Consider the following 140,566-nt stretch of genomic DNA (forward strand, 5'->3'; position numbering starts at 1 on the left):
AACGTTCAATTAACACCCGTGATATATCATTACCCTGTCCCCGTGTACACACAGACCCACGTTTTCCTTTTACGGTGGCTCGATTCCGACGGATCCTAACCCTCCGCTGTTTGTTTCTACTCTATTAATTTGTCCTTGTTATATTCCATTTTCTTCTTTTCCCCCTTCTACCGTGATCGTTAACCGTATATCTGTTTTTGAAACAATATCCCCGTTATCCCTGGCTGTTTCATCGAGATAGAAAGACTGATTTTATTCGTAAACGATAGAACGGATGAATACGAATTTTGGAGGTCTCACGTTTCCGGATACTCGAAGGGTGCACACGCAACTCGTTGCCATCTGCGTTTCCTTGTCCAGAGAGGACGGCTACCGCATCGCGTTGTTCGCGTCACGTAATAATAATGATCATAGTTTTGTTGAGCAAACGACAGCCGTGCTAGGACAAAGGACTGGCATGACGTTCTTGCGGTTTTGCGGACGGCTAGCGACCGCTACTTTGTAACCTGCCGAATTTTCGAACCAAGCTGTCCGACCCTTGCTTCCTTCGAGAACCTATTGACACTGTTCTCGACTGGCGGACTTTCCGGTGGAACAACTGGATGCGGCAACGACGAAAGAACCGTTTCCGTTCCCTCTCGTTAGTTATCGGCAACGAATCCTCGCGTCGCGATCAGGTACCGATCGATAGAAGCCTAACGCGGGCTATAATATGCTGTTCCGTCACGAACAAACCATAAAACAGAGACGTTGGAAGCGAAGAAATTTCGCGAGTCGTATGGACAACGCGCGAAAGAAATAGTCTATACGAGCGCCACGAGTAGAACCTGGCCACGGCTTGTTTAATTCGATATTCAAGGGGGTGGAGCCGCGAAAAAAGCGAACGTCGAGAAGAGGAGCTTTTTTTCCCGTGGTCCGCTAATGAATCGACAATTTACGAGAGTTTCACGGGTCGCTGGAGCTCGTGCGTTTTGGCATGCTCCGAGCTGTTCCTCATTCATCCTCCTTTCTTTCGTACCTTGGACCGGCCAGCGATTTTTTCTCTCCCCCAAAGAAGAAAACAGCCAAAGGAGATCCGACCCGAGGCTTGTCAGTGATAGATGGCTCCTCGGCCGGAAGGGGTGGCTCCTCCTATGGAAAATTGCCGAAGAAAAACTGGATCCTATTCGAAGTTTTTCGTGTTTCTGACGGTTTTCTGCTGTTTCTTCTTTGGAGAAGTTCGCTTGTGTGGCCAACCGAAACTTCGATGTTTAACGCGACGCGTTTCTCGCTTTATTTTCGCGCGAATTCGGAAAGAGAAATGGCTGGCTGTCCACGTCAGGGTTAATGGTCGATCGCGGCGGAAACGCGAGGAACGAGAAGTCGTGGAACGAAATAGAAGACAGGAAAGAAGGACGAAGGGCGTTCATTAGGAATCGTATAGTCAGAATTTTATGGTGGCTAGTCGGCAACGAGCCTCCTCTTCGAATCGGCCACGCATACTTATTTTCACGACATCCGCGTGGCAAAAGAAGCGACTATTCGACACGGTCCGGTGCACGGCCGATGATAGTGGTTCCAGTGAAATTGGTCAGTGTGCTGGCCAGCGACGAAGGCCGTTGAATCGAGCACAGTTACGGTCAAGCAGAGCCGCGTCATTTCCATGGTGCACCGCGTTCCTTCTTCCATCCCAATTTTTCAAATGTCTGTTTTCCTCCTTCAGAAAAATCTCTATGCTATCGATCTTGGTTTGGTCGCAATTATTTTAATACATGAATAGTAAATACAATGTTACTTAATAGGGTCGAATAGAATGTATTTCCCTCCGCATTAATCGATAAAGATACATGCCAAGGGAAGAAAGAAACGTGTTACGGCATCGAAAAAATAAAATAACAGGATGAATAGAATGAAAGGAGAGCTGACCAGGCCAACAAACCGACTCATCTGAAAAACTCTGAACAGACAACAGGACAATATGGCGCAGCCATTCTGATTCAAATTTTTCGACCGCCGTCGTTTCACCCCTATGACAATCGCGTGTACAACGTTTTCCAACTGTGTTTACAAAACACCGTTTGCCCGGAACACCCGTTAATCGTCCCGGAAACGCGCGTTCCCTCTCGAAATTGTTTGCTGTCCGTTTTTCGACCCGAAACACGAAAATACCCGCGCGATTGCAATCGCGTATAACGCATACACGGAGCGCTGACGAACACAGACACGACTGATAAAATTACTGAAAGAAACGGACTTTTGAAACAGAGGAGAGCAAGTGCACATAAAAGGATGAATTCGCTGCCACTGTTTTTTAATGTTTCGTAGTAAAATTGTTCGTACTGAACTAACAAAGATGAATAATTTAACAATTTTCAAATTGACGAACAGAAGTCCATATGTCTGACCGATGGATATTTATAAATAATTAGTTGGCAATCTTCGGTAAACTTTCTTACGAGTTCATACCGATGAACGTGTTACATCGGTGATCTTTCGGGAACAAACGGCATGGCTGTAGGTCATGAAAACGCGTCCAAAGCGAAATAATACGTTAACGCCGTAAGGGAGCTTATTGTCGATTCCCACGACAAGGCAACGATAATGGGCTATTTTGACAGCGAGACGGTCGGGATCGTCAAAACAGTAGTACGCCTTCATTGTTGCCGGCGCAGAAAGGCCGAGTGTGCGCGGGTGGCGAGGAAAAATAAATCATGCCCGACCGAGCGACGGCCGGGGGTACGCAATCATCCCCCTACAGGCGTGTTGGCCAACAATGACCATTGTCCAGCCGATACACGGCCACTCGAAATGATCTCCGGTCACAAGTCATTACCTTTTCAATTTAAAACCGCCCCTTCAGCTACCAGCAGGCACTGTTCACCCGCTGGGGACAAGTATTTGGGGGATGCTGTGACTGGACATCATTGAGGCGCTCTAACCTTGTCGATTCATTGTACGAAGATGATGCGCGTTCGGAGCTTCGGAACATCTGCATCGATCTACTTTATAAGATATTCGAGAAATATTTCATCGAATCGGATATCTGGTGGCAAACGAAACCTTTGTCCGAGCTTTCGCTGTCTCGAAATTGCTCGCGATTTTCTCGCGATCGAATCAACCAGACCCCCCGTCGTCGACTTTGAAAGGATAGGAACCTCACGCGAAACCGCTTAATTTCCATTCTGCAGGAACACCCAAGAATCCAGCCAACGAATCCCGCCAAGATCATTAAAATCTGGAGAACCATTCTTCAGGGAGCAACAAGACGATCGAGAAGAGTATAGAGGACATCAAAACTGGCTTCGAAAACCGAGAAAAGAGTAGCATCGAGGCCCAAGATCTTCGGTCGGATGATTTATGAACGGCAGGGGGTCGGAGCAAGGGGCGAGGATGAGAATCCCTGACGTAGCAGAGACAAAAGGACCCCCCGATACCAAGTACGGACGGACTGTCTGTCGTCGGGCTGTCAGTGAGCGTCTGCACCGTGCTTTCGTATAATCCACGAGCGAGGAACGGCTGGGTTATAGAACCCAGAGACCCAGGGAGACGGAGGCGCCATCTTAGTCTGCATTCCATTGTTTTAGATGATTCATACGCGGCTCCGGCCCCGGAGGGCCTCCTAATTTATTAGTTTGAATATCGAGCAGAGGAACCACGGGGCCCGCGACGAGGAGAAGGAGGACGGACCAGACCTTTGGGCCAAAGAATGGCGAAGGGCGAGAGGAACCGACTAGCTGGGTGGCCGGGGACCGTCTCTTGTTTATACTCGCGTCCCCCGCCCTCTCTGCCTCTTCCTTCTCTTTCTTCTTTCTTCCTTTATACATCGTTCCACTTCTTCCTTTCCATCTTCCTTCGAAACTACTGCTTTTGCCCAAACTACCCACCCTACGCCCCGTTCGTTCGCTGTTGCTGCTTCGACGAAGGTGCTGTGCATGATTTTCAAAGCGCTCGATCGTTCGATCGGATCGATCCGCGTTTAGATCAGAGGAGCGAGTTACTAATTATCCGATTCGTCGACTTCGAATTTCCAGAAGAAGAGTCATCGTTATGCTAATACCTTTCTATTAATACACCGCGTTTTCCCTTCGATCGGCTCCGTTCTTGGTAGTCGGCTACTTTTTCCCGAGGATTTGAATGTTGGACAGGCGAATCACGTACGGCAGGTGTGCAACGGATCCATGGAATAGCATTTGGTTCCATGAAGTTCGCGGGGGAATCGCGTGGACAGCCGAATCGAAGAGAACACCGGAGAAGAACATTTACATATCTCGTCGGAACGCATTCCGAAAATGCTTTCGCGAGTATCGAACGATTTCGCTAACCGAGCGTTTCGAATAGCGCGCGATACCCGATAATTACGAAACGATAATTAGAATCGACGCTCGTACGAAGATCAAAGTCTTTTGGTCGATAACTCGAGAAAGAAATCAGCTTCTTGTCTCCCGTTGTAAATCTCGAACACGGTTTTATTTCCGGCAGTTTTGGGACGAGATCCAACAACGTGGTTCTCCGGTAGCCCGGCTACCCTTGACTCGCTACCATTGACCAACTGCCTTCATTGTCGCTGAATTAGCCGCATCGTTCTCTCTCCTCCTTTACCCTGAAGCTTACGCAGCCGTTTACGAGCCACGGTCCCCATTACCCTTCGCCATCAGGCCCCATTCAGCTTCGCTTCTGCCACTATTCCCTGCTCGTAGCGGCGGTGTATCGTGGGCCTAGTTTTCATTCATCTCCAGTCCGCTGATGGCCCCGTTGACCTCGACCAGGACCCGGGATGAATATTACGTCGGTCGTGCCGCTCGTAATACGCCCTCTCTGTTGCCTCCCTTTTTCTCCTTCCTCCTCTCCTTCTTATTTTTCTTATTCTTTTTAATTCTTCTCCTTCTATCGTTCGCGTTATACCACGATTGTCGTCCTTCTTTCACCGCTGGCTGGTTCACGACCAGCCAGCCACCTTGCTCTGGCCTTTTCTTTTTTTTTTCTTCTTTTACTAGGCGCGATCCGACCGAAACGTTCCCATAAGATGAGTATCTGGATACGTGCCGCGGGGCCAAATCGTTTGACGAAAACCGCGGCCTTCGGCCTTTACGCTATCCTAGCGAGTACTCGTCTATTTCCAATGTGACACGCGCTTGGAAAAAATTCTGATCCACTGGGAAACGACAATGAAGCAAATTCAAAATTTCTTCCGCGAGAATCCAATTCGTAGGAAATTCTCCGCGTCACTCGCGAGCAGAAATGAAATTGTGGAGACGTAAAATGATACGGCGTGGCGCGGCGGTGACTCAGGACACGCGAAACCGCTGAATGGAGCACGTCGGCCTCCAAAGTGTGGGAATCCTTCTTTTTCCTAGCGTATTTCAACGCGGTGTGCTCTGAATTCAAATAGACGGGAGGATACGTCTCGGCTTCCTCCGACTGCAAAAACTTCTCGTATCGCGAAACACGTACGAACGTCGTCCTTTCTCGTCTGTAAAGAAGGTGCGCGAAACGCAAGAATCTTATAATTCTTGCGTAGACTTTGTTCTCGTCGTGTTACTTTACACAAATTCGAATTCGACGGCATTCTATTTTACAAAAAACTAACGATTTCATAAAGAAAATGTCTCCAAATGAACGAGATTAAAATATTTTTCTAAACTCGGATACCTTTCAGCAGGTTTTCTTATTCGCGTTTGAAGTTCGTTTTCCGTGTACACTAAATGGAAAAGGAGGAAGAAGAAACTAACTCTACTTGCCGTCTGAAACATCCCCTGGATGAAAGGGTGCCGATCGCGTGTTAATTAAAGGAGAATAAAAAAGAACTATCAGCGGTAAGAGTTTCGCTTGGTCATGTCAAAATCACAAAGAAAAAAAGGGGTTGCGAGAGGAGGATTACACTCCGGACAGGGAGGGTTCCGTGAGAAAAGGGGCGGCCGGGGGTCAGGAGGAAGCCAGCAAAGGGGCAAGGAAAGAGGGAGAACAACCCCCTTCGTTAGGAGACGAGGCGAGTCCTGAGAGGTTCGCCAAAGAGTGATGCACTCGACGAGGCTTGCATCCCCTAAGTCACGATGAAAAAAACATGGCCGACAACTCGAAAGGTCTGCCATCGAATTCATTATCGACTCTCCGCCCCCCGGAGGCGATCAACTTCTTTCCGCGAGCAGACATCCGTCACTGAAATTTCTTTGCCTCTTCTCTTTTTCCTTTTTCGTCATTTTCCTCGCAAATTTTTCATTTTACATCTAATACTGTTATTCTTCCCGTTACTAAATAAGGACTAAAACGTATTAGCGTTACAGACTTAGCGTAGCGAAAAGATAAAATGAATTATAGCATTATTAACTGGTTGACCGTCACGATGATCAATCGTGACCCTTACCGTGACTTGGATATCGGTGGATACCGGTGATCGGACATCATTAGGCCATTATCCCTCTCGTGTTGATTGAACGGTCGGTGTTTCTTGGTCACATTTTCCAAATAAGTAACGACTATAAATCCATCGAATTACTTTTGCCCGTTTCCAATGATTCATAATACTTCTTTCGAGACCTCCTGCGAATCAGACCGTGGAAACATGCAATGAATCTTCGCCTTCGAAGTGGTCTCCTCCGGCGAGGGGCTGGTCATGTCTTTTACGCTTAATCCCAGCTACCTTTCTGGCAAATGCGATCGTTTATGGTCACTCGGGGGAAAGCATTACCAATTATCGTGCTTCGAGTACATTCAATATCCATAAACATTGTAAATCGACTAAAAAACTCTCCTTTCTATCCTGATTCGTTCCTTCGTTGCAGAGATAATCCGAGAAATTTGCTTTTTTCCTATTCTTTACTCGCGAAATTCGCGCAAAGCCATTCTGCTCAAATACGTGTGCACGACTGTACAGTATTCGAGTATTCGAATATTCAATGAACATCGATCATAAATTCATCAGGTAATTTCGCTATCAAAATCGATCTTGAAAACGTTGAAGGACTCTCTTAAGGGGTTGCGTCTTTGCGTTCTCGTAATTCCCTGTGGCCGATCGAGCCGTACCCGTTTACGAGCCATGTTCTGTGGTCAAGTATTGCCAATTAGTCAAGTCGATCCATCGAAGACGCTTCTGACCATGGTCTTTGCGAGCTGGCTGGCATGAATAGCTCGGTACCATTCATGGAATGCCATAGCAAATGCATCGAGATAAATGTATGCTGCTGGAAAGAACCAATGGTACGGTTGGATCGAATGGAAATTTGTTCAATCTTCGAATAAATAAGGAATTACCTGAATTTAATGACAGAACTTATTTTAATAATTTAAGAATTCTATTTTTGTTCCGTTCCTTTTCCGACCTGAACAGATTAAGTATAGCTTCAAGTTAAATTTAATATCGATCTTAGTTAACGTTAGATCCAAAAACAATATAAAATAGCAGTAGATAAAGAAGATCCGAATTAGATCTAGAGTTTAATCGTAGGTACATAAATATACACGTATACTTGCATACATATATGCATAGAATACTGGCGGAGGGTAGAGTTAAATCCGCAGAAGCTTCAGCGGAAGCGATAAAAGGACCAAACAAGCGAGCAAACATCGGGAACATGGTCTTGTCCGGCCAGTCACGAACCCGTCTCACCGCGTACATACACCGTACGAAACCCCTTCATCGACGATCCTTCGCCCGTTTCTGTCCCAGGTTTCGCAATCAAGCAGCGTAGGCCGGTCAGTTTGTTCTAATCAGTGCTGACCGCGAGCTGGCTAACTCAATCAGCTAACGAAGCTAATTTTACACCGTAGAACCGGCCAATCCTGGCTCGACCGCGTGCTCTGTTCACCTACCAACAACGATCCTGGCCACGGCAAACACCTAATCCCGTCGTTCCCATGGGAAAACCGGTATCGGTAGCACGATCACGTGGACCGAAGACGAAAGAATATGCCACTATCCTGGTAAACTACCCGCGATTCCACTGATTCGAACAAATATGTACAACCGGGGAAACGTGAACGAATGTGACTATGACTCGTGATTAGATTAGATTTTGCGGGCTTTCCGTTACCGAGTTATTCGTTGGACGAGACGACCGCTAAGAGGATTTCTAGATCAGAATCCACGATCCTAGGATTTCGTTGGACGGTACCGGTCATCTTGGATCAATGACCGAGGTATTTCCATAAAAGTACCTTCGACGTTTCGGAAGAATCATCATCGAGCATTCAGGTAACGGGATTATTATCGAATGCAGCGCTTCGCTAGTCGAATATGCGTTTCTCGAAATTTTAACGCTCACGAGATAGACGTATAATTGTCGTACTCGGTGCAAAATCGAAGATCGATTTAATGAAAAAAGAAGAAGAAATAAGTAAAAAACGACGACATCGCCGGCAATGACACGCTTGGGCCGATTTGCATGCGTGGCAAACGAGCGCGGGCCTGGTCCTGCATAAATCCAAATTTGAGTACACGGAGAGGGGGACAAGTCCTGCCGGTTGGCGGCATCCTTTCATGTTGGATCATACTTCTGTTTGTCCCTCGAGGCTCCTGTTGTTCGCGTCCTTTCGGACTTCGCGAGAGACCAGCAACGACCCGGACGCGAAAAAGACGCGAGGACAGAGGAGAAGAGGGAAACGAGCGACGGGAACTCGGAGTAAAGCAAAAACGAAAAAGAAAATGAGTAAAAGGAGCCGCATTGTCCTGACGGGATCCGCAAGAATCGCCGACCGACCGCCGGATGTGCGGTCCCGGTACAAACGCGAAATCGTCTCTATGGGACCATTCGACCGGCCCTTTTCTTCGCAACCCCCTTCGATCGAGCCACCACCCCGTCGATCATCCTTCATGAATAGTTATGATATCGTTCTCGGTGAAACGACGCGATCCTATCGACCAGGAGACCACACACGATGCCCGTGCGTTGATTACTGTGTACGGTTGTTGTAATTAGTTCGACGAGATCGACTCCTCGCTTTTCCCATCATCCCGTAATCGAGTTTGCATCGGACGTCTTTTTGCGACTTGGACTATGTCCTAGCCTTCGCTTCTTCGTCTACGCGACGAAGACGTTGGAAAAATCTGGTTCTCGTACGATATTACTCTGCCATGAATATATTTAAGCACAGACGGGTCGTGTCGATTTCTGTAGAAAAATTCGAAGGTACAGTTTGTCTCGCTCGCTTCCTGCTCTCGGTAACCTTTCTTACGTTCCGACGCTAATTCCACGTTAAATATGCATAAAATGATCGCTTAATTTGGCCAAAGACTTTCACCGTCCTGGTGAATTTCTCACGCAGCGTGTACCTGGGACCCGGGATCGACTTTTTCGATCGGCTTTCCAATTTCGTGCAAAATTCCAGCGTTTCGCAGGTGCACGCCGCGTCGATGTAAGAAACCCGCAATTCCCGATGCTGTCCGTCGGTTTTTCTTCGCTCGTTCGTTCCTGATCCGTCGTGCCATAAATCAGCCTCGTTTTCGTGATACGTACGTGCGCGCCCCGTGAGAAACTAGAGCAGAACAGACCCGACCCGTTCCACCTTGTGCTTATCGGTATACTCTGTCCTTTCGTCGCTCGATTACTATACTGTACCGTACTATTCGTGCGTTTAATTAAAATTTCCGAATTCAACTAGGAGAAGTTTCTTCAATTATCGAGGTGTTTGGAGCCTATCTAGAAGCTGTAACGATCAGAAAATGTAAAGTCGGAAGAGAAATGGCAACTCTGACACGACATACTATGGATTAACTCCAATTTATAAGATCGGCGACTGTATCGCCGCGAGCTATGTCGAAGGAGCGCAAAATTCTTCGAACTGAAAATACACAAATGGTATTTTTTTTAATGGGACGGTGCAATCGACGGCGATATATCGCGAGAAGGCGCGAAAATCCAGCGCGTGGCGATAGAACCGTTCGAAGAAAATCCTGGACGTAAAGTATTCAAGCGGCGTGCCGGGATCGTCGACGATCGGTATCGACGCGAAAGATCGCATTAGAGTGGAAGGTAGAAGAAGGAACGTAGCACAATCGTGTCAGTTTCGTCATCGTGTTCGTCCGTGTTGAAATGACAGTCACGATCGCGCGACATCCAGCATCGAGCTGGTTCTCGTCACCTGGTCCTGCTTCGACGATCGAGACTTACTCTTGGGTCCCTCTGTCCCGTGTCTGGTATTCCCCTAACGATGCTCCGCGGCGACCTTTCACCGAATTTCGCCGTGTAAACCCGAAAACGAGCGCGTTTAATAGTGGTCCGTGAACGCACGTAGCCGCCGGCGCAGGATCAAAAGGATCACGTCGCTCCTACGCACGTCGCATCGTCCGACTGCGGCAAGCTGATTCGTGATGGGCATGGGACCGATTGCATTATGCCCGTCGGTTGGCTTCCCTTGGACAAACACGATGACCGACGTATTTCGAGGCTCATCGACTCTCGAGGAAAGCTGATCCTGCCACGAACGCTTTCGGAGATTTAACGTACGTTGCGCGTTCGATCTCGAGCTAACAATCAAAGTCACGAGTCACGATTAAAGCGTGAAAAAGTAGATTACCGTAATCTGTTGGTGTTCTCTTAAAAAGCGAGAACACGCGCGGTATCGAATCGAAGAAAGTTCTAAAGCATATCCCCGCAAGCTCTCGCATCCAATAATGTTCAGGGCCATTGTCAACTGTCGACGTTGTACCCCAGAACACGAACTCCCTTGACGCGACGCGGAAATCGAACTGTCCAAGTAACTTTCCGATTCGCGCACAAAAGCTGCCGGCGACCGAGAAAACCGATCCGTGCAACGAGCTACGGCTGCGATTAGCGTTAATATCGAAAATGGGCCGTTGAACGAAGCCTCGAAGGACGAGGGAGGATCCGAAGGGACAGAAACCAATCAAGGATATACGGCCGTGATGCAGGCAAGGGTCCTGCTGCCGTGACCGCTAAGAGATTACTTACTTGACCTAATACCTCTCTCGACCGGTTACATCGCGAGACCTCGACCGGTTACACAACCACCACTAATCTATTCTGCCATCGATCCCCAGGCGAATGGCTCGTATCCCTGACGACACCTTCTCTGCGTCGTCGAAACGAACCGAACGAAAAACGTTCTTTCAACGCCTTTTTCACGTTGTATTTCAGTCAAGTAATGTCTGTCGAATTAGGAATAATCAGCGACGAAGGCTACGCGCAATGAGATATCATGTAAGTGTCCAGAATTATCCTAGATCTAACCACAGGATCAATGATTAATTCCAACGAATTAACAAGGTGAGATTCTATAATTATTTTCGTCGAAGCATCGAAGAAATTCTTGCCGCAAATGATAAGAGGCCTCTGCGACGCTGTTGCATCGTTGGCAAAAGCATCGGACAAGCCGCGCGACATAGATCATCGTATCTTTCGAAGCGATCGCGACGACGGCGTCGACAACGACGCAAAGAAGCAGCGTCGTGACGCGCTCGTACCTCGATGGACTCGATGCACCAGGATGAAACGTTTCCCAGGGAGAGACAGAGGAGAACTGGTGACGGTTAATCTTATCAGATCGAGGGCGGCTACCGAGGAGAGCTTCAAAGTGCTAGGCCAAGCCGAACCGACACGACTGCACAGTTAGCGATGGCTACTGTTTTCATCGCGTCCTGTTCAACTACGATTCGTACAATTAAATGTATTTTTTCATTCTCGTCGTCTCTGTTTGCACCGATACCGGTGCCGATACAGACATTCCTCCGATCTTCGAGAAACCTATCTACAGCGTTCACTGTATTTCCCGTTACACGCGTAATTCGAATACCTCGGACAACGTTGAGCGTAACTAGCGCCTAAATATAACGGTGCAAAGTGTAAAAGTGGTGAAATTTAAGTTTGGAAATAAAAAGTATTGTTTCGTTTTTAATACTGGTTCGTAAAAGTTTCGTGACCGAACGAAATCTTGAACATATGATTGCACTGTGACTTTAAACCTCTCGCTACCGAGAGAACTCGGGTGATTCTAGGCTACCTCATTACCGTAATTAGAGCCCTAGCGATGATCTCGACGCAACATCTCGTCGGGTAAACCGGTAGCCGAAGAGGATTCGAGAAGAACGAGTCGCGTGTCCAGATCGAGGATCAGTGGCAAACTTTAACTGTCCTATTACTTTCCGCTTCGTTTTTAACCCAACAATTATTTTTTAATAGGAACATGAGAATGACGGGATTCGCGAACGACGTTGGTGGTTCGTTATAGAGATTCATGATCTACCCTAATAATCATTAGGATTCGATTAACGATCTTAGATAACAGCGCGATGTATCGAGATTGCCGATAGTAATTAATAAATGACGCGTCAATTCTGACAGTGTAATTGCCTCGCGATCGATTGGAATTGGAATCGAACGATTGGATGCATTTACGCGGATATCTTGATCGTATATTCGCTATTCTATAAACTTAATAGATCGCACGAACTAAAAATTTCTCATAAAATTCTCGACTCGAAAACAACGTCAACTTACGTGTAGAGAAACGTATTCGTTATTTCGGTGTAGCGGGAATACCGTGTATCGCATTGGCTACAATTTTCACCCCAAAGAACGGTTTCTATTCGACGTCCGCCGTTAGAACGCGGCCACAAACGCGAGCCAAAACACGTATCCGGGCCGATTATCCGGTTTATCCAATTTACGGCGATCGAGCCGTGCTTCTACATGCAAATCGGCCCCAGGCCACCGTGCCAACTCGCGTTCTCCCCCACCGTTCCGCTTATTCGAAAGCGGCCGTAAGAATGGCCGCGACAAATCGACGATAGCTGGCAGGCTACCGCTTCTCCAACTTACGGGACGAGATACATGCGCCCGTTCGGGTATTATTGCGACAAGAACTTCATTCATAGTTTAAACAGCACACTACGAGACATTTTAATCTAATGACATTATATTGGGCTCCGAATTGTTCCAAGAAAACCGAGTAGCACCGTTGCTACTATCGTCTTCTAAAAATAATGTTGTAAAAACGGTATGAGGCATCTCGTAAAAGATCGACTTGGTTGGTGTTTGTTGTCGGATAGTCAGTTAGGGTGTAAGAAGGAACGAACGTAATATCTTTCGGTATTCCAATATCAAACGGTCCGAACAAACTCATTGCACAAGTCGATAGAAGAGGATCTTCGGACGAAGAGAGAGAATTCCTATCCACGGAGAGGAAGCTAGAAGCGGCGTAGGAGTCTTGCACCAGCATTGGTAATGGCTAATGGCTGGTAATTGGACAAAGCAGCCGCAAATTGGACCACCGGCCATGGGGTCGACGGGTCGCCGGACGCTAATCGTCGTCCTCGTTATTTGCATCTGCCGATACGCGGTCATGTATGTACGCGCGTCCTGTGCGTGATGCAACGGGCCGAACAGCGCCGACAGAAATAGAGATGACCGAGGAGCGTCTATTCGAGGAGCGACGTCGAGCGTCGCGTTGCATCGGCCCTTCGCGCGTACATCATCGTCCCGGATCCTTTGAGATCGCGTCGCTGCCAGACACGATCAGCGAGCAGATCGGTTATCAGATCTTCCCTCTCGCCAGACAACTCACTCGAAAAGATTGATATTTCGTGATGGTTCCGTTTGCTTGTTCTCGACGTTTCCTGCTAGCTACTCTGCCAAACGGTTCTCTTCGCGAAAGATGGCAAAGTAACGGAAGGAATTTGCTCGTGCAAATGACGCGTAACACCTGCCGATTCTCGAAAATATCGTTACGAGCGATTTCCATTGACGAGAGCAAAAGGACATTCGACTTAAAAAGGAGGTCGCGATATAGCAGAGGATGTATTGCGTAAATTTCTTCGAAGTTAAAAGCCGGAAGAAAGAACAATAAACGTCGTGAATTTACCGGAGGAAGAAGCAGTCGGGTCTCGTTCGATGGTTATTCCTCGAACAAAGATCGACGAAGATTTTACGAGGATCGGTGAGCGTGTTCGGTTCGTGGCAACAGTACGATTATCTCGTTTTCATGGAATGACCGAAGAAATGCTACCTTAGGAAACGAGGAGGTGGGCCTGGTTGCTCGAAGGGAGCCGCATAAAAATCGCGTCGAATTGCCGGTTACAGGTCTCGGCCGTGGGCCACAAAATTCGTTCGTCGCTCGTGGTGGCTTGATTGCCGATCATTTTCTGTCGCCTTATCAGCCGCCCATCGTGGCTGTCGTCTCGAACACTAGGATTATCGTCATCCGATTCCGTCCTGTTCGCACCTTCCTGTGCCTCGTTGCTACTTCTCACCCACCCGGAAGATCGTCTTTGTCGCCGTTCTTTCGTCATTAAGACGTTCGAAAACCTATGAAATTCAAAATGAGAATAAAATTAGAGAAAGAGTAGAGAAAATAGTTGTAGCTAGAACGCGTTTATACATATATAAAAAATATATGTATACATAAATTTCATTTATTCGAATTAATATTACCTACACCCACTGCAGAGAAGTCGATGGAATGGCTAAAAATTTCTTAATGGTCCCGATCCAATGTTTACGAGCGGATTTGCGAATCCGCGTTTGGGCAATTAATTCCCGTGGATGACGAATTTTGCGGAGAATTTTGTGGGTCGGTGGGCCAAAGAGTCCGGCAGACATCGAAGAAGAAAGACCGAAGCTAAAGGTAGGAGTAACGGAAGGCGCCGCGTTAATTTCACTTCGAAAAATCGTAAAATGCAAATGAACGATCGCCAGGACCCGGTTCGATTGGCAAATTGCGAGAGAAGGCAGCTCTGTTCCGCGCGCGCGACGGCGCCCAAGGTGGTCGAGTAATTTTCATGGTCTTCTCCTCGTCCCCGGTGCTCCTCCTTCGAGCGAGAACAAAACGAAGAAAAAACAAGGAGGAAGAGGAGAAAGAGAAACGAGAGAAGCTTGGATCCAGCAACCAAGGAGGATGAGGAGCGTGCGCTTCGCCATTCAGTAGAGGAGTTTGGCTGCGGGACATAAAAATGTGTTGATTATATGTTGCCGCGATTCCTCGAGCCCATGGTGTCGTTAAGAAAACACACGACCTGCTGATCCAGCGAGTCGTTAAACGGTGAGATGTTCGAGGCTCTGCCATTAGCAGGATGACGCCGGTCACCAGGCACCCATGACGATTACGAGGATGATAACGACGACGATGATGACGCTGCTTGTGACCAACGATCGCTTGCCACGAGATCCCTGGCTTTTTAGGTGGTCGCCGTAGGTGGTGAAGACATAGGTACAACTTTCTGGGGATTATCGACAAGATGATAATAACGGTACGAGGAGTGCGTCTCCTTCGGAACCCTAATTTTGCCCGAACTTTATCGAAATTTTAGAAGGACTTGTTACAGATATCGTCTTCGATATCTAGTCTCGTGCTGTAAACATTACGAACGAAACGCGATCGGTATTCGTTATCGGCCGATACACGAATCAACTGACCAAGATCGCGAATCGGTCAGCCAGGCAAATGAAGGTAACGAATCGCGAGAGAAGGTGCACCCAACGCGCTCGCGGTGGCCTCTGAGGGCCGGATACAGACCCCCACGGTACGATGCTCCGTTGTCTGTCTGTCCGTCTGTTTGTGTGGCGGAAGATTCCAAATAAATAAAAGGCAATAAGTGCAGAGGCCCGCGCGAAACCCGTCATTACGTGAGGCGGGCCCACCTTGTTAGCCCGCTGGGCCGCACTGACCATATTCAGCCGCTCATTCAGCACCCCTTCTCGTAGGAGTGCTGGCGCCTGCGCCGTTAAAATTGCTGGAAATTCCAGGAATTCCTACCTCCGACGTATCCGCGAACGTACCATGCACCTCCGTTCATCTTCTACAGGAAATTTTCAACTGTAGTCTGCATTTTTCGAGATCCTCTTCCTCCCAACCGATATTCATTGATCATTTGCACTTCTAACGCGACCTTCTTCTTTCTACTTTACCTGGTCTATTTTCTCGCGTCTGAAATATTACCTACTTCACCGATATTCCTATTTTTTATTTGTGTTCGCTGTATCGTAAGTACCTCGTTTCGTGCGAATCAACCAGTAATCGTTTCGGTCGTCGAATCGCGAGAAATCTTCTGAAAAGAATTCGATAAAGAGGTAAGATTTTTCCAAAAACTTGTTCGGAACGATCTAAAACATGAACGAAAGCCAAGGAACCGCGTTCCTCGAGGGTTTCCTAGTGTAGCCCACGCAGAAATCGAGACCCACGCCAGTGACGGACCACCAGGAAGCCGCCACGCCCCCGACAGGCCACCTAACCCACACGATTCCGCTCGCGTGTACGCTTCTGCTGCTGGCGGTACACCTTGAGGTCGTGCGCGCGAATGACTTCAACGCGGAGAGAGGAAAAGGTGGTGGCCCTGGCGGGTTCACTAACGCGCGGAATCGCACAAACCAGTGCCTGAGGGTTAGGTGGGAGAAGGAGAACAAAAAAAGGGGGATCAAAAGGATAGGGGCAGAGAGAAACGAAAGGGGTGCACGTCGAGAGAGAGAGAGGAGAGCCGCAATGGCGGATCGTACGGTGACTCGTCGGGGCTTCCTGTGCCTCGTTCAGGACGAAGAGGCGTGTCAAGGGATGAAGAAGCGGTGTCGACGGAATAATCGTCGGGTCAGCGACGGATTTGTCCCGTACAAACAGACACGAACAAGGGAGAGTTCGAGCGAACCGAGGAGAGCTCCGACAACCCCTCGGGGCTACTGCATTTCTCGATTAGGAGGATTCGTTTCGAGGTGTCAAACGTAGTTCATCTTTCATGATTTTACTCGAATTCATTTAACTGTTATGCGACCGTCTTGTCAATCTTATGATATAATACCATTCTGCGCTCATACGAAACCGAATCGACTCCAAACTTGATATTTGTTCTGAATATTCGCAACTCATACTTGGCCTTTAAACGACAGCCAAACTTCGTGTTCTTAACGTAGGATCCGTTTCTAAATGGTAACGAAGTTTCTCTCCATTTCAGATTCATGTTACAGAGTTTGGGCAACTGGAAAAGAACCACAACCACCCAATGGTATTCGCTAATTATGGCCAGTAATGAAGCGACAGCGTTAAAGAGAGCGCTCTTTTGTCGTGACGTTCAATGCACAGCTATCAAAAAGTCACATCTACTCAGTCGCAGCGAATTTTTTACTCGTTAACAACATGATGTTTTAATATCTTGTTATGCACGTTATCTTGCGGAAGCATCGCGTAGGCCGATTGCAGGTGGGAAGATCAGGGGGTGTGTACCAGGAAACGGTCTGCAATTAGAACAGACGTACCGTGGGTGAGTAAAGCTAGACGGTAAATCAATCTGTACCAACGCCGAGACAGCCTCGGGAAAGAGGCAAGCATCTGCGAGCGGGTTGCACCGACTAGAAGACGAGACTGTTGCATCAGGTTACACCCTGCCTATGGACGTATACGCGGAATTGTTATGCGCGTTGTTGTTATTGTACTAAAAACGAAAGAATCACGAACTTACGATTTATAACCCTTGCGCAACGATCAAAAATCCACTTTCAACGAACGCCCGTTCGAACGGGCAATTTCTCCCTTACGGATGTGAAAATTAATTGGCTGCTCCAGATACAAGCAATATAAGCTAACGCGTGACGAAAAGAAGCCGCACGAAGCGAAATTCGATAAAATCCGAGCAAAGATTCGTCATGGTGCCGATAAGCGGCGCAAGATCGAAGAATCACCCCTGACGGACGTTTCTCTGACAAATAGACGGGAGCACGGTAAACCAGCATAGAAGGGGAGGAAGAGGGGTGAGCAAAGCTCCTAGGCGAATTCATAGACGGCCAGGAATGCGCAATATTGTCGGCAGTCTGTCACACATTCGATCCGGTTCCAAGACGAGATACCGTGGACGATCGTGGTGGTTTTATTACGCGGATCCCGCGGTGGCCCGCAGATGTATCAGACAATAAACTACGGCCTGTTTGGGATTTGTGGGCCGCGTATTAATCTTCCCATATTTATGTCGGCCCCACGAGAAAAAGCGACGGGATCAGGGGGTGGACGCGAGCGACCCTGTGAAAGAAGCACGAACGCGCTCGCGCGACGAAAGCATCGATTTCAGATAAAATCGGCTTACCCTTGAAAAAAGGGATTCGATGGTTAAACGGTCTGGATGTGGACATCGTTAAACAAGGTTGTCGGTTGCGGTTATAATGTTCTGAACGTGCTCTGTTTTCACGGTGACCTTCTTGGGGGGTGAAGTGGGCTCATAATGTCCGTCAAGTTGCTGCTACTATTTTTATCTCGTCGAATCGCGATAAAGATTCTGCGTTTGAAAATTCACTATTCGATATGCAACAGCCTAATAGAAAGAAATTGTTAGATCAAGAACGTGCTCTATCGTTCTTTTCGTATTTTTCCTGAAGCAGGTGCAGATCGAGATTATGTTAATGGGCTTTCAAGAGATTTCAGCTAACCATATGCTATCCAATACGAACGAAGATGGCGAGGAGAGGGTAAAAATACTAATAGAAGCCCTTCGCAGAAGCAAGCTCGAATAAACGATGCCTCGTCCAGCGAGGTCCAATCATTTCTGACCGTCTAAGAAACATCCTGACTGCTTGGAACGGAAGCCAATTTGTAAATTGCCTCGATAAACCACCAAACCGATGCTGAATTTGTGGCCAAGCATTTTTTGCCTCTGCTACGATGCTTATATTTATTTCCATTACATCGCGAGTTTGTAATTACGGTGACTTCTGAATTTTATTCTACGGTAAGAGGTCTTATTAGGATCGTTCGTTCCTTTTCTCGCGAGAAAACTCGATAAATTTATCGAGCTCGTCTCGAATCCATGTACGATTCACCTGCTTTTTCCGCTCTTTCACCAAACTGATGTCTATTCTCAAAATATCCATTCAATGGCTGTCACGTTCCAATTATCCCATCGTGGTATCAACCTCCCGGATTTCCTCGGGAACGTATAACGATCATTTTCTTTTTGCACGTGAACATCCAGCAACAGACGGTAAAAAGGGATTGGGTGGCAACACGATTGGCTGATAAATATCGAGTTATCTCACCATTTCGAGACGAGCAACCGCGTAACGCAACCGCTGACGCCATTAGAATATCGTAGCCGCATACCGAGGCTCCGAAAATGAATGCCTGGCGAAGGAAAAGGGGTAACAGGGACGGTCGAAATGGAAGGGGTTAGCAGGATCGCCGGCGCCTTTGACCAGGAACCCCGTGGCGCGTGACATGCCTCGTCTGACCGCCATTTAGCGTGAACCTGTCTCTGTAGCGAGCCACTCGGCTCGAGACTGGCCGTTTTGTTTTCGAAAACGAAATGCTCCTACGTCGATGAATAGTTTTGCACCAACGCTGAAAAATATGTCCGACATCAAAAATGATGGGGTTCCGATGAATCCGCGAAAGACGCTAGCGTTTATATCCATTGGGACTCGTATCTTCTTTAATACGGATATCTCGAATGTAACGAACAACCGTATCAAATCTTCCCGAGCGAAGTGTTCCCTGGATGCTGCTCCATTTCACCCACGCAAAGTTGTCCGATCTCGTAGTTCGTCCGGTCAAAATTTTTACAGTGGCGCTGGTGGTGGTATTGGTGGTGCTGGCCGGACAACGGTAGTGGGTCCCGGAGTTATGTTACGGCCAGCCATAAACGAAATGAGAAAACTGTCCGGTCGCCGTTGAAAAATCTCCGCGGAATACAAATGCTTGATTTTTTCGAGCGGCGCTCGCTTTTTGTCGACCGCGCCTACGAAGATCTCTCGTACTTCGTGGAAACGTTGCTTCGACAAATGATACGCCAGAACGACAATAATAATCGTTCAAGTGTCGTATAACCTTCGAATCTTTAGCCAGTGATTCGTGAAAGCTTTTGATAGTGTAGCACGCGTCGAGGAGCGTAAAATCGCGATCCAACGAGCGAATCGATTCTTCAAAATCTGAAACCGATTACATGTCGATGGCATTTTGGAACACCTGTGCGCTACGCGCGTTATCGAATCTTTTTAAATAAACCCTTTCCATTACTTTCGTTCGATTCGAATGCAAAAGAACAACAAGCTCTCAGATGTCCGCTCGTATCTCGGGGCCCGGTATATCGAGCATTTCCAAATTAACTAATAAATTAAAGGAAGCTCCTGGAGACAGTCGATCGGAATACAGACCAGTCGATCGAGCTTTTCTTTCGATTCATGGCTCGCAATTAATCTCGATCTCGTAGCCGTAGCATGCTGCCGGCACGGTCGTTAATTCGGCGCTGACGAAGAGGATGGGGATATACCGAGGGAGGGCCTGAAAGAGGGCCCCTCCGCCGCCCGTTCCGCTTGTAAGAAGCGAACACGATGACATTCGTACGGGCTCGAGAAAACGAGTCGGGCTACATGGAAGCCTACACGAGCGAACGGACGATTCGGAATCAGATGTTATCTTTGACAAGGGCTGCCGCTGGTGGGGAAGCTTGGGGCCCTTTCTCGGTGCCCCGCGCCAAGATACGGATCTCCTTGGCGCCACCGTCTCTCCCAGGCTCTTCCACTGGGCCACGCAAGTAGCGATGGTCACTCGATTCCTCTATTTTGCCTCCCTCGCGAGCTTTCGCCCGATTTAATTGCGCTTTCGATACTTTATATTCTAAAGTATTGCTACAATTGTCCATTCGATCAAATGGTTATTCAATGTTATACTCTAGACATTGTACAAATCCAAATCGTGTCTCTTCTCGAATGTTTCTACTCGTCGGTGGCCTGATTTGTCCGTCTATAATAACAAACCTAAATGAACAGTATACTAGCAATTCAACACCGCTCTTCTATTCCGTATGTCTTTATTTTCTAGTTCCTCTCGATCAAGCTTCCTCGCGTTCTCACAGCATGGAGAGCGATACGATTTCTCAGCGCCAAATTAATCGCGTTTCCTTCGCTCGAGCACGGTAACTCACGATCTGACCAGATTAATGTCACCAGAACACGATTGGAGCCGTGTCCCACGAGTGAATTCGAGCGGACATGCTGGCTTTGATCGAACCGTCGATATGGAGGATCATCCAGGTACACGAGACGACACGCGCGCTCGATAACGAACGCGCGGGCCCCAGGAAAAGGAATCGGGGCCCCGTGTTGGAATCGGGTTGCGGTCCTTCATCGCACGGTTCCGTTATCAATCGTTGAAATTTCGTTTCGACGGTGGAGACAAAGCGAACCGGTGCCGGTATCCCGCTGGGGTATCGGTTACGCTTAAACCGCGTTTAGGGCCCTCGAAAGCCGGCCCCCCAGACCCAACAGGAGCCCTGTCCCGCGAAGTGATGGACTTAAGAGGCCCGGAATTACTCGCTACGCTCGACCAGCACGATTCCTTTTGCCCGTTCACGTAACGAATCATCGCTCGTATCGCTCGACGATACATTTACCTTTCGAATTAAAATACGCTTTCTTATCGCACCTAAGTAATTCCTAATTTTAAACGTTCCTGATTAATAAATTTTCGATTACGATAAAAGATTTTAAATATTTTTTCAAGCAATAAAATAAGAGAACATTACAGATCGAATGGCATATTTGTAATTTAATGAGTCAGGTAAATCCGAAGGTTTGATAAATACGGCTAATGCCACGTACGTCTGAACAATGGAAAATTGCGTGCATACGTCGCCATGTTTGAACAGATAAAGCGCATAACTCACGACTAGTCGGGTACCATGCAAATATCGAGAACAATGAAACGACGAGGCTCGCATTAATTAAGTCGTAAGCGGAATAGAGAGACGTTCTTCGATTCGTTGATCGAGCGTCTCGCAAGAAGCCGAGCTAATTGGCTCTCTAACCAAATAATTGACAGTAAGTAGGAAATGAGAAGTTATTCCTCGTAGGAGTTGTTTGTCGTCTCCCACTTTTCTTTTGCCCCCGTTCACCGCTATCGCGAACCAACGGGCGAATTAACGAGCGAACACGGTAATTAACGATAACCAGGAAATCGAAGCCGCCATTGTGCCGGAAGCTCTTCTACGACCAACAGTATCGACACTAGTTTCACAACTGTTCGAACAACCTTGTACGTTTCTTGAACGTCTAAGAGAAGGAAAAAAGTTTGAAGATTTTTCAACATATCGGATTCCTCTTCCAAACGAAGCCATTTACTAATGGTTAACTACAAGTTACGCGCGAATTGTCGTGAAATGCATTGCATACGGACTTGACCGCGCGAGAAACAGGATTTACAGGGACCAAGTAATTGGTGGATAATCTTTCCTAGGTTAGTCTCGCTCGAGTACCATTATCTGTGACAAAGGATTTCCTGGCTTTCCGATGAATAGTATCTTCTTGTTCGCTGCATAGGATCATTTTTCGACGTAATCCTGATAAACTGCTCCCGCAGTGAACGATCCTAAGTCTCCCGGGATTTGGTTAATCGCGTACAGTTGTGACAACGCTTCTGTTCTATTTTGTTGTGTCTTCTATATTCCAATTGTTTCCTACGGAATGTACATAAAAATAGCATTATTATGCTGACATGAATTTCGCTCAGTTAATTAATTAATTATTAGTTATAGATTAATGGAAACAGAAAGAAATAACGTGAAGTATTATAATCGAGGTAAGGGAAGGGAAACGACCGTAATAGCTTCGGAGAAGATAGTCTGGCGCCGTCAGGAAAACGCCCAGTCTAGCTAGGATGACGTTGTAAATATTTTCTGTCATTGGCGGCTCTGTGTCAGAGGCCGTCTTGTCTTCGCTTTAATAAAGGTACTGGCAGCATAGGTACCTCTTTTGGAAAGCGTGTCACCTGAGCCTGGTATCGGACACTGATGGTGCGGATAGCGGCGCTTTGTGTCTTTCGTGTACCCCTCTCGCTCGAAAAGATCACCGGCTCTCAAAAGACCTGCCTTCGCCATTCATCACTTCCGCTCTCTTTTGGACCCCTCTTTTGGAGAGCAGCGAAAAAGTCAATTCGCAGATCCTGTGCGTGAATGTACTTCGATTAAGAAAGAACAAAAATATGGTTTTTAAATAAAAAACAGAAAGAATAAAGAGTGGAAATTGAATAGTAAAAATATTTCCAACGTAAGATAACGAGATGAATGTCCATTTTTCAATACCAGAATCAATCCTGTAATTCAGAAATCAAGGAGCTAAGGTCACTCTTCGTAGAATACGGGCGCTTCTAGCCGCAAATAGTACGGTTGTTCTTGTACGGTTTGCATTCAGAGCAAGATTCCATGATCGTTCAATGGTAAATTTGCTAATTTGCACTTGCAACACTTGTCGCAAGATGTTCGCGTAAAAGGCGCACTCGAATGTGTCCGGTGTCCTTTGCGTCGAGGCGGCAGAAAAGGTAATTTGCAGATTCCAACGAACAGGTTTTAACTGAACACAGTCGGGGTGCTAATTTGTCCCGGCGCGGAGATAAGGATCTGGCAAAAAGGGTTTGACACAAAACGAAGCAATTAAAATGATAATGCGACCCGGGAGGATCGTCTTTTATAGCGTCCTAGCGAAACTGTATGAAGACCCGACACAGATTTCACGGAGGAATCTAAATTGCAAACAGTTTCGTCAGGACTGACTCTTGTACCGTCTGAATTTATGTCCCTTCGCGATGTAGCTTCGGCAAACAGCTTAATAAATCATTTTCTCGTTTCTGCGAGTGCAGTTCTACTAGGGCCTTTTGTTCTACCAGCCCAGAAGACAATTAACATCTTATTGTCAAGCGTCTACTCATCGCCAATGCAATTAACGGCAAAAATTATGATAAAGGAAATACAATTTTCATCAAACACCCATAAATAATCCTAAACAACGTTAATTTCAGCTTCACAGCCCTGAGATGAGCTCAGTTTACAACTCTATTATGTATCACGATACTTAAATTAATCTAAAACTAGCTTGTTCATTCTATAACTTTCTCCATTCTGCTTCTCCTTTCGTTCGCCGTTGACGTCTTCTTGATTTTTCTTTCAGCACCTCCTCGTCACCGAAAGGTCTCCCACCTATCTATGTTCTCTATGTCCTGCTCTCGCAACGAGATCCTAGTTTTCCTACGTTTCTTTAAACCCTTCGGTCGAGCGAAAAAAAATAATACACACTGCAGCGTGTATCTCTGTATCACCGTGTTCCTCCGTCCCCCTACAACCTCTCGAACAATTCGAAAAGCTATTTACATATTTAATCGATTCATTCCCAAGATTCTTCGGTTCCAAGGACCGATACGTCACGTCCCAGTTCCAAGGGTTCCCGCAGCCTTCTGGATCCTCCGGTGTACCGCAGAGGCACGACAGTTACCTGGCTGACGACGCGACGGCCGCGGCGGATGCCTTTGTCTCAGGAGCTAAGGATAATTAAAAACCGAGTAAAACTGCGCCCAGAAGACGCAGCAGTCGGTAAATCCTGTTGGAAAGGGACACCGGAGATCGTATCTCGAATTTACACCCATCAGCCGCCACCTTGTTCCAGCCACCTTCATCCATCTACTTGCGTGTAACCAGTCGCAGGATCCTGGACCTCGATGATGGCCACGATAGGGCGCTGCTTGCCGCTGTAAAACCCGATGTTCGACAGCAGTTCGGCCATCAGGATACACAGGTAAATATCCGCTGAAACTTGGATATGCAACAACAATCTCCTCTCGACGTCAACGTACGTAAGTAGTCGAGTCTTTTCTTACCGTGGTTCGTATGGAATTCGACGGAGACTCCGCGTACGTCATTCAAGATCTTCCACGGTGATTCGCTTCTTCTCGAATCACTGAAGTTTTCGTACCTCGATGCTTTACGGTATCGCGTGGAAATTGAAATTCGTGCTGGAAAGGCGGTTCATCCGGGCGCAGCTGGCCGGCGTGACGAGTTTATTAATAATGGTAGCTCATTAAGACGAACAGGTGAGAACGGGTTCCGTTCTTTTGCTCGACGATTTTTTTCTTCGTTATCGTATCAGGTTTTTACCATCACATGTGACATCATAACACGATTATCTTTATCGTTTTCTCTTTTAACAAGTGAGGTATTGGCATAACTAAGACATTTGTCCAAGGGGATCGCTGTACGTTAGATCCAGAATACCACCCCAACCTCTACCCCAATTACACCCGTATAATATGACTGTTCTAATTTTTCAAAACATATTATACCGGAGTTTCTAAACATATAAAATAAGCTAGCTATAAAACACGGTTTCTTGTTTCTCGACTCGCTCTTTGGAATCTGAATAAGAACAAATTAGAATCGCAGCTGAAACAGACAGCGCGAAAATAAAGAACTGAGGCAGCGATATAAAGAGACACCGGAAATCGGTGTCATTCGTCCTCCGGAAGTTCCGACATGTTACCACGGTGGCTTATGGTCGAGAAGTCGGGTCGACGCTATTTGTCATTAGACAGTGGAGGGACGCGGCGAGTCTCATTATCCGAATAATTAAAGCTTACTATATGATGTAGCGCCGCTCGTTATCTAACCGGTTTCGTCGATGCGCGTTGCAGATAAACTTATCTGTCGTGTAGAAGCGCTTGTAACGAATCAATTATATTACTTATATAAGCGTTTCGCGCGTTCCGCCACTTGTCGTGGTAAAACTAGCGCTGAAACGTTTCATGTTGTCTCGATAAGAGGTTGCTCGCATTAAAATACAGGGGAAAACAGCGACGCGATGATCCCCGTGTATTTCTCGTTCTTACCGTTGCTGAATTCGATACGGAAAACGTTGTATAGCGGGATATACATAATGTTAAGATAATGTTAAGCGATCTGAAAAATAATAAAAAAACATATAATACATAGTATAGATATTCAACTTATCACACGCCGTTTTTCATAAGCGCGAAATTTGAGATAATTACTTTTCGCTAAATTATTGTATTGCGTTACATTGTTACCCCGCTATTAATAGAAGACTAGCTAGAAGACAATTTCCAAGTGGTAAGATCAAACTGAACAGCGAGTTACCGTATTGTTAAATCGTCTTGAACACCGAACGAAGCACGGAACATAAATTCTCCTTGCCATTCAAGACAACGTTCTCTTCGTCACAATATTTGTTCAAAATTGTAAACTGCTATCTAGCAAAACGACAAACCGGTTTTTTCCACTTGTTCCTTCGCGAAGATCCTTTTCATGAATTCAACCAATTCCCATATTTCGAGTCGCCATGCATTTATGCCTGAATACAAAGTGCGAGTGTTCCCTAAAAAAAAAGAAAAGAAGACAGGGAAAAAGAGTGGAAAAAGGAGAAAGAAAAGGGAAACGTACACTCTCCGTAAATCTTTCATGCGTGTAACTCTTCTGACGAGGAAGCCACGGCGCTCTCGTTGCGAGAGAACGGAGTTGTTTATGCTTTCCTGTGCAACGCTTTCTGAAATATGCAAATCGCGAATTCGCATAATGGCGTTATCGCGGTAGGATGCCACCGCCGTCGGCGACGACGTTCAGATAGCTGAATCCAACGGGTCGAGCTGTTTCTCGACATCAAACGGCCACCGCCGCTCGCTAACTCCATTGATTTGTCCCTGAAAAGATACATCCAGTCGCTTTTCGTAGCCGCGATAAATGTATGGCCTGTAAATTGATCGGGAAATCGTTATGACACGCTACTATTTGCAAAATAGTACATTCGCAAAGGTAACTCGACTTTGACAGTGCACCTATTATTAAACTCAAAGACACTTATGTATTTACATCCATCCCAAGCAGAATCCTAATTAAGTCAATGTCAATCTCTCAGGCATTTTGTTAACCTTTCAGTAAAATATCATGGAATTGTAAAGTAGTATCGATAAATATATTCAAAGCCTTGACAACGGCACTTGAAGATTAAACTTGAGTTAGATCACTGGTTAAGCTCTGATTAAGTTTGAGGCGGATCTCGGTGAGGTGGGCTTAATCTCAGTTTAATAGCAGTCGTTGCATTTTCATTATTCTTAATACACCAGTTGCTTCGCGTTGAACGTTCTCCCTCAAAATACCTATAATCATCTTTCGTTATAACGTTATAAGCCAGACAAGATTGCGTCGATCCTTGCGTGACACGCGAGACTCAAAATATCGCGTTCCGTTGCAGTCGGCAGGCCTTTGGTGGTCTAACTATAACTGCAAGCAAATATCATTTAACGCTAATAACATTCCATTCATTTTAACTCTTGTCTTAATAACCAAATACTCCTTTGCACATTGACGTTAAAAAAATTTTTATCATTCTTTATAATACTTTAAAATTGACATCCTAATTTTTTGGACATATTTATGTTCACACCATACTTACTCGCTTAAATTCACTTGCCTACTATAAGTATCCAATCGAGTACCTTTCGTATTCACCGACTTCACAGTTACGTCGCACCATCTATCGACAGAAATAAGAAACGCGCGAATAACGACAGGACAAATGCCTCAAGTTACGAATGAAAAAAAAAATACAAACCTATAGTCATCATATTTGTTTCATTCAAACGGTTAGACTCGACTCATTCATTTCGGAGAACGCAGAAACAGGAAAGGTTAAAGCGGAGAGAGAAAAAGAGGCGAAATATCAGGAAGGAAGAAAGAACGATGCGCGCTGAAACGTATCCGCGGTTTATTATTATTTTATTCGGATGTTCTTCGTCGTGTTATACCCCATAACCCACCCTCTTCCCTACACCTTTTCCTGTAGCACCGTCTACATAACCTCCCTGCGTCTCCTCCTCTCTATGTCGCTACCATACTTCTAGCTCTCCCCCACCGTGAGAGGAGAAACCACTCCTCGCCGTTCTACGCTCGCTCGTACCAGTCAAGTCATAATCCCCCTTTGCCAGGTCCTTAACAGGCAGGGTAGGGCCCAACCGAGTGCGCGACAGGGACGTTAAAATTTAAGGTTTCCGTCGACACGTTGCGACCCATAAATTTCCTTGCTGGAAACCACCGCTCTTTCCTTCGGTCACGCTTGACAAATTTCTGTTATCCCCGTGAAAAATCTCCTGAAAATTTGACGATACTCTTAATCTTGCAACATTATTAATTTCGTTAGGTTACGTATTCTGTATACATCGACTTAACTATGTATAGATGCAAACTAAAATGGTCACCCATAGAGCAAACATTGTTCTCAATGTTTCAAAGTTACAAATTCTCACATTTTTCAACAACACTTATTCATGCCCGCTGTGAACGGTTAACACTGTTCGTTCAAACAATCCCAGTTAGACCAATGCTTCTATTCTTTTGCTACAACTTTTACGAGCTGTCCTTAGTATACTGTTAGAACACTTAGCCCAAGTTTCACTCTAAAGAACTTCTGCATTCGATAAAAATTGGTAGAAGACTCGAATTGCTAAGTCTTATTTTAAATAAAATTAAAGGCAGCCGGTGCTGCCATCTTTGATTCTGTCGCGGTACCTTTCGTTGATCTTTTATTACCGACAGATGATAATTGTTTCAAAATCAAAGGAATTCAAATACCGTTTTTACTATGTACCATTTTTATTCGCGTAAAAAAAACAAGTAGCTTATTTTTTCAACCATTTATTTTTTCCATTTTCACTTTGTATTACTATAATGTTAAACAAAACCGCTTGTTTTTCGCATAAGAATACGAAAAGTGATTCTGAAATTTCACAATGAACTGATAGATACATATGTACCGCTGATTTATAAAAAATGATTTTTCATTTAAGATTTTGAGCAATATGTAATCGGAACGATTTTCAATCGTATAGGTAAAATGACAAACCCATTTTTGAAATGCGTTTTAAATCGTAAAAAATTATTGTTCGTTTCTCAACAAATATTTACCCAATATTTTTTTTTTTGGGTATTTATTGCTGCTTGTTAAGAATATATGTTCCATCTTTTCTCGTAATTTTGGAAAGAAATTCTGAAGAAAACCACTACTTTGTAAAGTTATAAAGACTTTTCGATATTCTATACAATTACATATAATTCACCAATTATTCGATTAATTAAGTTTTAGGCATTAAAGACGTAAATTTTCTTCTCCAGAATTTTCCCTTACAAAAATCTACTTATTTTTCGCACCGTGTCTCACAAATTAATCCAAGTGTTATACTAAATAATGTTTTGATCTTATCATACTCGCTACTGCATCGAAGAAAAATAATTTACAAAGGGGTCAAGAAACGCTCCCGCATTGTTCATCAAAAATGTCGAACATAGAGAGAGCGTGATAATTTATAGACTATAAAAATAATGTCTACCTACAATTTCAGAGGTTCTCTTCTTTCTGCCCGCTGCTTATCTATAAAGTTTTCTATTCTTGCACTACGGTATTTGTAAGCAACGATAACGAGGCTAATACTGTTCACTGAAAAATCCTTTTGTAACCACTATTTCTTGATGTTTTACATATGCAAACAATTATTCATACATCGGTTGACAGTTATTCGCTACGCAAATATTTTCTTAAATACGTGTACATACATTTGACTTGTTCAAAGTAGTGGCAGATCCAGAGAAGGATGATCAACTTCTCTCCTTACTTCTTTAAGAAGGAATGAAATGTTACCAGAATTATTTATGGTCTCGACTATTCAGTTTACTATCAAATCAAAATATTAAAGGAATTTCAAACAGTGCAGAAACATTGGAAATATAATATGCCATATTTCGTATATCCAAAGCCTTCTGGATCCACCCCTGACTTCGATAAAAATCTGACTGAAGTAGCCCCAAATTTGAGAAACTTACGTTCGAGTTTGTGAATAAACAATTTATAGTGCTTTTAATAATTAAAAACACTTCACGTTTTTATTAAAAAATTTCATCGAAAAATTGTAATCGAAAATACTAGGTGAAATTGTAACAATTGTTTCACAGGTTTACACGTATTACATTTGTTGCTTGAATAGCAGAATTGAAAGTTTTTATTTTGCTTGGATTATTTCAAATCGTTAGAAGTTATTCCGCGTATCTCTAATTTTAAGCCATGATTATTTGCATTTAGAATACAATAGTTACATGTAACATTATTTATTGTGCATTTTGTCCGTTGAAATTAATTGTTAAAAGAGACTGTTTATTTTTCTTAACACGTCGTAGAACGAGTAATTTGTTTCAACTTTACACAGAAAAATAACAATTGGGGTTTTCTTTCCTTAATAACACTTCTTTAACTTTAGTTCCATGTAATGTTTCAATTATAGACAGCTTCAAAATACTTTTTTTCTTATCACAGATAATAAACTTTTATTTGGTGCAATGAATTTAAATGTTTTTTTAAATAATAAATATCATTCGGATAATAGGAAGAAACAGATTTTAATAGGGTTGCAATCATACAAAATAAAAGTTGAAAAAAACACTGAATAATTTCTTTTGCTGAATACAAAACGCATGAGTAATGGAAATGCTAATAAACTATTTTTTTTATAAAACAAACTTCTAATATTATTTAATCAGAATCAAAATTCATTTATAATTGCAATACTGAATACTGTATTCTGTTTTGCATTTTATCTTAATAAAATTAGGGAACGTTTGGCTTACGATTAAAATGTAACAGAATAAAAATACAATTTTTAATAGTATCAAAAGAACTTTCATCTCTACATTATCAATATAAAGCTTTTTACTGTTAAATATATGTATATGTTCTATAAACAGTGTTTTGAACATGACGAATGTTGAAATATATATATACAAAACTATATGTACATTCTTTATATTATACACATCATACTATTTTATCATCATTTATATCTTTGATACAGTATATGCAAGCATCAATTTATCAAATTGATATAATAAATAAACACAAAGTCGTCCTTAGTTTGCAATGTACAATATCAGACAGAATTAGATATAAGATAAAACTTAATATCGAACAAGTAAAATTCTGTCTTCTAACAAATAACAAAGATATAATTGATGAGTTTAAATTTATACATGTCAATAACCTGTACATGCACACCACCATGTTATATGTGGATAATATTTTACAGTATGATGTACATATATATCTATTAAAGAATATCATCTTTTTTTACAATCTATTCTACAAACTGACTCTACATTATGTTTACAACTTTAAAATATAATCCTGTAGATCAAAGAAAATAAGTAAAACAAAACGGAGATTCACCGATGTAGTCTGATATTCAGTGTTACCAAGAATACATTACTCATTCGTGTATATGTATAATACTAATATTTTCGAACTTCCAAAGCACACATTTAGCTCTACCGATTTTGGATGGAATGCTTTTGTTAGTCTTTTAATTACTTAATTTCCTTCTTATGATAACCGCACTAGGCAAGATATTGCAGGAATGCAAATTTTTTTGTGAAAAAGTCATTTGAACATGTCATTGATTGTGCCGTTCAAATGCTTCGAAATAAAGCATGTATGGGTACCAAGCACTTCAGCCTTAAGTCAGGTAAAGTTGAACAGGTTCGAAGATACACGAACGCTTCGACTGGGTAATTCGATTGCTTTGCAATAGTTCCATTATTTCCGATACGGACGAATTCTCCCAATACCAAGATTCGATTCAACTCCAGAATCCCCCCGTTCGGCTTTTCCAACTCATCTCAACAACTCAAGTACCCAACGCACTCGTCTACCCGCACATTCCAATTTAAAACACATAGAAAGTAAAAGCAGTAAGATTCATTAATACTGGACATCAAATCGTTAATAATACTTGTACGCGCAGTTGTGCAACGTCATAACAGATTCCAGTAGAAACAGACTTTTGCATTAATGAGTTAAGTCGTTAAGTTATCGGATCTTCAGTTAAATGTATAGAGGACGAATTAGCAAAGGGAAATGCATTTCGTTGAAGAGAGGATATTTCGATGCCACAACTTTACAAAGCTGTGCTCTCTATCGGTGATGCTGCTCGATTAGGCGTGCAACACCGTTCGGGAGTATGGCACAAATCCGGTGTATGCCTGCCGTCTTTTAACTGAACAAAATCTAGGTCCGCGAAAAAATCGCTCTTCATGGTACCTACTGCGCTATCCGACCCAAAACTGTCTTGTCTACATAGGTCCAGATTCTTGTAACATCCGCTATACTCCGTTAAAGGATTAGGCAATCTATTGTCGTACATGGTCTTCATATCGATTACTGGTTCCTTAGAATCATTGGACTCTGTACAATCTTGGATGGAAGTGGTGCAGTCTTTTGTGTCATCTATTTTAGTTTCGTTCAGTATATTGCACTTGAGTAGATCATCGTTTTTAGAAAGACTCGAATTTGAACGAAGGCTATCCGTATAGTGGAGAACAGTATTTTTTCGAGAATTGTCCTCTTCGTGAAAATTGTTGTTTTGCGAGGTATTAAAAGCCGAATAATCTTTGTACGTTGCATCTTTATGTTTCGTTGTACAATCCAATATCGTGAGACTTCCTTCCCTGGACAAAATACTACCAATATCCGAGACGTTGCTTTCCTGCCTCGTTATCCTGTCGTTTGTGGCATTACTTTCAGTGATTTCTTCCGTCTTAGTAGCTCCTTTTGATTGCAACGAAGTACTAGCTTCGGACGATTGAATACTTTTTTGTGGCGAGAATGCATTCTTTGGCGATTCTTTTGTGGGAGAAATCTTTGTTCTTCTCAAGTAAGAACCTGATGATGGTTTCGAGTTTTCAGTGCTTGTCTTCCTCGAGTTACTATCGTTTTGACCGTCGATCTTGCTCTCTTTCTCTATCACGTTCATAGATTTCCCAATTTGTCTCAAGTAGGAGCTGACCGAGTTAGCGTCCAACATTTTAAACTTGTTTTCCAGCTTTGTCTTTGAATGGCCACTGCCAGTCGAATGATTATCATTAGATTTTTCCGACGATATAGAACTCGAACTATTATTCACTTTGTATGAACACTTGTTATCGATAATATATTCGGGTGCGTTCGATAAAGGACAACACGGACTGGCTTTACCCACATACCTTATTTTCTCGATAGTTGGTATTCGTTTCAAATTGCATTCCGTTTGATCGTTTCGTTTTACGTACGAGTCTTGTTTGTTTCTGGAAAAGTGCGGGGATGGTTCATTCGATTTGGTATTATGCCTCGTGAAGCAACCTGTGAACCCACTAGATTCCGGAGATATAACTATATCTGGCTTCTCAATCGGTGTTTCCTTAGACCTCGAGTTTTGTCTGGAATAACGACCCGTACTTCCAGACGATTCACTTGTCTTGCTGTTCTGTCTTGTATACCTTCCTCGAGTACTGATTACGTCAGGTACCTGAAGTTTAATGTTACTCTGCACAATATCTTCGCGTTCTAATGTACTATCGTCGCAACCACTACACCGTTTCTTTTCCTGATGCACCTGACCTTCCTTGATAGGTTTCAGTTGCGGTGCAAGTGTCTCTGGAGTCGTCGACTCGCTTGTACTTGTACTCGGTCCCGTGTAATTTTTAATATCAATCTCCAAGTCTGATGGCAATTCTATACCCATCGATAAATGCATTACCAGACCATCCAACCAAACTTGCATTACCTCAAAAGGTGGCCTCTTATCGGGATTCAAATCACAGCAAAGAAAAGCGATCCTATAGAACATTTCTGGACAATTGGCACAGAATTTCTCTTTGAACACGTTCTGATTGAGACCAAAATCCGAAGACCGTGGCAAATAATCGGGATCTGCCTGAACACGGCCAATAATTTCACAAACGACGATGCCAAAGCTAAATATATCAACTTTTTCATCATACTTGTTACCTTTCATCATCTCAGGAGCCATCCAATATGGATTCCCTACCACCGTGTACCTTTTTTTTCGTTCTTTCTTCGAAGTTTTCACCTCTCCGTCGGAATGTCTGCTGTATTTACGATTGTCCGGGGAATTGCCATTTTGTATTATTCGGGCCAAGCCAAAATCGGCCACGACCACAGTCTTATCCTCCCGAACGAGACAATTATGCGAATTTAAGTCTCGATGAATGATATTCATGGAATGTAAATAAGCCATACCGGCGGCAATATCTTTGGCGAACGACATTCGCTGTTCCCATGGCAAGGTTTCGCTGGTGTCGTGTAGCAGAGCCCTTAGAGTCCCCCCTGCTATGTATTCGGTAACCAAATGAAGCTTTTTGTCTTTGTAAAGGACACCGATAAATCGGAGAACATTGTTGTGATGTAATGAACGTAATACGGCAACCTGTTTTCAATTCAAGGAAAACAAAATCAAACAAAAAAAAATAATAATAATAAATTGATGCGTTAAAATACATTATCGCATGAAATATAAAACTCACCTCTTTTAAAAAATTTTTTTGGGCTTCTTCATCTACTCTGTATAATTCTTTTAGCACCATGATTTCGTTTGTATCCCTATGAGTGACTTTAAATACCTGCCCGAAAAATCCTGTACCTAATAGCTCACCCTTCACTAGATCACTGGCACGGAATATTCTTTGATTCTTTGGTTCTACACGAAATGATCTAGTTCTGCTTAAGTCGCATGTAGCATTTGTTGGTGAAGATCTTTAATAACGTTGAAAAAAAAAAATATTAAATTTAGTCATACATCGTGACTTTTATTTATCAATTAACATAAATAATTCTATTGAAATTACCCATCAAGTAATCTTGACATAGAACTACTACGTTCTTTGTGCATAGGATCTTTTGTTCTTCGCAATTGTCTGCTTCGCGTTCCACTGATGTAACCCTCATCGCGACGTTTAAATAAACGTTCTTTATTTTCGGGACTCGTTCGCGGATTTACAATTGACGTCAACATCGCCGCAGATGGCGAGGAAAATGTTGGTTGTCGTGATACCGCATCTGGATCGTGCTCGATGGTCAACTGGAAAATTCGTAACATTTGTTTCTATATTCATGTTTTTATGTTTATTACCGTGTGTCATCTATGAATTCATACTTGCACAGTATTTAAAACAAAATTTATTTATAAAATGTAGAATTACCTGTAAAACCGTATCCGAATATTGTATGAGATTTTCGATGTTTTCTATTGGTTGATCTTTAACCGGAGTACCATTCACTTCCAGTATTCGGTCACCAATGTGTAGAGATATGAGATCACTGGACATATTCAGTCTGTAACAGATTTCATGTGATATTTACAACGTTTATAAACATTATGTATGACAAACATGCAAAACTGCGTGCATTCGATACTATCATGACAAAATAAAAATTAGGAGCAAAACTAAAGATTAAAACTAATATTGCATGTTTATTTTTAATCTTGAATATTTGATAAATCATTAAATACATACCAAATATCAAATATAAAAGAATAAAAAAAGATAAAAGGTATAAAATGTTGATTTATGAGATAAATATGAATGTGTATAGAGTAGAAACATATAGTGACAAAAGTGCATATAAAAACATTAAATGGAATTAACATAATATATTATTATTCTTAAATACATAAACTGTCACTTCATTATGAACATTATATACCTACAAACACGTAACACATAATTAATAAACAGGTAACATTACATATGAAACAACTATTTTGCACAAGATATATATTTTGCGTGCAAGTAATAGCAAATACTAAAAGACACACATTTAAATTGTAAAAATACAATATCTAGTGCATATTATTTATTTATTATGCTGTACCTATGATTAGAGAAGTGGCAGCATAGCCTAAACAGAACCTCCATCACAGAGGCCAGCAGCTTACTGATCTTTCCACGAACATTTCTCATTAACCTGTATTTTAGTTCAAAGTTATTAGAGGCAGTGCATCTATATTGATTCTTAATTAACCATACTCATGCACAGTTAAATATCATAGAAAAGCTCCATTAAATATAATCTCGTAATTAATGACAGATCAAATTTCTTTAAATATCAATATTTTCTACTTTTACTTAATATTTTATGCTAAAATAAAATATCTCAATTAGTTAAAGCTATCATTACTTATTCGTTTTGCACGTTTTTATAAACTGTCATAAAAAATTATTGATTCCATTCACTTTCACCACTTTACTGTCCAACAAAATAAAAATACAAGTAGAAAGTATAACACACAAGAGACAAAATATATAATAAATAGTATTGCATACTTACTCGGATATACGAAGCAAAGCACCACAATTTCTAGGATTAGGTGTTGTGTCTACTGTCAGTTTGATTCCCCTCTGTTTTGCAGGGTCAGAACTGTTTGGAGGTATTTCTACCAATCTAATACTATGGGGCTTTCTGGTAAATGGATAATTAGCTATCCTATTAATTGGTTGCATTTGTCTTTTATAACAACTTCCACAATAAAGCTTGGATCTTTCAACAAGTGCATAACTTTCTCCATCTCCGATGAAAGCTCCACAAGAGTTGCAGGCAAAACATTCTGGGTGAAATTTGTGATCTCCTGCCAACATGACAGGACCCGTGATGATTTGACCACATCCTTGACAAGCTTCTCCATAAGCAGCCCAATAATCATCCTTGCAAAACAGTAACCCATCTTTCTCAAAATACCATGAAGACAAACCGATATCGCATGCTGAACACCTGAAATATGTAATGTCTAATTAGTTTTAATAAGTAAATATAGTGATTTAATTATGTATAGATTTTATTAATCAATAAATTTACAATAATATTTTAATGTTTTTACCGAAAACAATCAATGTGCCACTCTTGATTTAGTGCCTGTATAAATTCATCTTCATCAATTGCATTGAGACACCCAGCACAAGTTAGTGTCCCTCCACTGTCCCCACTTCTCAAGTCTAAAGAATATTTAAAAACAATGCACTTTAATTTGAAAATAAAATCACATTTTTTTTTTACAAATCTCTGCCTTCTTAACGTTACGTTTAATTTGTTCACTTTGATATTTTTTACATGTTGCGCTCGCTTGATGCCATGTATTTACATACATATGGGTACATGCTTTTTTTACGTGACTTTCGTAGAACGTTGGCTATAGTATGGTTATCTTTATGAAGTATTAAATTTCGAATATTTTAACTTGTCGAAGTTACAGAAACAAATACAGCGCAACTACGCGAAAAACAGAGTGCATCAGGGACGTATAGTACGAAGGAAACGTGATTCACGGTTGACATTAGGTAAGCGTTGGAAAAGTAGTTATCAACCAGCTGACAATAAACTGAATTGTTCCGAGGTGATCGAAGTTTGTCAATGAAAGTGATGTAACACCGAATTCATAAAATATTATCTGAAACAATGTACCAGTATGAGTACAGAGTCGGAAAAACACAATCCTAAAGAACCCGTAAATAAAATCCTGTGAAAAGCGTGGGCCAGAAAACTTGAAAGGCAAGACGCCCACGCGATTCACAGAGCGTCAAGCGCGCACAGGAAATCATCGATCAATTTATTTGTCGTATAGAACATTCGAAACGTTGTACACTTTACGCTATAAGTCTTGTTGATTTTATCAAAAATAAAACTGTACTTTGGCGAAAAAGACATACCGTTTGATGAAACTTCATCCATCACAGCATCTAGGACTGACACACTCCCACTCCGTGCTTTGACCACTGAATATATAGAAAACAGATTCAAAATCCATTCTCGACGCAATGGATTATTGGCGCTGGCAGAAAATTCGAATTTAGTTTACTTTTGCCAACTCAATCTTTTAATTTCGATACCTTAAAATCAACATAGGTGAAATTGAATTGAATTTACTAAACTTTATTTGGTCAATATTTTATATTTAATATACTTTATTATTTGAAAACTGAAGAAACACTAAGACTTATTTAATTTTCTTTTCTGGATACAAGAGGGCAGAACTCTTCGGTGATCGTAGCACCATCTATCGCGATTAATCGTTTTTTAGCGTCAAACAAAATTTTGAATTACAGATATGGAGTTTGCCCCCCAACCGTTATAAATACGGTCGTGTATAAATGAAACGTATGTTCGTAAATATATTTTTATAATGAGTAACAATACACGAAAGTTAATTAATTTACTACAAATAAAACTTTGATTATTGTGTTATTAATCTAAAACGACTTATAAAACACGGGAACCTTAAGAAGTTTTGAGACTTACAAAGTGCACACGCGAGAAGTTCAATGTATCCTCGATTAAATTATATCGAATTTATTTTGATTACCAGTTTTGATTTTCCCAGTTAATCTAGTCGATGAAATGACTATATTAAATATCATGAGATAAAAATATCTTTGATCAAATATTTCAATAGGCTAATGAGAATAGGCGATAAAAAAAACCATTGAAAAAGGTAACAAATGAGTAGTAAAGAGAATGGATTTTGAAGACAGAGGGAAAGAATTTCAGGAGCGTTATAAAAAGGTTTGTGGAAAAAGATTGTCTTCCGAATATGAGACTCAAACGAAGGAAAGCACAAGAAAGACGGAAACCTCCATGAAAGAAAAAGAAAAGATGGAAGAAGAATTAAATGCAGCAAAATGTGATTTAGCAAGTCTTCGAAAAAGTCTAAGTAAAGTTTGCAAAATGGAAATTGTAATGGCATCAATTCCTTTACTAATTGTGATATATTTGAATTTATAGGTGGTGATAGAAACATTCCTGCATCAGAATCTGATGATCTTTCCAAAGATGTCCCAAAAGAATGTTCGTCTTTCTTTGAGTTTAAATTTCACAAACATAATAATGCGCAGTATCAAAAATATTCCAAAGAAAAGAGCGAATTGGAAGCAGAGTTAGATCTTAAAAAGAAAGAATTACAGGAGAAGAAACAGGAAATATTTGAATTAAAGGTTCATATTATATGACATAACAGTTTCTTTATGCTATATGTACTGATATATGCATTATGTATTTTATCTTGACTATTCTGCTTTATATATATATATATATATATATATATATATATATATATATATACTTTCTAGTATATGTAATTATCACAGATTCATCAGAGTACACAGATGAATGACATGAAAAAAACTTTATTACTGTTCAGTTTTAAATTCATCCACTTTTTACTACAATCGTTTTAAAACGTTCCCGCCGATTTTGTTCGCGCAGATCTTCTATACTCTGTATCATACTATTAACAATTTGCCAAGTTGTTTACATAAATGTATATATATGTTTAAAAATTAGGTTTTTCCTACGAATCTACCATTTATTATGTACCAATGTAATTTAAAAATAATTGTCCTATTATTAATTCTTAATTCAAACAACTAATAATTTACAAAATGGAATTACAATTTCAGGAAAGAGTAAAAAGATTAGAAGCACTTAGTAAGGAAAGAGATATACTTGAAAAGGAATTAATTACCACGAAATCAGAATTAACTGGGATAAAAAGAACATTAGGTAATGTATATACTCAATGTTTAAACAAATAATTGCCAATAAAATTATCTTCAGTTCCTTGAATCTGAACATCTGTTAAATTTGAAAACTACTACATTAATCAATAAGATCATGGAGAATATTTTTAATTAGCCCATGACTACATTTATATTTAATATGTATTATTCTAATATGTGCTTTTTTTTTATTTAATTTTTAAAAATTATTTAATAAGTATATATACATTGAAAAACTACATGCGATAAACATTCTATATTGCTAGAACTAGAACGGCAAGAGAGAAGAGATTTGGAGACTAGAGCTCTCAGTTTGATTAAAGATGCTAAGCGTAAATGGGAAAATGCGGAAAAAGATAAAATTGCACAACTGAATAAACATATTGAAATGCAAACTGTAAGAATTACAGAGTTATGTACTAGTAATAATGAAATGAGTTCAAGATTACAAAGGACTGAATGTGAACTCGAAACTGCAAATGCAGAATTGCATAAACTTCGAGTGTTTCAGGTTAGTAGTATGTATACACATGGATATATCATTATTAAGGGAACAATAAAATTACACCAATGTTTTAATAGATGCAATATAAAGAGTCGCTAGTTAAAACTAGAGAATTAAACCGGCAAAGTGCACAAGGAGTTGAAACTAAATTGAAGGAAATAGCTGCAAGAGCACATAATCAGTTAGCTGAACTTAGATCGAAATTAGATTTAGAAACAGCAAAAAATACTGACTTGGAAACTAAACTACGAAATGAACAAGATTCTAATCATTGCCGTCAATCACGGTTAAATGTAGCTTTAGAGTTTGCACAAAATGAATTAAAGGACTGTCAGGAACAGTTACGTACAATACAAGCTACAATACCTGCCAGAGATGCTGAAATAGACGTTTTAAAAAAACAATTACAAGAAAGATCAAAACAATTAGATAGTGCTATAGCATCAGAACAGATAGTAGCTACAATGCAAGAGCAATTGGAGCGATCAAGACTTGAGAATGAACAATTGAAACAACAGTTAGAGGTATTCACCCTTTTAATACAATTCTAAATTAAAAATTACTTGTCCATTTTCATTAACTTCTATTTATCTTCCTAATGTAAATACTGTTTAAAGGTAATGAAGTCTGACTTAAGTGAAACAATGATGAATTTAGAACAAAATGAAAACCTTGCTTTAAATTTAGAACAAGCTACACAAGATAAAGTTGCGCTCCAAAAACGACTACAAGATTCTCTCGATAAAGAAGGTATTATTAATAAATAAAATTTGTTAGCACTATTAAATCTAACAAAAATTTAATTGAACTCTATCTATTTGTAGAAGAACATTTGCGAAAAGTCGGTAATTTAGAAGAATTATTAAGACGCTTAGAGCAAAGCGTTACTAAACTCGAAACAGAAAATGCTAATCTCAAAATGGAAAATATAGAACCTAGTATTGGCATGGTGCCAACAAGTGGTGCGATAAAACGTGATATTCTGTCAGAGGAACACATACAAAAATTAGAACAGGAACTTCGAACGACAAAAGAGGATTTAAATAAAGAACGTCAAGCCGTGAAACAAGCACAAATTAATTTATGGAAGAAAGAAAAAGAATTATCGGATGCAAATTTAGATAAGAGAATTGCAATAAGGTCAAATAAAAAGGCAGAGGAGAAAGTTAAAATATTGCAAGAAGAAAAACAAAAATTATCAATGAAATTAGATGACAAAATAAAAGAAGAAGAAGAGAAATCCAAAAAATTGCTTAAAGAATTAGACAGCGCAAAAGCATCATTAAACGATATAACAAAAGAATCTTCTAGAAACAGAATGCAAGCTGATTCTGCTCAACGAGTAAATATTTTTGTTATTTTTCTTTTAAATCAGCTTAACTAATAAATTACTTTAATTGCTTGATTTTTTGTAATTTTTTTGTTATTCTATTTTAATTTATTATAGGCGCTAACTCAAGCTAATCATCAGATAGAAGAACTTCAATCTTCAAGTGCTTTGCTGCGCAGAGAATTAGATGCTGCTCGAAAACAAGTAAGGGTAAGTCAAGATAGACTGGAAAGTTTAAATGCTGAGAATAAGCGTTTGTCACAATCAATTACAAAACATAACGAAGAAAAGAGTGCATTGGAATCTAGAATAGAAAAGTTAGAACAAGAAATCAAAGGTTACGAATTAAATACTGAACTTCTAAAAGAAACATGTACAGTTCTTGAAGAGCAACTTACTGATTACGAAAGATTAACTAGCGATCATGAAACGCGAGAAAATATATTGATTCAAGATAAAATGAAATTGCAAAAAGATTTAGAAGCAACTGAAGCTAAACTTCGCGAAGCACGTGCTGCGCAAAATGAAGAAAAATCTATGAGATTAGCTGCGGAACGTAACATCGAAAGACTTGAATCGGAGACGAGCGATATAGAAAGTGAAAAGAACGGTTTACTTGCTCAAAGAGATCAGTATAGAAAGCTTGTTCAAGAATTGAGTGCACAGGTTGATGAATTATCAAGTAAGTGCGGTGAATTGGAATGTGATCTTTCTGAAATGAGACGTAATTTAGAAGTGACCAAAGCTGAAACGAGAGTTGTCAAGGAAGAAAGTAGCCAACACTTAACAAGAGTGCACGAATTGAAAGAAGCAAACACCATGCTTATGAACGACTTGCAGAGTAGCGTAGATCAGGGACAGGAGCTTCGAATGAGAATTTCCGAATTGGAAAGCATCTTGGAAGAAATGCGGCAATTCTATCAAGAAAGAGAAGTAAAAGCTGAAAGTACAAGGCAACAGCAGACAAAACTGATCGATTATTTGCAGTTCAAATTAGAAGAATGTAGCAAAAAGAAGAAAACAGTATGCAATAAAATACTTGGTACTAAACAAAAAGAAAATGTTCCGCCCTGTGGTACTGGTATGCCAGTTGGGTATCGCGAATTAGAGAATCAGTTAACTAAAGAACGTGCTAAAGTTAAGACGTTAACTGATCAATTATTAGCGCTTAAAGCTATGCATGCTTCAACCTCTGCCCCTACGTCTCCTTCAGCACAGAGTATCAAGAATACAAATTATATTTCTGAACAATCGGTCGACTCGTTATCCAAACGATTATCGCCCCAAAGAATTGGACATAATATTCCACATCGTTTCGATGTCAGTTTACCCATGAGGGCTGGGAAATGCTCCGCGTGTTTAGATCCTATTCAGTTCGGTAAACGTGCGGCTATTTGCAGTGAATGCGCAGTAATGACGCACTTAAAATGTGCTGTTACTGTTCCCGCCACTTGCGGTTTGCCGGGCGGTTTCGCTAAACAATTCGGCAAAAGTTGGAGGAATAGCAATGACAGCTTGTCATCTTTATCTGGAAGTGTTCAAACGTTAAATATAGATCAACCGGATAAACCTGATACGGATATATGCAACGCACAAGATAAAGGTAATAATGTATCAATGGAAAGTTGGGTCAAAGTTCCAGAGCGGTCAAAAAGTTGTTGGGAAAGAAAGTACCTTAGATTAGAAGGATCATGTTTATGTACTTACGAGCACCAACCATCTTCTGGGATGGCACCCATAAATCGTTTAGATTTGGTCGAAAAAGATGGATTTAATGTACTAGAAAACGTACATCAACCCGATGTACAAGGAACAGCAAAGTCGGATATACCATTTATCTTTAGGATAGAATCTAATTCTTCCACGACCTGTTGGCCTACATCGCGTTTAGATGTAATGACTTTAAGTCAGACGGATAAGAAAAATTGGTTGAAAGCTTTGAAGTCTATTACTAGTCAAAATTATTCGAGTAACGCTTATAAAAGTAAAAAATATGAAATTGTATTAAGACTAGAAAAGAATCAGGTACAGAATATTTATTTATGCTAAAATAATTTTCTCTCTTGAATTGTTATTAATAATTATAACTCTTTCCAGTTGGATTTGAATTGTGCTGTACATCTACCCGAAGATAATGTGTTGTTATTAGGCGCCGAAGAAGGACTCTTTTCATATTGCGGTGCTAAATCACGAATGCTTACAGCGATTCGTGGAGTAAAGAGGGTTCACCAATTAACGTTGCATCCTCATTTGGGAATAGCTTTAATGATAGCCGGCGAAAATAGGCAATTGGTATCTTGTAATCTGAGACAATTGAAGAGTAACGCAGTAGCTGCTGAGTGTTCGAGGCCAGCAATTAATACAAACCCAGTTTTAACTGGCACTGATAGTTGTCATTTATATCAGTTACAAAGAGATATGCTTTGCGCCGCTACAGCAACTCACGTCATGTACGTTTTGTGTACTTGACTTATCTGGTCTCTTTAAAAATTATAGTTTATATAATTTTTCATTAATTATAGATTACTTAAATGGTACACCGAGGAAGAAGGAGGAGAATTTGTTGGTGTACGCGAACTTGAAACATCTGAGCCATGCAGCTGTGCCATATTTACTCAAAATGTTCTGGTAGTAGGATGCAACAAGTTCTTCCAAATCGATCTGAGAAGCTATTGTGTCGATGGTACGTAAGAAAATCAAGCACCTGCAGAGATTTATTTATTCATGAATTCTGTTCAATATTACAGAGTTTCCAGAAGCAGATGATAGTTCAGTTAAAGCTGCGCTATCAGGAGTAGCTAAATTAGGTATCTTTCCCGTGTGTGTTTTGAACGTTTCTCTTGTACCTGGAAAAATAGAGCTTTTACTTTGTTATAACGAGTTTGGAATGTTTGTGAATGAAACCGGTCAAAGAACTCGATGCATCGATCCAATGTGGAACCATTTACCTTTTGCTTTTGGTAAATAATACTGAAACGATTTTATTTTTCGATATAATAACAATTTCGTGTATTAATTATAAATGTTCTATGTTTTCCTGTAGCATTTCGTAAACCATACTTGTTTATTATTCACTTTTCATCCGTGGAAATTGTAAAACTCGATCAAGATGCATACACCTCACCGACAAAAAATCCAGAACGAGTTTTAATCGAATTATCTAGTCCTCGTTATTTAGGAATGTCTGAATCAAAAGGAATTTACATAGCAACCATTAATTCTTTCTTAGAATTGCTACAAATAGAAGGTCCTTCTAATATACCAGACAGCAATGGCAGTCTTACGAGTTTAGAAACCTTGTATGTCATTATGAACTTTTACAATTTAATGTTACAAATTGAAGAAATACGGAATAGACTTATGCGTATTTCATTCTGCAGGATACAAGATGACGAAAGCAGTTCAGAGTTCAGTTTTACATCAAGCTTAATGGAAGATTTAGACGGACAAGGGAAGAGAGTACATTTCGCTGGTGTTACTAAGTACTGATAAACGTTGATATTAAACATAAATATCCTGTTCGTCGTTCGTTCTACTGTAGAGGAATTACAAAAGAACTCGAGATCAAGACTGCAAACACGTAGTAACCATTAAGGAAAGTAAAGTCGTAAAAAGTAAGCCGTAACAAGCACGTTACAAATTACATGTTACTTAACCATTTCGTACTTTTAATTTAATTTGTACATTCTTGCCAATACGTAATGTCAACGTCAATGCATAATTGATGGAATGTACCGAATGTTTTTGATTGTACAAAATCTTTTTTTGCGCACCGATTAACATTTAATTTTATTTTGCATTTTCTTTTTGTAAAACGACCATACATACATGATGGGATCTCAAATGTTTGATATAACAAAAGATTTATATAGTACTATTTAGTATTAGTCAACCAAATTTGATATATTTATACATTTCGAAAAAATAATTGTTTTTATTTTTTGTAAGTTTTGAACTTTCTCAACGATAATAGTCTACATTTTTATAGAACATAAAGTTGATACTTGGTACTTGATAAATACATATAGATTTAAGTAATATGTTGATTAATATAATAATACTATTATTGAAAAGATACGATTAATATGACAATAATATATTCATACGTATATTTTTTTTTCTTTTTAATCTTTTAAGTTAAAGACATTTTTGTAATATCGTAATTTAATTGAAAACTCTATTCTTGGTAGGAATAAAGACTTATAGAAGATACATATATTTTATAATACTAAAAATATACCTTGTTATGTAAATTACTTGGGTAGGGTTACTACCATCCCTGCCATCCTTTATTGATTATGCGTGGTAATGAACAAATGAATGAAATTTTTTCCTTTCTATTTACGTAGATGAACAAAGAAAACTAATGCAAATAAAAAAAGATTTGTAATTGCATTTTTTCTGCATAAAAGTAACAGTACCTATGATTTAATAGCCTATCAATAACATTATAGAACAATAAATTTGTACGAGTGTCAAAACGCTAATGCAGTTCAGAGTACTAACGAGGCATATATTTATGTAGAGTAATGCGATATCCGGCGAACCCTTGACATTTGATTTCATCGAACTAACGAATATTCATTAGGGGCATTGAATACGATTCGATAAACACTCATTGACAGGCAGTGATTAGTATTCAAAATACCATTCTGATACTATTTTAAAAGTTTGGTGTCATTTAGCATATATCTATGAATCGGATTTTGTAATAATGGATGATTCCGCTACCGGACTTCCTGCTTCGATATGTTCAAACACGTTTTGAAAAATTTTTAATTATCCATTCATTTGAAGATGCGTTTCAAATGATTTTTATTGCGTTTGAATTACAAATAATTTTTGAATTATTAATGACCATTGGTGTAACAATGTGTTTGCGTAATGAATAAGAACAATAGTTGAACAGTTTCATTGAAACTATTCGAGTAATAATAACTGCAAAAATTAAAATCTTTAATACTAACGAGGTGAAAATTATTTGCAGAAAATTCTAATTAATAAATAGAAGTATTAAAATATGAACTTGTTCTCATTTCAACCCCTGCATTACTATTTTAAATTTCAATTTTCTTTCACTGTAAAACAAATCAATCTTTCATTTTCACCAAACAATACGTAGACATACTATTCATTTATAACATATGCTACAGCATACGTAATTTTCCTTCCTTCCAGTTGAAGTAACCATCTCTCGGTTACTTTACTCGTTGCCCGACGAATTTAATCGATACAGATTCGGAAAGGTCATTTCAACTAAAAATCATTATGTAGATGAAATTCAAAAATTATTCAGAGAAAAAACAGTAGCATTACAATAGCCCTAGGTGGAGGGGAAACACATTATTATAAAAGTCTTTTCCAATTTCTCCGGTCGTCATTAGCACAACTGGTCCGTCGTTTGAATTGTTGGTGATACCGATTAAGTACTTTCATTCTTTTTAATCGGTTCGTACTAAATTTTTTCGAGTTTCAATTGTGTCAAAGGTTCCTCGTTATGAACTTTTGTGATTCTGATTTCGTACACTAAGTTTCCCCGACATTTTTTCTAATTATTCTAATCTACAATCGCATGAATGAACGATATCACGGTGGAATCGTTGGTGATACCTTTAGGTACTTAAAAGTTTAAGTATCACGTATGTACGGTGTTTGTTTTACACCCGTCGGTATCATTCTATTATCATCGAGCAATACTTGAAGAACTAAAGAAGATAACCATCGAAAGACGGTGATATTTTTTTGAAAGTGACAATCAGAGAAGATGAGCTGGAACACGCAAGTGAACGCTATGGAGATAAATTACGCGGCGACAGAACCTGGTGAAGAGGTAGTAATTACAGGTATCGCTGGTCGATTTCCAGAAAGTGACAACGTGAAGGAGTTGGAAGAAAACTTGATGAGCAAGAAGGATCTGATCACATCGAATTATTCGCGATGGAGGCTAGGTAATTGACATAATAACTCTTAAAATGTCATTGAGACGAATAAATATTAGTATTATTAGGTAGCGATCAGAACAAGCTTACTCTCCTCTTCCTCATATATGAAAAATAAAGAGAGATGTTTTATACTTTCTAACAGTTCACGCAGAAATTCCACGGGATGGCGGCAAAGTAAATGGTTTGTCGAAGTTCGACGCGATCTTTTTTGGAGTCCATTATAAGCAAGCGCATACGCTAGACCCCATGTGTCGGATGCTGTTGGAACACAGCTACGAAGCACTCATCGATGCAGGAATAAATCCTAGACAACTCAGAGGAACCAATACCGGCGTTATTGTAGGTTCTTGCATCAGTGAGTCGGAGAAAACGTGGTTTTACGAGAAATTGCAAGTAAATATCGCTAATTTTCCCATGTCTTTCCTTTTCTTTATATCATAAAATTCATCAATGATCCTTACTGTAATTCCTTTTAGGCAAATGGCTTTGGTATTACTGGATGCAGCAGAGCCATGTACGCTAACAGAATCTCCTACTTTCTGGGTTTACATGGTCCATCTTATGCAATAGATACAGCCTGCAGTTCCAGTTTATACGCGTTAGATCACGGTTACAGAATGATACGGAATGGAATCTGCGACACGGTGATCGTCGGTGGCTCGAATCTTTGTCTTCATCCTTACGTATCGCTACAATTCTCACGTCTTGGTATGCACAACTTATCGAATATAAGTGTGAAAAATGAATATTATTGTAACAGTATCGAAATTTTAGGTGTACTCTCCAACGACTGTCGCTGTAAGACTTTCGATGCCAGTGCTAATGGTTACGTACGAAGCGAGGCTATCACCGTTGTCATACTGCAGAAAGCGAAACATGCCAAAAGAATTTATTGCCAGGTTGTTCACACCAAGACGAACTGCGATGGTTACAAAGAACAAGGTATCACCTTTCCTTCCAGCGAGGTGCAGAAGATGCTGCTCAGCGACTTCTATAGCGAATGCAAGATGTCCCCAACGATCCTTTCTTATCTGGAGGCTCATGGCACTGGCACCAGTGTCGGTGATCCCGAAGAATTGAACGCCATTAACACGATCTTCTGTGAAGGGAGAAAAACGCCCCTTAAAATAGGTTCTATTAAATCGAACATGGGACACACGGAGCCTGCCAGTGGTCTCTGTTCGGTCGCCAAGGTGTGAAACTGATAAGTAACATGTAGAAAACACATTTCGACTAATTCTCAAATATTTTCGAATGTTAATTAGGTAGGTAAGAAAAATAACGTATATGGGAACATTTTCAGATGGTGATCGCTATGGAGTCTGGTATAATTCCTCCAAACTTACACTATAAGAATCCCATAAAGGGTGTGAAATGTTTAGAGGAAGGAAAAGTTCAAGTAATCACAGAACCCACACCGTGGGAAGGTGGCTACGTGGGAATAAACTCATTTGGTTTTGGCGGTGCAAACGCTCATGTCTTACTGAAATCTTATACCAAAGAGAAGGTGAACAATGGGGCGCCTTTCGATGATTTGCCCAGGCTGGTAACTGCTTCTGGACGTAACGAAGAAGCACTGAAAATCCTTTTTGATTATGTAACTATAAAAACTTTCATTTCATTTGTAGTGTACATTAATCAAAATAATATTGTCGATAACTTGATTTACAGATAGAAAGTATACCTGTGGACGTAGAATACATTCGACTTTTGCACGAAGTTTATGCAAAAAATATATCCGGTCACCTGTCCAGGGGATACACCGTGGTGGGATCTAAAACATCCGACAAGCCAATAAGAGAAATGCAAGAGTATCAGGGCTCGAAGAGACCGATTTGGTTCGTATTCTCTGGAATGGGATCTCAATGGCCTGGCATGGGTACATCTTGTGATATATCTTTTCTATTAATTCTAACAAGACTTACAAAGTGTATATAATAGTTTCTATATTTTATTAACATGATAGGAGAAGCGTTGATGAGGTTCCCCATCTTTGCCCAAGCCATTCAAAAATGTGACGCAGCTTTAAAACCACATGGTGTCGATATTATCGATATCATCACAAATAAAGATAAAAAGATATTCGACAATATAGTGAACTGCTTCGTTGGAATCGCCGCAATTCAAGTAAAACAATTTCACCCTTTTTTTATTATAAATTATTGCTTTTTATACGTAATTATAACAAGTGATCGCTGTGCAGATTGGTCTCGTGGATTTGTTAACCGCCGTGGGCATCGAGCCAGACAACATAATCGGTCATTCTGTAGGAGAACTTGGTTGCGCTTACGCCGATGGATGCTTCACGGCTGAACAGATGGTACTTTCCGCATATTCCAGAGGTTTGGTAAGCAAAGAAACAAAAATGATTCGAGGATCCATGGCGGCTGTCGGTCTTGGATATGAAGACATAAAAGACATGTGTCCACCGGACATCGAAGTGGCATGTCACAATGGTCCTGACAGTTGCACCATAAGTGGTCCAGCAGAATCTATGAAGGAGTTTGTTGCCAAGTTACAGGTTCGATTTACATCACAACCTGAAGTCGTGTTTTCCAATAAATCCTGCGTTCTCTTACTAGTAAACATTTCAGGCGAACAACGTCTTCGCAAAAGAAGTGCAGTGCGGCAACATCGCCTATCATAGTCGTTATATCGCCGAAGCAGGGCCAAAATTGTTAGCATACTTGAAAAAGGTGATACCCGAATCTAAACTAAGGAGTTCCAAATGGTTGAGCACGTCTGTGCCGCGCAACCAATGGTCATCGCCAGCTGCCAAATACTCATCGGCTGAGTATCACACAAATAATTTGTTAAACTCCGTGCTGTTCGCTGAAACCGCAACCATGATACCAAATGATGCGATAGCCATCGAGATAGCACCTCATGGTCTCTTACAAGCGATTTTGAAGAGATCCTTAGATCCTAACGTGATCAACGTACCATTAACTCTGCGTGGTCACAAAGATAATGCCGAGTTCTTCTTGCGAGCTCTTGGAAAGCTTTACAATGCTGGATTACAGCCACAGCTTGCAAACATTTATCCACACGTCGAGTTTCCTGTTAGCCGTGGAACTCCTATGATTTCTCCTTACATAAAGTTAGTAACAAAGTAACACTTTTGATATCTCTAACTATCGAGTAACATTCTAAACAACACAAAATATTCAACGAGAGTCATCGTGTTACAGATGGGAACATTCTGACGACTGGTTCGTGCCAGTTTATACGCAGCGTCAAAAGATAACCACGACGGAACGAACAGTTGCAATCGCTCTTAAAGATGAAAACTATGAATATATGATGCATCATGTAATCGACGGAAGAAATTTGATTCCAGCTACAGGATATTTAATCTTAGTTTGGGAAACGATTAGTTTATTGGAGGGAAAATTGTACGACGAATTATCGGTCGTATTTGAAAATATTAAATTTGAACGTGCAACCACAATCCCACCGGAAGGTAGCGTTCAATTAACGATAATGGTACAGAGAGGTAAATTTTCTTAGATATTATGATAACGCCAGTTTTAATCCTTTCAACTTATAATTGTATTGTAATTAAATGAATCCTCAGGTTCTGGACAGTTCGAAATCTCAGAAGGGTCCACAACAGTGGTATCCGGAAAAATTCGTAAAGCGACCAAGCCTTCGCAAGATAAAATCGCATCCGAGTTCTTAACTGAGATCGACGACGAAGAAGTCTTGTCTGAAAAAGACATTTATAAGGAATTAAAACTTCGTGGTTATGACTACTCAGGACCATTTCGTTCTCTGAAGAGTGCTTCCATCAAAGGAACAAGAGGGCGTATCACTTGGTTGAAAAACTGGGCTGCATTTATGGACAATATGTTACAAATTAAATTGTTAGGCCTCGATACCAGAGCTCTCTATGTACCAACAGCGATACGGAAACTGGTGATAGACGTGAATTGTCATACTAATAAAGTGCGATTATTCGATGATAACAATAATGGTATATTACAAGTACTGCTTACAATCATTCGTTATTCCACTACATGTTATATGTTATATATTAACTAAAAATATTTTGCAGAGTTCTCGGTTCGAGTGTACCACAATTACGATGTTATAGTATCTGGCGGTATAGAGATACATGGATTGAAAGCCAATACTATTCAAAAACGTAAATTGATGTCGGTTCCAGTATTGGAGGAATACAAGTTCGTAGCCAACCGTGACAAAGCACAAACCTCGTTAGAAGAAATGATCATTCTATCGACTCATCTTGCTTTAGAAAGTAATATAATATCTAATCCAAAAATCATGGAATTGATTAATCACGACGACGTTATACCTGACGAAGAAGTTTTGACGCCGGTCTTTATAAAGGTGTTGGGAGATTTACCATTGATTCGTCCGAAAATCTCTCTGGCTGTAGAGCCTAACAAATATAAAAAAATATCGCTACCAGAGGATATCACAATTATTGACCCAAATAAATTACCACAAGATGGTAGCATCTTCATGACTGCTGCCTACAATATCTTTTCAAAGAAGAAATTCGATTCTCTGGCGCAACTTTTACATTCCACGACGGATTACGGTTTCATTCTAGCTCGAGAAGCGATCGTCAACAACGATACCTACTCGTTTCTGCAGGAGTGTAAACTGAACATTGTGCTAGAGAAAAGTTTCAACGGCGAGACGCTTCTATTGTTGAAAAAACAGGAGATGCCACCCCAAAAAACAGTGGTCGTGTTCGTGAACAACGACGAGTTCAGCTGGCTCGAAAAAGTGAAGGAAACTTTAAAATATGAAGAGACGCGGTCGAATAACGAAACGGTGAGATTAGTATTGGTCGGAGATGGTGATCTGGAAAACGGTACCTTGGGTTTGCTCAAATGCTTAAGAAGGGAGCCTCACGGTAAAATAGCAAAGGCAGTAATAATTCAGGACAGGAATGCTCCAAAGTTTTCGTTGAACGATCCGTTTTATGCCAAACAGCTTGACATTGACATTGCTATTAATATTTTGAGACCAGGCAAGATTTGGGGCACGTATCGCCACGTACCTTATCCTCCGTTGAAGCCAATTTTGGTACCCCATGGGTATGCCCACGTGAGGGTATGTATATCTAGAACTTTGTACTTCACAAATATACCCAAATTCGTTTAAAATTGTTCTACAGGTGAGAGGTGACTTGAGTTCAGTGCAATGGGTGCAAGGCTCTATCGAGTTTGGCGACAAATCGAACAACAATGTTGTCAAGGTATTATACTCGGCCTTGAATTTCAGAGATGTTATGATGGCCAGTGGAAGACTGATGATGGAATCCACCGTAGGCTTGAAACCGAGCGAAGAATATTTTATCGGATTTGAATTCAGTGGGATAGACACGCATGGCCAACGTGTGATGGGATTTGTCAACAGCAAGTAAGGTTCAGCTTGCACTGTGTCTATCCACCAAATGGAATAATTTAAATGAATTATCCTTTTTCAGGGCAATATCGAACCTAGTTATCCCCCGAAAGTATTACCTTTGGCCTGTACCGGACAAATGGACACTGGAAGAAGCGGCAACCGTCCCAGTCGCATATTTCACAGTCTTCTATGCGTTATATTATTTTGGAAAATTGAAGAAAGGTGAAAAAGTGCTGATCCATAGTGGCAGCGGTGCAGTGGGTCAAGCTGCCATTAACGTTGCCCTTGCTGAAGAGTGTGAAGTCTTCACTACGGTGGGAACACCCGAAAAACGAAAATTTATAAGGGAAACATTTCCTAGCATCGACGATGATCATATAGGCAACTCTCGAGACACGAGTTTCGAACAAATGGTGATGAAACAGACGAACGGTAAAGGAGTGGATATTGTGCTGAACTCGTTGGCCGAGGACAAGCTTCTGGCGTCGGTCCGATGTTTAACTAATCGGGGTCGTTTCTTAGAAATCGGTAAGTTCGATCTCGCGTCTAACAATCCACTGGGAATGGAAGCATTCTTAAAGGAAATCAGCTTTCACGGAGTAATGATGGATTCTTTGATGAATGACATCGTATTCGAGCTACAAGAGGAGTTATATAATTTCATGAATAGGCACTTATACACCAAGGCTGTGAAACCTTTAGTCAGAAAATGTTTCAAGGAACACCAAGTAGAAGACGCTATCAGGTACATGGCGGCTGGAAAGCATATCGGGAAGGTAATTCTCTTGATGCTTTTCTTTCTATGAAAGTCCATCTGACAGTCTTCTATTCAAAAGTTAATTATATCGACTCTAATGTCTAATGTAAATTTGACTGCCCACAGATTTTAATCAAAGTCGGAGAAGAGCAAGAACCGTTCAACACTCCAGTGCTCGCTTATCCGCGATTCAATGCAGTACACGACAAGAGCTACGTGATTGTGGGTGGACTAGGTGGACTGGGTCTAGAATTAATCAACTGGTTGGTTCTACGTGGAGCTATGAATTTGGTGATAGTATCGCGCGGTGGTATTAAAAATGGATACCAACGACTGAGGATAGAAACGTGGAAATCATCTGGCGTAAAAGTTCTATTAATTTCTGGTGTGGATCTGTCAAAAACGAACGACTGCGAATTCACTTTAAGATCGGCAGAGAAACAGGCTCCCGTGGATGGCATCTTCAACCTTGCAGCTATATTGAAGGACTGTTTGTGCGTGAATCAAACCGAAAAGAATTTCGAAGAGATCATGAAGCCGAAGGCTGGAATCACTAAGAGACTCGACGAAGTCTCCAGGAAGATTTGTCCAAAGCTTCGCCACTTTGTCGTGTTCTCTTCCCTTTCTTGCGGAAGAGGAAGCCCTGGACAAACTAATTACGGTATGGGTAATTCTGTATTAGAAAGGATCTGCGAAAGGAGGGTAGAAGAAGGTTTGCCGGGCATGGCGATTCAATGGGGAGTCGTAGGAGATGTTGGTCTTGCTGCAGAAATGTGGGAGAACAAAAAGGAACTTATAGTAGGTGGAACGTTACAACAGAGAGTATCCTCGTGTTTAGAAGAATTGGATAAATTCTTATCGCAAAGTAAACCGATCGTAGCTAGCATGGTGGTTGCAGAGAAATCTCCTAGTACCAAAGAAGCCAGCAATGTTCTTGAAGCAGTGATGAACATTATGAGTAAATATACGCTTTTAAATGATTAAATATGTATGTAAAGCACAATTCGTAAACTATGTTGTTTTTCTGTCCCCAGGTATAAAAGATCTGAAAGTAGTGAGCCAGAGCTCGTCATTGGCTGAACTTGGAATGGATTCGATGATGGCTGTAGAAATCAAACAAACTTTGGAACGAGACTTTGAAGTATTCTTAACTGCACAAGACATTCGAGGTCTAAACATAGCTAAACTCATTGAAATGTCTAGTAAGGACACCAAGAAACGCAAGAAGAAACAGACCACAGAATTTAACGTTAAAACAGAAAAAATATCTGGTATGAAGTTACTGGTCAGGTCTATAAACATATCGATACTAGATACCGAGTATTGCGTCGACCTTCCTGTTAAACATGGAGAAAAGAAGCATGGAGCATTCCTTGTACCTGGTATCGAAGGATGTGCTTCGATTTTCTCTACATTAACGCCATTCTTAAAGTTACCTGCTGCTTGTTTACAATTCAAAATAGACGACTACGATGAATCTGTGGAGGGGATGACGGAACGTCTTGTAGCTGTTTGTATTTTAATTAAATTTTCAACAACTCGAAGATGAGACTGAACTGAAGGAATATTACATATTTTCTGAATCTTTTTATTTTTCAGCATGTTTTAAATAGAAGTAAGGATCGCCGAGACTTCATAATTGTTGGGTATTCCTTCGGGTCGTTGATAGCTATTGAACTTGCACGGAAATTAGAAGCTCAAGCTCTAGTCGGTCATTTAATTTTAATCGACGGTTCTCCCGCTTACCTGAAAGCCATAAAGGAAATTTGTTTCCCAGCTCCTACAGAAGAGGAATTCCAGGATCAAATTTTAATCGATATATTAAAAATATGCAAATCAACTACTATTCCAGAGGTAAGATGCGGGACTATAATTTCATTAAATTATTGCTCGACGTTCAATGAATATTTGATGTATTTCTTTAGTTCTCATCGGAATTGAATAATTTCTCAACATGGGACGAAAAGTTAAACAAATTGGTTGAACACGTTCCTCCGGAAATTCGTAAAGATTATACCCCTGAAAGTATAAGAAAGTTTTGTACGTCCATCTACAACCGTGTACGCGTAATAGGAAAATACGATCCTACTTCTTTACCGCCTCTTAGAACACCTATCACGTTATTAAAACCGACACTACCAGCCGTATTATTAGACGACGCAACTTATGGCTTAAACAAGGTAAAATTAACAAATTCTATCTGAAATTCTAACGAATACATTTAAATTCTAATACGAATACAAGTAAATTCTAACGAAATTTACAGTTAACATATGGAAAAGTAACTGTACACGAAATTGAGGGCAATCATGTTTCGATGTTGGATAATGTTAAAGTCGCAGCAGCGATTAATGGCGAACCTATAGATGACATCGAAACGTTTAACAACACTCTGAGTTATGCGACCGATGATTTAAATGCATCGAGTGATGTCTCCGTCGGTTTCATAAATTTATCATAAGGAAGCAGTCAAACTTGCTCATCAGAGCAGGAAAATATGCATATTTAATGTTTTCAACGATACCTATAACTTTTTTATATACCTTTCAATCGCAGCAAATAAATGAAAAACTCATTGTTAATAAAATTTTGTCATGTTTTTATGCAAAATTATCATACATCCGAAAACACAGATTCATTCATGACAAACAACTGTAATCTCGCTCATTCATACAGCAAATTGAATTGTACTTCATATAATAATCTTAACATTATATTGTATACATACAGTAAAGAAATAAAACTACTCGGTTATATACTTAGTTTTATCCATTAATATGCACTTCAGTTCTTTACATTGCGTTTTCTATTATGTAAAAACATTAGAAACAGAACATACGGCATACACATCGAACACAGGAGAGATTAATGGAATCATTATGCTCAATATATTAATGACAATCAGAATAATACTGAGTTTCACATTAAACCCGAGAACGCATTCATTAATGAATATATATTTATTTTTCTCTTGTAATTAATATACTCACACAAATCGTATTTAATATACAAAAGGAACTTGTTTATCTCCGTATATTATGACCTTTTATTCTTTTGTGTATTCCTGTTTTTTGTTTCTATTTTAATAAATATCTTTAACTTAAGACATGTCAATAACAAAATCTTAGCGACTAATTGATTCACTAATTGATTCACTCAATAGAAAGGTTTCATACCTATTATTTCACAACGTTCCACAAGCGCAATAGTATCGAATAAAAAATATAAGGTATGACATATCCTTCTTCTTCTAACAGTATACGAAAATGTTAATTGAAATACCCTAATGAATTACCTTCATAATTCCATCGGCTCAAAAATTAAGGAATTACTCGATAATGTTTGATTCAGATCATAAACTGCTTCATTATTATTATTATTGTTATTGGTATTATTATTATTATTATTATTATTATTAGTGTTGTTGTTGTTGTTGTCGTCGGATGCGCTAGGTATAGGAGTCGGCGTATCCCTTGTTGGCAAAATACGTAAATGTTTGTTTGGTGGTTCCCAAAGAACTAAAGCCATGGAGGGCCTTTCGCTGAAAGTGAAAAACTGTAAAGCTTTATCATCTTTGGTAAAGAAGATTGCATTTTTTGTTCAAAATTACCCTTTTTTACGATAACAACAATTTTATAATACTATATAAAACAAATCACACTTACAACTTAGATAACAAAGAAGATGGAAGAATGGGTTCCTGTTGGAGTCTTTTTAGTTCTTCTGATAAAACCAACCTAGGATGTTCAGATTTTGCTTGATCTGTATCAACTACATTAGTTGCATCTATTTCTAATTCCATATTTAGTTCCCTAGAGTGCACTGTTGGATGTGTAGTAGCTGTTGAAGTTGATGGAACTGGAGACTGTGGCTGATAATTGGAACTAATATGCAAATCTTTGAAATGTGCAGCCATTTTTTCTTCCGTTATAAACTGTTTTGTTTGCCTTCTGCAATATCATAATAATTCATTGAATGTGTAATAAAAACTTTAGGCATTACAAAACACCAATATGCATATTTGAATTACATACGTATCCAACAGATCAGGTGTTTCAAGTTTTCTCTTTTGATGGGCAACAGGTTCAAAACTTGGTCCACCGGTGAATCTGACTAATTCAGGCTGCTGCAGAGATGGCACACTCCATGGTATCGTCATTGGTGGCACTTGTGGCAATTGTAACCATGGCCCAGGTTGTGAAGTACTTTGTTGACCCATCATATGTTGGAATATCGATGAGGGTGTATGCAGATTTGCTCCTCCCATTGCATTCTAAACCAGATGAGAATATATTTGGTACTGCATAGATAGTGCTACCGTATTTACGAGTGACAATTAATTGCCAATGACAAATGCAACAAAAGCTTACAATACAATAAATTTAATTGTTTATTAAATATATATTTGTAACAAGTAATTCAAAATATTCATTTAAAGTACTATTACAACTTTTACAATACTTTATTATTTTATTAATTTATACGCGAAATTTGTAAATAATAAGTTGCCTACTGTCATTTGGAACCTCCCAGAGCTTTAGGGAACGTGCTTCAGTCTCCGAGTACGCCTTGTGACCAACAATACTTCCTTGTAATTTCACAAAAATATTCGTATTGTGTAATATATGTTTTTGGCACAAGTATAAAAAAAGTGTGCTTCAAAACACTTGGTCACACGATACAAATTCTTTAGCTGTTTGCCAGACGCTAACCTCTATCGTCCACTTGTAGCTTGATCACGAAATGCACACGTTTGTGTAAAACAACGTATACGCGTGCAAATGCGAACAAACGAGATCTGAAATGTTATGCGTGATGATATATTTATCTACGACTCGTTCTGTAATATTCGATGAACCTTTCGAGAAAGATCGCATCAAACTAATTGTTTGTTTTCGTTCCTTACAGTATCGCAATGGACCAATCCGTCAAACGTGTAGCTGTTAATGAATATTGTACGATAAACAGTTCATGTAATTTATTTCTAGCTTTTGTAAATACGCGCAAGCGTTACTCAGATTGTGTATGCACACAAACTATGAAGTTAACTAGACCAAGTGACAATACACTCGATTTCACCAACCATACGTCCCAACTAATATGCTTGAAACTTACGACTTCGGCTATTACGAGAACTTTGCGCTTGCGCCGCGGTCAGAAAGTTTCTTCTACAAATATCTGGAATATTCTTGTATGTTAATAAATATAAATAAAATTGCATAATATTACTGATTCATATTACGTACAATATCACCAAGATTATAAAAAATAATTTTACCCAAATTCTGTGCAAATTATACTTTCAATGTTTGTTTGAAAGAACTTAAAAGTAAAAATATATAAAATCTATAACGTGATTTAAGTTCTTCATAAACTTTTATGTATAATATTATTTCATATTATGTATTGCATAATAAATGTAATTTTATTAATTTGCGAATTTTTGTATAAAAATAAGTTAAACTCTGATATTTATTAATAAGTGCGCAGTAATTCAACAATTGTCACGACTCCCTGAGAGCTGCAACCAGATATACACAACTGCAAGAATTCTTTATTAACTAGTTTCAGGCGCAAATGTACTTTATACTCTACCACATAAACCAGTGATGAACATCACTGGGACATCAAATGTCACAGGCTATTCTGAGAGAAAGAAATTTCAAAAAAAAAATTAATTATTCGTTAATGACTTTGAATTCGTTCAATTACCTTTCAATTACGAAAGGTCGGCGCTTGAAATACAAGAGAAAAAAGTTCTCCCTATATTATAAAAGTTCTCCCGTTCGTTAATCTAGCAAAAGATATAAAATATTAATAAGAAATCATCTATGAAACTAAAAATTAATGAAAAATTTGAACTATCGCTATCTACGATAACTTAATCAGTTTTCCTATACTACTAGTCCAAGAAGCTCCATCTGTTCTAAACGTGTACAATCGTGTATGCTAATGAGGCTGCAGACAGATAGAACTTTTCCAATAAATCGTCGATGGCATACGTTCGCACGGTTTCTTGAAACCTGTCCTGCGTCGTCGTTTACTTGTTACGCGAAATACGAAAGAATACGTAATATTCTCGGTACATATTTTCAGTGTATAAAGTGGTTGTTCAAGGTAGAAGACCCTTCTCTCAGCATGAACAAGTAAAAGTTGTAATTGACATTAACTATAATAGTGAAAATTAACAAGTAGATACAGCTTGGAGACCGGAGACATCCAAAACAATGATCTTAGTTACTCCGATATTAAATCGGTGATGTCGATTATACATAACTTTCACTGTAATCAATGCGTCAAATTGTCAGTAATCTGGCCGAACGGATATTCATCGTATGCATCGATGACGATTGCATTGAGCTCAATAAAAAAAGAAAGAAGCGGAAAAGCAACCGCTATTTCAGCTGGCAAGAATGGCTGGTCTCTGATAAATCGGATTCAATTCCTGTACTGGTTACCGTCGAAGACAGTTTTCTCATGTCAATTCCAGAGTGTGCATTTCAATGAATGTACCTCTCATACTCATCACGAACCTCTGCTTTTCATCTACACGGAAGAAAAATGCTCGTGCCATTACGAAAGCAAATTATTCGTTTTAAAATCCTAACACAATTATTTTTTGAACAGTTAATGTTTATCACTGTAAAACTTCTTGCACTTGAAAATGACGATGATGGTATAGAAATTTGTCACGTTATCAAAGAGAAAAGGAAAATGTAACGTACATCGAATGAGAACCGCTGAAAGGATTTTCCTTTAATCGCGAATTAATTGCATTGTTACCGGTGGCGTCTCGATACCTGGCTAGATACGTTTCATCTTATCTGTTCCCAAAGGCAAGAAAAACAAGCGTCATTGGCCGCAGTCGCATCTCACAGCGAGGACACGTGAGAGAGGAGAGGCGTGTATACGTCGTCGGAAAACGCTCACGTACATATACGTTGAAGCAACCGTAGCCGGTTATTATATGGCCGATATGGCTCCGAGGCAATTAATACTACTGTTATGATTCAGACGGGTACGTCATGTGGTGCTTCTCGACAATGCAATAGCGGCATTCGGTCAGTGTTCCACTGACATTTGTGTCTCGCAGATACTTGTTTTCTATATTTTTCCTTGCTGACCGCTCGATCAGTGAAACGCGTGCACCATATTCCACGCACGTTGACTTGTCGCTCTTTCTAAAATATCTAGAGAAATATGTACAGTTTGACTCCACCGAGCAGCTGTATCGTTCAGTGCTGTGTCTACAAAGTATGATATCGATAAACGTTCCGTGTGATCTGTCGTATTTTGACGGAAAATATGCGATATACTGTTCGCAAAACAATTGAATGGCACAACGAAGGCATGGAACGAGACGGAAGAACTTGAACGTGTAATAATCTCCACGGTGATTGTGTAAACGTGCGCCGCGGTGAGCCAATCCTTTGGAAAGGAAACACAATGGTATCTTAAGTTGAGGTGTTTGTGAAAGATAAACTGTGCCACAATTCCTTGAACTGTTCTGACTGAGAGTACATCAATGAGGTAGGCGGTTATTCTTCGCACGCAAGTGTAGGGTGAGCGAAAATTTGGAGACAGGCGCAGCGGAATCAGGAGCAACTATGTCGAACAATAATATTGGGCCGTTCGCTGAAAAGGATTTATCCAATAAGAACAATATGTTGATCGAAGACGAGAAACAACAAAAAACCAAACCGATCTCGATGAACAAGAGCATCGAGGATATACCAGGAAAGTTAAATAAATCAACTCAGATCGACTTTACCCAATTATCATACGCTGCACAGAGAGTAAGACCAACTTCCATAGCTTATCTGCCAAAACAAACGCAAATCAGCGATAATCTGAGTTACTCTTTTTCTCACAATTCTAAGAGCGTGTTGTATCCTTCGCAGAGCGAATTGGTTCTATCACCTAGAAACAGACAAAATCGTTATGTAGCTTTAGATATGAGATCAATGGGCAGTGTTCCGTTTTCGAGTCCTCATTCGAACAGTCATATCTCAGGAAACAATGTGCCGTACACATGTTGCTGTACGTGTGCGGGATCGCAAGCACCACAAACACCTTCTTCCCATCACACAGAAGAGCAAGACGGTCCTGAAGGTCTCTCGTGGAGAAGACTTCACATGAGCAGAGCCAAGTTGAAAGCGACCGCGACAACGTCGGAACTATTAAGTGGATTTGCCATGGTGAGTGGTGTCTGGCTTGACAAACAAAAAAGAACAAAAAAACAGGAGTTAACACGTTAAATGACATTGTGGGAACATACGAATGTAACACGACGCGCTATTGTAATTGCTCGAAGCAGGACTGATTCATTTCATAATTTCAATAATTTGCTTGTTGTCTTAAGAAATTTATGTAACGCTTTGTAGAATCCTTTACAATTTTTTCCTCTATTTTTCGATCATGCTGAGTTTATAATGCCAATCGCCGGAGTTCCCCGTTCTGAAGATTATTCCCGACAGTATTACTCACCTTTATATTAACACGACTGTAAATGCCGCAGCGAAAATAGAAGTATGTGATACGGCATGCCATGTAAAATTGCGAAATCAATATAACTTTAATGCTATTTAGAGTGTGTTTTATTTTCTTTCGAAGTGAAACATCCGAGTGCGATACATTGCGACTACCGATCATGGATCCAAATGTCCGACAATGCAATACTCAAATTTTCACCTTCCGAATCCTTAAATCAATGTATTTGCAAGTTCCCACATTCTCAATTTTCAATCCATAAGAAATACAGAAGTTTCACTTCTAACACGCGTGATCACCGCACAGATTCTTTTTTAATTATTCGATTATGTTTCATTCGCGTGCCGGTTTTGTTAATTTAAACTAAGCAAAATGAGCAAAAATGACCTTGTACGTTCAGTTGCAAGTTAAAAAGAAAAATTCGATTTGACGTTTTTTTAATCGATGATATACGATTATTGAATGACTACAAAACGCTTTAAGGATATTGTTGATGATGAAAGAATTATGCTGATGTAGATTCTAAATGTTCTTAGCAGGCAAAAATGCTTTGCCGAGTTAATTTTTCCAAGGAGAATCAGTGTTTGTGTTTGTAGAATCAGAAAACCCGTGGTAGATTATACAACGTTTCCTGAAAATCATTAAATAGACTTGGACGACAATTCCGTGTAATCTTCGGACTCATCTGTGATTACATAAGACGAATATCACATTTTTAACAATGTGCATCACGCTAACATATAATTGATTATCAAACATTCAACGGACCCGCCTTCGATCGAGTATCGCAGGTATACGCGGTACTAATGTCAGTAGTCCGGGTGGTAATTCTGTATTAATCATTCGTCTTCTGTCATTAACACGTTGGCTGACTATGGGGGTCATTGGTAACCGGCGTCTCAAATGTAATGTAATCGAATAATTAATGAAAGAAAAGGGAATAGAATTTTTGAGTAGCGTTGGTATTGTATCAATAATGCAGTAAACTTTCAGTCTTAATACAGCTTCATCGCGCCATGTACATTGTCATAAGACATTATATCTCACCGCGAATTTACTTAACAATTAAAAAGATAATTCGCAAAATATTTCGTAGAAATACTTGCCTTTATTGGATGGTATTAAATTTGTACATCTTTCTTTTTTCTTTATCTTTCCAGGTGGCTATGGTGGAGTTGCAAATAAACGAGCCAACCGCGGTCCCAGAATGGTTGTTCGTAATATTCGCTGTGTGTACAACCGTTCTAGTATCAGTACACATCTTTGCTTTAATGATAAGCACGTATTTATTGCCCAATATCGAGGCTGTCAGTAAACTTCACATGTCGCGTCTCGTCACGGAATCACCGCACGAAAGAATGCGCGGCTTCATCGAATTAGCTTGGGCATTTTCCACAGTTTTGGGCCTGTTTTTGTTCCTAGTGGAAGTTGCCATACTCTGTTGGGTGAAATTCTGGGATTACTCGTTCACCGCAGCTACTGCCAGTACTATCATAGTGATACCGGTGCTCGTAGTGTTCATAGCTTTCGCAGTTCACTTTTATCATTCGTTGGTAGTGTATAAGTGCGAATCATCCGTTACTGATATGAACGAATTGGAAAGTATTAAAAGGAATTTAGATAACGTGACAATGGGACAAAGCAGCGTATAAACGATAGGCTTATTTGGCATTATAATTTCATTTTGATTTTCTAAAATAATAACTTTTATAAAATTTTTCTATTAATTTTTTAAATCCAATCTTATGAACACGAAACATTGTATGTCATCAACGTTCATAATATTCTATTAAAGAGGTCCAGACAGTGTGATTTACCGTGTTCATACAAGATTGGCTACAAACATTGATCAAATCTTTTGCATATCTTTGATAACTTTTAAGTCCTTTTTACCCGGTTCAAGTAATTTTTTAACGATAAACTATGTGATATAGTATAAAAGCAAATATCAACGTAACGTAGATACATAGCTGATAATGATGGCCAATACTATACTCTAAAAGATCAAATACATACCAGAGACTTATCAATTATAATCAACTGAAAAATAGAATAACATAGTATATAGGCTCTCAAAACATATATGTATATAATATAACAGTGATAGAAAAAGAACATGTGTAAGTTTATTCAATAAGTTTACTTATTCAACACGATCATACGAAAATGATCGGATTTTTATAATATATATAAAAATGTACATAGCTGTACACATGCAAGTCAAGAACTGCAACAGTACAAGCAAAGTGCTCTTAATAATATATCAGCTATAATTATTTAGCATTTAATTATAATTCTATTTACGACTTAACTTCCGATTTTTTCTTTAAATGTATTTTCTCGTTTACTTTGCTTTTTATTTCGTGCGTCGTATCACTATATATATATATTATATACACGATACATATTAGTGATACAATGTATGAAATAATATATGTATGTATATATATTTCGTCGCTTAGTTTATGGGAAAATTAAAGGACAATCAAATAGTTGTGATTTATGTACATGCTTCCATCTTTGTTATCCTAGTCAAATAAATAATTTGTCAGACTTAAAGACTCTCGTTAATGAAAACGTGGTTCTTTATAATAAGCTGTTAAGAAAGGGAATAAAATTTTCTTACACCTTCCATTTTCACCATAAACTAAGTTATAATCTTACAATTGATATTTTCTACATTGTTATGCTTCGAACTCTGTTTGTACAAAAAAGAAAAAAGAACAATAACATGAATTAAACGAAGAAATGCAACTGAAGCAAGAGGAGTATACAAGTGTTTTATTTTGAACTTGTTGTTTCATGAACCTCTTTTAAGGTATTGAAATCTACCCTATATTATACAACGTCTCTGATTATGTGGATATCTTTTCCCAAGAATTCACTGGTTTCCCGGTAAACTAATATCTCGGATTTAAGAAAAAGTGAACAATTATTGATATAAAATTATTGTATAAAGTCAAAGATATGTACAGAGGAAAGAAAAAAGTTATAAAACGTACATCACAGAAAAATGAACCCTGTATAATAATGTACGTTAATTATTTTTAAGAAAGAAAAAACAAGATTAAACGAGTCTTAAGTTTTTGAAAATTTAACAACGCGTAGATAGGTTCATTCGCATTAAGAATGATCGAGTCTTCTCTTACTGTTTTTACTTTTCTTCTTTTCGTTTGAACGGAAGTAGTTAAAATATACTTTGCTACTTGCATGTCTTTATATCCCATTAATGAAATAGATATTTCTTCGATTTGTCTAAAAATCATTTCCTTAGGACGCATAATGAATGAAAAATTGCTTGTGCTATGGACAGGTAAACGAACGAAGCACGGTTAACGATCGCAGTTTTATACAAAAACTAATGAAAATTGTATCAAAAGGAGTAGTTTGTATGTGAGGTATTAATTGCTCGTATAAATTGTTAACTGTTAGAACTGCATTAACGCAAGTAAAAAAATAATTTCATGTATAAATGATTCTTTTTTTTAGAAAGTTATTAGTTTTTGTATAATACTATTTTTAATATTAACGTTTATAAAAGTAAAGGCGAAATACTTAAACTTTTTACGAACAAATTATTGAAATGTTTCTGGAGAACAAGATTGCAAATATAATTATTTATTTCTTTGTCGTCCATACTACGGATTAGGTTTGTTAATTTCTAGGTCAATATACAAGTGTACAAGTTACGTTATTTTTAAACTGATGCTATATTTCTATCCCCGATAATTTATCGCTCTTAATGTACCATTATACCGTTATAAGTGCAAAACATATTACATAAAAAATGTACTAGTTCCTTTAAAATATCCTTATCCAAAGAAAGAAAAAAAGAAAAATGTATATTCGAGAAAAGAAAATTCTAGATATACATTTAATTTGTTCATAACTTTCAGAATGTGTTGAATAAAATATTGTAAAAATAACCAGTAAATAAACTAATATAATCTCTGATGCTACACTTCGTATAATCTACTGCAAATTATTATAGAAGCAATCATTCTATTTGTGTCGTGTCTGATAATATTGTATCATATATTATATTATATTGTATCAATCTACAATACCATATAAATTGAGATAAGAGAAATTGAACAAAGGGATTGATTGTTTCTGAGATATTTCTCGATACATTGGCTTTCATACAATATTATTTTCAGTCTTGTTTTTAAATAAACATAAAAAAGTCTTTCTGGTGCCTATCCATAGCAAGAGCTTGGTTAAAACACTCTGGGCTGCAATCGTGAACTTGTTCTTATCACGAGACAGTCCTTAAAAATCAAGACTTAAATTTGTCGTTTACTTTTCACCATAAAGTTCTACAACTTTCACTTTCATCCTTCCTAGAAAATTGTTTCAATTTTCGTCATGCTATACAAAGTTAGCAAGACATTTGGCAAGTTAGAAACGCTTGCTGTTAATCCTAATAACAAATTATCGATTTTTTTCTGTTTAACTCTTAAATTTATGAAAACGAAAATTTTATATACAATTTTGCGTAAAGAACACTTTCTTTGACACTAGTCCCAAGTTAAAACAAAGTCACAACCTACACACATACGTTCGCTAGATCTTTGTGGAAATCCTTGAACAGTTATTAAATTATTCTATCCATAACTACATGTTACATACAATTATTCTGATATCGATTGAATAATAAATTAAAAAATCTTTTCTGCATAGAATATCACACACATTTATAACGGAGTTAGAGCAAAACTATTCAATATATAAACACGTTATTAGTTTGGTGTAAAAAAAGAATGAAAAATGTGTATTTCGAAGCATACGAAATTCATATGATACAATTCGCCGTAGAAGTAACACAAACGCATCTCCGTATTTTTTTTTAAGTGTGTCTTAATACGCGTTTTAATAGATCGTGAGATAATGTTCAGTATTATTTATTTTATCTAATATATGTATAGCCCACTGAATTACTCAACATCGAATTTAAGACACAAAAAGAGTACCCGACCACGTATTCGAAATAGTCAGTATTCTTAACATTTATAAATATTGTTTGCTTTCATTCCACTTAATAAAAAAAAACCCAGTTTACATCTTTAACGTTATATTAAATCAATGTCGTAGCACAGTATTTCTTCAGTTACACCGCGAATCGCTCGCAAAAGTATGAAATTGTAATTTGCATTGTGGCATTAAAAGACGTATCACGTGTAAAAAAAATTACTTACATTAGATGACATTGATAAAAATAAGGACGTGATGATAAGTGACAAGAGGATTCATATGAATGATTTTCCTCCCATGATGTGTAATATACATGAATCCATGACTGTTGTCAAACTTCCATATGTTTCGAAGGTTGTTGAGATATGAACGGTTCACTCCACATTCGACGTAAATCTCCCTAAAATGTCAACTTCGTATTAATATGATCTGTATATATATATATATATACAAACACAGTGAAAGTAACAGCTAATAATTCAAAGATACCTTCAAATATGCCATTGTGAGCAACGGCAGTAAAGTGAAGGGCACAAGGTACAATAAGGCAGGTTGCGCAGCTTTGAACACCTCAGAGCTTACAGCAGCAGTAAGTAAACCAAGAAAATAACCGATCAAAGAACAATGAAAATAACTAATGCGGTTAATGTGACGAGGAGGTGGGACTCCTGTTTCACAACCACCAGGCAACAATTGAGTCTTTTTATACGCGTCGTATCGTAAAACGAAGCAAAGCAAAAGACCTGGCATGACAACATCACCAAGACCTAACATTGAAAAATGGCCTGCTTGATGCATGGATGGAAAAACTAATTTTGCAGGCAAAGGAAGTTTCGGTGCTTCTCTTGCTACACCTCCCAAATGCAACCTCCTAGCCACAAGATTCACGGGATTATCTGCTGGTCTAGTCGCTACCTGTTATTGAAAACAAATATAATTTGTATTTTCCAAACATAACATTTCGATTTCTATACATTATTTTTAGTAAAATTCAAGAAACTTACCTTAACCATTACATTTGTGCTGAATATATAGGATGAAAAGAAAACCCAGAAGACATCATAGATCAATAGCCCGGTTAGCAATATAGTGGATACTTTTAGACTAGGCAATCGAATAAATGCGATGAACGCTACGCAAAGTCCCATGCCCATTGCATCCACGAGTAGCCAATGTCCAGTTAGAACCCAGATGCATACTATGCTCACGCTCAGTGAAAATGAAAGTAATTCTGCACCTGTAAACCTTCCACAAACACCAAAGGATATTTTGTTACCATCCGAGCATGGTCTAATGATGTATTGACACATGGGCAGCAGAAGAAATGCCAATGCAACTGTAGCTACAACTGTAAATAAAAAAGAATCAAACATTTCAAGAAAAAAAAAACATATTCCAAAAAAATAATTACATTGCAGATGAATGATAATATGTATGTTATGCACATTTTATAAAACTTACTGGCTGTACAAATTGCCACAAGCATTTGCATACTGTCGAAGAAGAAAAACATGACAAGTAGAGAAATGGAAGCACCAAGAGGTAGACAAAGAGCATGCATTGTATTTAGAGTTTGAACTCTGCCATTAGCACCATCCGCATTTGCCGTGCTGCTATTACTCAAAATTCCAGTCAATAAATTACTGCGTTCTTTTTCTTTCTCTCTTTCTCTAGCTTCCTGTTCCATATTTAGAGATCGGAAACTGCCATAGACTATCAATAAAATTGATATTAAGAAAGTGGATATTCTAGATGAATCCATTATGGTATAAGCCCTAAAAATCACCATGCAATTTGATTACCCTTAATTATCATACAATTGCACAGCAACATCTTAATTATAAAAGCAATTTAATTACAAGACCAACCACTGATAGTCAACTTGATACGTGGCCATTTTTAAAAATGCCTGGCCAAAGCATAAAACGCTATGATAGGACACCCTTTGACATTTAGATGTCCTATTTGAAAGTGCTTTTTACTTGCACTAGCCTACATCAGAGATCATCTGTAATCACTATAGAAATGATAAATTAGTATAGATTCATTTAAAATCATTTAAATTAAAGCATAACATATACATTGTACCTGCAATGCCGTGCATTCAACATTGTCTGTAATGAAATTAGGCCTCGTGGAACCTCGGTCACCCCCTTTAAAGATATAATAAAAACATGCCATTACTGACAGTTAAGAATAAAACGAAATAATGAATACTGCTGATAAAAAATTACATGAAATATCGAAGACTCGTATCCATACAGAAATCATAAAAAAATAGTACTGTTCCAATAGGTCAATGAGTTTTAAGGAGTTGGGTAATTAATATGGCAGTCATTGAATCCTGGAAATGCACATTCAAAATGCTCTCTATTGGTCAGATAAATTTAACCACACGCGTAATAATTACATATGAGAAGACTTTGTAACGCGGAAGACACTTTCATACGGCTACTTTCAAACTTTCGCTACAATCTTTTGTGGCAACCGAACACAATACGAGCGTAATAATACTAGCTACAAGTGTTCGTCTATGATGTTTAATGACTAACGGTACGATTACCATAACCCCGCTTTCATTTCATTAGACCATCATAGCTGAACGAAGAGGTCTTAAAAAGAATTGGAAATTATTTGTAAAACATAGATGTTCACCATTTTGGTAAACAGAGGGGTCACGTGACTAGCACTGGCCCCAAGAGGTTGCTACTCCCTTACCCCAGATTATGTCCCAACGCGATATTTTAGAGACCCAGGTATCTCACCTGGGTAATCCGAAGTCTGGCCCTTTTATAAGCTTTCTCATCACCTCATGTATACAGACACGATTCACGTGATACCGAGAAACTCGTGAGAAGATACAGAAACCTGAGAAAAATATATATTAGCGCGCGATCGGTTAACTACTACAGTCAACTACACAGGTCAACTGCTGGTTGACAGGCGCAGAGCTGCATCAAGCTCTACTACCGGGTGTTCGAAACGCGTTAACTTTAACAAATTAATATATCCACATAATGCCATATAATACAAATGCATTTCCTTATTATCCGTTTTAACTAATCTAAGTAATTTGTTAACATTTATTTATCAGTATCTTCAATCAAAACTTCGCAGAAGTTCATCCTAAGCCAAACAACAATCGACACACGCTGTTCATTATATAATCGTTATATATTCTCCCTGCTTTATGTATATGATATTACAAAAAAAATGAATTACACAAAAAAAACTTACGTGATAATTCCTTTCTTCAATGTATATTTAATATAACATTTTTAAAAAGAATTAGATTCGTAATTCAATCAAGAAATGCGAACAACATAAGGGCAGCTTGAAGATATTTAAACAATCTAATAAGAAAGAAGAAAACTATTTCAAATTAATATTTTTGCTTCGATAAAATTCGGTAATGCAAAATTGAAAATTGGAAATCTGTACCAACATCTTACTGATTTGCAGTTGTAGACATGATGTACAATGGATACTTCACACAATGCATTTTTGTAACTCGGAAAAATATAAATAAAAATACTTTTATTATTTGTATATTAATATTTATTTTATTTGCCAGTTAAATTTGTAAAAATTAGTTATCTTTGTCATAAACTTTGTGCCACTTGATGGTAACGAAGGCGAGGTAATTTTGTCAAATTACCAACACAGATAAAAAATAACTTATCGTTTTATAGAACTTCATCACAGGCCAAATGTACGAATATATAGTCTTATCGTCCAATGTATTTCTCTATCCCCAGTTTTTGGGGCTCTAGAACCCTAATATAAATCGCATTTATACCTCGTCTATTTTACCAACAAAAGGAAACCGTGTCGATAAAGTTGGTGTCCGCTTTTATGTTACCGATCAAGTAAGATGACATTAATTTCCACCTTTCATAATTTATAAAACTGTATCAAAATACAAAGAAATATTAAATTGCCATAATATAACAATTATTTGATATATTCGGTTTTAAATTTGTATTTACGTCTTTTTGTGCGTATATATTGCAAAAATGTGTGATGACTACATAGTTATTAATACATTGAAATTCGTAATATATTCTTCGTATAGTAGAATGAAGAGCCACTCAAGTACTTCTTACGTTGTGTGATTTGCTCAGATAAATTAAGAGCTTGGTTTGGTTTGAAGATAATGGTCAGTATTAAGCATCTAATCGAAGAGTGTACCGAGTGCTCCTTCTTCATGACATTTTTTTCGAACGGAACGATTCATCTGAGCAGATCGTACGCACATTTTGTCCAATGACAGAACGAACATATTTTCGTTGGCGTGTACGTTTTAAGAAGTACGTAAAAATTTCGTTAATCCTTGTGACATGATAAATGCGTTCACACGATGTTAAATGATCACGTGTTTCATGTTCATTGTCTATTAAGGATCACTAGACATGTGATCCGTAAACGTAAACTTTAGTTTTCCCATTGTATCAATGGGAAAATTTAAGAAATGATACGAACTCTGTACAGTTCCTTTCATTTTCACGAGACCTACAGTAACTCTTATTAATTTAAATCCCAATTTGTGTAAATCAAAAACTTTACAAAGCCAGGATGATCAACATATGTTAAGAATTTCAAATAAAGTAAAATTAAATTTATATCTCAAATTTGTTTCTTTTTTTAACTTAAAAATTCCATGTCATTATGATTTATCAATTCATTTTCTTTTACGTTACGTTGAATTGAAGACAGTTTTCGCATGAGAATAAAGAGAGAGATAGATGGATAAAACATCAAGAAAACTGCAGAATCACAGATTATCCATAATTAAATTTGTATGTGTCCGTATACGCATGAATACGAACATTATATAGGTAACTCGGGTAATAAAGGTTAGGCACCGTATCACTGAGGAACGTGGCAGGTTTACCACGCCGTGTGAAAGGAGAATCCATATCGTTTCCAAATATCTTATTTTTTTTAAATCACCCCCTTGAATCTGTTGTTATTGCTACCGGTATATTACGAACTCACTAATAGTGTGTATAAGTAGAATTTCGATCTAAGTGTGCACAGTCTGTGGGCGAGAAGAATATCAAAATGGTGGCTGTACGATACGGGTGATGTGTACGCAGATATTGGAGTGCATTGTAATTTCAGGAGAAACGCGTGCGAGCACGCAACATATTATAAAATGGGTGACTCGAAGGCTCAACACGGTACACAGGAGATGAAAGGCTGGCTCTTTAAGTGGACTAATTATTTAAAAGGTTACCAGCGAAGATGGTTCGTCCTGTCAAATGGCCTACTGTCGTATTACAGGTAGTTTTCTACGTGTCAGTATTTTCGTTTTAATTATTTCACTTTCAGTTGCGTGTATTGCCACGCTAGAAATCGATGCGATTAGTTATTGTAATGCCAATATTTCTTTAACGATTTTTTATCCTGTAATCCTGCTGTTTTTGCAAGGGTACAATAATAACAATTATGCGAGGAAAAAGAATTTGTTTAGGTACAGTATGCAACTGTTCCTTTTCCTAATTCGTACGTACATTGCTGTATTTTGAACATAGTTCATTTTTATGGATCGATACTTGTATAGTAATTTTCTATCAAAACATACGAATGAATATACAGCTGTGTAATCTTCAGTGGTCATTTAATAGAAGAGTATACGATAATATTAGTCCAGTTTCTAATGTTCCATGTGTTATTAAAATTGAACTAATGTTACGTCTTAATTTCGATTCTAGGTTAAGCTGTTCACTATATGAAATTAAGAAAATATACATTTAACACGAGAGACTGTTAGTCACGATTACATACAATGACAGGTTACGTCAGAAAATTAGAGGGAACAGTTTTATATTATGTATCTAAGATAGCAATGAATCGTGCTTGTGATTCAATCAGTGTTGTAAATAGGTTTTATTTATTAAGAGCATAATAAATATGGTATTGTATTAACAGTTGAAAATTGCATGTACATAAGCAGCCAATGCAGACTCAGTTAGGGATATTATCAACTCGGTTTATCCAAGTATACTTAACCAAAATCTAATCACAGTTTTGTCCAAAGCTCATGTTTACATATTCCATACTTATCCATTATAGTTTGAATAATATCCTGAGCATGTACAGTGCTGCAGAATATGTTGCAGTTTTCCAATACATCTACAAGTTCTTGTTAAGAAATTAGAAATGACCTAAGAACATAACGACCAATTTATATTTTGTATATACTCGCTTACATTTGTCACACGCATCAGAGAAATTTTATTGCATATTTGCCTCCTATTCTTCTTTTTCAACTCTGCGATTTTTCATTGAATTATTTACTTTGATTTCATTATAGTTTGCGGAAGAGGTGCTATGGCTGTGAAATTTTTGTTCGACCATTATTATTCATCACATACAGCAAAGTTCTTTTTCTTACGGCGAACAAAATTCAGTCTTTCAATTGTAATTACCGAACGTGGATACAAGTATCAAATAATTCTATCGAATGTATTGCGTATATATAAGTATTAAAGATTTCACTATATCGTTTCTTTATATTTAAAACATCCGTGTACCCCTGATAACATGCGATGCCTAAAGTTTTTAATTTTCCGCTTGGCACAGTTGGTGTGATTTGAGTTTGCAATGCTTTGTCCAAATTGCAACAATGGATTGTCCTGCAAAATTTTATTTTTACACGATCCACCAAAAAAGTACACAAATGTTGAATTTGTTTTTCGCACAAAAAGAGCGTGCACACATAAACGCACAAGTGTAATGGTTGCACCGTTTGTCTCTATACATACTTATACATGCGAGGAAGAGAGAAATAAAGAGCAACCAAAAATGATAATAAAAGAAGGAAAGAAAATATATATTCAAGCGATAAAACCGCGAACGCGACTTTTAAAAAAAAACAAGTAAATTACCGTTTTTGATACAATATTACACAATGTGAATGGGGTCTATTTGTTTTATGGACTGTTTAGGGCTGAACCAACAGGGGGGCCAAAGATATCAACACGACGCAAGCGGAAGGCTGGCAGAGCCTCCGAGTAAGTAAAATTATCGAAAAAGCCGAAATATCCTGACTCTTCTTTGAATCGAATTTGTAATTAAACAGACAAAGACGATGTTGGAGTTTCACTCTCATTTCATTTCAATCTTTATTTATATATGTATATATATTTATAGTGTATATACATATATATACATACATACATACATACATGTATTGTGTGTGTGTGTTTATTTATATTTCTTTATTAAAACTACATATTAATACGATATCGTCGATGTTCCTAATAATTTTACTTGACACTTATCCACCCTTTATCCTTATCATTGATATTATATTTTTTAAATTAAATTTCAATTATTTGAGTGACTGTAAAATTGTATAATTTTTGTATTCTGTGTACGTATAATATATGTTAGCATATCAGTGTTTTCGCAATATAAAACACAGAGCTGTGTTATTGCTGTTAATTTCCGTTTTATTAGGTACCATATACCGAAGGTCTTCAGAGTGTAAAACTTTTAACTGACCCATTGGGAATATTTCAGGAAATAATTCTATCACCGAAAACCGATAATATCAAATACCGATAATTTTAATTTGTTGATATTTTTGGATAAGAAATACATATTATCGCAAATTTGTCATTGTATATTAACTTTGTACCGCTGTTATCTTTATTTGCAATATTGCTAATCATTTCTAATATTGCTTTACAGTAGTATTTTTTTATAAAATATATCGTAAAATTCTGGAGTAATTAACAAAGTTTATATTACATTTTTTACAAGTTTCAGTTATTTCATAAACCCAATAATAAGTGTCGTTTTTATTTGTAACAAATGAAAAGATTAAATTGCAACTTAATCTTTTCGAACTTTGGGTCGGTAAAAAGTTCACAGACCATCCAAGATTTCCTGCACTATCATTCTGTTTCATTCCTTATATGGCAATATTGTGTCTATTATAATTTGTGCACAGAACGACGATAAATTTACGCTTTTTCGTTTTCAAATTCGAATTTCAAATATATTCGATGAATCGTTTATTCGTACGCACAATTTTACGTTTATGTTTTATACCTTGTACATCCATCTCGTATTCCTGAAAGAACCATCCGTTCAAAAACAGAATAAATTTTTACTTTCGGTAGAGTTCAAAGACATACATGTACACCACGATAAAACCATAAAATACACCACGCAATATCTGCTGTTTCGTTAGAAGCAAAAGACGAACGATATCGCGAATAAAAATCAACGCTTGGACAGAAATGTTCGCGAACGTCTCTGATCTATGCGGACAATATGCAATAATGATTTCTGAACGCGTTATAGCATGACTATATGTTCTTTCACCTATAACTATTATACCTCTCAGGAACCCTTGCTGTTAGATTGAATTTCATTGACCCTAAAAGTGCATGACACGATCCGCGAGCTATCTGTTCCCCTCTTCTTTCAATCTCATTCATCAGGCCGACCCTCGAGCATTGTCCTTTGATTGTTCGTGAGGTTACCATTATGAGTAGTGATGGACATTTCGAGATTATGCGTGTAAGTTGTCAAGCAATTCAAACATGTATGTTCAAATCACTTAGATTTTTTTGAACCCTAAAGCATTTTGACAGTGTTGAAAAGTTGAATTGGGGTTTTAACGCTTGGCTATACAACGCGCGATGATGTAACACATAAAGATTTAGCACGTGGAAATCGAACGGGTGTGAATGTACACCGTACGACTATACAGCAAAACTACCTCTTATTTCAGAACTTGGAGTTCAAATAAAATTTAAAGTGATTCTTTCGTGTATTTATGTTTGAAGCCATTCGAAATAGGTAGTCTATAACCCATCACTAATCATGGGTTCCCGGTACGAGGGAGTAGACTGGCATAGAGAAAAACGGTGGCGTATTTGATATACACTGGTAATGGAACTGCTTTGATAAAGTAATCGAAGCCCGCTGTAATATCTACACACTGTCGTTTTTCTGCGCTCCTCTTGTAAATATATATATATACACCGCAATATTTGCAGACGAACGCAGATTAATTGTATTTCATTTAGTTGCCACATCATATATGCATATGTTACGGTGAAAGTGCTTCGAGGTGTCCACATGATTTTCGTAGAATTCCCATTAATAAACTACGAGTCGAATTCCAATAATAAGCAGTAGATAGTTAGCATTTGACTTGCATCGCGTTAGAACAGTTTGTCGACAACTTAAGAGTACAACCTCTTTTGGCTATACCTTGGCTAATTGTTTTAGAACCTAGCGAAACTGTTCGTATAAGTATGAAAAGTAATTGAGGTAAATCTTAATTCGTTTCAAAATATTGGCAAGTCGCTGTTTTCTCCCTCTACTCGCACATTGAGCTTCGAATTAAAATTCCTAAGTTTGGGTCTTCGATGAAATTACTAAAATATGTGTGAAAAATAACTAGGGTGAATCGCAGTTTTGATAATTAGCAAATTCTCAAGGTATATCACTTGCTCCGATGTCTGTTCAAAGGTGTACGCTAATTTCCGTGCCATAATTATAGTGAGTCCGTTTCGACGTACACGCTAATTTCCGTCACGTCTGTGCGATCATTCGCTTTGAAATGTACGTAAGATCGTCTGGTATCTCGTTAATTCGACATTCGTTTCGTAATATACGCAAAATTTCCGTCTTATCGGAGTGGCCAATTTAGTTCATACAAAATAGCGGATATAATTGGCCACTTAAAATATATATGTATCGTTTGTGAAACATATGAGCCGTTGATGCAATTAGGTAAGGATGGACCTACTCTCCTCCCGCTCGAAAAAACTGGCTCTCTCCACGTAACGTAAGATTAGAAATTTAAAAATATTGAAATTCAATCAGCGGAGAGAGGGGAGCTGGTCTACTTCGCACAAAAATCTTAGTTATATACTAATTGATAAAACTTTCTTTAAAAACGATAGAAACTTTCGTACACCTCTAATACTTCAACAGAGGATAAATCGACTTCGTTTGCTCCGACATATTCTTTGAGCAAAGCATTCGCTTTAACAAGAAAACTTTTAATCAATCGCTTTCACGGTAACATAGTGTTATGTGTACGTTAATAATATCTACCCTTGGGCAAAGTGGAAGTGTTTCTTCCGTTTTCTTTCTTTTTGTATTGGGCTTGGATAAACCTTTAACTTGGCGGTGCACCAAACGACTAATTTGCAAACTCACGTCTGTCTTTCTCTGTGTCATTCGGTTTTCTAATAGCAGAAGAATGTGTACGCGGAACTGTCGTGTTTTTTCTCCTCTGTTTAGAAATCCTGCAGAGATGTCACATACGTGCCGAGGCACGATATCCTTACACGGGGCCTTAATACACACCGTGGATGCTTGTACGTTCGTTGTTAGCAACGGTGGTACGCAAACCTTCCATATCAAAGCGGCGACCGAGGTAGAACGTCAACAATGGGTCACGGCCCTCGAATTGGCGAAGGCCAAGGCCATTCAGGCTATGGAATCTGGTATGTATGAAAGAACGATCATTTTTTCTCATCAAACAGCGTTAAAAAGAAGGAGGTTGTCTACAGATTAGATAGTAATGTCGATAACATTGTAATACAGAAATGGAAAGCTCTTGTATAAAACTGCATATGTTCCATTAAGATAACAAGGTCTAAAGGCCCATTGGGAAACAACATTTTTCAAGTTCTTTTATTTTCAGATGCTGCAATGAATCTTGAGCGTCATTCGAGGATGATGACGGACGTGTTAATACGTTGACTGCCACGATGAAAGTGACCATGTGTAGTGGAACACTGCATAAGTAAATCTCCGAATTCTTAAATTGACGGATTTTCAAAAGCTACTTAATTATGCCTAGTGAGAGAAGTTAACACTGTTGGTAAAGCTAGGGAACCTGAGTCCCACTGCACAAAAATCCCAGCTACGCCAATAGTAGCGCTGTTCATAAGCTTCTATTTCATTAATTTCTGGTAGTTTTAAACCATTGGTAATTCTTGTGGAAGTCAACGTGTTAAACTGGTTAAGCAGTAGGCAGAATGCTTACTAGGAATATTAGATAGATACATGTATGAAAGTTTCATTCGATAATGCCGAGATTCCGATTTTAAATTCTGTAATACATATTTTCTCTCTCTCTCTCTTTCTTCCGATCTCCTCTCACTCTATCTCCGGGTGTGAGCAAGGATCAATTACTATCTTGAATCAATGGACCTGTTAACGATTTGCAAGCTGTGCAGAATAGCATTAAAGGCAATTGCCTATGGTAACTCTTGTTCCACGTACGCCATTGAAAGAGCACGGTAGATTTTTTCCACGCAGCGAGCGATGAATGATGACTTAAGTGATATGAAATGCAATTAAATAATAATACGTGAAACGTCGATCACGATTCGGAATGAGCCGTGCTAGATTCAAAATTTGTTTATACTTAAGCATGTTTGTAGAACGTGTCCCTTTTCAATTCAAACTTCTTTAAATGGAAGTAACCATTTTTATGAAAAATTAATTGTTTTGTTGTATGTAATCAACTGTTCACGTATACTCATTCCTTATAAAGAAAACGCTATCAATAGTGTCACTACTAAGCCGACAGACTTCAAGAAATAATTAATCGCTATTGTCCTCGGTGAAGTCACACCAATCATACCGACAAAGTTCACGAGTCATCGGTATAATAAAAATTACATGACTTAGTAACTTACTTCTTCATTAATGCACACTATTCGAACATATGTATGTTTGTCATTCGTCATTATTTGATTTCGCATTATCTGCGACCTATAAATCATCGTTCAAAAACGAATTAGTTCAGACCTCTTGAATGTATTCTAGCGTTTTCGTAGAAGTGTTTGTACAATTTATTGAGTCACAGCTGCGTTATCTTTCCGTCAGCTTTGACGAATATCTCAAAATGTTACAAAAGCGAAGATATAAAACAGAAATTACTATTCATTACTTTTGCACGATCCGAATGATCCTTAAAAATAGATTATTGAAACTAATCTATATATTATATGTTTAAAACATTCTGAAGTATAAAGGAATGAAAAAAAGAAATCAAATTTTGTATGATTTATATCGTAATCAAACTTTAAAGTAGCCACGTTATGTAAAATAACATTTGTTCCAGAAGAAGAAGAGGAAGAATTCCAGGATAATGACAATCAAAAGCCGGAACAAGTATCCGTGATAAAGGACCTTTCGCAGCGCTTAGAAAACTTACAGGCCTGTAACGATTTAATAAACAAAAAAGGATCCATGCTTCAGCGAGCTTTGAACGAGCTCGAAGCACTGGAACCCCCATCGCCTGAATTAGCGGCGAAAATAAAGACAGTCAGCGAAAGAGCAACACTGTTTCGCATCGCTGCCGGTGCTATGGTTAATGTAAGTTGAAAGGCCGTCGTTAACAATAATATACAGATCAAAATTTCTGCTCAACAACGTATGAAATGAGCTCTTGATTTGTGGAGAATAACTGTTCCCGATTTAATGTTAAGCGTAAAGATTAAGAATGTATGGATGTACGAGATCACAGACTTCGATCAGGTTTGAAAAAATTCGGATCAAGATCTTGCCCAATTCCACCCGAATAATTCTGAAGCTGAATTAGTTATACGTCCTTAAATAAAAACTTCCGCAAGAACTCCCTTGAACTGTTCAAATGATTTTAATTCCAAATAAAGTATTACGATGTTTATTAATTTTTTGATGACTTGTACTCAAGGTGTAATAGTCATATAAAAAAATCGGATAAATTATGATTTCAGGCGAGCAACGAGTATTTACATTTAGCGCAACAACAGGAACCAAAATGGAAGAAAATGTTGCAACACGAACGCGATCAGAAGGTACGGATTGAAAAGATGGTCGAACAACTTGCCAGACAACATTCTCACCTAGAAGAGGCCGCACAACATGCTCTTCCCTCGGCAGTTCCAGCAGGGGGACACAGACCTTCGCGTAATTTAATTTATATTATTTTCCCTACTTTAGTAATATCAAAATTAGCGTTTTACTGCGATGTTACAAGATCGTGTGATGCTGAGAAAAATGACCATTTATTGTTCATCCTGTGTTAAGCTTTCTTCTGTATACACTTGTCCGCAATCTAACGATTGATCGTGCTATAGATGTTTAACTCTGTAACCAATGGTTGAATTCTAATACAAATGTATGCTGTACGTATTAATACATCGTCGCGCGTGTATGTCTGCTGTTGATTGTTTGGCAAGCGTTTGTGACTGAGGAATGCTGTATTTATTACACGGTAGCGCACAGCTGTATTATATACCTCACACAACTGCTTAAACATGCTTTGTGGTACATGTACATTCGAAGTTTCGCGGCTTTTTTATATCTTGCCATTTTGTAACCAGATGGCAGTAGCGAAGTTTCATTTGATTCGTATGATGTCGCAACTTGCTTACGTAGCTCACAATCTTAATACGCATGCAAATCGTGCACTATATTCTACGTACATATATATTGTATGGTATATTACAGTAATATACATATACAGGATTTATGTGTATATATATATGCATACATATATGTATATATACATAAAATACACTTATATATAGGTACATATATACGCACGGTCGTGCTTTCATTTCTCCCAAGTTTGGTGGTTAAACAGACTTAGATGGCCTTGTAAATTTCTGTTTTTATACGTGTTTCCGTTTTGACGGATATTATTCGTGTGTTTTATCATAAAAATTCAATGTGATTAATTTCGAGTTTACCGTCGAAGTATTCGGCGATTGTGTTTGAAAAAGATCAGTGAAAGAGATGCTAAACCGATAGTTAAACGGGTTGAAGGGGAGGAGTCTATTATCAACGATTCATGACAGTTCGCAGTTTCGGTTAAATTTTAAGAAAGTCCAGATTCATGAGAGCGCTGAACGGATTTCGAAACACGACATAATTTGATGCGTGGTACATTGTAGCTGCCTGTAAAAATCAGTGTACGAACACTTATAGTGATTCATTGTTCGTTACTTCGCCAATATTGCAGGTGTGGATCGCGATCGGGGGGTGAAGGACGGTACAATTTGATGACAGCGGTAGTTGTCATATCACGATTAAGTGTTGAAAAGGGGAGCAATATAAATAATAAGGACAGGGGGCAGGGATTAAAGGAACGTTACGTTAGAAAATCAAAATGAAATAAATTTAAACCGTGACATGTGCAGTGTATATAGGTTCGATATACATTTCGTTCTTTTCATTATGTATTTTTCATTGGCGCGAAATATATATTTTCGTTGTGTAACTCCATCAACAGATTTCTATTGCACTTTGTTTATGTACTCAAATTTTATCATTTAATGTAACTAGCAAAACTATTCAAAACGCATAATGCTTTTCTCCACTTTGACTTCTGCTTTGTTGCAATCTTATAATTGAATAACTACTCCATTGATCAACTAAATCTTATTTAGCTTGTTTACATTTATTTCAGTTTTTATTTAATTATGTGTTAGATAAAGTAAAAGAAATTTTGGTTATTGTTATAGATACAACAGTTACAACTTCTTCCCCATCAGAAGACGAGGAAGATAATGCAGAGTTTTATGATGCGCAAGAATCAGATACTTTTACATTGAGTATACCTGGTGTTGCTGCAAGCAATTCGAGAGATAGAACCGATTCTCAGGGTAGTGACGATGGCTCTAGTTCCGAAGGAGATCAGACACCATTACCTCTGTCAGACACTGCTGGTGCAAACTCCTTTTTTATCGTGACCGATTCTACAGTAGTACAAACTCCTTCCACTGTTGAAAATACCGACAATCTGGACAATGTTAGTAAATATTCCTTGCAGCTACATTGCTAATAAATTAAGCTGTGGCTAATATTTAATTACGGTAATAAATTTATAGTTTAAAAAGTGTAAGATTACTCATATTTTGTAATAGACAAATTGGCAAGCCAACAATGGCAGCAGTGGCTGCACCGGGGTGACTGGCCCTAAAAGAAAGCGGAGAACTAGGGTACCTGATAAACCGAATTATCCACTGAATTTGTGGAGTATTATGAAAAATTGTATTGGCAAAGATTTATCAAAAATTCCAATGCCTGTCAATTTTTCTGAGCCACTCAGTATGCTTCAACGGCTTACAGAAGATTATGAATATGCAGATATTCTTGACAGGTAAGTTTGTTTTGGGCCTTATTATTGCACACCTGATATTATGAACAGGTAATAAATTCTATTTTTCTTCATTCTTAACAGAGCAGCAGAGTGTACAGATAGCTATGAACAAATGGCTTATGTGGCTGCATTTACTATATCTAGCTATTCTACAACTGCTTCCAGAACTGGCAAACCTTTCAATCCTTTATTAGGTGAAACGTACGAATGTGATCGCGTTGACGATTTAGGGTGGCGAGCAATTTCAGAACAAGTATCGCATCATCCCCCGATGTTAGCACAACATTGCGAGGGACGAAAGTGGCGTTGTTGGCAAGAATTTACAATGGCATCTAAATTTCGCGGGAAATACCTTCAAGTAAGTCATAAAATTAAAATACTCTTTAGGTATCCGATAATTGCCTAACAATTTTACGATACTGTAAGGAATCGTGTTTAACATACAAACGATTTGTGTATCAACATAGGTAATACCATTAGGAACGGCTCATCTAGAAATAGAGGGTGGATTGCAGCACTATACGTGGCGAAAAGTTACAACCACTGTACACAATATTATAGTAGGAAAATTATGGGTTGATCAAAGTGGTGATACGGACATTATAAATCATAAGCAAGGTATAAAGTGCCATTTGAAGTATATACCGTATTCGTACTTCTCACGAGATAGTCAGCGTAAGGTAAAAGGCGTAGTCATGAATTCAGACAATGAAGTAAAATGGGTAATACAAGGTACATGGGACACCAAAATTGAAATTGCTCCTGTTATTAGTACGTCCGGTACACCGGATAATCCAGTTTATAAAACAGGGCCTTACATACTCGCTTGGAAGCGTCGTATGCCACCGTAAGTATTTGATTATACGTTAATATTCGGTAAAATTGCGGACGTTTTTTTAAATTGTGTCATCCACATTAAAATGATTCCTATTTATTTTTATAGCGAAGATAGTGATAAGTATTACAATTTTACGGAATTAGCATGTCAACTTAATGAACCTGAAGAAGGTATAGCTCCTACGGATTCCCGAAATAGGCCTGATCAAAGATTGATGGAGAATGGTCATTGGGACGAAGCAAATGCAGAAAAGTTAAGATTAGAGGAAAAACAAAGAGCTGCTCGACGTGCTCGTGAACATGAAGCTGAGAAAGCAGCTTCGGAAGGTACGGAACATGTTTCATAATATTTCGATCAGAGTTATTTACCATTTAATAATTTAATATTATAAATTAATACAGTGGTACTAAAAGAAATTTAATTTATATTAGGTCTACCATTCGAAACTTACGAACCGTTATGGTTTAAGAAAGAACAAGACCCATACACGGACAGTCTGTGCTATGTATATGGTGGTGAATATTGGGAGTGTAAGAGTAAAGGTGATTGGTCACGATGTCCAAACATATTTTAACTTATTATATAATTATATCAATTAATATTGTGACCGTCGATATACAGTGTAAGAAATGTTTGAATTTGTTTAAAGTGAGGATAGTTGATTTTAAAACTCACTTGGAGGAGATGATTATTTCTGAGACACGTTGACGTGATATGGTGTGGTTGTTAAGAGACATGGTTTAGTAATTATTTCTTCCATTGAACTGATCGAAGTTGGCATTCTGATACATAAAACGAGCGTTTTTGTAGCATACCGTTACCTCCGTGATTCTAGTTTTTTTGTCTATATTACCACTGCATCCTCCATTTATCCACTTTTCTAAGTAATCTGAATTTTACTGTACTTGATTCACATGGCCCAATGAACGCTTTGTATACAAGTTTTGTATAGATTAACAAATTTTCTGTATTTGCTATTAAGTTCTGCTACTAGGCTGAACATACGCTACATTCACAACAAAATCCAGGTACTATCGATAAGTGTATAAGTTACGAAAACTTCCTTACTTCAATTTGAAGATGATACAGCAATAAAATTGATGATTTTTATTGCGAAAACATCGATAACAATTGAAACCACAATTACTGGAAGTTTATGTCGAACATAAAAATCCACTTACCACTACTACAGTATTCGTAATTTGTTCCAAACGAGTTAGACGTAACTAAAATTATTTTTTTCTTTTAGAAATGGAACTGATCATAAGTTCCAACGAGACCGATCGTAACCGATCGTAACACCAACTTCGGAAAATTGCCATAACATGGTTATCACGTATCCATCGCGAAAAGTACTTACATAGACTATAAAACGTATTTTCGATACTTGACGCGATGCTGAGGATATTTAAACGAATTAAAATGCTAGAAAAAATTTTATTAGCATTGCTGAGTAAATCAGAAGTAAGAAATAATCGCGTTGAATGTGTCTAAAGCCTTATTGAATTATTTAAAGTAGGTATCGTTAGGCAACACGTTTTTACATATTGGTTATTTACACGTGTGGTGCGGTCAGACTGTTTACCCGACTGCCACGTCTTAACCTTTGCACGAAAATTGGATAAGAGGCGGCATTCGTTACATTGATACAACAATCTGTAACCGCTTTTGAAGAAATGTTCCTGCGGATAAAGTGTTCGTAACAACGAGAATTCAGTATGTTGAGATTAAAATATCAATAATCCATACAGAAGTTATATATAACGTGCAACTCTAAGAAAGAAGATCCAGATAGTAAAATGGGTACGCTTCCAAATTTCTGCAATTTTCCGTGCAGATGTAGACTCTGAATGTTCCATAAATATAGACTGGTTACTTAACCAGCCTGATTACTATACTCCGTCGAGCTAATGTTACAAAACATAATCATATGAATACATAAATAATGTAAAGAGAATTTAAGGTCATATTGGAGAGCTCATAAGTTTTTTTTTTTTTTTTTAAATTCTTAAATTCGGAAGATTAACAATAATTAACAGAAATCTGTTTTCAAACTATGGCATGTAGACACGCACACATCCATACACAGACACAAGCGCTTGATTGAGCGCAAACAATTCGGATGCGTACGTATGTACGTATGTATGTATGCCCATATGTACATATGATATATAATTAATAAAACCCATTGTATATCCCTCTTATGAGCACATCATACGGTTGTTCTGTTCATAGTGTTTGTATATTAACAACTATATATTCCGGTCTGTATAAGACTACAATGAATGGAACACTTAGCTTGCAACCAGTGTTTACAATGATTGTTATAATTAAGTATTTGGCTGTATTATAATTTTAATAGTTGATAATAATCGGATATTAACTGTATACATATAAATACAAATTAACTATAAAAATAAATAATTTAAAGAAAATACAGTAAGACGGATAGAACAGATGTTTGGATTATATAGTGCTTGTACATTAGCTATTCATGTGGAACGAAAAATACAAATGCTTCGCTACAGAACCGAAAATATCTTTGTAGCATTCACATGATTGCCTTTTTTGGCATCTCCTGTCGTAACACCCGTTGATCGCACAAATGGTGCAATTATTTATACGATGAATAACCGTAGTCTTTTGTTCCACCAAACAAATTGTATTGATTTATTGTAACAAATTAAAGACGATCTTGGACGGGTAACATTTGTAATGAAACATTTTTTTATTACCCAATGTTTTATTCATTTATCCACCGTTATTGGAAATTTTGATTTGATATCTCGCGCGCTGTGGTAGAAATCATCGGAGCAATATCCTATTTCTTTTTAGTTTGCACTTATTGCAGGCGCGTCTAAATGAATTTTCTTTTTTCTCACACGAAGAATGAAAAGTAATATTTTTTTGCTACACGAAAATTCCTTTCTACCCAGAAAAATATTTTAACTCGAATAATTTGATCAATCTTCAATCGTTCTAGATTTCTTATGTCTAGTTATCGCGCATCGACAAATTCAATTGGTATTTTCAATCCTAGAGAATTCGGACAAAATATATCGCGTAGCTTGCTCATTTATGGTAATTAGCGAGAAAATAACGCTGAAAATATGCCAATACCTTTGTCGCTACAATTTGACCGGATATTCGATGAATTTAACCGACATGCGCGTAGCGTCGGGTAACGGATGACGTCACGCGTAGTAATACACGCCGGGAGCGCATGGCGAGTGGAGTGTCTGCAGAGGCTGCGCGAAGTGGGAACTGCTTTCGATTGTTGGCGGGCGCCGCCATCTTGGTCAGTGAGCTTGCGAGTAGCTGTACGACGAGGTGTACGTATTTCGGTGAAACGAGTATTTCGTGCGATTTCCCTGAAACCTTTCATCTACCCGTGAAATCCACGAGCATCCAAGATGTCGGAACGGGAGGACAACGTTTACAAAGCGAAATTGGCCGAGCAAGCGGAACGCTATGACGGTGAGTACATATTTTCCGGGAAAGGACCCGGCCTGCGCCAAAATGAAACCCACGAAATCGACGCAAAGCATCGCTACGAAGAGAAAGGAAGTAGCACCGCCCTCGTGGCGATCCTAATGTACGATTTCGCTGGATACACAGCAAGTTTCTCTGAGAATCGAGAACCTTAAATCATCATCGAATCTTGATGGATCTGTCAAAAGTCCGTGAAACGTCAAATATGACTAATCTACACAGTGGGTAGCAGAGTCGCCGGTTCATGACCGGTATCTTTTTACTAAAGGGTGGATCGATTCGTAACCTTTGTCATCGCTTCGCGAATCCTGCCATAATACACGATAGTTCAGTGAATAGCTTTTTCGAAGATTTATTCGTAGGATCATAAAAGTGTTTCATCGTTCTCGAGTTACGTCGTTGAATGGAAAGCTGGGTAACGCCAAGGCAGCGTTGCTAGGCGTGCTGTTCGGTACTTTAGGGGCCCCACAGCAGATAACCAGACAAGTCGGTCCTTCACCGACGCGTGTGACGCATAGACACGGCACGATACTTACCAATCGCTACCGGTTTACTCCTTAGACACGTAGTAACGCGTGCTCTGCTCGTGGTATTCGGCCTTGAAAAACAGAAAGAAATCATTTTGTCGATCGATCCGATCTATCGATATAACGATAGAGTTTTCGGCTGATTGTTCTACATTAATCAACATTTTATTTCCGGTCGCGTTTCCTCGAACTTGCTCCTTATTACGTAGTACGCGTCGTTGTAAATTCAATCGTAGAAATTTTTACTTTGCTGTTGGCGAAAGCGAGTCGCGTGTAGTGGGGACTGTTCCCGACGGCAACAGAAGGGGGAAACCGTCAAATCTCTTCGTTTTACCGAACCTCTCGTTCCGTATCTTTGTCTGCGAATATTTTTACGCATCGCGCCTAATCTCGTGGGACGTTATCAGATCCGCAAATGAAACTCACGCGTTTGACATTTGCGGAAGCGAGGTGAATCTTGTAAATTTCCTGTAACTGGTAGCTCGTAACTCACAGTTAAACTCTAGGAATAACTTTGTACTCTAGTTGGATATGTATGCTCATAGGTTACACGCGGTTTTCGAAAACTCGGCCGCGGAGAAAACGAGCTTATTTCAACGAGCGATACGTGCGCGTTGGTCATAAGATAGAACTTATCTCATCTAGAAATATCTGAAGTAGTTCGCGTAGTATCATGCGAAAGTCGTTTAAAAAACTACATTTTCTGCTTTCGAGAAATATACGTATCAAAGGAAAGAATCGAATACTGTTTTTTTCTATATTCTACATGAATTAAAGTATGCGGATAAGCATGTATATTGGGCAGTCCGAGTAAAACAGGGTGCTAAGCGTAAAGAATGACGGAGTAGAAGAGAGAGGAGCTGATATGACCGTCCCAGGATGAGAGGAAGGAAGGGCGGTGGGCAAATTTGAGGGTTGTAAAAGAGGAAGGAAGATGGAGCGAGCGAGATTACGAGTAGAGGGTGAGAACGGCAGGGGTGTGATGAAAGGCGGAGTAGGGAGAAGAGGGGTTATAGCAGAAGGAAAGTATTGATCTGTACTCGCTATCCTACGTTTCTGTGTATAACCTCCGTGTCACTCCATATACCACGTTTGTGATAATTTCTCGCCGGGAACTACCATGAACTTGAAGACTAATCTTCTTGTAAATGTCATCATTAAATCTTCGTTGATTTTATCCCTACGATAAATATCAATCCCCGATAATCAAATAGTTCAGAGCTGATGAATTAATTAACAGATTTTCAAATGTTTTTATCTGTATTATTTAATTCGCCAAAATGATGATCATTTTGTTAGGTAGAAAGTATGGGGGTTCATGGCTTCTTACAAAAATTTGTAAGTAGTAAGTAATGTACTAATTATGGGTTAAACAGAATACTGTTGTTTTTAATAACTCAATCATTTCGCGACTTGATACAGATTTTGGGCCAAACTATTTGAAAATTATTTAAATACAGGAAGTATTGGTTTTGAAGGGTCGAGATACCCGCCATCATCTTTAATCTGTCTCTCTTTTATTCTACGCCGCCGTAATAACTTTGTTGCTCGGTTATATCGATCCTATAACCGTGGGTCCACAGATTTTCGTGTCGTCTTATAAATGAAATAGAATATGACAGATCGATGAAGTGTTATTAAAATGATTGAATTTTTCAATAATGTTAATTGCATTGCGAAAAGAATGTTTCCATAAAAAGTTTCATACTTTTTCGAAAATTGTACAACCAATAATGAAAGAGATAACGTACGTATGTATATACGTACCGCGTGTGTGTATAGATCGATACATCATTCTCCTTGAATGTTACACACACCTATAGATAATAAATACACGATAGTAACCAACTTCCTCGAAAAGTTCAAGGGGCAGCAGGTTAATATATGCCCGTGCGCTTCGTCTTATACAGATGCTCTCTTAACTTCTCAGATGAAACTAATAATATATCCGCACACGGGATAGCCTACGGTACTAATAATCAATAGATCATTTCCGATTCGTTACTTTACCATAATTGCCTGTAATATCCTATGGTATGTTTTCATATCTCTTTAAAAATATAATAATATTCTCACTTTTCATCTCTATTGTCTCACACTGTAAAAGATTAAATTATACTAGATTAATGGTTTTGTAAACAACTGGTCTAAAAAATGACGAACTGTAACTTGTAAGTAATTTTACAATATTTTCCCGTATACTTTTTTTTCTTTTTGAAACATTTTTTAATTTAATGGCATTTTCGTCGACGGCGATGCTTGCCGACGTTATTTGCAGAAATGGTCGAAGCGATGAAGAAGGTCGCTTCGCTGGACGTGGAGCTGACCGTCGAGGAGAGGAATCTATTATCCGTCGCTTATAAAAACGTGATCGGTGCGAGGAGAGCCTCCTGGAGAATAATCTCGAGCATCGAGCAAAAGGAGGAGAACAAGGCTGCCGAAGGGAAGCTGGAGATGATTCGTCAGTACCGGTCCCAAGTCGAAAAAGAATTGAAAGACATCTGCGCCGATATCCTTGGAGTTTTGGATAAGCATCTGATACCTTGCGCGTCCACTGGCGAGTCTAAAGTCTTCTATTACAAAATGTAAGAAGTTTTTACGGATCGATTTGTCTAAACAACAACTATAAGTTACTCTTATTGCAATGATAGAACGTCTTTGAAAGAGGTTTTGTTAAAGTAACGGGTTACTTTCTGTCTAAACAGCTGAGAATCAAATTGTATCGTTGCTCACAACGAAGTAACGTTCCGTTTCGGTCACTGATTTTCGAGGTATCGTTTTCTAAAACTTCAGCCAACCTATTTGACTCGATACAAACGGACGCAATTTGTTCGACTCTCATGAATTCTCAAGAAATCATGTTGCATTTAACGTTGTCATAAATGTTAATAATGTTGTTGTTTAAAAATAAAAAAAAAAAAAAATAGACTGTTTTCTAAAATCTTAATATTGATACATTGTAGGAAAGGTGATTACCATCGCTACTTGGCCGAATTCGCAATCGGAAACGACAGGAAGGAAGCAGCGGAGAACTCTCTTGTAGCTTATAAAGCAGCGAGTGATACCGCTATGACAGATTTACCACCGACTCATCCTATTCGCTTGGGATTGGCGCTCAATTTCTCTGTGTTCTATTATGAGATTCTCAATAGCCCCGACAGAGCGTGTCGTCTAGCGAAAGCGGCCTTTGACGACGCGATCGCAGAACTAGACACCTTATCCGAGGAAAGCTATAAAGATTCCACCCTCATCATGCAGCTTCTTAGGGACAATCTTACTCTCTGGACGTCAGATATGCAAGGAGACGGTTAGTACATACATACACCTCGGATGCCGAGAGCTTCGCGAAAATGTGTGCTCGAGTTGCCTTTAAAACGTTCGCCACTAGGCCGTGGAAACGGCGTCGCGCGATCAATAATATGTATTGCAGTAGCGTGATAAAATCTTTGCGTTGTATCAGATTTTGCGTAGATAGAATAATGTTATTCCTTTGACAAATCATCTTTTCGTTAAAAGATAGTTGACGGTTCAATTTTGTTATTATTAATCTACGAATATTCTCGTTGAAATTGCACGGCAACGGATGGGAAATCATTGTTTCGTCCTCTAGAATTTGAGACTGATCACGAGAGCGAGGCTGCGACCGTTCCTACTAACGTTTGAAGCTAGACACACGCATTTTTAATCCGCCCTTATATCCGTAAAATCACCTGGTGAGCAATTCCATCTATCCTTCCTCGTCCCTGATCCTTTAAATTATCTATAACCAATTAATTGATATTGCAGTGAAAATGATTGGAATATATTAATTAATTAGATGACTTTTTTTCTGATACAGGGGAGGGCGAACAGAAGGAACAGTTGCAAGACGTAGAAGATCAGGACGTATCGTAACTCTAACTGTAGTGAGTGTTATCCTGCGCATATAAAACTGAGACACAAGAAAGCAAAAACTCTTAATAACTTGTAAGCTAAAGAAAACAATTCAAGCAGGTGGCAGTTCGGGGTGGGAAGGGGAGATCTTTAGTGATTGCGTGACCCTAAGCACGCACGTACGTACGGTTACTCCAAACAAACAAAAAATTATATTAAAAAAATTATCATTCGGTAACACACATTAAGTTATATACGGCGCGCGCGCAGAAATATATAATAAACAAAAGGACACGCACCCTGCGGTATAATAATAGAAAGAGACTGCAAAGAGCATTTAAAGAGGCACTAATCTTTGCCTTCTTCGCGTATCAAGAAGAGAAAATGCTGTCTTTTAACACTGTGCATGCCCGGTCAAAATTCAGTGGACGATGTCGAAAATGTTGAGTGGACGCCGACTGACAGCGTATATCATCCATATTAATAATAATAATTAATAATTGTAACGAAAGAAAGAAAAAGGAAAAAGTATGCGCCAGTCCGTCGGGATAAAACCTCATTTCTGTTGATTTTAGTGAGTGAGAACGAATATAATATGTCCTCGTGCGTCTCAAAATAACGAAACATGCTAAATAGCTCGACGTCGATCGAAGTGCATTGTGTTCGTTTGTTTTTACCCGCCCCTCCTTCGCAATCTCTCCTCCTCGTCCTCTTCCCCGCTTTTTTACTGCGCGCATGATTGCTCTCGCATACCACGATAAATAACGATTATTAATGTATGCGTGTAAATCGAGTGTAAATCATCTGTTTATCTAAGGGATAAACGCGTCTCTTCGGAGTGAAAGAACGTGGGTTGGTCACGGTGAACAGAGTCGGGGACAAGCCACGCGCTTTTCATCTCTGCCCCTTTTTATTCTTTTCCTACTAAGATATTATGAATGTACTTCTGATGAAGTCTAGTTACACACAAGTAATTTCATACGCTATCATTCTGAGCATGAGTTTTTCCGCAGAAAATAACTCTTTTTCCAGTCGAGTTACGAGCTGAGGTTCGCCAAAAGTATTTCGATCATTCATTGGCAAGCTATCGTATCACGAATTCAATCTTCTTGTGTATACTTATAACGCAAGCGATTCCTTTGTAAGTAGATACAAATTTTCTAAGACAAAAAGGCATTTTGTCGATCTTGCGTCAAATTTTTTATTATATTTTTAATCGGTTCAACGAACGAACTTTAACCGAAAATGATTAAACGATTAAGAGAATGCGCTTACCACGGTAGCGTCGTACTTAAAAAAATGCAATAACATCGAAGTCTGGCTTTTCGGGTAAATAAAAAGAAAAAGGAAATCTAACAGAGTGAGAAAAGAAGTATCGGTTTTCAATGTGACAGATGTTCTTTCACTCAATCTGTAAGCTTTTCGATGGAAAGAAATTTTTGAAATAGACGAGCGTTTTCCATTTTTCATTAAAAACGACAAGTTACGTTTCACCGTTAAAATAGGAAACAAGTAGCTATCCAGCTAGTCCGTATTTAATGGTTCATAATGCCCCTTGTGTATAAACTATAACGATCGCTGTGGTATTACGAATTACAGAATAAACGATTGTATCCCGACGTTCATTTATTTTTGTTTTCCGTTTTTTACTCGTGCTCACTTTCGCTATCACTGTCCTCGATTCCACTGTATCTTAGCTGATATCTTTAGCCGTGCGTCCATTCACCTTATTATCGATTAACCGTACCGCCGATTTCCGCTTAAAAAAGACATTCCAATGAACTTTGTCTATAGACAGAGTATACGTTCGTTAGTCTAAACACAATCTATTTTGCACGTATTTAACGAAACAAGCTTAACAATACGATGCGTACGTTTTCATTGTGTTCAGGCGTCTAGTATCGGTCAAAAATTTATGTTCGCTGCAACTCTTTGTAAAATCGTACGCCCAATTGCACGGAGAGAAGTGTCATTGAGGGGTTTAATCATACCATAAGTTTTTGACCATCATTGTGTACGTGTAACGAATATACCGTCTAAAATCATGAATTCCCTCGCGACCGATGACCATAACGATGAACGAGAAGAATCGTTATATAAGCGTGCAGCAAAAAAGCGAGGTGAACTACCTGAAAAGAAATACGCAAAAAGAAGAACACGCCAAGCGAAGTTGAGCTCTGCCTAGAAATTTTGGTGTACATCGTGTGCTCCTCCCCTTGTATTTAGGTATTAATAACGATACAAATTGATAATCATGTTACGTAAATAACGTTATAAAGAAAATAACGCAAAATAATATCAACGGCACCGTAAGTAAGTATATGCGAGTAATCTTAAGAGCGTAAACCACGTATGGGGGAAAATTCAACAACAAGAATTGTTCATGCGATAATGAAGAAAAACAAGAAGAAGAACGGTTTATTAAGAGCGTACCGTCGAACGTATTAGCGGTTGAAGACAGTATGGAGGGCACGAAGGTGTAAATGGAATCATGAACAAGAACGATGGAGGAAGAACAGTGGAGTACGAGTCAGAGAAAGTCGTAACTATCGGTTAAGAAGAGTTTTGCATTGTACCAACACGTATATCATGCGTAAGAGAGTGACAAGTCATAAAAAAAGAGAAAAATTTAGGTACAATAAAATTGTCAATGGTAATGAACGGTGTAGTGAATTCCAAACGACGATAAAACTGTGAGATACCTCAAATCCAATTACTTGCTTACACGATGACAACAAAAAATACAAGATTGAAGTAGCCCAACGCGTTAACAATTCATTATTCGTCGATGATATAGCGTGTGACTTATTAAATGGCAAAAAAGCAGAAGCGTAGTGTGTTCCCGAACAAATAAAATCATAGATAGTCACTAATGATCATTGATGAGTTTCTCGTAGTGTTATTAAAAAGAAAATAGATGATCGGTGTATCGGTTGAGACCGCTTTTTATTCTTTTATTCGGTATCGTTGTGCGTGCTTAGTCCATTTTTATAAAATGAAATAGAGAAAGAGAATTTGGAGGAAGAAGAAAGAATCAACATCTATTATTTCCATCTCTGGATGTACTACTTGCTCTTATCTCTGTATTATAAACATTAGTTGTATCTCTGTAACTATCTTCAGATCATTCCATATTGTCGCTAGTCCCAATTTACGAAAGCGATTAATTAGACAACGGTTATCGAAATTTATCGTCATTTGGAGGAGACTAAATCTGTTTTTTCATTTTGAAAAATTCATATGCATTCTTATGCTCTGTACTAATTACAATCAATGCGATTACACCGGAAACAACCTTTTTCTGTAAAACCACACATAATGCAAACATAGACTCTTTCACACATACACATATACACACATACACCAACACAAACATACACGTGAAAGCTATAAATAAAGTAATTACAACTCTCTATTCGTTTTCTTTAGATTGCGTTATAAAGAATATCGGTAATCATTATCAGGAATCGAAATGAAATAGGTCAAGTTATCTTTGCAATTAGTGTCACGTGCCGGAATAAATCGCCTAATATTCGATTAATATGTACCTCCATCTACATGTCTCAATTTCAATTTTAATCGAAGAAGATATCAAATTCAATTGGTTTATTCGTCGAGGCATCAGGTGACTCAATCCTGCACGTAATAATCAATCAATTCGAGAAAAATGATAATTTAATCCATTAAAATTACACGCTTCGGTTAAAATTCTTTCTAAAATCATTCATCAATAACGAATTATGTTTATACAATTGTAGCTTACGAGCTGTTATCTTTCGCGTTCGCGTTTTGTAAATGATTATCTTTTATTATACCGTTAAAACTCGACGTGTTTGACAATAGACGTCTAGGTCCTCGTCTGTAAAGATCCACCTGTTTCAGGATTCGTCCCAACGAGTTATCTGTACCTATCGGCGATAGACTGAGGCTCGATGTCCTAGTTTTTATTATACGAGCACTTCTAGGAGATCTCACGATTTGGTCGTTCGATCTGCGCCTGGCAGACTTTAATTTCACGCTACGTAACATGTCCAATGAAACCACGGGTCCTCTTGGCCCTGGTATGGTATTTCTTCTATTCTCCTGAAATTCAACATTCAGATATTAGATTGTTACACATCGAATGAATAATTTTAAAATATAAAAAGTCGAACAAAAAACAAAATCAGGTATTGGTCGGTCTTGCGTAATAAAAAAATCTCAATATTATCCTGGTCTAAAAGATTTCCAGGGGTTTACGAGAGCAGCATAATGAACTCTCTTTAACGCGCATTATTTTCCAGTCACGATCACCTTGAGGTTTTTAAATAACCCCCTAAGTATCCGGTTGAATGGCAACGAAGGCTGAGAAACAATTTAACGATACTGAAAATTGTGTCGCTTTAGCGACTATCCAAGCGTTGAAGTTGTTCCTCCTTGAGTCTTTATGCTTAAGTTCAAAAAATTACGGTAAATACGACAACAAAAATGTTCTACGATTAATACAGCTAAAAGAAAATTTCTTCTTCTACTTTCCACGATATTCACCCTTTACATTTACAGAAACATTGAAGAAGAAAGGTGCAAGACTTAAGCCAGAATGAATCCTCAGCATTACCTTAATGTTTTGAGGTGCTTTCTTTAAAGTCACCTTCAACAAATCCTCGACAGTAATAGCTGGCCTATTAAATAGCGGTGTCGAGCACTTTCTGGAAGGTGTCCTAACATTTCTACTGTTACTGGGGGTGGTTGGTGTAATTGATTGTGCTGGGGACTGGGAAAGCGTAGGAAGAACAGGTGGTAGAGGCGGTGGTGGCGGAGGTGGAGGCGGTGGCGGTGGCGGTGGCGGTGGTGGTGGCGGTGCTGGGGCTAGCGGAGGTGGTCCACCCGTCAACAAGGTCGATTTTAAGATCACTGGCTGTGGGGGTAGATCCGGAGGAGGATGTGGAGGTGAAAATTTAGGAGACTTTATTGCTCGAATATTTTCCAACGAGTTCTGCAGTTTTTTTAATTCTTGTATTAGTGTCTCGTTACTTTCGGCGAGCTTATTATTGGCATCCTGTATGCCATTGACCTCAGTAGTCAAAGTACTAATAGCTGTTACGCTATTTGCGCTTATCTGTAATAAAAACAATACTAAGTTTGATCTAAATATTAATATGAAACAAGCTGACAAAACCATGTACCTGAGAAATTTGCTCAGACAAATAAGTGACTTTCTCCAGGAACATGTTAATCATCCGTTCGTTCTCTGAACGCAACATTATTACCACCTGACTGAGTTCATCCATTTGACGCTTTGTCGAAGAAAACGACACGATTTCTCTTAAATTTTTGCAACTCTGAAATAATTATCGAATGAATAACGAGCGTGTGTTATATTCGATAAAAGTATCTACTTACTCTTTTGAATGCACTTGTTACTTTTTTTATTAACCAGACGCAAAATAATATAATTTTTGCCATAGGTTTCTTAACGAATTGAGACGATGGTTTAGGGTTTCGTTTGTAAGTCGTGCATGTACATTTTTTAGGATACTTGACTCCCCGTTCGCACTGCAAATAAATGATAATTAATATCTTAACGTAGTTGTAGCAACATAATAAGATGATGATATTGTAGTAATAGTAATAAAAGCCAAGACTAAATCTAAAGAAAATTACTTCTTGAAGACATATACTACATCCAGAATCGGAAATGGTCGGTAAATCAAGTGAGACAGTCGGTGAATCTGGTGTGCAACCGCGCCAAGGGGTCTTCGTAATGGGATACAAAGAACTTTGCTCATCTTTCTTTTCAACTGGTAATAGATCCGTAACTGCGACGGTGGCAACAGGTTTTCGGGACTGCTCAACTTCCTCTTCGTCATCAAACTTTAATGTGGTACGACATCTTTTAGCAGGAGGCGGTGAACCACTGCAGGGTGTGGTCGAACGTGCTCTAATTTTTGTCATATTACTCTTTATTTCCCCGTAACTTTGTTGATCGTAATTTTTATCCTTGGTTTTATCAATTCCTTCCAAATCATGTCTGTTGGTTAACTCGTTCGAGATTTCGTTCGACGTTATCGACGAAGGGGTATGATAAGACAGAGAGGACATTTGCATCGACCGTGGCGGATCGTTCTTTTTGCATTTTGGCAAAAAGTTCGCGATATATTCTTGAGCACTAGTTCGTACCTTAATACTGTTCAATTGTCGTAGATTCGAAAAGATCCTTTTGCACTCGCTCCAATTATCTAAACCACTATTACGCGAATCTTCTCGAACCTTCTCGTTAACTATAATAAATTTATTATTACTTTCACTGTTTTGTCTATTCAGACTTTCAAAACATTCTCTCTTGTTTTCATTTTCCAATTGATCTTGAGCCTCACAGGAGGAGACCGCAGAACGAAATTCGTCAACGAAACAATCGTACTCTTGAGCCTGAGACTCCAACGCGGAATTAAAGGTACCAAATTGAGCGGGTTCCGAGACGTAGCCACAAGGCAGTTCGTAGATCAATTTTGAAGAACATAGATCAGTGTCATATGTATAAATTTCTTTGGAGGATTTGATTTCTCGCGTTGATTGGCATTCGTTCATTTCCAGCTTGATTCTATCATTTATCGACATGGTCTTATCCATTGAGAAACATTTTCCCGGAGATCTTTCGATTTTCTCTTCCGACGAATTATTCGATTTAGTTTCATGCGATTCGATCCTCTGTTGCGATTCATCTCGTCCGTTGCTGTTCTTGCCCGAGTCATTCGAGTCTAGTTTTGATCGTCGTAGTCTGGTTACGATTTCTGGACTGAGGTCATCGTAACAGGACAATTCTAGTTGCGGTGATTCGAATAGCACAGATTCTGGGGAACGTTGCTGTAACAAATGCTCAAACGAACCTCTTTTCTTCTCCGAAGGAGTATCTTTGTTTTCTACGCTGTCGATCCTTTCGGAAGATTCAGATTTCTGCAGCAGCGTCTCTTGCGATTGATGCAAGGGTTGTGTGCATCTAAGTCGTTTAGATGCCTTGCGCTTGGCCATTGTAACTTTTCCCATAGACATCGAATTCGTGGATCAAAGACGATAAGAGAATCAGCATATTGAAGGTAAAATCATGTCACCTGCACGGTTACTAAGCGAATAAATTGATAGAATAAATTGATAAAATGAACATTACACGATCTTAAATCAATAGGATGTTAAACGACTAGACTGGAACCGTTGTACTTATTAAACACATGGTTGACATTGTACTAACTACTGACATTATCTTCGAACGCTTATTTGTTTTGATCCTGATGAAAGGGGGCAGTGCACTAGCGAAATATTTGGCAACCAATGGTGTCATCTGCGAAGTAAATAATACTTACTGGTTTGGGTTTATACTATGATACATTTACAATGATTTTAAATAAATCTGGATATAATAGGAACAATAACAAAGAAAAGTGTGTAATAAAAAAAGAAAATTTTTTTTTACTGAAAGAACGTTTATTTTTTTTTAACTGCGCTAAATATTACGTTCAAATACGAGCATTTCTTTTAAGGTAATAAAATTTCCTCAATTTTGTAAATTGATATACTTCTTAGCTACACGATGTTACTTACAAACGAGTTTTAAACTCATCTTAAATCATCTAACAAGTACATACGATAAATATAAGTATCTAATTGGTATGTATAAGGATCCACCTTTTTTTTTAATGCATTTCTTGTTCGCGTACAACGCGAATATTATTGTATTCAGTACGGATCATCGAGCCTCTCTTGATTTTATTTGAGCACGCCCTACTTCGATCTCTGATTCGTTACGTTCATTTTTTGTTTACGAAGTCTTCACCCTTTTTAATGTTCTTCTTCAACTCCGGAAGAGCTGCATCCAACAATTTTTTCTCGAAATCATTGAGAGTACCAAGGCCAAGATTCTTTTCGAGTCCCCCTTTCTAAAGTCAAATAGGAATTTAATAACATTTCGTACATGATCGCAGGTTACATGATTTGAAGATTTTACTTACGCCTAAGAGAACAGGTGTCGAGAAGTAGGAGGCATCCGTGACGCTTGATTTCACAAAAGTACACTCTACGATACCCTGTTCTCCGTTCAGCGCTCTAATCAGTGACAAACCGAAGCGAGCACCCGCATAGGCCATCGAGAGAGTTGCAGATCCTGTACCTGCTTTTGCTTTAACAACCTCTGTACCAGCTTCCTGAATTCTGGTAGTCAGAGCTTTCAACTGATCTTCTGGAAAAGATACTGATGGTTTGCATTGAGAGATCAATGGAATAATGGTAATACCACTGTGACCTCCAATCACTGGTATTGTTACTTTCTGTGGGTCTAGGCCCTAGAAGAAGAGTACCAAATATTTATTATAAAAGTATACCATGTAACAGAAATTTTTAATTTTTACAATATGCGTTAAAACAAATATGTTTTTAAAATTCTGTTGTAATACATATAGTTTAGTTCATTTATATTTTGTACTAACTTTTGCTTCTGCAATAAATGTACGTGCTCTAACAATATCCAGCGTGGTAACACCAAATACTCTGTTAGGATCATAGACACCAGCTTTTTTTAATACTTCACTGGCAATAGGTACAGTGCTATTGACAGGGTTTGAAATAATAGCAATTAAAGCTTTTGGGGATACTTCTGCCACAGCTTGTGCAAGATCTCTTACTATTGAAGCATTTGTGTTGAAGAGATCATCTCTTGTCATACCAGGTTTACGTGGAACACCAGCTGGTATAATAACCACCTAAACAAAACATATTAAACAATCAGATTCTGTTTCAATATTCAATTAAATATTTATTGAGCGAGCGAGCGAAGCTCTTATACTTCACTTTGCAACTCCTTTGTCCGCGTTTTTCTTTTGCACCACTCAACCAATTCCCGTCAAATTTTGCACGCACATGCGTACGTACATCCAGATGACATAGAAAAACAAATTTTAAATCGGACTTGCGACGGAGGAATAATCACCGAAAAAACTGATCCTAAAGAATGAGGGTCCGAACACGCATATGAGGAAAATAAAAATATGAATATTTCGGCACTTTGACGACGTAGTATGGTTCCTGAGGCATTTAGAAACAAATTTCTATTAGGGTTTGATGCGTTTTGATGCCTAATAAAGCCAGAAAATCAATTTTTGTCGAATTCGGTCCAAAACGGTACAGGTGGCGCCATCTAGCGGCGAGCGGCGGACCTACGAAAACCTAAAATTTCGATTTTCTCAAAAACTAGGGACTTTTCCGAAATTCTGAGATATACAAATTGTTCCTTGTCGCCTACGGAATCGAACGAATCTAATTATAGCTTGCTAGGACAATTATTAAGGAAAATAGAAAAATAGCCCATTTCATGGACTAAAAAATTGCCGTCCATCTAGCGGTGAAAGTTGGAACTACAAAAATAGAAAATCTCGATTTTCTCAAAAACTAGGGACTTTTCCGAAATTCTGAGATATACAAATTGTTCCTTGTCGCCAACGGAATCGAACGAATCTAATTATAGCCTGCTAGGACCGTTATTAAAGAAAATAGAAAAATAGCCCATTTTGTGGACTAAAAAATTGGCGTCCATCTAGCGGTGAAAGTTGGAACTACAAAAATATAAAAATACGATTTTCTCGAAAATTAGCAAACTTTGAGTATTTCTGAGGTTCAGAAAGTGTTATGTGATCGCATTAGAAGCAAAATAAAGCAATAAAAGCTTCCTGAAAGCTTTAATAAAGAAAATAAAAAAAATGTCATTTTATGGAGAAAATTTGTGGCGCCATCTAGCGGCGAAACTCCGAACTAAACTGAAAAAACGTATGTCCGAAAACGCAGTAAAAGGGTCAAATAAAAATTGATTTTCTGGGCTTTATAGGCAAAAAAATGAATAACTTATTGAATAAAAATTGCTTTAAAATGTCTAAAGAAGCATACTAGGTCGTCAAAGTTGCGAAATATTACTTTTTATATTTTTCCTTAACGCGTGTTCGGACATACGTTTTTTCAGTTTAGTTCACAGTTTTGCCGCTAGATGGCGCCACAAATTTTCTCCATAAAATGACATTTTTTTTATTTTCTTTATTAAAGCTTTCAGGAAGCTTTTATTGCTTTATTTTGCTTCTAATGCGATCACATAACACTTTCTGAACCTCAGAAATACTCAAAGTTTGCTAATTTTCGAGAAAATCGTATTTTTATATTTTTGTAGTTCCAACTTTCACCGCTAGATGGACGCCAATTTTTTAGTCCACAAAATGGGCTATTTTTCTATTTTCTTTAATAACGGTCCTAGCAGGCTATAATTAGATTCGTTCGATTCCGTTGGCGACAAGGAACAATTTGTATATCTCAGAATTTCGGAAAAGTCCCTAGTTTTTGAGAAAATCGAAATTTTAGGTTTTCGTAGTTCCGCCGCTCGCCGCTAGATGGCGCCACCTGTACCGTTTTGGACCGAATTCGACAAAAATTGATTTTCTGGCTTTATTAGGCATCAAAACGCATCAAACCCTAATAGAAATTTGTTTCTAAATGCCTCAGGAACCATACTACGTCGTCAAAGTGCCGAAATATTGCACTTTGCATGCGCAGTAGAATTGACATAGGCGGCTCATGTTAACGCAATGCTAACTCAAAATAATTAATTACTCATTACCCGAACATTATTTATCAACTTTTATGATCGAACCATGTAAATAATGCATTGCTGACCATTCTTCAATCATAAAAGTGCACAAAATATATCCCTAAAACGTGTAATTAATTACTCAAAATGACCTCGTGTATACCATATCCCCGTAGACTTTAATGCAAAATTGAATTTGCTCGCGCTTATGTACTTGACTTTTCAACTTTTTTGCCCACGTTTTTCTCTTGCACCACTCAACCAATTCAACCGAATGACACGGTTGACTAATTTTGCTTTAGCGTGAAATTTACTCGCTCGCTCAACATTGTTAGGTTAGGCGCGGGCGCCTCAATCAAACAGACGTAGTGTATTGAAAGATACCTGTGCTCCTTTGACGGAATCTCTCAGTTGATCCGGTCCTGTAAATCCTTTCACTTTTGCCGGCGTGTCAATGTGCGAAAGATCAGCAGCGACACCTGGTGTGTTCACAATATCGTACAACGATAATTCGGTAACAAGAGGAGATTGTTTTAATAGCATTGATAACGGTTGGCCGATTCCACCGCTAGCTCCCATAACAGCGACCTTGGCATCGACCTAAAGGACAAGAAATCTTAAATCAAATTGAAACAACATTTCTTTCTATTAACCTTCATTTCGATACACCCCCATCAAAGGAATTCTATGTATGATACTTCATGCTACCGTAACTTAAATAATAACAGTCAAATAACATTCGATGGAATTACGATCGGTATATACATAGATTTCGAAATGGGTATATTCATAGTTGCATAACTATACTTCATTCTATATTGTGTGGTACAGCGTAAATGATACGTCAAAATCATCGAAAAGCTTTATACTAATTGCAAGTTCATGAATGAACAAGTCTTACTTTAAATGTATAAAATATGATATGGAAGTAGGCAATGATAAAATTTACGTATCTTTGAATTCAAATGAACTCACTCTGGCACTCGTGGACAATCGTTTCGCTCCTTGTTGAGCAACGCTCAACGTAGGTTTCAAAAATCGTGGCAACATATTTGTAGCAAATTCAATGAAATTCAAACTCGAAACAAAATAATGTCGAATAACCTTTCAAAGACACTACAGTGACCTGAATGATATTTTACACTTGTTCTGTACGTGATCACTCCAATCGTCTGCCAACATAAAGCGATATGGTATGAAATCATGCGCGCTTTCGTAATACAACTTACGCAGACCAGACAATTATAACGCGGGAGTTTTTAAATCATGATGGATCAATTTACTGTTACCATCAATTTAGACTTCAGAGATTAGAAACGTAATTAATTGTCTTTATTTTTAGCATTTATCTACAATTATCGAATATTAATATCGAATTGTTAACTTATAAAAAAGTTACGAGTACATATTTACATGCAATAGAGTCCTACAGTAGTTTGGATGTCCTAAGGCGAAGTAGGGTGGGAAGGGTTGAATAAGGCGAGATTCGGTCATATATTTTTTTTAATTTAATTACAAAATGCAAAAACCATAAAAGATGTTTTCAGAGAACTTCGCTTTTATTTATAAAAGATAACACTTGTATCTATTTGTATTATTGAAAATGTCGAACGGTAAATTGGGATTATCTAACCTCTAAAGAATTTTCTAGTAGAGCAACTTTGAAATACAATCATTTAAAATTTATATAAATTACATTATTTCAGAGATAGAAACCAGTTTATTGATAATTGTGTTGGATGTAAATCCAGTACAAAGAATTGTTAAACAAGAAACAAGAATATTAACACAATGCTTAGACTCTACTATTGTTTTTGCTAATGCTCATTTAATGCAATCATCAAATAATCAGTTAGCTATGATAGCGTGCCATAGTCATGGAGCAAAATTTTTATATCCTTGTGAAAAACCAGTGGAAATTCGACAAATTGATGGGCAATATGAGAAGTTTACTATGGTTGAACGTACTGTAAGACAACAGTTACAGCAAGTTATCAACGAAATTTCAATGGATAAACCATTGAACGGAGAAAGTTTAATATCTGGAGCATTGACGATGGCCTTATGCTATATTGCAAGGCTAGAAAGAGAGAAGGTTGCTGGTCAAAAATTATATTCAAGAATTCTTACCATCACAGCTAGCAATGATTCTGCAACACAATATATGAACTATATGAATATATTTTTCACGGCCCAAAAAATGGTTTGTTATTAGTTGTTGCTGGTTGTCTGTTTAAATATGATTTTAATAATTACACTTTAATATGTGCAGGGAGTAATATTGGATGTATGTAGCTTAGATCAAGAATTAACTTTGTTGCAACAAGGCTGTGATATAACTGGTGGAAATTATTTGAAAGTTCCACAATTAAGTGGATTACTACAATATTTATTGGTATAATAAAAATGATATCTTTGTATCTCTCATTTATGCAGTCTGCTTAAGTTATACTTATATATTTATCTGTTTAGTGGATATTTCTACCAGATCCAAGTATCAGATCAAAACTAGTGCTACCACCACCTGTCAAAGTGGATTACCGTGCAGCATGCTTTTGTCATCAAGAACTTATTGACATTGGCTATGTATGCTCTGTATGTTTATCAAGTAAGAGAAAATTAATATTGTTATATGAAATAAAATAATATAATACTAAGTAAATTAATTATAATTTTTTTGCAGTATTTTGTAAATTTAGTCCAATATGTACCACTTGTCAGTGAGTATTACATTTGTGGTTTAATTTTTCATAGTCATGATAAATAATAGCTTATATTTGTTATCTCTTTTACAGCACAGTATTCAAAATGCCTGGACCTATACCTATAAAAATGAAAAAGAAGAAAAAGAATATAGATATAGTTCACTAATTTCATTTAATGTATCCTTTAGGAATAAGTACTTTTAATCTAAATACAATTATTTTCTTACTATATTACATTTTGATTATTTACTGATATTTACTGATAAATATAATTTCTGTACTATATCTCTCTTTTCTACAGTTTATTGTGTGTTTAACGCACTTCGGACGAATAACGATAAAAATTACATTAAATTTAAACATAATTATTATATAGTTAAAGTTGAAGCTAACTTTCAACTTTTACAAAGTTATTTTGCTTCCCTTAATTTTATTTGAAGTTAACTGGAAATTATCGCGATTGTATTTTGTTCGCATTTTAGTAACGTAAAATTTGTGAAGATTAATATTCTCTATTAGGAATAATTATCGTTAAAGTCGTTACATTAATCATGGTATTTACTATTACTTAATAATATAATGACTTTTACTTTTACTAATATTTTATAAGATATACAATGAATAGGCTAAAGCAACAACTTGTAAAGAAGCTATTCAAAGATGGGAGGAAAAAACAGGTTTAGATGCTAGTGAACAGAAGGAAATAATTTTATGTTTCCAGTGGCCCCCTATTGAGAAAATGGATAATAGTTTGGCTGCACTCGCTTCTGTGGAGTTAATAATTTATGTCTAAATAGAAAAAAAAATTTCATAAATAAGAACTAAGCTGATTCATTTTTAGGAAACTATCACTTTCGACGAATATGATAGAAAAAATCAGCGGTATTAATTCTTTGAAAAATTTAAAAATTCTCTCTTTGGGTCGTAACAACATTAAAACATTTTCTGGATTAGAAGCAGTAGGAGAACATTTAGAAGAATTATGGATATCTTATAACCAAATTGAAAAAATCAAAGGTGTTAATGTTTTAAAAGCGCTTAAAGTACTTTACATGTCTAACAATTTGGTAAAGGATTGGACAGAATTTAATCGTTTGCAAGAAATACCGAATCTCGAAGACCTATTATTTATTAATAATCCTATTTGTGAAAATATGGACGTAGAATCGTGGCGCAGTCAAGCTACTAAAAGACTGCCCAAACTGAAAAAGCTCGACGCTATACCAATCGTATAATTATTTTAAGAAATTACATTCTTCGTTTCAATGGTACTAATAAAAAATATTGATCTCCTGTCGTCTCATTAGGGGAATAATATAAATTAAAGTTTCAATAAAAAATATGTATTTACACAATGTGTACACTTATATTACATTTTTTGTTGCGTTAAAATCTGAGGCATTATCTTAGTGTTATTGACATTGTCTTATATTAACGATTTCTCCAATGACTGGTTAATAGTTTTCTACTTTCATATCGTTCAATCCAAGTTCTTCGTTTTGTTCAAAACTTCTCTCGTACTTCGTGATTTTTAAGCCATCGTCCAGACCTTCATCCGAAAGGCTCTGTATGTAACTATTACCTGCTGGGTCATCCAATATCAATGTTATTTTTCGTTTTCCTTCTAATACCTCGTTTAGTTGATTTATAAAAGTTTCCATCCTTTTTACAGTTTCGGGGTCACTACTGTCGCCAGTAAAAGCTGTCGATGTTAATAACTGTTCTTTAATCGCTACTAAAATACCCTCAACAGTGGTAAATCGTCCACCCAACGCTGCAGGACCAATTTCCAATTCCAGTTCAGGTATTTCTAAATAGCAAGTTTCAGATTTTAATAAATCTCGACTAAAATCATCTTTTCCCGCGACTGTTACTTCTATCTTTACTGCGGTAGGTTCAATACCTCCGCCGCTCTTGACTTCGTTAGTTCTATGTCCGCACGATTCGCAAACAGTTGCCATAATTACCACTTCTTTAAAGTGTGGAATATCTATTCAACCAATTAAGGATAAATATTTGTTCAATGATGAAAATTTAGATACTAAATATCAATAGTAAAAAACATTACATAATTTACAAGTATATAAAGGATACTGGTCATCTTCATGTTAGTTTCACATGGACAATTGCATTCTGGACAATTTGTTCTAAAAGATAGTACTTCACCCTCAATTTGCTCCAATGTATATTCTCCTTCTTTTATAGGTTTTAACAAAGTATCCTCCGAATTTTCGGAATAAATTCCTAAAATGTGATCTTGCTCTATCGTTCTTTTAAAATGTGTTACAACACAATTTTCATCTTTTAATGGAGCATTTAAATTCTGTACATGAGACTCTCCTGATATGTCTTCAAATATCATAACAAATGGTTCATCCACAGATTTAAGTTTTTTTAATTTTTCAATAAATTGATCAATTTGTGCTGCAGCATCTGGATGTTGTTTTCTTCTCTCCGGTTGATCTTGTTCCAATCCAGTAATGACCCTTTCTATTATTCCCTCAACTGTTGTGACTTCCCCTTTTTGCGATCTAGAAGGGATTTCAAAGTCCACGCATGGAATTTTTATGCTGGTGTAATCAGATTTAATTACTTGACGATTCAAGTCTTTAAGTGATGTAACTTGTAACATTATTCTGATTCCTTTGTCCGCAATTTTCCCACTATTCTGTATTTCGTTATTTTGATAGCCACAATGTCCGCAATCAAAGGACATTAACACAATATCCTTGTAATAAGGAATTTTCGTTAAAAGCAATCTGGTAGTACCCTGAATTTACAAAATGGCATATTAGTCATGACAAATCATAAACGTTTATATTTTAAATTCTAAATTTATGATATCGTACATTCTTTCCACAGTTTACACAAAGACTCTCTATCTCGGTCGTTTCTGGCTCTGGATCATCTGCTGCCAAGTTACGAAATATCGGTTTTGGTTTTTCATCGGTAATTTCTCTTCGACACTCTGCCATTTTTTTTAGGTTACATAAATATATTGCACAGCTGATACACGCTAACAATCTATTTGAAATAAAAAGTATGTTGAAACATTGATTTGTATTTAACAGTCTTTCATACTTTTTACATCGTAAATTTATCGTTATTGTAATTTACCTATAAAATGCAAATTTGTTTGATCACTATTCCTCGACTCTTTCGAGAACATAATCAAAACAGTTGCATTCGTATGTGTGTATAAATCATCTAGTTACAAGTAGGGTCCCTAAATACGAAAGGGTAGCAAACCTCGTATTGCTAAATTATTTAGATTTTAAGCGTAATGAAATTCACTAGATCGAGCGGTGTGAAGTTCGTCGAATGTTCTCTGTCTACTAACTGTGTTTTTGGTTAGGAGAGACAAGGACGGTAAATAGGATGCTACGACAAAACACACATTCTCCCAACCAAAACTCCTCTGCGAAGAAGTAATATTTCGACAAAATTTCTTTTGCATACTACTCTCAGAAGTTTAATCTAGGTCGGTACGGAGGCCGTTTTTGTAAAAGTGGGACGCGAAAAATTTTCTTCTATAAGAAATGTTAGTTTTCAGTTCATAAAATTGTTTTGGACGAAATTGCAAAATCGGCCTCCGTACCGACCTAGATTAAACTTCTGGGAATACTATGCAAAAGAAATCCTGTCGAAATATTACTTCTTCGCAGAAAAGTTTTGGTTGGGAGAATTCAATACATCCGAGTCGTTTGAATAACAACATGGCCGCTGGGATATCGCGCTGCTTGGTGCTGACTGGGTTCAGGTCTGGCTATACGTACATACATATGGCACCCCAGAGGGTACCGCTAAAAGGGCCCACCATTAAAAAACAGTTTGCATCAAAACTAATAGATGATAGCAATCGTATCATGATATTCTATTTTCAAATGTATTATGTGCAAACACAAAATATTAATTCCAGAAATAATATATAATAAATTAGTTATGTTTTATGTTTTTTTAACAATTTTCCCGATCTTTTCTATGATATATAATTATTTCCTTTTGAACGAATAGGAAATTATAACGAACAAATAATGAAATTAACACACTAATAAGTTAACGAAGTGATATCATAAAAATAATAGTAAAAAATAAAGAGCAATCTTTATGGAGCACCAATCTACGACAAAGTTTGAAAATCATATATGACACTCGGTTACATCTTGCTCTTCATTCACTTTTCTATCAATTATTGCGAAGTGAGCACGTTTAAAATATTTTACTTCTTTATTTTATTCTTTCGTGGCCATAGCCGATACAGAACTGTCGTCAACGACACAATTCATTCTGATGACACACTCATTCTTTACTGCGAAGAAACGTCTCTTTGGAAGGGGAATTGCATTTGTACACAACACATGAACAGTCATAACCTGCCTCACTATTTCGATTTTTATTTTCATAATACGTAATTAATATTGTACGTGATTAGGATCTCTATTACATGTATTAAATATTATTGTACATGTATACTATTAATTGCAGATGTTTTATATCTTGTAAATAACAATTATTTAAAAACACTGAATTTATTTTAATATTATTACTGTTAAATAATCAGGATCGGAGAAAATCAAAAACTAATAACACACTTCCAATTACAAATTAATTATTTAATGTTAAACACAAAGAATACACATATTAACTTCAAGATTAATTAATAATGCTGGGATAACTTTCTCATACATCAATTTACACCGCGCGCGTTTTCATTTTACGAACAAGGAGAAGGAAGTGCATTTTTCAATTATTTTTTTTATGCATTTCTAACGAAATGCATTGCTCGCACTGCAAGATGACGCCACATGCTATATTTATTTATAATTTCACAATTACAAAAGAAAAAAAATGAAAAACGTAACATGAAAAGAAACCACCTTCAGTGGGATCGAACCTACGACAAACAGGATGCACAGATTACGAGGCAGGACTCCTCACCTCTCAGCCAATTGTTTACTTGGAAAAGTGTCTTACGTTCCGACACATAACGGACTACGACGTAAGATGTTACGCGTACATCGATGACTTTACTCCAATAAGATATTGCAAGTACATATAACTGAAATTACGTCGTGTTTGGTCTCATTTTAATCAGGAAAATGTCACGAATATGATGAAACAAGTTGTATACAAAATAGATCAAAAATAAAAAAGTTAGCAATGCATAAGCATTGCAAACAATTGAACAGACTTTTGATCTTTGCCGACTGCCACGACCGCAGTGTCTCTTTCTTCTTCACTCGCTATCCTCCTCTACGTCAGAAACTTTTATCGTCAAATCTAAACCAGTAATTATGCTTCAAATTATATCGTGTTTGGTCTCATTTTAATTAGAACAACAAGACGAATACGATGATCAAAGTTTCATTCACGAAAAACCAAAAATAAAGAATTTTGATTTTTGAATGCAAAAGACAAAACACGCACGAGTCTTTCTTGTTTGCCGACCAATTCAACATTCTATCTGTCTTTCTTTTCCATTTGCCGATCTCTTTCACGTTAAAAATTTTAATCACCCGAAACACATTACATATTTCCTATACCTGACCTTTGAATATTTTTCTCTTGCAGGAATAGTATTAAAGCAATCACATAAATTATTTTTGTATATAACATTCTTTTATCATTAAATCTATATCTATCTTACAAAATATGTAGAGTTATGGTAATTATTACAAACAGTGCATTTTATTAAAAAAGTCTTTTTATTACGCATATGCTTTATTTATAAATTTTTGTCTCTTCTATTTTTAATACAATTAACTATTTCGTCTCGTAGTAGCAATCGATTTTTCTCTTATATCTGCGTTATTTCTTCCGAGGAACGTGCAAATGTATATACATCTTATATTTCATGCGATACGGTATCTTCTTCGAACCAGTTTAGCATATATGATTTCAGACTAAATAATAAACAAATTATTCATAAATCCTGCGCCGAACGTCCATCGCAGCCACATGTAGAATCACTTGTACGTGAAAAAATGACTAATTTGCTGAAAAAACAAACTAACAACTATAAACGATTATTAACAATATATTCCTTTATTTCTCTAAAATTGCAACAAAAAATTACATGTGCATACATCCGCATATAAAAATTTTTTAAAAATCGATGCCGCGGGCACCCGCCGACCTTGCTACGGCACCATCGTTTCGCCACGCGTGCCAGAAAACGAATTTTGCCTCGTCTCGTGAAAAGGAAGATACATTGGAGAGACAAGGATCTATCTATCCTTGTCTATAGCTTCCCAGTTCGCCACCAGAGGTCCCCATTATCGGATTTTGGCTTTCTTGAAAATCATGGCATTACGCTTAAACTAAATTCACTGAAATACAAAACCGAAATTACAAAATATTTATTAAAATATATCACGTGAATGTTTCGTGTGCGTTAATAAAAATTGCATTTATGCATTTGTTTTTAAATATATATGACGTTTATAAATATTAACGTCCAGTTCATGTTCATTATTTTAAAGATATCGAAACAAAGCGATTATATCGCACAACAATCGGTAATATATCATCGACCCTAACAAATATTTCCTGGTGTTCGTTCGCGCTCGTTCGCTCAATGTAGATCCAGCGTAATGCGATCGGTACTAGTACTCGCATACGTGAAAACAGTGTTCCTTCGACGAGGAAAGATCGCGGGCACGCGCGCGCTTAAGAGAAAGAGAGCGGTAGTGTATATGAGAGAGAGAAAGATAGGGTGACGATGACAGGGATAGGAGAGAAAGGGAAGAAGGGAGAGTAAAGAGAGTTCGGGGAAACAACCCCGGTAGCTGAGACACCAAAGGGTGTAGCGTGATTCTGATTTCTTGATATCCTTTTCGCTGACACGTTTATTCGACCAAACTTATCAAAGGACCTGGCAATGGTACTTGAACTAATTTTCGTTACCGTAGTGATATCGCGAGTGCAAGTTCGTCGAGCGGGTCGCGTCTCGAACGTGAATCGTGCTGTCGTGGCATTGTACGCTCGTACACGCGGTGCAATTTAATCGTTTTGTTCCAGGATGCGAGCAAGATCGGCAAGGACAAGGGAAAGAATGGCAAGGACGGTGAGACAAGCGAAGAGGTGAGGTTATATCGTCTTTCTCTGTTCCGTTCGATTGACGTGACTCGATTCGATTCAAATCGACTTTTGTCATCCACGATTCTTGTTATTACGGTTTTTCTTTTTTATTTTTACGCGCCTGACGAATCGATCTTTGGAAATCATCGAATTTGTCGTATTGTATCATTTGCTGTCGGAATTTCGTTCATGACTTATTCTACGCCAAAGCGATCCGGTGTCCATCTTCGACGGTGTGCCACCTGAAATGTTTTTTTTCACGAAATCGCGTTACGTATAATTTGTAGTGCATGGATATCTTTTTTGTAATACAATCGGTCAATGTGTCTCTTTTTAGTTAAAAATTATCCTATGAATATGAGTTTGAAAGGATTTTAAAGTTCTCTTTAAAAAAAAAATGTTACTTGGCACAGGTGGCGCTTAAGTATGCACTTAGTTGATAAATAGAAAACGATGTAAACGAAAGATACATTTTCACCTTTATAGTTTGTCGTTCCTTTATAGATAAACAATATAAGTTATCTTTACTAAGTGTAAATGGTTTTGACTTTCAACAACTTACTTTTTATTTTCTTTTTCTAATGTACTTCCTGATCATAATTACGCATACATAATCCATGTGGAGCGCGATTTCTTATTTACGATATGAATGAAATGAATTCCAAGGATGATATTACCGCGCAGCTAAGCATATGATAAAAATGTTAATTGATCGTTAAGATTAACGCGTTAGTTGTTCAATGAGCAATTATCTTTATGCTTATATTTAATCATTTTTATTTCATGCACATCTAATAAAAGTTTTTATACTACAGTTTTGTAAGTTTGCCGAAAATGTTATATATTTTTATTATGCACATTTTCGAAAGTACGACGTTAATTTGACGAATAGATAAAACTTTTAATATAATACTTACATAAACTATCCAGTTTCATGATATATTTATTTTGTATTAATTTTATTTGAACTTTTCGATTATTTTAAAGAAAAAACTAGGAAATTAGTAGCAGAATAATGTACCGTTATTCATTTTAATTACCAAGTTACAATTAAATACCCGCATATCATACCGTTTAATCCGTAGAGAGGTATAGTGTGTTGCATGACACCTATATAATTATCGATCGCCGATAACGTAAAAAATTGATGAGCAATTGATCATCGTTCGAAATGTAAACGACAATTTTACGTTTACTTTATGAATTGCTTATAATTTTATAAATATTTTATTTCAACCACATAAATTATGTATGCATCTGTAATATTATTTTGCCATTAAGTTATTATCGCATTTTCCTTGCTTATTGCACTATTATAAAGATCGTATTTAATATTTTTATTTGTACAATAGTTGTAGAGTAGAGTAGTACACAAAGAATAAAAACTTAATAAATATATTTAATATATATATATATATATATATATGCATGTATTTTCAAGACTGTTCAATCAATCACAAAAAAATGCTTACTAAATATTCAAAATTTCTCTTTTATAAGTTAGAGACAATAATTATCAGTTATTGTTATGCAACACGCGTCGTCAAGGGGTACACCAGCTACCGAGTTCTTCAAGAAGAAGTTTTGTGATTGGTCTTGAAGTTATTCTTGTGCAACTGTATCAGTTTCTTCGTTTCCCACAATGTGGGTATGTCGTGTAGTATACTAGAAAGTAGACCCAAATACTGACATAAGAGCATTATTTTATGCTACGTATTGTTCAAACTTATTCGCGAGTAACCGTGATCTTTTTTGACCACTAGAAGATGCTATAAAGGACATCAGCTCAGACGAAGGGCCAAGACCAGTAGCGCATGAATGGTTTCAAGGTCAACTACAAAACTTCTTTCGAGGAAGCCATGCATTAATGGAACATTGGAAGAATTGTACCGAATGTAATGAAAAATACACATAAATTGGCATACATATTTGCTTTTAAAAATTAAGTTTTATTTCCAATTTGTGATATCTTTTGAAGATATGTTCGTTAATCAGATTCTTCCCAGTTATTCTGTAAGCGATAAGAAAGCTTTGCTATCCAGTTTCCAACTGGACATTTGCATTTATTGGTGCTTTCGAAAATATGAACTATCAGAATAAAATTCTTTCAAACTGTTTGGATATTCGTTTCCATAAAGTTACAGAAAATTACATTGTTGAGGATTAGGTGCATCTCTTAGAATGGGTTTTTCATTTATTGTTTTGTGTATGCAATTTTCGTGCATGTATTGTATTAAGGATTTCAAATTGCATTATACAAATTCTAACACGTTTTCAATTACAAACATTCTGTTTTTCTGCTCTTTTTGTTATGAAACACTATTCATTATTCCATAGACTAACAAGGTAGCAGGAGGACCCCCAGCAACCAATGCACCACCACCGCCAACGTTAATTAATAAGATTAAATATCAACCTGGTGGTCCTGTAATAAAAAAGGATAAACGGCAAAGTAGCTCAAGATTCAACATATCGAAAAATCGAGAACTTCAGAAATTACCGCTTTTATCCGGTAAGTTGCCGCAATTAATTTTTGCATCTGAAAGTGAACAGAATAAAATTTATTTTATACAAATCAAGTTACATTACGTTAATAAATAATTTTTTAAAATTAAAGATAACGATATCGATATAATTAAAAATATGGTATACTTTCTACAGTTAAAAGAACAATTTTTTTTTAATATCAACATTCACGTAGACTTCTTTAATTTCAGTAATAATAATGCGAAGTAACTTCAGTTCAGTCGCAGATATTTATTTTTAACTCGACTTATGACGAATAATTTTCGTCAAACTATCTTCCTACAATAAATTCATTAAGGACTATTATTGGCTTCAGGGTTCTCGAAGTACATAGTCCATTTTGCTTTCTTCAGCAATGATTGCTACATAATCACCGATTAGTATAACAGTTTGCCAAAGTAGGAATAATAAACCTTGTCATTATTGTCTTTGCCAGGAATAAACCGCAATATACTTAATGAATACGCGGAGGGTATACCAGAGTGGTTACCTATTGTCGCTTTATGTAATCTAGGGTGTAGCGCACTCTGTTGTTTCGTTAATATTCCTTATAGCACTAAACTGTTCAAATTTCGTACGAGTTCATGTAAAGCAGCTAATGATAAAAACTTAATTCTTAATTCGAAAGTCCTACTGCCTAAGGAACGCATTTATTACAATCAACTGTAACGTTCCCGCGTCGAATCGTGCTTCAGAATTTTCATTTTAAATAAAGCCAGAGTTAAAAAGTGAAGGGAATATACTTTAATACTTATCACTCGAGTTCGAAATATTTCCCTCGAAAGTATCCAAATCTGCACATAAACCGTTTTACAGAGGGCGACACTGAGACGATCGATACATCGATTGAAAATCTATGCATGTTGAATTAACTTATTGTAAATAATCTATTTTATTTTGCAAAGTTTATTGTTGATAATGAAAACTTAGTAATGAATTTAGTTACCATATTACATTCATGTATCATTAAAGAAATTATAATTATTGATAACATTTTTTCTCCGATGTAGATTATGAAGAACTTTTAAAACGCTAGAACGTTGCGCATCGCTGTTTCTTCCGTCACGTCGTTACAGTGTCCTTACAGTGTTCAGAAAAAAGAACTGAAAAAACTAGAACGATCATACTTTATTTGCACTTCCAATTTCAACTCATTGTTAATTTCGTCTTTTTCGAAAGGTAAACTAATCACGATAGTTTTGTTTTTTAATTCCATTCGATTCGAATTGCGAAAGTAACTACGTCAGTCAGGCTGTATCGATTGTAAGGCGCGGTGGTTTGCGCATGCGTGTACGCATTACTCGCAATTTCTAGTTTTCTAACATAAACAGTCGTTGCTCGTTCAAACGGCTCTCGATATCGGCGGCATTTTTCACCATACGAATCATCCGTACCATTTCTGTTTATCGAAATCGATTTTAAAGCCTACGATTTGACAACGTTACGCGGCACCGATCATCCGGTGATTCGTATTGTAATATAAATCGAGATATGTCCGAGTTTCGCTGGAACGAACGGTCAGTTACGTCGAAGCAACAGATTGTTACGTGAACAAGGAAGCCGGTGCGTGTAGGGGATGTAATCTGTCATAAGCAGGTCAAGATAAAGAATCGAGGTTCCGGTGAAAATAACAAGAGACAATATAGAATCTATCGAAAAGTAGAATGGTTCACGTGGACGGATATATTCCATTTTCATCCGGCGGTCTACCGAAAAGTCCGAGCTTTCATCAGGGGCTCGCTTTAGCTACAGCAGTTTCTCGAGAACCGAATAAATCCTATTTCACCAATTTTACTTCACACTATCAACCGTTACGACCGTTGTTAATCGGTAACGATACCTTTCAAGTTTAATTTTGATTGTCAGGTTTAAGTGTTAAATGTTACAGAGTGACGAGTAGAGGACGAGTCTAATGAGAGATGCGCGAGAGAGACAGGTTGCGAAAATAGAAGGATGTGCGAGGAGAGATAGAAAGGGATAGGAATTCATGGAAGAGTCCAAAGGGGATGAATGGAATGTACGATTGGGGAGAGAAATGAATGAAAAAAGAAAGAACTTTTTAAAGAGTAATTCAAGAAAATGTAGAGAAAGAAGATCCGAGGTAGGGGGTGAAGATGTCCGAAAGAATAGAAAGGTCTATCCTGTTACTCGATGATAATAAGAAAATAATAACAAACAAATTTATTAAAAGAAAATTTTGTGAGCGTTCACTACGCGCATTAGAATCGAAACCTGTGTATTTATTATGGGTAGAAATTTAGAGATTTGAAAATTTGTTCGCACTTTTCGAAATGTTCGGACCTCCTGAATGTTTAGCTATAAAATTTTGTAATCATGTAAATTTACAAGATCGTATGAAAATTGAAGAAAATGCAATATAAAATGCAAGAAATTGATAGTATATTCTTTCATGTCACAGTAGAATGCAACGGAAAATTTATACGAGGGAGTACATGAATGAGCGACTAGGGCGATAGAGGGGAGTAGAGAAACGAGAGTAGTAAGGGTATGAAAGGGGAAAAGAAAGACTTTATAACAATCGAAGAATTTGTGTGAAGCGCGTGCGTGTGTTAACAGGAGGAAGAATGAAAGAGCCCATGCGAGTTTATGAGCGAGAAAAAGTTTTTGTACACGTACAAAAATTGCTTCTTTACTTATTGTTTCGAATGCGTTTTCCCTTCGTGCGGAAATGGTTTATTATTTGTTTGCTTGTTTTAGAAACACAACAAGGAAACGAGAGGGAGGAACTTTTCATACAGAAGCTACGACAATGTTGCGTGCTTTTCGACTTCGAGTCCGATCCGTTATCGGACTTGAAATGGAAAGAAGTGAAGCGTACCGCTTTGCACGAGATGGTCGAGTACGTTTCCAAGAACAAAAACGTTATCACAGAGGCGATATATCCCGAAGCTGTGAACATGGTGAGTGAAAAACGCGCATGATTCGTCATCGGTTATATCCTATAGATCCTATAGATCAGCGATAGATGGATCAAGTGGTAACCGATGCGTCTACGCCGATGTCCATAAGCTATTTCCTGGCCACTTGATCTGGCCATCGCTTGTATCGATCGTATACGATTTCTTTCATCTCGATAAAAATCGAGAGTGAAAGTCATCAACACGGCAGATGTTACGAACTTTCGCTTTAGAGAAAAGAACGGAATGATTTTCTAACAGAATCGAGGTTTTGCAGTTCGCGGTAAATTTATTCCGTACACTTCCTCCGTCGTCGAATCCAAACGGAGCAGAGTTCGACCCAGAGGAGGATGAACCGACATTGGAAGCGGCATGGCCTCACTTGCAGCTGGTGTATGAGTTCTTCCTGCGGTTGTTAGAGTCCCAAGATTTCCAACCCACCATTGCCAGACGATACATAGACCAAAAGTTCGTATTGCAACTTTTGGAGCTATTCGATTCGGAGGATCCGCGAGAAAGAGATTTCCTGAAGACAACGCTCCATAGGATTTACGGGAAATTCTTAGGGTTGAGAGCGTATATCAGGAAGCAAATAAACAACGTTTTTTATCGATTTATATACGAGACAGAACATCATAATGGTATCGCCGAACTTTTAGAGATTTTGGGAAGGTATTCTAATCTGACCTATCGTAAATGTAATAATAGGTGTATAACAGGTTCATTGGTTTCTTTATTCTTTCAGTATAATTAATGGATTCGCTTTGCCACTCAAAGAAGAGCACAAAATATTTCTGTTAAAAGTGCTTTTGCCGTTGCACAAAGCTAAATCGCTTTCCGTGTATCATCCGCAGTTGGCGTATTGTGTTGTGCAATTTTTAGAGAAGGATCCATCGTTGACTGAACCGGTTATCAGAAGCTTGTTAAAGTTCTGGCCGAAGACACATTCCCCGAAAGAAGTGATGTTTTTGAACGAACTCGAAGAAATTCTAGACGTGATTGAACCTGCCGAATTCCAGAAAGTTATGGACCCATTGTTTAGGCAGTTAGCAAAATGTGTTTCGTCTCCACATTTTCAGGTATGCTCAATTAATGTTTTCTCAACAGTATTCTTTAAACTTTTGATTCTTTAACGCATTGTCTAACTTTTCTTAGGTGGCCGAAAGAGCTCTCTATTACTGGAACAACGAATATATAATGTCCCTTATATCGGACAATTATTCCGTCATTTTACCGATCATGTATCCAGCTTTTTACAGAAATTCGCGAAATCATTGGAACAAAACCATACATGGTTTGATTTACAACGCGTTAAAACTTTTCATGGAAATGAATCAGAAAGTATTCGACGAATGTACTCAACAGTATTATCAAGTACGCTATTTCTCGTCGTAACTAAACGATAGAGAGGAGTCGATTCTTATCGAAACATTTTTAGGACCGTCAAAGAGAAAGGAAGCTCATGAAGGACAGGGATGAAGCATGGATGCGCGTCGAAGCTTTAGCAATGAAACATCCAAATTATAACGCAACCATAAAGGGCATAACAAACACCACATCTACGATACCGCAGCAACAGTTAGATAGTCCCCCGCCAGACGAAGATGGCGATCCGGATCAGACTCCGCTTACATTGGAAAAAATAGAAGCAAAGGCAAACGAGGTATGACTGATCGCATCCGACCTTTGTCGCCCCATCGTTTGTTTTTTTTTTTTCCATTAAGAAGTCTAAAATGAGTCTTTTTTGCCATAGGCAAAAAAAATGACCACCTCCAATAAAACAAAGCCACTTTTGCGAAGGAAAAGCGACTTACCTCAAGACACGTACACGATGCGGGCATTGTCCGATCACAAACGCGCGGATGAGTATCTTGTTACGCCACCGGATTCTAATAATTGCTAGTCTCTACCGCAATCACTTTCCATGTACCCTCTCTTTTGCTGCAGTGATATTGGGAGTTAGCTTTTTCGAAGAAAACGAAAAGTAAACAGCAATGAGTCGGATCTAATCGATCAAACGTTCGATCGTGACATCGTTCGACGACGATTGTCTACCAGAGAGTTTGATCGTATAGAAATCATAATGTCGTAATTATTCCCCGTCCCCTTTCCTTATGTCGGAACTGTCGAGTTGTACAATAATATCATATTCTTTGTACGGTTGCGAAAAAAGCTTTCTCTCATTGCACACAGCACTTCTCGGAAGATGTATCCGTGTCCGTAGTAATCTATAAAAGGAAAAAAAAACATACAGGTTACTTCCTATATACTCTTCGAGTTGATTTATATAAGGTATCGCGAGAATTATGCAGATAGTTACATACTCGCTATTAAAAAAATCAAGAGAATGTGAATGAAACCTAGATAAATAAGGGTCCTAAGTATATATACATATATACACACATACAGAGTATTTTATAAATTGTAGATTTCTTGCGTATGGAGAAATCTATCGCTGACAATAAGACAGTTTTTCTCATTGATAAATAATTAAGTCAACGTACGGTGTTTGAAGTTGAAGTTAACAACAAAAGGTTTGTTCACGATTGGTTGTTTTCAGAAAGTTGTCTTGCTTTTAGCGGAGGATTCTCTTCATATTCATAGGAATTTATGGTTTATTAAACACCTGCTATGCAGGGTGATTCTGGTGGTTGATCCAATCTATTGATCCAATCTATCAATAATGAAATTTTTTTTAGAGAAAAATTTTTTACGATTTAGTTAGTATTATTAATATTTTATAGATTCTTTTTAATGAATTTATCGGATTCTTTCTACGAAAAAAAAGGACAGTGGATAAAGATTTATCTTCGTTCGCAATAGGATTATAACTAGTTTCGATTGTTAGAATCATCCTGTGTACATACTCTAAAATAAAAAGAAATTTTATACGAATTCAAAAGTGGTCAGAAAAGAATGGCCGCGTGCTTGATGTTGTAATAAAAGAAGAATTTTAGTATGCAAATTCGAGGCGCTACTCTTCTGAGCGAGGTTTCCACTGACGCGCAAACGGCAGACATTAATCACACGAGTGATATATAGTTGCTTCAACGCTACCAGTTCATCATTTAGCAGCAAATAAACAAACAAAAAGAACACAAAAAAAATCACAAAAAAATTTGCTAAAAGAAGTGAAAACGTCGTTTTTAGAGTTAGATCAACGTGATAGCACTATTTTAGAATATCGATTGTTATAAATCTGAATATTCCTGAACGTACTACTTTTATATCTGTCGTGCCTAGATGCCTGTGGAACGCATTCGCAAGAATCGCCTCTACCAGAGGCCTATAATTAAGAGTCGTTAAAAGAAAAAAAAAATAACAAACAAAGCAACGAGTTTTACGTGACGTTACCGAATAGTATAAATTGACATCATGAATTTTTCCAGGAATGCTTATACGTACGTTACGTCGTTGCCTCGTAAGATTTTGCGGTTATTTCAAAGAAAGAAAGAAAAAGAAGTTATATACTAGTTTGTCGCTGACAAAAATGAAAAAATAAAAAAAAGGAATGCGAAGCATAGAAACAAATGATGAAGATTAAAAAAAGAGAAGAGCGAACAAAATGAAATATCTTTAGTCTTTGCGCTGCTGGCAGGCTGTTATATTAATCATTGTAAGGGATGAACTTGTTGAGAATAGATACGATTAGCACGTATTATTAAATGACGGAAATTAAAACCAAATGAGATAAATATTAAAAAAAAAAAAAGATTATTTACTATTTAATCGTCCCATCGAAAAAGAAGAGAATGGCTGTTTTTGTTACGGAAACCATTCGCGATATAAGTACTCATGTCGATAATATGCTTTTATTATTATCAAGTACAGTGTAATCTCGATGGGCCTCGTGAGCGTAAATCTTGAAAAAGATTTACAACGACGAAAAAAACTGTACCTTTCTAGCGAGAAATATTTAACAATAAAAAACAGTATTTTTATTAAAACTCTTCTGTTCGAGTAGCTTGCATTATTTAATAGGATACCTCTAGATAAGCGTAACAAGGACTTAAATTATCCGTGTAAACTATTCGCTTACTTAACGTTTTGTTCGATAATTCTCTTTTTTATTCGTTATTTAGTTGCAATTCTGTGGATTAGTATGGGTTATCGGGATTACATTGTATGTTTCAATTGTTGAAGTCAATCGTAAAAAGAGAGAAAAGAAATAGTAGATAATAATATTCGAGAAGGAGAGAAGCGTCTCTCCGATAATGCATGTTTCAAGGTATCGTCTTTTACTGCGTCTATTCTTTCACACGTATCACTTAAGATATATTTTTGGAGTTTGTAAATTTCATAAATAGGTCAGAAACTCCATCGATCTTGTCGTGCTTGAAACTTCAGAAGACTGTTACTGGCTCATCGTTGGTCGAGTATTATGGAATGCCTTCGACTTCCGTGTTTGCGCTCCGTGCCAGGCTTAAAAAGGGAAGCGTGTAAAGCGAGAGAAAAGATTAAAAAAAAAACAAACAGACAATGAAATTTGATTTCATTCGATGCGTAGATTGTTTCCTTGTAATACACGTATGGGTTACCTCGAGTAAGTTTAAACATTCATTTTAAGCAATGTTTTATACGTTTTTTATGACGAAAGAAACAGTCAACAAATCGAGTATTTTATAGGTAAGAAAAGTTAAGCGAAGAATGAACGAAGATTTTTATTATGTAAGGGAGAACAAGGATTTTGACTCCAAGAGAAGATTCTCGGCAGCTTGAAACTCGTAGAAATGTTCTTTGCTCTTCCTTATATAAACGTTTATTTGACCATCCGTTCGACGGAGAAAGATAAAATGTTAAATAAAGAAAAAGAAGATCCACCTGTACAGTGATTCGCTTCGAACCTAAAAAAAGATTAAAGAACTGTATATCAATGTTCAATCGCAAAAGAATTTTTCTTTAACGATCGCCTGTACGATCGATTCGATTCCATGCATGCATATATTCCTTTACAATTTGTTGGACGCATAATTTTATAATAAATAAATCATTATAATTAAATGACAAGGATTCCTCATTGTCTCGACGAATCGGAGACCCGCGTATACATATGTATAACTTGTGCTACGTTCGTCGCAAAGGCTCCTTTTAATTACAGCTCTCGGTATCTTTCTTTTACGAAAGATCCAAGTGGTGCCAAGACTTCGGTACTTCTATACCTATAGTTAAAATTAAAATTAAATAAGTAGAGCGAAAAATTTGCAATTCATGCATATACATATATAAAATACATGTAGATAGCGTTACGAATGATTGCTTACCACGCGATCATTCACAGCGGTAATATCTTTTAAAGTTTAAGTGAACTTAAGTCAATTTATAGATTAAATGGTTATTGACAAACAACAGAAAAGAAACGAAGAATTTAGATTAAAGTCGAAAATCATTGCCAAGTTGTGCCGAAAATAAAAATTGCAAGACCAAATAAATTAACACCAAACCTGTAAATACAAAGTTGTGCTTTGTTTAAATGATTATTGGTCCTATTTGCAGATCCTCATAATCCTTCGGGTTCGTGCATAAGAATATTTGTCGAATAAGATCAAATTATTATAATCCACGTTTGAACGGTGTCCTTCGCCAGTAGGAGACTGCAACAAGCCTTTCGGAGTATTCTTTTTCTTTCACGTCTACTTGTCGAGGAAAACCACACGATTCCAGTCTGTGCGGCCATGGTCGCAGTCAATTTCAGAATTCCATGGTCTTTTACTCAGCAGCTAAATTACATTTTACCGACGCATCGAGAATACCATCAGAGTGCGACTACGAATGACAGGTTTAAAAACTGGATTTCATTATTGTTTGCGCAAATTACTGATACGTTCTTATGTTCCATTAGTTGTATCCCTGCAATCCTAATACTAGGCAGTCGAGATTCATGCCTCCATTCGCATCTTTATCAGCATTGAAAAAAATGTTATTTTGCAGTTTTGTTCGAATAAATTTACTATCGAATGTTTTCAACAACGACAGAGGCCCTGCAAGCCTAGAGTGTAGTTCTATTCAAAGCGAGTAAAAGAAATGATCATGGATCCATGAATCTCTGACAACTAAACGATTCGCGTGGTTCTGATCCATCGAGTTCTTTTATTTTTACGTCCATCAATTCACAGCATCGAGTAAATCGGTCGAGAAAAAGTTTAACGGACGAAAAAATCAATCGATCGAGAAAGTACACGTCGACGTATTAGAGAAGGTTGTACTTTCCCATCGGTTCGTTTGCCCCTTTTCGATTTAGTTGACCGCCAACGTGCCGCTGACTCTGATTCCGGCATTCAACAGGTATCTATACAATCGATGTGTGCTTGTGTCGCGGTATACTCAGTTCGTTGCGTTGTGTTGGTATCAGTGATCTGTGCTTCTTTCAAAGAGGCGCCTGCGCGGAGGAATACAAACTATCGGCCCCTGTGTCCCGCGGTCACCCGTTATTAGTACGCCGCCAGTCGTCCGAGCTGGGTGATCGTTCGTCGCGGTTCACCTGGCATATCGTTTTATTTTTGTTTATGTCTTCGACTCGTGTATAAAACTCTACTTGAAATTAATTTTTGTGACGACTCCGCTATAAATCGCTGTGCGTGTATATCATTGTTCGATAATCAGTGGTGATATTCGTAAGAGTTGTTATTATATAGCTTACGCGATAATTCTATAACAATCGATCGTTATTATTTTCGTAAGAAAAAGTGTTTTCGAATTTATCGTAATTAAACCTCGATATCTACTGTAATCCAGGGGTATATAAGTTGAGAGAAAGTGCAAAGAAGCTTTGTGTCATGTAACACGAAGAAAGTGACGTAGCATTACCCGGACGCGTTAACCGGTACAAGTTTTTTGACATGGTTGTGCGGCGATCTCTTCGAGAATGGTGCACGTACAATAAGAATATCGCGTAAAGAAGGACGACTCTTGGAAGAGAAATCCTGTCGTGGCAACCTGCTTGGCATACGGTATACAAATTTATCGAAGATCGTAGAAGCTTGCCAAGCGACATTTCGCAATACTCGAAGACATTGGTGGTACGTGCTGTAGTAATAGGAGTAGTATTAGTAGTAGTAGTACGTGTCGTAAGATGCTTCTTGAACGCAAATCCAACGCGTCAGACTTTCTTCTTCTCTTTTTATTTTTATATTCGTGCATTTTCATTTTACTCCCCCATCGAGTATTTCTTTTTAAGCTTCTATTTCTCATTTCTTTGTCTATATCCTGCGCGGTTTCGCGCATGCGCAGATCGCTGACAGATTCGAGCAAAAGAAATCTGCATAGAATTGGCGGGCAAAATGGCGTCTTAGAAAATATGTACGGATAAGGTTGCAAATACGTATCGATCATAATTATAAAGCGTTGGAATTGTAGATTTTTTTGAAAATGAAGGTTTTCGGTATTATTAAGGGATGAATGTATAAATTAAGTGATAATGCTATACGCGAACAGTTAATACAAGTTAAACCACGATCGTAAATTTTGATACGATTTAAGCGAACGCGAATAAGGGGATTTTTACTGTAACAGACACTTGACACTTTTGCAATCGAGACACGGTGTCTGTAATGCGTTTTATCCGGTGAGCATCGAATTAATTGGAAACACAATTATATGTTGTTGTAATCGATTACTTTGCTACGTTATCGGTTAAGCTGCTGTTTGCATTGACAGAGATACGTGGAAATACGACGTGTACAGTCATCTCTGGATTTGCAACTTGCATTACCGTTAAAACCAATTCAAATACTCTTTATTCGAGTATCGATTCACAACCAAGATTAGCAATTTAATTGGTCGCTAATAAAACGCAAGGCTGAAAAACACGACAACACCTGCAGGCAAAGGTGACTAAGAGTAATTGGCAGAATCCGATAGAAATTTGGAAAAGAATTCTCGATCGCGCTACAAACACTACTTTCAACGGTAATAATCACCGTTGTAAGATATTAACTTCATTGTCATTTAAATGTTCGATAGATTAGTCCGAGGTTCACTCGTGCAAGAATCGATCTCGTTAATTATCGCGGAATTTAAAAGGCCCACAGAAATCTCGAAGGAGGAAGTAATTCGCAAGTTCTGTAATTATGAAGTAATTCGTTTCAAGTAAGAAGTTGCATTTCATTTCGCTTAATTTTCGTTCTTTGAACCGAAATAATCTCCTCGGGGAAAAAGAAAATTGCGGATCGCGTATTAAAGGAATCAAATCGCGATAATGAAATTTTACAAACTCGTTTCGATACCAGAACTAATTAATAGCTATTAAGAGAAGCGCTTATTTTATCAGCTATCGTTGATCTCTCGCGATAACATTACTCTTTTAAAAGAAAATATGATTCGCGAGATCGTTTCGCAATCGCGAATAGTAGATATAATTGCACCATTCTCGAAGAAGTTGTTAATTCACGCGGTCGAATAGATTAATAAGGGAGAAGCGAACCGAGGAGGTGGAAATTAAAGAAAAAAAGTGTAAACTGCAATGTGCGAGAAAAAAAGTGATCGTGTTAGCAAGATCGTGTCAAGAGAAATTGGAAAACGATGACGGAAGGAGGGCCAAACATAAGCGTGAGTAAACAATTCCATTTTATTTCAGCCTTAATAGAAATTAAGTAGAAACCGTAAAATGTTATTTTTCAAAATGTGTCTCGAGACTTTAGGATTTTAGTATTAATACGTAAACGTAACATTCCTTGCCGTCAATTGTCGTCGATGTTCTCGTAAGTCTTTATTTACGAGCAGTCTCGAACTTTCTTTTTCTTCGTTCATTTCCTTTTCCTTCTTCTATCGTTTCTTTCGTCATTTCTTCTTCCGGATTTCCCACCCCGTTACATCTTCTTATCTTTCGAGCCCTTTCTTTCCATACATTTTTCTCGCTCGAAAGTCGCCGGTTTTAAAAGCTTGCTCGTTGCCACTGTTCCGTCTCTTTATCTTTTGCAAAGATTGAGATTGAATAATTAAAAGGCGAAGCGGAAAGGGCGCGACTTCATTTTTCAAGCGATCTCGTAGCCTTTGTACCGAGTAGAAGACACCGGCTGCGGCTAAACCTTCGCAGTTAAGTTTTAATCGCGTCAGTTTTATCCGTAAAAGGAGAGATAAAAGTTGGTCTTGTTATTTAAAATAAATTTATACGCGTGACGAGTTCGTACGAGAGAGATAACGTTGCTGTCGAAGGATTTATAGCTGCACACGCTTTAATCCGAAAGGTGGCAGAAAGCTAAAACTCGGAACAAGCAATTTCAATGATATCGGATGGATCGTTAAACACTCTTTTAACCAGGGCTTATGGCGTTGTTAAATTCAAGAAATGACTTTGGTAATGCCCTGCGGTGGAAGCTCGTTTATCTGGACGTCGATCGTCCGGATTTCTGGTTTAGCCGTCAGATTAAAACCGAGCAATCTTGTCCGCGCCATCGTTCTCGACTTTCCGGCAACGAGCAATTCCGCGTCTTTACCGCGAACCGAAAGAAAAAGAAAGAGATATTTTTCTGACAACGCGATACCGCTCAACGACCGCTTAGCGACCTCTCAGCGAGCCAACAACGAGCGAAACGTAAACGCGAAACAAGCGATCAAGAGCTTCCATTAGAGACGAACAGAGTATCCGTAGTCATTCATTATCGCTTTATCTAAGCCTCGTAACTGTTGGAGCACACATCGCATCGTGTGCTCTCTCGCGCGATACAACTGCTATGCAATTAGCCAAGTGTCGCTCTAATAAGGATTTGTTGGGTAGGTTGGGTCAGCCCGAATCGACCTGTTTACCGTTAAACAGACGGACACCCTTGTGGATTCGTGTTTTCGATCGTGGACATCGGAGAATCGCCGCAACGCCGCGAAACTTTTCATTACGCTGACCGATCAAAAATTTCCACCTATGCAAACTCGCCCTAAAAACGAATTCTACCCCGGCGCTCCGGCGAAACGAGCCCAATAGAAATTACTCGGCGCAACAATAAACAGATTTCGTCTTACTTTCGCGCTAATTCACCGGCACAGACGGTAGCCGTGAACGCGGCTTTAAAATATGTTGAAAGTTGCCGGGAGCCGACTGATTATGAAAAAGAAATTTCCATTGTAAATTCGCTGTTTATCTTAACTTCTGGCCGTGTTCCACTTCCTCGGAGATTATCTTCGTGTTTTCAACGTTTTCTTTATTTCCTCGCAACGCCTGCAGCGTCGGAAGCCAACGGGAGCACGGTTAACAAATACACGAGAAATATTCTCTATCGAAAAGGATAGCACCGACTAAAAGAGAAGAGAGAGGAAAAGAGTGGAACGAAACGGTATAATTTTATGAATTGCATTCTGCAGCGCGTGTTTTTGCAAGGCACAGCCAGAGTTGCACGGACCCCGGTAACAAAGCGTGTCATCAACCGAGCAACTTGAAATCTTGCCGTTTCGGCCGTTTGAAGTTAACTCGCGTCACGACCAGACTTTGTACTTTCATCTTCCTTGAGTTTAACATCTTGCGCAGTTTCACGGCTTCCTCTAGTCTGCATCGCTTACTCGTGCATCCAGATATAGCTGTTTTGCCGAGAAACAGCAGCAGGAGAGGGAGCAGGGAGAGACTATTTACCGAATCGTCTATCGGTGAAATATCACGAATATCCACCTTCGCAACCGTGAATTTCTTAATGGACCACCAGACCTTATATCTCGCGTAATTACGTTTCGCTTAATTAGTCTCGAGAAATCTTTTATTTTATTTCGCCGATGTCATGAAATTCCAAATTCGGACGAGAAATTTTGTCGTAGATACTACGATAGAACACGGTCAATGTACGAAGCCGGCCCGATGAGATCAGAATTTGAAATAATATTTCACGAGCGAATGCGTGGGAAAAATATCTTTGTAAGAAGATTGTCGGTAAAGAAAAATAGGGCCAAGTAATGAGATTAAACGGCGCGTGATCAGTCTCTGTTGAATAGGCTCGCGATCATTAAGCGTGCAAAGAAAAATACCGGTCAAAGAGGACGGTATAAAGGATTCGTTTCGAAAGGGAAGGTAATAGAGAGTCGGAATACATCCCCGCGCTAGTCAAGGATGAACAAATAACTAGGTATCGGTCGACCCGATGCAACCTTATTTTCCCGGATCGCGAATTGGACGGTGAAATTAGGTCGATCTTCACAAAGGAACGCGCGAAAATATGTATGCATGCATATATTTTTTTTATTTTAGATGTCATCGATTTCCAATATCATAGGAATCGACGCAATACTACCGACTTTTCGACGAACGTACGATTCTTGTGCTCCGTTAGGATTCAATTTTTCGCTCGCAAAAGTCGCTAAATAACAAGTTTTTTCTCGTCCGAAAGAATTTTGGCATTTCTCATTGTCGGATGTACGACTTAACTGGAAATATGTTCGATGTTAAATTCGGTGGTTCGAACGAATTATCCGAAACCTAATTATTTTCCCCGATTGAACCGAGTATAACAACAGAGAGTGCTCGCTCATCTAGTGGATCATCGGCACACCTCTTTCTTTTTCCATCGTCTTCGTTCGTTCGAGGATTACGTTGCAGCAATAAAGGCAGGCGATTCGAGCGGATTATTAGAAGAAGGTGTAGCGAACGAGTAATTGGATGGAATACACGAAATAACTCGGAATTACTTGGTGGTCTCGCAGAGATCACCGCGAGAAGAAAGATGGAAGGTTTGGAATCGGACGGTGGTGTCGCGTTGGCGAGAAGAAAATAGCAGAATCGCCATTCGTTTTCACCGTTATTCTAGCCGGTAGTTGAACGCATCTCTACGTAGACACTCGTCGCGATCCTTCTCTACCTACCTACCTATACGTATGTATGTACGCGGCTACGAATTCCTTCCGGAGTCGTAGTCGTTCCACTAAATACGCGAGATCCAATTTGGACGAACCCCAAAATTCGAAGAAATAATGCCACCGCGTACACCGACGCGTTACATGCAGAGAAGCGCACGTACACGAGCGACATTGTATAAGACATTCGGTAGGGGATGCGTTCAATTTCAACCGAGACCACTGACTCCTATGCATAATACATAACCCGTCCGATGAGTCTCTCGCTTTCTCTTTACGAGTTTTCTTTCTCTTCGTCCTCTATTAAACTATTCACTACGAATATACAGCACGCTTAAAAACAAACTTGTTTTCGAGTAGCTAGAAGCGTGCCAGTTGGAAAAAATTTTGGTTGACGCGAATAGGAAAATCATTAGGTTCCCGGTTTCACGTTTTTGTGCTCGACAATACATATTTTCGTGCGCGAATAATACTGATAAATACGATAATAATTACCGAGTGCTCTCTCATCGATTTTTCATCGAAGTAATTCGATTAAATCTCCACGCGTTCGCTTCGAAGAGGAACAAACGTTGCATCTGTTCGATCGGCGAAGCGAAAAAACAAAGGAAAGGGTGATCGAGCGCGAAGCAAGGACCAAGTTGGAAATTGAACGAAGCACCGACTAACCGCGCAAGAAACTAATAGGGGATGCTGGGTAAAATATGTTGTGGCCAATTTAAGTTTGAGCCACAACGGTGGAATCGTATTGTCGTTTGCAAGGCTCGCACGCGATAAATTCTGACGGGAGTTGTTTTGTTGCTTCCTCCTTTTTACGCCATCCCTCGGTTGCGAAAGGCTGGCCGAAGAAAAATGACTTCCTGTCTGTAACATGACACAAAAGAGCAACTTAATCCGGTAATATCCGTGCTAGAACTGGCCGGGAATTAATCTTGTAAGTAATTAGCGTGAACGCTGAAAGGGCAACGAAACGAGCGGAAGGGATTACCATTAAATAGAGGATCCGGTTGTTTATGAAAAAATTTTCCAATTCTATGGGAACTGGGACGCGTTAATTACGCTGGACTCTTTGAAGCTACGAGCGTAATGTTCATCTTTTAACTTCGCTTCTTACCTATCTCGTTTAATAGTTTACAATCGAAATTTGTATGTTTTCTCTTTTCGTCTGGTGCGACCGGTAAACGGACACCTCTGCTGGATTCGCGCGATCTAACTTTCGAGCGACGAAAAGAATTAACAGAAATTAGGTGAACGAAGAAAACTTGGATTTTTCAGTGGCAACCGCTCCGCGACAATACGAGTTACACCACGACTACTTGTACGATAGTTACACGAGTGCATAAGGAAAGCATTATCCCCGTTATTCGAACGGTTACGCGACACTCTCTTTGTCGTATGAAAGAGAGGTAAACGCAGGAAGAATAACTCCAAACGCGTGCAGTGAGCGCAGTGGGAAATGCATTTCGAAATTGGTTATTCAAATTTTATAACGTGTACAGAAAACGGTTCGATCGTAGCATTTCCATCGAACAAATCGTTGTCTTTACGATTCGATACAAGAAAATATCCTTTATTTCATTCGTATTTCTAAACATTCAATTTTCTCGCGAACACTTAACAAATAATCCTTGTATCATAAATTGCTTTATCACGCGTGCCTTCTTATCCATGTTGTTTAACGCGATCAGAAAAACTTTTTGTAACCCGTTTGCATATGGCATTTCCGTTAGGTGTAACCAATGCGGGTGTTAACACTGAAATTAGTGAATTTATCGCGTGGAAAAAACGTAGCAATCGGTAAGGGTTTCAAGCAGTTTTTTATACGGCAAAGCCGTCGAAAGCGTACGAGTACCATTTGAAACATTTATGCCCGTCAAAGGACTGAAACGCGGCTACAGCTTTGCTGTTCATTTCGTTGAAATACTTCTGGAAATTTGTGGAAACCTTCTTCTTTCGTCCACGTACGTTGTTACGCTTCTACCATATGATGATAAAAACGTCACGAATGTTTAGTTGCCTGTTCACGTATGTAACTTCGTAACCAGAGCGCGTAGTTCGCAAACGCCAAACAAAGCGAGACCCGCGAAACTCGCTTACAAATTATGCTTTCAATTTATTGTTTTCAGAGTAGAAACTATAGAATAACGTTATCTGTCGCTTCGAATTCTTGCTAGTAGCATTGAATATCTATTGGGAAAATCTCGTAATAGAATGTTTTGCTATCCTTTTCTGAAATACGGTGCGATCAAAATCAAGAATTCGCTGTTCTGTAGACATTCATTACAATACGATAATTTTATCTTGATTGATAAACGCAAGACATCTGGGGATTCCACAAGCGCCTGCGTGACGAACAAACAGGCAAAAACGAGCGTGATAAACGAGGATTAAACTTCCGTTCGTTTCGTATCGTGGCTCATTTTGGCGCCGCAATTTTGCTACGATTTTCGACGTTTCATTACACGTTTTAATTGCTCCGTTTCACCTCGCGCCGTTTCCATTGTCATATGAGCCGGACGGGCTACATGAAAATAGACTTTCATTGGCAGAAATGTAGCAACAATGGCGGTCACGCGGACAAACGGTCTCGTTGCAAATGGAACAATGAACCGTGAAACGTTTGACCGGAAACTAGCGGATAATATCGATCGGCACGAGATCGTCGTGCGAACGAAGTTCGTACGAAGGAAATCGGACCCAAAAAGCAACGGTGGAAACAACGGTGAAACTTCTCCTTTCTACGGGACTAAAGCGAGACCGGCGAAGGAGACCGAGCACGGCCGAACGCGACCGACCGAGCTTGTCGCGTGCGAGCGACTGAGAAAGAAATAGTCGTGCGAAGCACGGACTCGAGATCGTACGCGCATGTTCGATCGCGGGATCTTTTCCCATCTGTGAACAATCGATCCTGGATCAATTTATTCGGAATAGTGTCAATTGCCACGAGAAAATCCTGCCCTTTCCGCACCGGACTAATCTCCAGGCTCGCGGATGCCGTACCTAGTCCGGTACATCCGATACGTGAGCGTTCACTTTTCTTACTTTCTATGTGTTGTCTACCTGTCAGTTCACCTTCTCGAATAGCTCCAGTTGTTACCATTGGCGTAACCGGTCAGGGACCCTGAGAACATGGCGTATCGCGACGAGTGTAGAATCCCGTATATTGACAATGTCCGGAATATAGCGTTGACACTGTTCAAAATTGTTTGTTACGTCAATGGCGATTAGGGTAGCATCGATCGAGATGCTGTTTACTTGCAATTTTAGCGAATTGTTTAACGCGACTATACAAGGTCGATGTTTATCACGACAATGCGGAGCATGCTAAAGATCTTGTTTATCGTTACTGTAGCGTATTCGATAGAGAAACGAGTTACGATTTCATTAGAACGCGTAGACGCTCGAGTAATAACCTGACGAGGTATTTTGAATTCTTTTCTTTTCCTATCGCGTGTTACCGCGCATGCGCGTCACCGCGTCGTTTTAAACGTCTAATCGAGCGTGATTGTGTCGAAAAAGAAATTGTAAATAGCTACGATAAGAGAGCGGGAGACTGCTCGTTATCTTACTGTAAATTATTAATTTGCGCCTGTCGTTTGAAACAGCAGCATTAAAATTTCTGTCGATCGAGTCAGCACCGAAAATAATTTGACGCGCGTCATTGCCGCGCTTTTTTATTTCGTCTTTTGACCGAACCGATTCGATGGATCTTTCGCGAAGACATTTCCATCGAAATCAGGAATAACCAGATATTCTCTGGAATCTCTGAATTAACCTACAAGTTTAATTTTTCATTTCACTCGTAATCCTCGTTCAATTTGAAGCGCGATTTATTTGAAGTAGAACCGCCAAGCGGATTAACATTTTTCAAGCATACTCTCGCATTAACTGGAAATTTGAATTTTCTCTTTATTCGAAAATTAAATAGGAACATCGAAGCGACAACTACTTGAAGTAATCCTCTCGAAAGGATGGTTTAAAGACTTCTCACAGTAAATGTCGCAACGCCCGAATATTAGCCGTTCTTTTACGAAGCGAAGCTGAATCGGTAGCGGTTGTAGCGAAGATTAAAAGACATTTTTATTTCCTTTCGTTTTCTACGAATCGATGAAATTCGAGGTAACAAACCGCGGTAACGTTTGAAGCAACGCGTACATCGTTTGGTTAATAAATGATAGCTCGAATGCTTTTCATACCCTTGACACGAATCCGATAAAACGATTACATGGAAACAAGCCGTAAACGTGAATAGGGGAAAATACGTGTCACGTGAAACATTCCTGCGAGACCGTGCATCCCGATCTCCGTCGTTATAAACTCGATTAATAATGACACTGCGTGAACCGCGTAGTTGCGCGAATACGCATTTTCACGCTATTGACATTTCCATTTGCGATCGTGTAAAAACACGTCCTGTAAGCTAACTTGTAATGAGGGATCGTCGCGTGATCGTTCTATCGGAAATTGACTGACGGAACAATATCTCTCGTCGCGTATTTTTATTGAAAAAATTGTTGAAAACAAAAAAGCGAGACCTTTTATTACCATCAACTGTCTGGAATATGAAATTGCAAATAACATTTTGTAATTATTTCAACCGGTAGCTACGGTAAATCGATGTTGCATCGTCGCGTACGCTGAACGCTAAAAATAGATGGAATATTAAATAACCACAGCGGGATCATTGAACATCGAACGTATAAAGCGGCAATAATTGGCTCATCGGTCAGCTACATAATTATTTATTTCTGTCTGGCGATTAGCCGGAACATTGCGTGTACGCGACACGAATAGTATGCAACTTAAGGTCTTCCTTCTATGTTTTTTTCCTGAAACGATAATATCAACGAACAATAGCTGATTGCAACAGGCAGTTGCACGGTGATTCTCAACCTTGGCGACTTTCACGCGCATACATTACCCAATGTATAAAATCGGCCCTGAACAAATGACCGGTTTGAGAAAGGAATATTAAACTCGTTCTCCAATGTCATTATAGAAGTGTGCGGTGAACCGTTTCTGATCGCGGACGAGTAGTCCCGTGTATTTATCGAGATAAATTTGTAATCGGTACAATTTTGAATTTTTTGGAAAGTACACACGTACGTTTCTATAAGCATGTTTCCCTCGTTAGTATTAAACTCAATTAATCCGCATCTTTATTCGAATAAGCAAATCGTTTGTATTGCCTCGATTATAGCGTGGTTGCGAATGTTACAATTTAAACGATTGTTATGTTGCGAATAAATCGAGGTAAACCAGAGTTTCACGATTTACGTGGTTCTGGCGATGAATTGGATAAAGGATAAACCGTAAATAGGGTTTTGCGTCGAGTTCCAATTACCGTTAGGTTTGTAATTATTAGTCGAAAACAGGTGAGCATCCTATTTCACTAATTATATGCGTATGTAAATAATAGAATGGGTGCAAACGTAAACGCATACCGCATAATCGCGGCGTAAAAGTTTATCGAAGATACAATTACGGACCTTCGTCGATCGCATGAAATTACGCGTTAATTACGATATATCGTTACGTACCTGGAGGGTTTTGGAAAGCCCTTTTGAATTTTGCTAATTCAGCGATAATTATCGGGCCGCGGTCTCGATCAATTGTTAATCGAGTACCGCGAACTCGTGTAACGCGTCGCGTGAATGACCCGGTTCGTTTCGGGGTGAAAGGAGCATTAATCTTCAAAGGATGAGCACATCTCTTCGAATCTTCGTTCGCTTGGCTGGCTTTCACTGAAAGATCGGCATCGGTACTGAATTGCATCCTTTCTCTTCTCGATTCTGAATACCGAAGTACTTACCTACTTGGTCGTTCTTAATACGATGCTTTCGTGATCACTGTTCGAGTTAATGTTATATGAACTTCGGTAACCTTTTCGACTCGAAAATTGCGCGGAAAAAATTACGAATCCAATGTACTTTCACCCGAGCGAAAGTTTATACATATACGTACGTACATATATATATTTCAGGCACTTGTTCCGCACTTTCTAAATTAGGCCCTTTCCTGCCCGGGCAACTATATATATTTTCATATTTTTATATAACCGAACGAATGTTCGAATCACCTGGATATCTCATTATCAGGTATCTCGTCATTTACTACATACGAATCCAATTAAAATTCTGTAATTACAGTAACCCCGCGTACTCGGTCTACCCGGATTTATTTCTGAATATTTTTGTTTCTCTTAGTCCGATTCTTTCATACGAAACGCAGAAATATACACGGTCAGCGTAAATATTTTCCTTTCGTTTCCTTCATAAAAACAGACATTTTTCCAACGAGAAATAGCAAACCGTACAAACGTACATATATACAATGATACGACATAACAGGTAATCGAAATACGTTATGAATAAAATAATATTTCGTGCAAATCCAAAATATTTTCACAGTTTTTGTAATTCGCAATGCATATAAACATTATACATGTTCGGGAAATTAAACCAAAATCATGTTATTCGTTCGCGTGTTTTTCGTGTTCTCGACCGAGTAATAAAGTAATTATACCGCAGGTTAGTTGTATCCGTATTGTCTTTGCGTATTCGATTCCCGGTTGCGCTTTTATACGATGCCCCAATAAATCTCTGTGCGGTTACCTAACTCGACGTAAATCAGAAAAAATGGTTAGAAGCACTTTGAACGCGTCGTATCGACCGTTAACCGGTCGACTTTCTTCTGGAGTTCGAAGGGGTGCAGTTTCGTCAATTTAGATAAATGAAATTACGTCGAGACGTCGTCCCCTTTTCGCGCTCCCTCTCTTCTGGTCGACGCGAAACCATTGCCGTGAATTACCTTCTCTCTCGAATACTTTTCAGATAGTCAGCTTATTTTTCTCCTTGCCTAGGAGACGGTTTAAGGTCCTTGGTGTATTAAAATGTTGGCCGTAGAGGATACTCCGATATCGAATTATTTGAAGAAAACAAAACAATTCTATCGTCGCTGAATTGTATATCTCCGTGCAGAAATAAGCATCGCGATATCTTCTTTGTACGCTGTACGCTTTATTCGAGTTCCGAGGTAATAGCCTCTTTTTCTTCGAGTTGTTTATTCGTATCTTTTAGCAACGACACTTGAACAAATAAATGACGAATAGCGAAAGAAACGAACTTGGAGCGTCGTTAATATCGAAGACGAAATAGCTTATAAGTCGTGTCAGGTTCAGGTGTTAATACCGATTCCTGAAGCCTTGCTAAAGCGTTTGAATCGTTAAGGGAGGCGGTGGTCGTTCGGCAGGATTTATAAGAACCATGACAAGCACAAGTTTCCTTCGGAAATAATTATTTCGTAACGAGCTCTCCCAGTCATCCGTTAGCGATGTAGCGGGCTTTACCGAGAATGAATGTGTCCATAGGGGGTGAAATTTAATTTTGATAAAGGAGGCTTATAAGCACGATGTCGAGGATCGTTCGAGTCGCAACGTTAAAGATACGTTGTTGGGGTTGTTACTTTTCCAAGAATATGGATTCCAAGGGTCTCGATAAGACTTGCCGGATATTACCTCACGTTTCGCTCGTATATTTCTTATCGTCTCTACAGAGTAGCTTGCGAATCCTCAATTACCTTTATAAGAAGGTTTACCGGTCCATACGCGATGCTTCGTTCGTCGCTACAAACGTACGTACAATCTAGGGGATGTCGGGATAAGATGGCTGTAAGTTGGGCGTAAATAAGAGTAACCCTCTCGTTTCCTCCTGAAAAAAAATAGTGGCTCGACGAAACGACCTTACGGTTTTAGTCGGTTCTTATTGAAAGTCTATAAGATACGTGCTACGTCGAATCGCGTATATGTACGCGACAGTTGGACCGTTAAAGCGCTCTCCTTAAATCTTTGCAAATCCTTTAAAAATCGTAAAGCCGAATATCCTACAAGATGAAACGTTGAACGTTCGTTTGAAACTTATCTCTTGGGTCTCGAAATCCGACGCTTTGTATTACTCTCCCTGTACACGTTACATCTCCCTCGACGAATTAACGAGGAGCAGAAATATTAGGATGGATGTGGGATCGAGATACGGAGAATACCTCTTTTCTTCCGGCAGCGTATTTCAGACGAGAATTAGCGCCGGAATTAAATGTTTCGTTTAATCTGTTCTATCGGAACACCGAGTCCAAGACAAATCTGAGCGATCAATTTGCACGATAGCGTAACCCCCTTTTAAACTGCATCGAATTCTTCAATTTTTTAATAATATTTCCTATTAAACGCGATCAATTTTGCTCGCGCGGAAGCTCGTCGAACGGTACACGAATATCGTTGCGTCGCGTAAAATTGGAATCGTTTTAAAAATGTCGAGGGAAGCCTTGATTTGCTCCGTTCTCGAGTTTGTCACGTTTGTAGATCTGCCAGGTTGACTTCCCGTTCACCGCTGAAAGAGAGAGAAAGAGAGGAAAGCACCGTTTAGTATCCGAAGCCTCCTACGGTCCATAAATCCGCTTTGCTCGAGGCTTTCGTAAACGCTGAAATATCGTCCATGGAAAGGAAAAGTAACAGCAGGATTTGCCAAACAGACCCTTCGACGAGGATCACTTTTATCACGGATACCTGTTTATTCAGTCATGCATTGTACCGATCCTTCGAGTGTTATAAATCATTGGGCCGTGTATCGTGGATTACTATATTCTTTTCTCGAATGAAGTAACGAAAAAGAATCGAGACCTTCGTCGTTCGCGAAATTCGCCCTAATAAAAGGCACGATAGAACGACGTCACGAATTTTATTTAATCGGGAAATCGTGGAACGTCGATGATCCCTGTTACTTTAATGATTTCGATTAAAATGCATCGTGTTGCTCGACAACCGTTCGCGTCGAGCGATTTCGAGGACATTCAGCGCTCTAATCGATATTTGTTTCAATTTTCTGCCGCTAACCGAACGATTATTCCCGATGAATGGTCTTCGAATCGTCTCGCATTCAAAGTTGATCGCGCGTGGAAGCCTAAGGCTGCTTTCACACCAGGGCTGAATGGAATTTAACGATCACCGCTGACCGTGATCGAAATTGCCGGAATCCAGATAGAAATTGAAATTCTCCCTTCGACCTTATCCGCTTTCGCTCGAGGTCCTTTTAATCGTTCTCTCGATGATCTTCGGCGGCAACGACGTCAACTGTCGCAGTGAAATTTGACGCGGAATAACATGGTCAAACGCGGATCAGTTTGTCAGCAGTTATCGCTATTGTATTTTCTTCGACGTAGCTTTTCAACCGGATCGATGGTTCGGGCTGAACGAAGCTTAAAGCAGCTTTTATCTTGCAACGTGACGCTTTCCGTGCCACGAACAAAGTTCTCATCAGGAAAGTTGAACGTCGCGTTAAAAAGGTTCGAAAGGTAAATAGAAAAGAGGCGAATTGTTGCGACACCGAATGGAGCGCCGAACCGAGTCGGTTCTAAAGTAAAAATTGACGGAATTATCGAAGCGAAAGGAGGACCACGATCCAGCGGGTAAAAGAAAATCTCGTTAGATCGGTGCGCGTTCCTGCAAAAGCTACCACGACGCGTTTTGAAAAAAATGTCTCTTTACGCGCTTTGATATCGAGTCGAAACCCTTTCGACGTTCAAGGAATTACGTGGACGAACTAAATTCACGGTTTCTGGATATTTTAAGTTCGGAAATAGTAGGCGTTGAAAGTTGCAAGATTAATGATCTGGTGTGATTGTTACAGGACCTGATGACGAAGAGCAAGCAGAGAAATTGGCGGCGTTTGCTAGCCGGTGGCTTGGTCGTTCTCGTCGTGCTCGGTTTAGTCGTCGCAGCGGCGATTCTTTTAACTGGAAGCCCGGATTCCTCGGGCTCGAGAACGCCAAGCGCACCTGGTATTTCCCTTGAAGAATGGCTCGCTGGCTCGTTATCTCCGAAGAGCTTCAACGGCACGTGGATCAGCGGTAAATATCTTATATTTCTTCCGGTTATATAGCACCCGTTTGCTACGGGAGTCGCTTCGTTTTATGAAAAACCGATAAGAGAACCGCGGACAGCTCTTTCCGTCGCGTCGGTGAGAACAATCCGCGAGAAAATATTTGACGAACGGTTAAATAGAATGTACGGGTAGAGGTAACGGAGGCTCGAGTCGAGAAACTAGCCGATAGTGTATCGACGTACAGCGTGAACTATCGAGTTGCCGCGGCATGTCGGTGCATGTGATCGAGTAAACGCGTATTGGTGAACGATCGAGGTGCACGGGGTAAAGATACAACTGCGAAATCCCGATTAATCGGTGAAATCTTTATTGCGGTTGTCCGACGCAGCAGTTTGCAATCGAGGGAATTTGACGTAGGCAGTAATTAGAGAGAGCAAGGGATCATGGATCTGGGCGAGAGTCGTCCCTTGCCGGTAGAGGCTCAGGCTATTGCCGCAAATTGAGGGTTTCGATGCCGGCTGCATCTAGCCATACACGTTTCTCTGTCTACCGGATGGCACAACGTTAATTTCCCTTTGCTTATACGAGCTATCGATTTGCGGCATTACGTATGGCAAACATCATTTTCAACAATCATCGAATTATACCTTGATGAGTGGGCGGTCACGTACCGAAATTAATTCTCTGCTTGTTTTTCCTTCGATTCTCGCTGTTTCGTAGTTGAACGACGCTCGCGCCAACTACAAAAATTCCACGTTGGAATTTTATTGTTTCTGCGAGGTATAAAGGAAACTGGCGAATACGACGTCGATGGGAAATACGTTGTACGAAGGAACGCAATTTTCTCACGGACAAAGCCGAAATTTACCACGTAGCGATACACAATTTTCAGCGGAAATTAAATATTTCTTGGGAAATAATGGTTCCGCCGCGTCGCTTCGACGACGCGGAAAGATATCGTTTCTCGAACACCCTGTTTTTGATAATAAAGAAAAATAAGATTCGATATCGAGAGGGCAAATATTTCGATAAGCAGACAATTTTTCACCGCTTCCAACCGCTACCGGAGGTTTCGCTCCGTGATTTTCCCGATACCGGAGATCAGACGATAAGCCATAACCTACGTAAATTCTGTCGTCCATCCTGTCAGCGTCGTCCCGCTAACTTGTTCATATATGTATACTTTATTTTAAATGCCGCGAACGAAATCCGACAAGAGGATCGTTCGAAAGAGAAAAAGAAAATATCTCCGGTTGATACTTAACTTTCAAGAAGCGGTCTCTACTCTCTAAAATGATCAGCCTTTCTTTGGGCAATAGCTGACAGGCTCGGTGCCTCGTCACGATTGCCTCTTCAGTCTCGGGCAATTTGCCAGAAGCTACTTTCTGTCTTAGCGACGCCTTATCGTCTCCTTCTCGACCAGAAAATTTTCTCTTCGGAATGGTTTGTATCGTTCGTTACGCGCTACGGTACGGACATTCGCACATTCTACGCGACACTCGCTACTTTGGCGTTTACGCTATTCAAATGTATCTGAAAGTATTTTCATTAGAGGCGCGTTTAAAGACGCCTCTAAAGTCCATCGAGATTTCGAGCGGTGGCTATGGAAACGCTTGGAAATTGATGTGTCCTTCTGTACGCGTGGCTGGCGCGCACAATCGTCGTTGAATTCAAAGCGAAAACTTTCGAGTTCGTAACACGGCCACGCCGAATTAATTCAGCGGACGGAATCTTTGTTCCACGGAGAAAGTGAAGTTTCTGGGGACCGAACGTTCGAACGATAGTTCGCGCGATAGTTCCAACAATGTCTATAAATGGCCGAGTGTCGAACTCGCCCGAAGAATTTCCATTTAGTACGCGGCGGGTGTCGCGAAGAAACGATCGCTAATTCAAAGATAAATCGTCGAGATCGATCATAATATATACTCGGCACCGTCGTTTATTCGTTCTCACCGAATAAGTACTCGCTGTTCCGATATGATCTCGTCGAGTTTTTTCAACGCTGTACAGCGAACTCGATTGCTAATTCTGTGAAACGTAAACGAGACAATGGCCCGAGAGCAACGTTGCTCGAATTATCGTCGGCGGGAAGACAACGACGAGTTAATGGAATAGACATTAATCAAATTTTCAACGAAATATGCTTTTTAAATGGCCTTTGAAGCCCACCGCTCGAGCGCAGCCGGCAGTTTTCAGATTAATTATGTCCATACAATTTCGTCCACGCATCAACGTTATAATCGACCTGTCCCGTTGCGCAGTAGATTATCAGTTAATTAAGGATTCAGAAACCTTTGAAGTTAACTTGCACGGACCGCGAACTCGTTGATTGCTCGCGTCGATGATTAGATTCGAATTGGGTTATCGCGCAGGAGCTGTCAAAAACCTCCTCGTCGAATTCGATTAAAGCTACGGGAACTAAGTTTATGCAACAACTTGGAAAGAAGCAAAGTTAATTCTTTCTTTCTTCGCGAGTAAAATCGTTTAAGAGCGCAGGCTTATCGTTGGGAAAATTCATTAACCGTCCGTCGACGGTATCGCTGCTTTCCATCCTGAACTCGTTCTTTTGCGAATACCGTGTTCTTTGCCTAGTCTACGAGTTGATTGTGGAACGATTAAAAAAGTTGTTGAATACGAGAGACGGGAGTTCACTGAAAGCTGGAAAAATAGACGTTCATCCTATTATTTCTGTCACGCGCTCGCTCGTGCCACCTCGCAAACGCGTACGAACAGCTCGAAAGCTTCTCGGGTAACCCGACGAT

At 38.4% G+C, this 140,566-nt stretch overlaps 14 protein-coding genes and 2 long non-coding RNA genes across 38 annotated transcripts in view; 9 read left to right on the forward strand and 7 right to left on the reverse strand.

Moving 5' to 3' along the window:
* Positions 1–21,987: 21,987 nt before the first annotated feature.
* On the reverse strand, positions 21,988–27,653 carry LOC105662539 (uncharacterized). Of its 3 annotated transcripts, none has more exons than XR_001096051.2 (7): positions 27,282–27,653; positions 27,123–27,203; positions 26,540–26,950; positions 25,705–26,370; positions 24,538–25,612; positions 22,639–24,466; positions 21,988–22,348 (listed from the first exon to the last, which is right to left on the reverse strand). It is a non-coding gene; the product is annotated as an uncharacterized LOC105662539 (long non-coding RNA). The 3 variants fall into 3 exon arrangements; XR_001096047.2 differs by having other exon boundaries at positions 25,705–26,419; XR_013040560.1 differs by lacking the exons at positions 24,538–25,612; positions 25,705–26,370; positions 26,540–26,950; positions 27,123–27,203; positions 27,282–27,653 and having other exon boundaries at positions 22,639–22,833; positions 22,973–24,066.
* A 691-nt stretch (positions 27,654–28,344) lies between these two features.
* LIMK1 (LIM domain kinase 1) lies at positions 28,345–37,395 on the reverse strand. Of its 2 annotated transcripts, XM_003703408.3 has the most exons (8): positions 37,244–37,395; positions 36,418–36,532; positions 35,871–36,311; positions 35,415–35,507; positions 34,742–34,874; positions 34,388–34,620; positions 34,067–34,295; positions 28,345–33,969 (listed from the first exon to the last, which is right to left on the reverse strand). In XM_003703408.3, exons 1-8 carry the CDS (start codon positions 37,263–37,265, stop codon positions 31,663–31,665), a joined length of 3,573 nt encoding a protein of 1,190 aa, XP_003703456.2. In that variant the 5' UTR covers positions 37,266–37,395; the 3' UTR covers positions 28,345–31,662. The 2 variants fall into 2 exon arrangements, with proteins under 2 accessions (XP_003703456.2, XP_076396089.1); XM_076539974.1 differs by lacking the exon at positions 35,415–35,507.
* A 210-nt stretch (positions 37,396–37,605) lies between these two features.
* On the forward strand, positions 37,606–55,763 carry LOC100878819 (Fatty acid synthase 3). Its single transcript, XM_003703558.3, has 32 exons — positions 37,606–38,244; positions 38,316–38,524; positions 38,990–39,092; positions 39,355–39,599; positions 39,671–40,117; positions 40,211–40,343; positions 40,418–40,935; positions 41,041–42,948; positions 43,021–43,373; positions 43,446–43,606; positions 43,671–43,883; positions 43,967–44,222; positions 44,304–44,405; positions 46,678–46,871; positions 47,008–47,258; positions 47,342–47,573; positions 47,640–48,058; positions 48,169–48,462; positions 48,537–48,744; positions 48,832–48,992; positions 49,069–49,386; positions 49,460–49,965; positions 50,057–50,361; positions 50,443–50,841; positions 50,923–51,953; positions 52,018–52,262; positions 52,330–53,026; positions 53,134–53,965; positions 54,042–54,517; positions 54,607–54,861; positions 54,933–55,187; positions 55,274–55,763. The coding sequence occupies exons 1-32, from the start codon at positions 38,049–38,051 to the stop codon at positions 55,466–55,468; spliced, it is 12,117 nt and encodes a 4,038-aa protein (XP_003703606.2). The 5' UTR covers positions 37,606–38,048; the 3' UTR covers positions 55,469–55,763.
* Positions 55,583–57,661, reverse strand: LOC100880678 (uncharacterized). Its single transcript, XM_076539982.1, has 4 exons — positions 57,521–57,661; positions 57,042–57,280; positions 56,673–56,957; positions 55,583–56,548 (listed from the first exon to the last, which is right to left on the reverse strand). The coding sequence occupies exons 1-4, from the start codon at positions 57,524–57,526 to the stop codon at positions 56,305–56,307; spliced, it is 774 nt and encodes a 257-aa protein (XP_076396097.1). The 5' UTR covers positions 57,527–57,661; the 3' UTR covers positions 55,583–56,304.
* Positions 57,662–58,792: 1,131 nt separating this feature from the next.
* Positions 58,793–64,265, forward strand: LOC100878707 (calcium release-activated calcium channel protein 1). Of its 2 annotated transcripts, XM_076539981.1 has the most exons (3): positions 58,793–60,803; positions 60,909–61,205; positions 62,658–64,265. In XM_076539981.1, exons 1-3 carry the CDS (start codon positions 60,615–60,617, stop codon positions 63,147–63,149), a joined length of 978 nt encoding a protein of 325 aa, XP_076396096.1. In that variant the 5' UTR covers positions 58,793–60,614; the 3' UTR covers positions 63,150–64,265. The 2 variants fall into 2 exon arrangements, with proteins under 2 accessions (XP_076396096.1, XP_003703605.1); XM_003703557.3 differs by having other exon boundaries at positions 58,793–61,205.
* On the reverse strand, positions 62,796–69,432 carry SppL (signal peptide peptidase-like protein). Of its 7 annotated transcripts, none has more exons than XR_013040555.1 (9): positions 69,237–69,432; positions 68,706–68,815; positions 68,560–68,624; positions 68,331–68,488; positions 67,933–68,246; positions 67,476–67,819; positions 66,961–67,386; positions 66,696–66,871; positions 62,796–62,935 (listed from the first exon to the last, which is right to left on the reverse strand). XR_013040555.1 is itself a non-coding variant. In XM_012285721.2 (7 exons), the coding sequence occupies exons 3-7, from the start codon at positions 68,366–68,368 to the stop codon at positions 66,803–66,805; spliced, it is 1,191 nt and encodes a 396-aa protein (XP_012141111.1). In that variant the 5' UTR covers positions 68,369–68,488; positions 68,560–68,624; positions 68,706–69,174; the 3' UTR covers positions 63,602–66,802. The 7 variants fall into 7 exon arrangements, 2 of the variants coding, with proteins under 2 accessions (XP_012141111.1, XP_003703454.1); XR_013040554.1 differs by having other exon boundaries at positions 69,190–69,432; XR_013040556.1 differs by lacking the exon at positions 68,706–68,815.
* A 1,139-nt stretch (positions 69,433–70,571) lies between these two features.
* On the forward strand, positions 70,572–85,158 carry Osbp (oxysterol binding protein). 5 transcript variants are annotated; one of them, XM_003703405.3, is made up of 13 exons: positions 70,572–70,781; positions 71,596–71,757; positions 73,425–73,490; positions 76,750–76,955; positions 78,587–78,840; positions 79,224–79,416; positions 80,976–81,262; positions 81,378–81,613; positions 81,695–81,971; positions 82,081–82,460; positions 82,557–82,777; positions 82,883–82,993; positions 83,701–85,158. In XM_003703405.3, the coding sequence occupies exons 1-13, from the start codon at positions 70,738–70,740 to the stop codon at positions 83,748–83,750; spliced, it is 2,487 nt and encodes an 828-aa protein (XP_003703453.2). In that variant the 5' UTR covers positions 70,572–70,737; the 3' UTR covers positions 83,751–85,158. The 5 variants fall into 5 exon arrangements, 4 of the variants coding, with proteins under 4 accessions (XP_003703453.2, XP_012141108.1, XP_012141106.2 ...); XM_012285718.2 differs by lacking the exon at positions 73,425–73,490; XM_012285716.2 differs by lacking the exons at positions 70,572–70,781; positions 71,596–71,757 and adding an exon at positions 72,993–73,355 and having other exon boundaries at positions 78,590–78,840.
* LOC143265817 (uncharacterized) lies at positions 71,865–72,673 on the forward strand. The gene is made up of 2 exons (XR_013040562.1): positions 71,865–71,947; positions 72,189–72,673. It is a non-coding gene; the product is annotated as an uncharacterized LOC143265817 (long non-coding RNA).
* A 520-nt stretch (positions 85,159–85,678) lies between the features above and the next one.
* 14-3-3epsilon (tyrosine 3-monooxygenase/tryptophan 5-monooxygenase activation protein epsilon) lies at positions 85,679–91,968 on the forward strand. The gene is made up of 4 exons (XM_003703404.3): positions 85,679–85,928; positions 88,749–89,055; positions 89,434–89,777; positions 90,309–91,968. Exons 1-4 carry the CDS (start codon positions 85,865–85,867, stop codon positions 90,362–90,364), a joined length of 771 nt encoding a protein of 256 aa, XP_003703452.1. The 5' UTR covers positions 85,679–85,864; the 3' UTR covers positions 90,365–91,968.
* Positions 91,969–94,000: 2,032 nt separating this feature from the next.
* LOC100878594 (uncharacterized) lies at positions 94,001–97,632 on the reverse strand. Its single transcript, XM_012285713.2, has 5 exons — positions 95,987–97,632; positions 95,726–95,878; positions 95,509–95,664; positions 94,941–95,441; positions 94,001–94,426 (listed from the first exon to the last, which is right to left on the reverse strand). The coding sequence occupies exons 1-5, from the start codon at positions 97,370–97,372 to the stop codon at positions 94,103–94,105; spliced, it is 2,520 nt and encodes an 839-aa protein (XP_012141103.2). The 5' UTR covers positions 97,373–97,632; the 3' UTR covers positions 94,001–94,102.
* A 147-nt stretch (positions 97,633–97,779) lies between these two features.
* Mdh2 (malate dehydrogenase 2) lies at positions 97,780–102,132 on the reverse strand. The gene is made up of 5 exons (XM_003703401.3): positions 101,913–102,132; positions 101,322–101,537; positions 98,800–99,072; positions 98,326–98,655; positions 97,780–98,253 (listed from the first exon to the last, which is right to left on the reverse strand). Exons 1-5 carry the CDS (start codon positions 101,985–101,987, stop codon positions 98,125–98,127), a joined length of 1,023 nt encoding a protein of 340 aa, XP_003703449.1. The 5' UTR covers positions 101,988–102,132; the 3' UTR covers positions 97,780–98,124.
* Positions 102,133–102,349: 217 nt separating this feature from the next.
* On the forward strand, positions 102,350–103,871 carry Tfb4 (transcription factor B4). Of its 2 annotated transcripts, XM_003703402.3 has the most exons (6): positions 102,352–102,550; positions 102,644–103,140; positions 103,210–103,332; positions 103,410–103,545; positions 103,621–103,657; positions 103,733–103,871. In XM_003703402.3, exons 1-6 carry the CDS (start codon positions 102,541–102,543, stop codon positions 103,806–103,808), a joined length of 879 nt encoding a protein of 292 aa, XP_003703450.1. In that variant the 5' UTR covers positions 102,352–102,540; the 3' UTR covers positions 103,809–103,871. The 2 variants fall into 2 exon arrangements, with proteins under 2 accessions (XP_012141099.1, XP_003703450.1); XM_012285709.2 differs by lacking the exon at positions 103,621–103,657 and having other exon boundaries at positions 102,350–102,550.
* Positions 103,872–103,999: 128 nt separating this feature from the next.
* On the forward strand, positions 104,000–108,832 carry LOC100878485 (dynein axonemal light chain 1). Its single transcript, XM_003703555.3, has 3 exons — positions 104,000–104,196; positions 104,268–104,416; positions 104,484–108,832. The coding sequence occupies exons 1-3, from the start codon at positions 104,194–104,196 to the stop codon at positions 104,875–104,877; spliced, it is 546 nt and encodes a 181-aa protein (XP_003703603.3). The 5' UTR covers positions 104,000–104,193; the 3' UTR covers positions 104,878–108,832.
* On the reverse strand, positions 104,970–107,831 carry Zpr1 (zinc finger protein Zpr1). Of its 2 annotated transcripts, none has more exons than XM_076539980.1 (4): positions 107,803–107,831; positions 106,492–106,666; positions 105,737–106,412; positions 104,970–105,632 (listed from the first exon to the last, which is right to left on the reverse strand). In XM_076539980.1, exons 1-4 carry the CDS (start codon positions 107,814–107,816, stop codon positions 105,097–105,099), a joined length of 1,401 nt encoding a protein of 466 aa, XP_076396095.1. In that variant the 5' UTR covers positions 107,817–107,831; the 3' UTR covers positions 104,970–105,096. The 2 variants fall into 2 exon arrangements, with proteins under 2 accessions (XP_076396095.1, XP_003703451.1); XM_003703403.3 differs by lacking the exon at positions 107,803–107,831 and adding an exon at positions 106,760–107,789.
* Positions 108,833–110,254: 1,422 nt separating the features above from the next.
* LOC100878258 (serine/threonine-protein phosphatase 2A 56 kDa regulatory subunit gamma isoform) lies at positions 110,255–121,167 on the forward strand. Of its 2 annotated transcripts, XM_076539979.1 has the most exons (9): positions 110,255–110,525; positions 110,663–110,725; positions 113,060–113,234; positions 115,967–116,169; positions 116,444–116,838; positions 116,912–117,245; positions 117,322–117,540; positions 117,605–117,829; positions 117,920–121,167. In XM_076539979.1, the coding sequence occupies exons 1-9, from the start codon at positions 110,523–110,525 to the stop codon at positions 118,067–118,069; spliced, it is 1,767 nt and encodes a 588-aa protein (XP_076396094.1). In that variant the 5' UTR covers positions 110,255–110,522; the 3' UTR covers positions 118,070–121,167. The 2 variants fall into 2 exon arrangements, with proteins under 2 accessions (XP_076396094.1, XP_012141090.1); XM_012285700.2 differs by lacking the exons at positions 110,255–110,525; positions 110,663–110,725; positions 113,060–113,234 and adding an exon at positions 114,590–115,078.
* A 1,452-nt stretch (positions 121,168–122,619) lies between these two features.
* LOC100878144 (dipeptidyl peptidase 4 omega) overlaps positions 122,620–140,566 on the forward strand; it is a 119,584-nt gene continuing 101,637 nt past the window's right edge. For 2 of the 6 annotated variants that reach the window (XM_003703552.3, XM_076539977.1), the window contains exons 1-2: positions 130,752–130,950; positions 137,610–137,829. In XM_003703552.3, coding sequence (XP_003703600.3) covers positions 130,921–130,950; positions 137,610–137,829 — 250 coding nt within the window. In that variant the 5' untranslated portion in view covers positions 130,752–130,920. Of the gene's footprint in view, positions 123,183–124,472; positions 124,711–130,751; positions 130,951–137,609; positions 137,830–140,566 lie in introns of those variants that run through there. The other 4 variants (XM_012285707.2, XM_076539976.1, XM_076539975.1 and 1 more) reach the window with 4 other exon arrangements.

This window comes from Megachile rotundata, chromosome 15 (assembly GCF_050947335.1).
Source record: "Megachile rotundata isolate GNS110a chromosome 15, iyMegRotu1, whole genome shotgun sequence".
Classification (NCBI taxonomy): domain Eukaryota; kingdom Metazoa; phylum Arthropoda; class Insecta; order Hymenoptera; family Megachilidae; genus Megachile; species Megachile rotundata.

Bases quoted from the DNA above. Each gene is read 5' to 3' on its own strand.
- LIMK1 (XM_003703408.3), bottom strand. From the start codon at position 37,265: ATGGATGAAGTTTCATCAAACG. The intron at 34,621-34,741 runs GTAATTCTACAT...CGAATTTTCCAG, and splicing joins ATTCGGATACGGTTTTACAG to TTGACCATCGAGCACGATCC. The intron at 33,970-34,066 runs GTGAGTTTTATA...AATTGAAAACAG, and splicing joins AAAAAAATTTTTTAAAAGAG to GTTGCCGTATTACGTTCATT.
- LOC100878819 (XM_003703558.3), top strand. From the start codon at position 38,049: ATGGATTTTGAAGACAGAGGGAAAGAATTTCAGGAGCGTTATAAAAAG. The intron at 40,344-40,417 runs GTATTATTAATA...ATCTATTTGTAG, and splicing joins AGATTCTCTCGATAAAGAAG to AAGAACATTTGCGAAAAGTC. The intron at 54,862-54,932 runs GTAAGATGCGGG...GTATTTCTTTAG, and splicing joins AATCAACTACTATTCCAGAG to TTCTCATCGGAATTGAATAA.
- LOC100880678 (XM_076539982.1), bottom strand. The intron at 56,958-57,041 runs GTATGTAATTCA...ATGATATTGCAG, and splicing joins ACACCTGATCTGTTGGATAC to AAGGCAAACAAAACAGTTTA. The intron at 56,549-56,672 runs GTAAGTGTGATT...TTTCACTTTCAG, and splicing joins TCTTCTTTGTTATCTAAGTT to CGAAAGGCCCTCCATGGCTT.
- LOC100878707 (XM_003703557.3), top strand. From the start codon at position 60,615: ATGTCGAACAATAATATTGGGCCGTTCGCTGAAAAGGATTTATCCAAT. The intron at 61,206-62,657 runs GTGAGTGGTGTC...TTATCTTTCCAG, and splicing joins TATTAAGTGGATTTGCCATG to GTGGCTATGGTGGAGTTGCA.
- SppL (XM_012285721.2), bottom strand. From the start codon at position 68,368: ATGGCCACGTATCAAGTTGACTATCAGTGGTTGGTCTT. The intron at 68,247-68,330 runs GTAATTAAATTG...GGTGATTTTTAG, and splicing joins GACTATCAGTGGTTGGTCTT to GGCTTATACCATAATGGATT. The intron at 67,820-67,932 runs GTAAGTTTTATA...TTTTATTTACAG, and splicing joins TGTGGCAATTTGTACAGCCA to TTGTAGCTACAGTTGCATTG.
- Osbp (XM_012285715.2), top strand. From the start codon at position 73,081: ATGCTTTGTCCAAATTGCAACAATGGATTGTCCTGCAAAATTTTATTT. The intron at 81,614-81,694 runs GTAAGTTTGTTT...CATTCTTAACAG, and splicing joins TATGCAGATATTCTTGACAG to AGCAGCAGAGTGTACAGATA. The intron at 82,461-82,556 runs GTAAGTATTTGA...TTATTTTTATAG, and splicing joins TGGAAGCGTCGTATGCCACC to CGAAGATAGTGATAAGTATT.
- 14-3-3epsilon (XM_003703404.3), top strand. From the start codon at position 85,865: ATGTCGGAACGGGAGGACAACGTTTACAAAGCGAAATTGGCCGAGCAA. The intron at 85,929-88,748 runs GTGAGTACATAT...CGTTATTTGCAG, and splicing joins GCAAGCGGAACGCTATGACG to AAATGGTCGAAGCGATGAAG. The intron at 89,056-89,433 runs GTAAGAAGTTTT...GATACATTGTAG, and splicing joins AAAGTCTTCTATTACAAAAT to GAAAGGTGATTACCATCGCT.
- LOC100878594 (XM_012285713.2), bottom strand. From the start codon at position 97,372: ATGTCTATGGGAAAAGTTACAATGGCCAAGCGCAAGGCATCTAAACGA. The intron at 95,665-95,725 runs GTAAGTAGATAC...TAATTATTTCAG, and splicing joins TAACAAGTGCATTCAAAAGA to AGTTGCAAAAATTTAAGAGA. The intron at 95,442-95,508 runs GTACATGGTTTT...TTTTTATTACAG, and splicing joins TGTCTGAGCAAATTTCTCAG to ATAAGCGCAAATAGCGTAAC.
- Mdh2 (XM_003703401.3), bottom strand. From the start codon at position 101,987: ATGTTGCCACGATTTTTGAAACCTACGTTGAGCGTTGCTCAACAAGGA. The intron at 99,073-101,321 runs GTATCTTTCAAT...TGTTTTGTTTAG, and splicing joins ATTCCGTCAAAGGAGCACAG to GTGGTTATTATACCAGCTGG. The intron at 98,656-98,799 runs GTTAGTACAAAA...CTCTTCTTCTAG, and splicing joins CATTTATTGCAGAAGCAAAA to GGCCTAGACCCACAGAAAGT.
- Tfb4 (XM_003703402.3), top strand. The intron at 103,546-103,620 runs GTAAGAGAAAAT...ATTTTTTTGCAG, and splicing joins ATGCTCTGTATGTTTATCAA to TATTTTGTAAATTTAGTCCA. The intron at 103,658-103,732 runs GTGAGTATTACA...TCTCTTTTACAG, and splicing joins CCAATATGTACCACTTGTCA to CACAGTATTCAAAATGCCTG.
- LOC100878485 (XM_003703555.3), top strand. The intron at 104,417-104,483 runs GTTAATAATTTA...ATTCATTTTTAG, and splicing joins GCTGCACTCGCTTCTGTGGA to GAAACTATCACTTTCGACGA.
- Zpr1 (XM_076539980.1), bottom strand. The intron at 106,413-106,491 runs GTACGATATCAT...TTGTAAATTCAG, and splicing joins GTGTAAACTGTGGAAAGAAT to GGTACTACCAGATTGCTTTT. The intron at 105,633-105,736 runs GTATCCTTTATA...TTGGTTGAATAG, and splicing joins AACTAACATGAAGATGACCA to ATATTCCACACTTTAAAGAA.
- LOC100878258 (XM_076539979.1), top strand. The intron at 110,726-113,059 runs GTGAGGTTATAT...ATTATTCCATAG, and splicing joins ACGGTGAGACAAGCGAAGAG to ACTAACAAGGTAGCAGGAGG. The intron at 117,246-117,321 runs GTATGCTCAATT...AACTTTTCTTAG, and splicing joins TTTCGTCTCCACATTTTCAG to GTGGCCGAAAGAGCTCTCTA.